The sequence below is a fragment of the Lampris incognitus genome, chromosome 1, assembly GCF_029633865.1.
Source record: "Lampris incognitus isolate fLamInc1 chromosome 1, fLamInc1.hap2, whole genome shotgun sequence".
Classification (NCBI taxonomy): domain Eukaryota; kingdom Metazoa; phylum Chordata; class Actinopteri; order Lampriformes; family Lampridae; genus Lampris; species Lampris incognitus.
The window spans coordinates 14,135,878-14,252,803 of record NC_079211.1 but is presented as its reverse complement, the minus strand read 5'-3'; the positions used below and the strand labels follow the sequence as shown (position 1 = coordinate 14,252,803).

The 116,926-nt window shown below is 43.8% G+C and overlaps 3 protein-coding genes across 4 annotated transcripts; 1 reads left to right on the top strand and 2 right to left on the bottom strand.

Annotated features, from left to right (window-relative positions):
• Window positions 1–17,459: 17,459 nt before the first annotated feature.
• sybl1 (synaptobrevin-like 1) lies at window positions 17,460–27,525 on the bottom strand. The gene is made up of 8 exons (XM_056288613.1): window positions 27,424–27,525; window positions 26,605–26,788; window positions 24,751–24,808; window positions 24,494–24,631; window positions 19,975–20,065; window positions 19,788–19,855; window positions 19,248–19,340; window positions 17,460–18,620 (listed from the first exon to the last, which is right to left on the bottom strand). Exons 2-8 carry the CDS (start codon window positions 26,748–26,750, stop codon window positions 18,558–18,560), a joined length of 657 nt encoding a protein of 218 aa, XP_056144588.1. The 5' UTR covers window positions 26,751–26,788; window positions 27,424–27,525; the 3' UTR covers window positions 17,460–18,557.
• A 192-nt stretch (window positions 27,526–27,717) lies between these two features.
• On the top strand, window positions 27,718–66,313 carry polr1d (RNA polymerase I and III subunit D). Of its 2 annotated transcripts, XM_056289925.1 has the most exons (5): window positions 27,718–27,793; window positions 28,629–28,726; window positions 37,032–37,108; window positions 58,495–58,577; window positions 64,672–66,313. In XM_056289925.1, exons 1-5 carry the CDS (start codon window positions 27,755–27,757, stop codon window positions 64,717–64,719), a joined length of 345 nt encoding a protein of 114 aa, XP_056145900.1. In that variant the 5' UTR covers window positions 27,718–27,754; the 3' UTR covers window positions 64,720–66,313. The 2 variants fall into 2 exon arrangements, with proteins under 2 accessions (XP_056145900.1, XP_056145892.1); XM_056289917.1 differs by lacking the exons at window positions 58,495–58,577; window positions 64,672–66,313 and adding an exon at window positions 50,919–51,086.
• Window positions 66,314–69,184: 2,871 nt separating this feature from the next.
• On the bottom strand, window positions 69,185–104,891 carry LOC130124753 (endothelin receptor type B-like). Its single transcript, XM_056294130.1, has 8 exons — window positions 104,692–104,891; window positions 94,839–95,449; window positions 76,069–76,181; window positions 75,758–75,962; window positions 74,369–74,518; window positions 73,490–73,623; window positions 73,237–73,345; window positions 69,185–73,120 (listed from the first exon to the last, which is right to left on the bottom strand). Exons 2-8 carry the CDS (start codon window positions 95,253–95,255, stop codon window positions 72,983–72,985), a joined length of 1,266 nt encoding a protein of 421 aa, XP_056150105.1. The 5' UTR covers window positions 95,256–95,449; window positions 104,692–104,891; the 3' UTR covers window positions 69,185–72,982.
• Window positions 104,892–116,926: the final 12,035 nt, after the last annotated feature.

Below are 116,926 nucleotides of genomic sequence, written 5' to 3'. Positions count from 1 at the left end.
CTCTGGTCTGAATTGAACACCCTTGCACAAGATCACGATCACTTGAGGTTTGTTATCGCACATATTTAACACTGCTGAACCGCCTTAGTCCCTCCATAACAAGGGATAATGAGAGACACTCTCAGGGTAAGATGATGAAGATGACAAACAACGCTGATAAAAAAAAATGGACACAAAATTGAAAGCACATTACTGGCAACTTAGACTGTGGAAAGTACACAACAGAACAAAGAGGACCCCCCCCCCCTCTTACCAGACGCATTGGAGTTAAGGCGAACAAGTCTTGAAGAAGCGGTCCTTTCCAGGGCAATTGGTGCAGACCTCAGGGCACCTTGGTGGTTGGAAGCAGGGGTCTTGAATACTGGGGCTGAAGCATGTTACAATCAGAAAATCCAAATGAAACCGGAGGTCGGTGGAACTGATCTCACCCATAATACGGCAGCCCCACTAACAGGACAGCTAATACCACCCAGAATATGGAGACAACCGCTGAACAGCAGATACCTATTTAGTCAGAGTTATGTCAAAGGGATGAATTAAGGGCACCGATGGACCAAAAGAGAATGGGGGGGGGGGGTTAATTTAATCAAGATCAAAAAGGGACTAGCCAAATACAGTCACCACACTAAACAAGCAACAGCGTAGAAGTAACACTGCCTTAGATATGTGCGACCCAGTATTCAAGAATGAGGTCAGTGTTTCCAGCTTTAATCAGTCCGAGCCTTGTGCAATCTTCCTGGGGCCATCTCTCTATCATGAAACGATTTGATAACAGATGATGAATAAATATAGTCCCCATAATGGATATAAAACACCATGGCCCCCCTTCTTATTTGCTCTACATGTTGGATTTTTCTTGGAAGACACATAGTGAGAGGCCATTCAGAACACTCAGAAAAAATAATACAATGAAAGGCCTATCCCTACTCAAGGAAAAAAAACACACACAACAAGGAGACAGGAAAAACAGCGAAAGAACAAGCGCGAGAGAGAAAGAGAGAGAGTGTGTGGTCCTCTTACTTGGCCTGCTGTTCTTCCCTGGCGTTGTGAGGAGTTTGGCTTTCAATAAAGTTTTGAATGAGGAGGGTCTGTGGGCTGCTCCCTTCGAGGCTGTTTAATGGAAAGAGCAAAAGGCAAAGGTTTAACACAGCACTGACACATAAACGCACAGTGAACCTCAAGTGATGCGTCAGGAGTGTGTGGCAACTGCGGTACTGTACAACAACAGACATCTTAATGCTTGGTCAACACTAAGCATTGTTCACTTTCACAGGTGGGCCAAATGGTCGCAGGTCCACACCCCTCTAATATTCTGTCTGGCCCAGCAGGCAAAAATGAACACACATTTCTGATAATTTAGCAATTTCTGAGACAATATGTACAGCCGAGAGGTGAGGGGATCGTAACAGAGAAAATGGGCAAAGAAATCAGGATCATCGCCAGTTGAGAGTTATTAAGGCAAAACCTTATTGACAGACCAGTCAGCTGGCCCAAGTCAATACTCTCTGTGTCATAAGGCCTGTAATGTTTGTGGTAGTACCAGTGCAAAATTACCATAAACATTACTGACATTTACACATGGTCAGCTATAAGTTGATTTGTACGCTTCGTAATGAGATATGGTATCACGGCTTGTTTGGTTTACTGCTGTGAAAGTCTCCATGCCCCCTGCCCCTGCACACTTAAGTCTCCCGAAATGTTTTTGCTTTCCGTTTTTATATACTCACAGATAAAAATGAGAAGAATTTAGTTTTCACATCAATTTTGCCAATTATTTAAATCTCTAATGTGAGAGAGGTCTGATTCGATGAGATCTCATTTTAGACTGCAGGGCAAAAAAAAATCCAAAACATTTGAAAAGGTGTGAGGGCTTTTGAAATTCACTGAAAGTGGAACGTAAACGAGCCCAAACAAACTAAACCATGACTTTTGCTAAGCTTACAGTAAGCCTTTCAATTTTTTACAATGCGGAAATCAAACAATACATATAAAACTTTCAACAAAAAAATGCAAAGAAAAATAAAATCAAAAGACAACCAGAGAACGTTGTCTGAAGTAAGCCAACTCTTTAAAATAATCTTAATAACATCCAGCATGGTCAACAAGAAGCAGTTATGTGAACACAATTCACATTGTTCCATATCCCTTAGAAATAAAAACACTTGGCCATGAATACCCCATTCAGATTTAAATTTCGTGTCACTCACGTCTCCACAGAGGGTTTCCGTGTTTGCCACTAAAGGCGGCTAACAAAGGGATGATACAAAAGCGATAGGATCCAATGAGCAGGCATGTCAAGAGAGTAAGATCACAGCTGGAGCTTGAGCCGCCTTGTAAAACCAAAGAGAAATTGGCAGAAATATCAACCGGAAACTCAGTCCAAGTACAGCTTCGGAGTCCTGTGTAAGCAGCCATGGCAAAAGTCAGACAAAGAGAGCAAAACGGGTACGGCAAACATGCTCCTTATATCCACCGAGGCAGATATTGGTTGTATGTCTGGTGTTTCACCCCTCGAGGCGATGCTGTGAGTGAACTAGAGTGGAACGGAGCCCATTTCCCAGACAACCACGCACGGAGTACCCCGGTCTGAAAAACACAACCTTTCAGCCAATCGGGGTGCTGCATGCTGTTGAAGATGCTGAGGAAAGAGGGTCATTGTCTGAAAGGGGTCTCCCCCACTGCAAATTCTATCAGTCGGAGGAACACCACGACAAAGTTCTCATTATCATCACACAGCTCAACACAAGTTCAGAGCTTTGCCTGCTCTTCTCCTTCATGCTGTACAGTGCTCCTTTCAACATGGCAGACATGCAGTAGATGTGGTGTTTGCCAGAGTTCAGTATTATCAACTTGAAAGGTGGGGGAGGGGTATTTAGGCAAGTGCAGATAGATGTCACACTTTAACTGGCCGAGTACTTGGTGTTTGACATGTTTATTGCACCTGAAAGAGTTGGCTTATTGGCATTTAGGGCTGAAATATTGTAAAAAAAAAATGGCATAAAGAATGCCATGCATTGCATTGCATTAAGTAAGTATATAATATCATATTATTTGATGCAAGGCTGAAACGTTACTGAAGGCGAGCCTCCATCATTAATGACTTTAACATAGCTTCTCTGAAAATAGGAGTCAGGTTCTACTTTTATTTGAAAAGTAAGAGAAAAAAAATCTTAGAAATGCCAAGATGCTTTCAGGATACTAAATCCCTGTATTTTGGCTTGGGTGGTATTCTTAATTCCAAGAAGAGATTAGCCCATAGAGCTTTTATATCCAGATACAACCCTGCTCCCCCAATATGGGTCACTAAGTTCTGCATAGCCCCTCCTCTCTCTGGCCAGATGTGCCCTTAAAAATAATGCAGCAGTTTTATCCTCGACAAAGACCTGGGTAAAAATGATTTTGATGTCTTTATGTAATCAGATAAAAGCAACAGAAACCCTCGACTATACTGACCTGAACCCTTCTCAGGTCAGCCTCACCTTGTGTGCTCCCTGTGCCCCTGCTCCATTCACTTGGATCAGTGGTTTCAGATGCGCAATGTCTGGCAGGGCCCTGGGGCTTCCGTGGTAGTCTGGAGGCAGGAGTGGCAGAGAGGCCCACAGCAGGGTGGCGACTGGGGGTCTGCAGGGTTTGGAATCCATTCACTGGATGCTTTGTACCTCTTGTGGTTAATGGGGGCTTTATGTTGCTTGTGGCTGAGGAAGCTCGTATGGATGCTCTCTCTGTCTGTGCCCTCTGAGGAGCTGAGATACAACGAAGCACAAAAAAACATCAAGGATAGGCCAGTAAATCATGACTGACCTCACTGCTATGGACTGGCACATGTGCCGCAGTCAATGCACTGTTCACATCAGGTCAAAACATTGGAAATACAAAAATGTCCCCACGTGCTCCGAACAAACGTGGTCTTGCTCTACATAAGGCAAATTACACCTGCAAATATATCTCTTGTGAGAGGGCTGTATATAATGACTGTTTAACCATATCATACTAGTGTCAAAGAGGGAGAAAAAAAAAAGAAGAATCAAACATAAAAGATTTGTACTGTACATAAAAAAATGTCACTGACTCACTGCATGAAGAGAAAAAGGTTACCAGCCTTTCCTCTTGATAAGCTTCATGTTCACTCTAGGAAACTACACGGAACTTACCTGTGTCGCTGACCACAGCAAACATATGAGAATGAGTCACCAAGCTTTTTTTTTTAAAAGGAGATTTTAGAGCAAAACGATAAACAATTTTGACCTATGAAGTGACCGTTTTCCTGCAGCATAACAGGGTTCGCCTACTGTTGCCACACCGCTCTTTTTAAAAAGGAGTTTGCCTCAAGCATTATGTTCTGTGAGCTTAACAGCAGTGGTGAGCTCCAAACCTCCCTTTCCTTCCCCTGCTTTTTCCATTAGCACAGCTGGCTTCCCTTCAGAGGAAGAGCCCCCACCCACCCCCACCTCCTTCCCTGGGTCTCATCTTTCCCTCATTTTGACTGAGAGAAGAGGTGGGGGAGAGGGACTACACTGTTTATCTGTAAAACCTGGTTAAGGGAGCGGAGGGGTCATCTGTATCCACCACTGCCTATTCCTGTGGACTCAAAAGGCTGAGCTCAACAGGAAAAGGAAAGCAACACTGAACCTGCACGAGGCTCCCCTCTGATGGAGAGATTGCATCACTGCAGCCTGCATACCCACCATGAATGAATGAAAGATGATTTGCTTCAAACACGTAATTGCCAATAATCTGTACTGATCAGCAAATCCACACATCAAACTCAGCGAACAAATCTCCATATACATCAGATTATTTGTTACACATTCGAAAAGGGGTAGGAGGAAGTATACACTTATTTTTTTTCCTACCCCTTATCACCTACTCTTAAGTTAATTCAGCTACATTACAAAAAGAAAAAATATAATAAAAAATAGGACAATAAAAAAGTCATATATATATATATGTGTGTGTGTGTGTGTGTGTGTGTGTGTGTGTGTGTCTGTAACAACACAGACAGAGATCACTTGGCATCATATGAAGGAAAATGAAAGAAAAAATGTAATTAGGAATGTTTGGAGATAAGTAAAACTTGAACGGTTAACACAACTCTTCATCGTCCCTATAGCTCTTGAAAATCCGTCCTTTGTACTTCTTGAACTGTGTAATGTTTGTTTGTGCTTTGTTTGGGTTCCATGCTCAGACTGTTCCAGTTTTACCCCACAGACTGACATAGCCATGGTCTTCAAAGTTGTTTGAACACATAATTTCTTGAAGTTTAATTTCCCTCTCAAATTATATTCCCCTCCTCTATCTGAGAGTATTTTTGTATATTACTCGGTATTAGACTTTTTCTTGCTTTGAACATTATTTGTGCCGTGTTAAATTCTACTTAATCCCTGAACTTCAAGGCACTTGACTTTAAAAAATACATAGCTTGTTGGTGTGTTCACAATATCCTATATTATTAACTACCCTTACGGCTCTTTTTTGTAGTATACCTTATGGTAGTAGGTTGACTTTGTAGGCATTACCCCATACTTCCACACAATAGATCAGATATGGTAAAATAAATGAACAATACAGAGTGCGCGATGACCGATCACATTTAAGAGGTGTTGTACAGAATGACCAAAGATTAAAAGCAAAAAAAAAAAAACAGAAAAAATCTACTTTGTGATTTCTGAAAGAATGAGTTGTGCATTGTGAAGTTAAACATAAACCAATGAAGTCTGTGTTCTGTTTACAATCTAATCATTTCAATTTCATCATTTCAACAGTGAGGGCCCTATTGTCTTACATTTCCAACAGTGGTGTATTGAAGCATTCAGTCAGTATCTCTTACATAACCCACCCCCAAAAGCCACCTTGCACTACACTAAATTTAACATATTCCCTAAAGCTCCCGTCCTAAGCCCACATCTCTCTGCAGCACCATTTCACCTTCCAATTACGTCTAAACAGACCTAACCCATTAAACCAGTTCCTCAGTTTACACAACAGAGTAACATTTCTAGGAAATCATCAGCTCTGCTTTTTTCAAAAACTGGTCATCTGACGTGTGTGGTTATCAACTTTGACCTAAAGTCAGTGTTTACTCTACTCGATGAAATTCGCTGCTTTTCCTCAGAGAGATCAAAGGTCAAGCCCAAATGCTGTCATCCTAACTCAAGTCGTACCCTAAAAATGCCATTCAGCAAAATCCTACCTGCAGCGCTCCTCTGTTTGGGTTTTGGAAAGATGATGGTCCTGGAGTTGCTACTACATCCCTCCCTGCTCGCGGCTTCTTGCCTCCCTCTGGTTGACTGAGTTGCCACTCTGGGACTGGGACTTGCAGCTGAATACTGGGAGGCTGCTGCTCCTCTAGGTCGCCTGGGGGAGGGCAGTCCTCCAAGTCGGCTCTTGTTCTTGTCACTTGAGGCTTCTGACACTATGGACTTTGAGGACTCGCCCTGCAATGAGAGCCATTCATCAATCCCCAGGTCCAGCGCATCTCACCCCGATGGCTCATAACACTCATGGCACACAGCCGGCATACAAAAGAGGACCGCCTTATTGGTATGGCTGTTCAGAGTTACCAGTCTTGAAAGGATATAATTTTCCAGGGCTTTCCAAGGACATTTTCCATGACTTTTGTTTAGATATACATGACAGCCATTGCTCACAGAAGGTCATATTACCGAGTATTAATCAGTGGAGACCTCACTACAGCCCCTACAGACAGACAGAATGACTGGCACACACATTATCTATTATATATATATATGTACACACACACACACACACACACACACACACACACACACACACACACACACACACACACACACACACACACACACACACACACACACATACCATTTGTATTTCTCACCAAGTCAGAAACAAAAGAGGTTAATTTGGGGAGCATTCATGCAGTCGTACACTTGTGCAACAACACTACAGTCAACAAAACCCCTATCTGGGGGGCGTTTCAAACAGCAACGGACTAAACTAAATGTCAAACTAAATGGACTTTGCGACTTTTTGCCGGTCACTGAACATACACGGCAAAATTCAAGCACCGATAAACAATCTCAAGGGCTAAAAGTACAGCTGAAAATATGCAATCCCAATGTGTAGTATACTATTTTACAACCAAACTTGACAGTTTTCCATGACTTCAATATATTCCAGGACATTTGATCAATTTTATCATTTTCCAAGTTTTTTCCATGACTGGAAAAGTAGTCTATAAACTTCCAGATTTTCCAGGATGCTTGGGAAGCCTGAACTTATGTTCCATTTACATTCCCTTTTAAGACTCCAAAGCCAGCTCAAGTCTGCTTCCCTCTTCTAATGAAAAAAAAACACTCTTGAAGCAACATCTCTCCATCGCTGAAGACCAAGCAGCAGCTATCACGTCATCAGAGGGACAAGATGGGAATAAAAAAAGTACCTTGAAAACAAGGGAGTTTGTTTCTGAGGTCTTTCTTCTGCATGCTCTTGGGAAACAATTACGTAGTGCATTGCATTTAAATGTTGTTGCATTTCATTAAAGGCAAGCACATTCTGCTTGACAGTTTTCACCCTGAAATGAAACTATTAAAATCACCTTACATGCCTATGCCAAATGAATAGAGTAGCTAAACAAAACAAAGGAAACAAAGGAACAGGGTCATCATCATTCTCAGTCCCTATGGTGTCTACTTACCACCAGGCTAATCTTTTTTACTCCTCTGGCATTTTCAGGAGATTCCCTCTTGGCTTCATTCTGTTTGGACCGTTTGCTCAGAGAAGAGACATTGAAGTTGCCTGGTTTGGACTGGCCAAATTCATGGTATGCTCTGGGGGTGGAAAGACCTGAGCGCAAGGAAGCTCTGTTCTCTCTGAGCAGCCTGGGGATAGAAGGCTTGTCCTGACCAGTTGCCAAGCCTGAGCTGACCCCATTTCTGGATGACACTTCCCTTTTGGCTGGTGATGGTTTAGGATCACTGGGGTCTTTTTTGCCAGGCATTTCTGGTGAGGATAAGCAGAAGGTCTGGTTGCCAGCATGCTGTGCTGGAGAGGCTGCCTGATCCATTTCCGAGCTGGCCTGAATGCAGAGAGCTGGCGAAACATGTTCAGTTTCAGCAGTATGGTTGTCGGGAAGCGCTGCTTTGTTAATTTGCTCTTCATCCTCCTCTGTGCTGTTGAGACTATACTTAGACTCAGCAATAGCAGAGAGATCCTGTTCATCTGAGTGTGTGGATGTAATGTCCAAAACAGCAGCCCCCATATTCACTCCCCCAAAATCATCATTGACTATTTCTATGGTGTTAGAGAGGGCAGTTGTACCATTCGTAACCTTGGTATGGGCTACACTGGTGGATGCTCTCTCATTTACTTGAGAAGGTTTGCTATGTGCATTAACATGTGACATTTTGTGTTGTGTAGTCTTACCAGATGGAAGACAAGACATTGCCAATTGTTGTCTCAGTCTTGTCACAATTTTTGGTTTAACACTACTGAAGTCAGGCTTAGGAAACTTTTTGATCTCTATTCTGCTGCCCCTGCTGGTTGAAGGAGGTAATCTAGCAACCAATTGTTTCATGGTCGCAGGGATTTGTTGCTCTTTTGCGGGTTGAACTGCCAGGTAACCAGCATTCTCAACAGAGGGAAACTCTGGTAAGGAGGAAATAGTGTTATGGATTGGGGTGGAGGTCTGAATATTCTTGCTAGCATCTTGCATATCGGACACAGGGGCCCCAAAGGTCTTTCCTTGCGCTGGTGAATATGTTCCAGTAAAATAAGGGCACAGCAATGCTTCATTAGTACTGTCACTGCAGGGGGGAGGCAATCCAGCAAAGGCACCAGGAGCAGATTCACATAGGAAGGACCTCAGATGACCCCCCTTTGTCTCAGTTGGTAGAGATATGAGACAGTTTGATGATGCTGTGTCATTTTCCTCGACAGCAACCATGCAGTCATCTATCTGGGTGAAAGTTATTCCAAAGCATGGAGGGCCCCTGTTCACTTCTGTGACTTCCTTTACAGAGCTTTGCTCCTGAAGCCTCTCGCAGACATATGAGAGTGTAGGTGACAGCCGGCTGGTCTCAGCAGGCAAAGCTGCAGGGCTTGTGGCTAGGGACACTGTGGGCTGCTGCAGGGAAGAGGTCCCCAGGAGGGTTTGATCCTGTGGAGTGAAACTGTTGCTCCTCCGCACCATTTCTACAGAGCTGACTGAGCAGCAGCTATTCTCACTGGAGCTTCTGCAGGAGGTCTCGCATGAATCCAGCTGACTGTACCCATCAGCAGAGCCTGGAGGCATCATGGCATTCCTGTTGCCTCCAGCCTCTATGTCTTTACCCATCCACTGGTCCTCATCCGATCCACTTCCTGCGATGCTGGGCTCCAGGCTGATGTTTTCATTCCAGCTGTTCCCACTGATATCAACAGGAGTGGTGATGAAAGTTTGGTTCAGGTTCATGCTCACGTCCGTAAACACGCTGCAATCTGCTGAGGTGATGAGCATTAATGTATGGTCCGTTGTGGACAGTGTGTTGTAGAGATTATCAACTGGGGAGCCCTCACTGAGGGAGCAGTCTGGCATGTTGGCATCAGGAGAGCTGCTGGAGTCTCTGTCACTCAGATTGCTCAGAGTCCCAGGAGAAGTGGGCAAAGAGGGTCCAAAAGACGGCGTTAAGATACTGTTGTGATACCCCGTTGAGATGGCTGGCTGCAGGCCTCTGTGAGGAAAAGGACAATCCATAGCCCCAAGGTTGTCTTCAGTGGGCATGTCATATATCTTCTTGGACATCATGGATTGGTAACTAGTTCCACTTGTAAAAATCAGTTGATGTTTTCAGTTAGGACTGTGATCCATCAATCATATATATATATATAGCTAAGTGATAATACTTATGACCAGAGGCAACTTTCTTCATCAGCAGAACCTGTGAAGGGCAAAAAAGTCAACCTGTCAAACATGCATAAACAGACTATGACATTACTGAATCAATAAATAGAACTAAAACCAGGGACAACAAATGCTGAGAGCTTATTTTATTTTCAATTTACAAAATATCTATACTAAATCCATTACTGGGGGATAAAGGGCAATGTTTAAACCAATCCTTTATTTGTAGGGACAATGGCAAAAACAGGAAAATTTAAGCTGTCATTTGAAGGGAAAAACCTCTTATTCAGCGTCATTATGTCTCTTGTAATGCAGTCGGTGCACCGAGTTAATGTTTTAAGGTCAGTAATGGGCAGCTGTAATAGTATCGGCATATGTCTTAAATGTTTAATGGTTTAGTTGAATGAAAAATTCAAAAGTCACAAAATATCAGGTTAGTGTTAAACTGCAGAGTTGGGTTGCTCAGTTTGTCCTTGAGTTTACACGATCTGGATCTAACGAATGCATATCCCAACCTGATATTTTTCATTATCCTTTTCAATAATGCTTTCCCACCAGACACAGCTCTTTTAATGATGTCATAACAATTTTAACTCCGGGACCTTTGAGAATGAATATTTTTGCCAGTCGGTCTTTCAGCTGCACCAGAGTTGCACTGATAGATGTGTATGAAGGGCGGGTATCAATGCATCCGGTGTCATAAGAGCCTTGTGGAGACCGTTGCTTAGTGGCCTGTGTTAATGTGAGGATGCATGAGTAGTCACGCTCCTAATGTTGAGCCATGTTGCTGTTGGGAAAGGGGCCCAGAGGCCTTTGACACAAGCCCTGAACACCAGTTTAAACAGCTTTGTTGTGTACTGTTATGTTTGTTTAAGCTTAGCACCAATGCTGACTGGACTGCTTAGCTTTCCAGACACAGCTAAAACAAAGGCAACAGTGTGATACTTGCCAGAAAGTAAGATATCAAGTCACCAAAATAAAAAAATAAAAATATGCTACACTTGTCATGTGGTCTGCGTATTTAGAGCAAATGAAACAATTTTAGGCCACCCCTTGCTGCACTACAAACGAAAAAAAGAAAAAAATCTTTAGACAGGCATTTGTTTTGCGGTTTTACAGCTCCAGATCATATCACAGTGACCTCCTTGGAACTGAGACAGCGTAAATGTTGATTGTTGTAAGCCAAGTTGTGCATGGTTTGCTGCACTCCTGTCAAGTTCAATAACAGAGCAAAGGCATTGGTTAAGCGGGGGGGGGGGGGGGGCATCTGTAATGCCATGGAATTTTTCCAAGGAAAATACAACAAAATGTAGGAAATCTATATCTTGATGATCTTGGATGTCACAGTTCAAGCAAAACGTAATACTTTAAGTGAAATACTATACTAAAGTTATGAAGGGTGGCTTTAAGGTCATAACGTTAGGTATGATCGCCTTATATTTAAATCTCTAAATGCTAGTTTCTTTGTCTTGGGTTGTTTGTGTTATGCACTGGTGAACCGCAAATTTCTTTGATAGAAATCCCCCAGAACAACCTTGTTTGTAGACTAGGGGTTGAATTGCACCTTTTATATCACCATCTATTGGGGTGCGATGGAGGGTCCCAGCTTAGTTATGTCACTCATATTACTTTATGATAAGAACTGAGCAGCCGAAGCTCACGGAAGGGAGTAAACCACAAAGACACCTGTGGTTGCCGGGTGCCAGATAACATTGGAGCTGCAGGGCTTAAATACTCACCTTTGTCACATACTGAAAAAGAACGCAATTATGCTCTGTTTCTCCTGTAAGAGCAGCAACGGGTGGGAAGAAAACAGTGATACCACCCACTACAATAGCCGGAGGCTCTTTGGAGCCTCCACTTAGATATTCATCACCTGGTGTTTGCCCAAATGTCTTTTCTTCAAAACAAACTGTAGTTTAGCTGACAGCACACACAGAAGAATAATTGACATGCAATAAAAAAATGGAGATCCAAAGTTGGAATTGTGCAGGTTGACCTCATTTTGACTTGATTAATGTGCAACGTATCATGTTTTCTGACAGTCGTCTCTCCAGATTAAGAAATATCTAAATATGATATGGTTGGGAAATCACCAAGAGACTCAAGAAGGCATGAAATGCTTAACTTAAAAAACACACACAAATTAAAATAATAGATTTATTTGAAATTCCTTCAGTGGATTGCACAGATGTGATAATTAGCATAACATATATTTCAAATGTCACAGTCAAAAACTACACTAAATTCTGGTTTTTGATTGCATCTCTGGCAAAATACCAATGCCACTGGTACGCCTTTTTCATGTTCATGTTACTTATCAGAGTCCAAAAGTCTGAATCTCACCGACACACCTCTCGGGTCTGTACACAAAACAGAATGGTTTCCTTACAAACACACTGAATGCTTAGTCAGTCGCAAACTTAGGGGGTCAGGATTTTAAAGGAACAAGGATCACAAGTAACCAGATCAAATAAAATAGGAGTACCCCAGCATTACTGTGTATAATGTAATGACAGTGCACACAGTACACTCCAAGGCCGCTGCATGCCCTTTCCAAGAACAATAATGATTCACAGCAGTGATTTAAGAGTCGGAAACCTCCCCGGACAGGATGTCTTATGTAAAGTATGATTGCACCTGACATAAACCATGGCTTGGCTATGTTTATGGAATAATAAAGCCACGGGGTACAGAAAATACCAAGCCAGCTAATGAGAAAGAAACAGAGAAAACCTTAACGACAAACAGTATGTCTACAAAATTTACTGTTCAACAAATTACTTATCTGTGTCAAACAACTTACCTGGGCCAACTTAAAATACCTCCCAGATTGTCCTCTATTCCCTGTTTTGGTGCGTAAGAGCAACAGCCTTGTCCAAGCTGTGTTGGCTGCTGTATCGTGCCGGCGATCACTTGGGTTTTGCAGAATCATCCGACTCACTTTACCCTCTGAGAGACAAGCCCATTACTGATTTCCTTCATTGCTACAGTAAATCGAGCTGACTAGCCCTAACGTCCTGGGCAGGGAACGGGGTGTGACGACTGCTTTACAGCTATACCAACAGTCCCTCACGCCTCCTAACTTCCCTCTGTGCGCTCAGAGTCCATTTGGCATCAGTAACATCCCAGCATAACCAAGGGTCTCCTCTGTGCAGACGTGAGATCATGATTTTAATCTCCCTGCCCGAAGTAATGTGCCCTGATCTAGCAGGGCTGCAGCAGCGGTCCAACAGTCTCTCAGTCCAGCCCATGTGTCAGCCTCTATCAGTGACAAGACTGCACTCAGCTAGACATTGGGATATTTGCATTTGCAAGAAGAGGACTGCGCCTAACGCTGCGCTCCAGTTCTGAGTTTACAGGAAGGAGGCAGCTATGGGGAGCAACATGTTACCTTATCCATGCCGAGGCCCGCTGCAGGGGGGGAGTGGCCAAGGCCTGCCAGGCCGAATCGGTATTCACTGTTGCTAAGCAGCCAAAGTCCTTCTTTTATGAAAGAATGGATTGAGCAGCTTTTCAGTGAGCGAAACGTAAAAGAGGGATCACAGATGAAATGCTGCGTATGTGCCAATTTTGTAAGGAATTCAGAAAACCTAAAAAAAAAACCCATACTGATTGGATTCCAATGTTTTGTGTTAAAGGTTAACTTTTTAAATAAAAATGTTCCACATGCGTCCCTCTGTAACAATGATCATGTCACTCTCTGCGAACATGGCCTGAGGTCGCACACAAGCAGTCGTACAAGCGAGTCCTGCGTTACAGCATTGGTGCGCAACCACAGCCTAAGACCCCTAACACTCATATTATTTCTGCTTAATCCATACAAGGTCCTTACCCTGGGATTGGTATCTTGGCAAGGGACGAAATGTCCATCACGGGCACAGAATAGACTGCCAAATTATTTTCTAGGAGAATTACAAAAGTAGAATTAATCCAGTTTATATAAAATTATTGGCCTTTTTTTGTGCATTTTGTAACATTGGAGGTCGAATTGTATAATAACTCATGCAGTGTAATGACGAAAGTATACAGTATACAGTGGCTTCTGATCTCTTAATCAGACAGAAAAGTTAGAACTTGTAGCCAAAGTCTAAAATTACTTAAATCTACCTTTCAGCTCTAAACCATGCTCCTATTTAAGGTGGCTATGAAGCTCATCTAATGAAAATGGGTAACAGATAAGCTTCATCAAAAGTGTACCCACCCCTCTTCTCATAGCTCCTCCAGTGCCACTCTGTGTTGTCCAGTGAGTCGTTGTTCCACATCTAGCTCTGTCAGACTTAGCTGAAGAGATACAAATCATCCTTGCCCCAGACTTTTCAAGGAGGCTAAATGAGGCTTATTTTCTATTGAGCTCAGGTTTCACCATCAACGCTTCTCTCCAGCAGCTTTGACAGACTTCGAGCATCTCATCAAATGGACACTGCACATGTTTTGGAAATTTTATCATATCTTATTGGCTCCATGCAACAAACTTAAGAATGTCATCCTGAAAGACTTAGATCAATGAGACACACTGCTCCAGTTCCAGAGCCCCTCAGGCACCAAGCAGAAAGCCTTGTATGCCCTTCTTGTGCCTTTGCACAGTTGACTGGAGATGCGACTGCCACACAGAGAGCAGAGACACCCATCCAGAGCCGGCCTGCAGGACAGCAGGTCAAGCTGGGGGATTAAACACAACATACTAAAGTACAAGGCTGTCCTCTGTAGAGCAGGGAACACACACGCACACACAAAAACTACCAATGGGCATGGTCAGCACAGCCAACACATACTGAAAATAAATCCCCCTGTCTTCAGCGTGAATATTAAACACATACTATGCAAAAATGGAAATAGAGGGGAAAGGAGCCTCCCTGTCAAAACTGTCTGGTGAGAAACTGATACGTTTCAGATGTGTCAGCAACTGTGTTGTGCATTTTAGAACGCGTCTCAGACAATGAAGCCTAAGTGAATTGGGGGGGGGGGCGGCATTTGCACAAAGCAGTTACAGAGACTTTCATTTCCTCCTCTCGCCCACACTAATCGAATGGTCAAAATTAATTTTTAAGGTCTCCCACGATTCAAACTAAACCTGAGCCAATTTGTAAACCAGAAAACATGGAATCACAACACGTGTTCACAGCCAACTAGTCGTAGGCATGCGTTTAAAGGCAGAAAATAGCCCGAAAGGAGCCTGGTTGGGGTTATTTGTAGTAACTCATTCCTCCCTGGATCCTCTTACTGATGAGGTCATTGCGCCCCAACAGACACGCCACCGTCTCATCAAGACAACTGGTCTGCGTGCTCCCGGTTGACACACACGGTAACTTGGCGGGGCTCAGGTTACACTGCAAACGTAAACACAACATGTAGTAAAGGGAGAAAGCGATGCTACCACTTTTAGACTATACAATGCACAAGAGCAAGCCAATGAAAACCGTCATCTATACGTTAACCCCCCCCCCCCCATTGACTCTATAGGAGGAGATAACTACTTTCACTTGTGTTAAAAGGCGAGCAGCAGCTGACTAAAACCGAACAGTTGAAACGTCCACGTTAACAGCACACCGCTTAACTGGCTCTACACCCGGGCAGCGCGCCGTTTGGTGGGGTCCTCACACAGTCGCTCTGAGCAAGTCTGCCAAGTTAGCACGAGTCCTGAACGGACGACCGCTAGACGGTGGCACAAAAAAAAAAAAGAATAAAAACGATCCGACACGCACAACATGGAAAAGATCACAGAATTCTCGACGACCTTAAAGTGCAATAATGACCAAAAGACTACAAAAAAAGAAACTTTTGAGGATGAGAGATTGATGTTACCAAGCAACGCTTTTTTCCCTGCAACACTGGGATTTAAAAAAAAAAACATGCTAGCGGCGTATAGTCTATAATAACGATAGTCAAAATGATTCACAGCGTCGTCGAAACGAGAAAATCCAAATTACACAAGCAAAACGGTCGGGTTATACATGTATATATAAATATATAGACTTACATATGACTGTTTCCCCTTTAATCTCGGACTCCGGGGCAGGCGAGCGCTCAATTTTTTTTATTTTTTTTTAGGCGATCGCCTAATTAACGGCTTGTCTCACCTGGTCGTGACGTCACCTCCTCATGTTTAACTTCTTCGGGCCATCCTTTACAATCTCGTCAACTCAACTCTGTTCACCATTGTTTTCAACTGGGTTCGAGTGAGCGATCCTGTGCATTGACCCCCCCCCCAAAAAACCCCACTGAACCTGAGCTACAACTGATGCATTGTATGATAATACATTGCATCACAGCCCCAAACTACTGGCGAACAAGTCTGTGTGCTTGAACTTTGATTTCCATTAAACAAAATGTGATGAGTTAGCATCCGTTTGCAGCAGCTACAACTTTGTAGATAAGACTTGCCTTCCTTAAGGTTGACTTACTTCCTCAGTTCATCAACCGTCAAGGTCAATTTTACTAGCCATAATTATTCTTATTCTTTGTAAATTGTCATCACGTTGTTATTCCTATCACCCCCACTCCACTCACCCAAACAAACACACACACACACACACACACACACACACACACACACACACACACACACACACACACGTGATTCTTCAGTTTGGGGCACTGTTGGCTTTTGAAATTTTGAAAAAATAAAAAAATAGACTTCTCTAAAATCTGTTTTTTTTCTCCCTTTTTCAAAAGCGCCATTAAGTGGTCTGGAACAAATATTTTAGCATCTTAGCTTCGATCGTACAACAAAATAAGTTTGACATTATGATGTTTTTTTTTTTAAAGATGTAACAACAAAATGTGATGGTAATGACAATTTTCACTTTTTGGAGAAAATGTTGGCTAAGTCTTAGACTTGCTAACCTAACTTGTTAGCTAGCATACAACGTACAATGAATATGTGAAATGTATTATTTCTGGACTAAAATACTAATTAGTAACTTGTTTGGTAATGACGCCTAATAAACGTACTCTCAGGTCAGGACATGTAAGTCTTCAAATTACTCACATTTGTGGACATGAAGAAGTCATGCTTCTGCCATGACTGGTCACACGTCTCTGGCACTTCTCATTTCCATGGCAACCACATTGTTGTTTGAGAAAACGTTATTGCTCTAAAATACTCGGTTTGGTTGTAATGACAGATGTATGAGGAACAGCGAAATTTAACTATAATAACAGATGTGCAAATTGCACATATATAAACCATAACTGTGTTAAAAGATACACTCAACGGTAGGAAACGTGCTCGACAAATAATCTAGAGACTCAAAATAATCCAGTGACTCAAATAAATTCTTTATGAGACAGTACTAACATATTTCATGCCATAAGCAATCATAGCTGTCTTTTAATTACGAGAAAATGCAAAGTAAAGCTTTAATGAACATAATCATCTTATTACTTTATTATAGAGGGGATGTTAAAAAGTCTGGGCTGGGGATAAACCCAAAACAGTGAAATTCTGGCACATCTGAATTTTCAACATACTGAAAAAGTATTAAAGTATTAAAATGTCATCATTGAGACACAAATCTTTTTTCATAGCTAACACAACCTAACTAAATACAATAATTGTTTATTTTTTTTAATTTTCTTGAAAATCTACCCGGGGGACAGCAAAACTCCCTTAAGTGAAGAATCACCCACAAATCTTTTGATTCTATTTGATTTTATTATTTCAAATCCGGATGTACAAGAATTAAATAATTACATGATTATAAACCATGTGTTGGTAGGCAGTAAACGTATGTACAATGTCAAAAGTGCATTATGTTAACAGAAAGGACACATGGGTTTCTTTATCATTCTAGGATCCTCCTATAGCAATTCCATGGGAAGAAGGGAGCATGGGTTGCTCAAGGTCCGGCTGGATTTGAGAACCGTTTCAGATCTAATATACAATTCTGACTTGTGTGATCATATTTTTATACTCTTTACAACGTGTATATTGTAGAGGATATTTGTTAGTGTGCTTGTTGAGGGCAAGACATACTGAACATCATACAATCAAGGACATGTCTCGTGTGGTTTATGAAACATCTTCAATAGGGGTTGTTAAGACATAACATTGAAGGTGAAGATACTGCAACATTTCAGCCACAAACATAGCTCATCCTCAGTGATTTAACCAAGACCTTGAAGTGTAAGCTACTACTGAGAACCCTTCTCAGCGGATCTGCAATATGCCTAGAAAGCTATCTACAGCTTGCATGTCCCATGCCTTTGTCTGGGCTTTCAATTTCTCTTCAAAGGAAAAGTAATCCAATAACATTTTTATAATTTATCAGCTCAAGAGATTCACTCAGTCAACAACCTTAATGAAGATCAGTAGTGTCTCAAACTGATAAACCAGCCCAGCTAAGTGCACGGGACGAGGTTAATTCACCAGACTACTATGAGACCAGATGAATGTTTCAGACCAGCTATTATGCAGATAACCACTGTCCGATATTGTGGTTAATAAAGGGGCTCCCTGTCCAGACGGCAAGTCAATGTGCACATGACCAAAGTAGAGGAGAGGACCAAGACAGGAGAAGCTCGAGGAGCGCGAATGTCCTTGGGATGTTGAAGCTGGAAAAGCACAGCAAGGAGAGTGGTGTTTCCCTTTGTGTCCACTTGGTGAAAAGAGGAGGACAGTTAGATAAACAGCAGCGTCTCCCGCTCTTCATCCTCTCCTTGATCCTCCTCTTTTCTTCTTTGACTTCTCTCATTATTAGACACAGCTGGGCCATTTAAGGCCTCCACAGGCCGCAGAGACAATAATGTAGAGAACCACCTAAAGAGAGCACAGAGAGAAGATCACACGCTAAGATTTCTTGCACCATGACATAACTATCAGCCATACAATAAAAATTTTAAAAAAAAAACCTGACAAAAACACACAGGATTTTTCAGTGAGGGATTTTTTTTAGCACACTATTATTATCATTATTAATTACACTATTATTGTTATTATTATTTATTATATTATTATTATTTCATTATTAACACAGTGATGTCACATTTTGGCTTTGCTTAACTTCACTTTGACTTGGCAAACTATAAATATCAAAACTGGCAAAATATAAATATCAAAAATTTAAGAAATCAGTGACCCTCTCTTAAAAAGGTAAACGGAAGGGGTCCAACATAAAATGAGCCCTAAAATGTCACACGGGTTATATTTTAATTTTGGTAGATTAAAAAAAAAAACTATTCTTAAAACATGATGATCAGAACGTTTTCTAAGCAGTAATTTTAGAACAAAATTAACATTGATATCTGAAGTTCATGTCAATCTAAGGGCTTTCTTTTGCATAGGTAACACTTACATCATAATTCATCATACTTGGCCATGACAGATTTACACTGTCTCACACCAATAACCAATCTCCTATCACATGCTATTCATCTCCACACTCACCAGGCACACCAGTACTATGACGACAGTCAACTTGAGGTTTTTCATGCACATGGCCCGCGCTAGGTTACGACTGGTGGTCTTAAATGTGACAGACTGAGGGACAGAAGAGGAAATATGTTTCAGTAATTTATATATATATATCAACCATATACTATATTATATATGTTTTATGTAAACTCCAACTAAATTATTAGCTTAACTTGTCTGACATGTAGCATGCTGAAATGTAGTTAAGACTGTTGCAAAGACTGACAATACTGCAGTTAATCTAAAGTTATTATATTAATTTAATCAGAATAAGATTAAAATTATTCCAGTGCCACACAAAGAGGACAATCAGGCTTCATGTAAATATAATCAATATTGTTTAACATAAAGTAAGATGAACTATAAGGTACTATAACTCATATCCAATCAATCAATTTGAAAGTGAAAAGAAATATCTTTAATCCAATATATATAGATTGTTACACATGCGTGGTGAAAATAGTACCACAGTGAGTGCCACATTCAAATTCTACACTGGGCCGTTAAACTCACTGAATCAACCAGATTTTCTGTCTTGTCAATCAAAAGCTCAAGCTTCTCCCCTCTTTGAGCTACTAAGTCTGTGGAACAAACACAAGAGATAGCCAAAGTGAACTTGGAGACATGGGTTCTGCAAACATGTCACAGTGCTGTATTTAATGCTCGCAGACTAAAAGACAAATGCTGAGGAGGCGCTCACCAATGTTGCGGACCATAATGCCCTTCAAGTCATCCACCTGCATCTGAGTCTCAGTTAGACGGTCTGATCCCCGTGGGTCTGAGTGATGTTTCTAAATGGAGACACAAGGAAAAAAAAAACAAAAACCTTTAACAGTTGCATTGTCGTGACTATTTCATCTAGATTGTGTCATGAAATAATTTAGTTGAAAGACATTTATCTTCCCCCAACATTAAAATGCATCGTTGGTGTACACTCTGAAATTAGATCTCTTTCCCCTGCAAAACAGCAGATTGCTACACAACAGCTTGCCTCATTACATTTACATCCTTTAAAATCAACAGTAAACATCTTATCAACCCACTTTCCAAGCTTACTCCTAACAACTGACAAGTAAAGCAGGTTACTATCCAAGATGTTTGTGACTTGAGTTGCATGTGCTTCCTTGTTGCGCTCGTCTAAGTTTATTCCTTTTTTGTAGGTGATATATCTGAATTAGTGCTGTCACGATACCAACATTTTTGTTTCGATACCGACACCATTACCAAGTCATGAATTTCGATACTTTTTTTTTTTTTAAAAGGGGAACACTCTCAACTATTGGGCGGCACGGTGGCCCAGTGGTTAGCGCCGTCGCCTCACAGCAAGAAGGTCCTCGGTTCGAACCCCGGGGTTGTCCAACCTTGGGGGTCATCCAGGGTCTCCCTCTGTGTGGAGTTTGCATCATCTCCTCATGTCTGTGGTGGGTTTTCTCCGGGTGCTCCGGTTTCCCCCACCATTAGAAAGATATGCATGTTAGGGTTAATACTCCCGTCTGTGCCCCTGACTGACGCATGGCAAGACGAACTGGAGTTGGTCCCCGGGTTCTGTACGGCAGCTAACTCACTGCTCCTGGCTACACAGCTAGGATGGGTTAAATGCAGAGAAGAATTTCCCACAGGGATTAATAAAGTATATATATATTTACATATATTAAAAAATCAAAATCAAAAAATATCACTATTGTGCTTTATTTCAAACCTGGACAACGTTTTCAGTCAAAACACAAACCTTTAGAACAATGAGAACAATAAATAAAATAAATTAAAGCAATGGCATTTAATGTAAAATGAGAATAATCCAGGTCTACTGAAATAGCAGCAGCATCTCAAACTGTTCAGTTACCACTAACCTATCCTAAATCTTGGCTGTGTAATATTTTTTTTTTTCGGTCAAGAAAAGTATTGTCAACTCGGCCATTGAGCTTTATCTTAACTCTGAACTTTTTTTTGTCACAATTCAAAATAGATATGTATATATTAAAACAATAAGAAACTACATTCAACATAATGAGATCTATGACAAAAATTAGAACATTAGTAGCCCAACTAATTTAGCAGCACAACTGGCTTGAATGGTATTCTGTCACTACTCAGCCTAAACCGTAGTCCTAGGGTCGCTGGCTGTTTTTCATTTGTTGGTCCCTTTGCCTTGTTTAGATTTTTGACCAAGAAAACAAGTGACTACATTTTCCTCACTCGGTCTAGAACGCCTAGGACTGCAGATATTTCCAGACATGCTAAGGACACGAACAGATGCACGGCTTGATGCTGGAATACACAGATACTGTTTTGCAAAGGGAGCCAGGGTGGGCAAGTGTGCCTCATGTTGACTCCACCGAATCAAGGGGTCCTCTGCAGGGCTGATGTCTCTTAACTGTTTATTGTCAGTGATCTCACCATTTAGTTTATCTACTGGTGTTGTGGGTATGGGAGAATCTTGTCTTGTTCCAGAACTATCTGCCCCCTTCTTTTCTGAGGTGATACTGCAGGGCAACTTTTTAGATCACTTATTTTTCTCTTTGCTGCAGCAGCTGCTCCTCTATTGTCCTCCAAGTCTTTTTGTTGCTCCTGACTGTGCTTCCTAGGAAGCTTAACTGTCTCAGCTTTTAGGAGCAGTTCCCTCTTAACGTCCTCTTCCACAGTAACCAAAGTGCTCTGACATCCTGGATCTAGGAAAGTGGAGAGGTTTAGTGTCATCTTCAGCTCATGCTCATCGTATCTCTTTTCAAAGTCTTCTCTAATTCTCTGCTTCATTTCCAACGCTAGTGGACTGTCACCTTCCTGATCTTTCTGGCAGGCTCTTCTCATCTTACATGAGTGGCAGGACTGATGGGAGAGTTGTTTCTTTCTTTCCCTCCACTTAGGGCATCTGTGAAATCAATGAGTGGAGTCAAGACATCCCTCACTGTTTCATAGTTGTCATATCTGTGTCTTTGGGCATCAATCAGGTGCCACTTTTTTCTGTCCTCAGCCAGAACAGCAGACTGCTTTCTGCTGCTCACAAAATCGATCCACTATATCATAGGTGGAACTCCAACAGGTGGGCTCATCATGAATTAGTGTATGTTGTGGCAGCTTTAAGATTTTTGTTTGTCTTTCAGCAGTCCTGACATCTTATTAGATCTTGAGAAGCCAGAGACAGTCTTACGGAGTCAGGAAAGACAACTTGCCACAGGATCAATGTCTTTCGCTTTCTTGACTGACAAATGCACATTGTGGCCAAAACAGGGTACCAGGTATAGTCAGCAAAAGCCTTGTAGTTGTTAAAAGCATTATCTGTTGTGATACCACATTTTGGCCATATCTAGCCCCCAGGAATCTGTCACAATGTCATCCAGGGCTTCCTTCAGACTGTCAGCTGTGTGGTCAGAGTATAATGCAGAACATCCTAAGCACCAGGACTGCATTTCTCAGAATTCTGTGATGAACTGGATTGTTACAGCCATGTATGTGTTTACAGTTCTGCTGGTCCAGAGGGCCATAGTGCAGGAGAAGAATGGCTTTGGTGTCAACTGTGCACTGATAATAGACCTTGTCTCACCATACACCTTCGGAATTTCATTATACATACAAATTCCTTGAGGGAAGGTCATACTTTGTCAAGGTTGTATACAAGGTTTCTGAACCCAGCTTTCTCAACTAAATATAATAATAATAATCATCATCATCATTACATTTATGTAGTGCTTTTCTAGACACCCAAAGCGCTTATATACTGGCAATTGGTCCATACAGATGAACTTTGCCACTGCCCTGTTGAGCCTTTTAGCATCTTTGGACTCCTTTGAGTACTTTATATGCAGCTCAAAAACAGCTTGGATGGTAGGTTGCTTCTGAGTGGGTGGCATCACTCTCTCTGAGCCAGAGGCACTAGACTTCTGTAGTTGGAAAAAAATTAGTTAGAAAATGTATGGTGATGAATTTGTCATAGCAGAGGGCCTAATTAGTTGGTGAGATACCATACCTAGAAAACATTTTGATGAGACTGATTAGATATATCATAATCTATGACTAGGTTATGTCACATTGTATGCTAATGTTTCACAAAAAAGAAAATAAGAGTTCCAATGCTTTCTTTATACGGTATGTATGAATCATTAAATGGGCAATGGCCAAATCACTCTGTATAAAATCATGTTTGTGACTTCGCTGCATAGAGATGCACGTGTGCATTAATTAATTTCTGTTGTGGGTATAGGGCATTTTGTGATGACTTGTTTGCTAGCTTGGTGCATATGCAGAATCGAAATGTCTCTCCACAGTTAAGTGACAGTGTCTCCGACACCGTTATTTGCATATGACATCATGGACGACACTTTCAGCACTACTTAAATATGTAGGCTATGTATGAATACGTATATTACTACTGCGGAGAGGTTTTTCGATCACTCCATATTTCTTTCATGGACATAATAGGGGAGTTAACTAGTTTAACTATCACCTGTCGGTCTTTGAAATTCCTTGAAAAGGTTGGGATGTTTGTCCGACAGATGTTTGGCCAGGTTCGACGTGTCACCTCCTTTTGCGAGACGCACTTTAAAACAGCACTTGCACAGTGATACTGCTGTGTTTATGGGCTCGCCTTTTTCATCCACTTTAAAGCTGAAATATCTCCATATTCCACTTCAGGCCCCCTCTTTGTCAATGAGTTCAGGTGTTACTGAAGCTGCTGCCATCTCTTCAAGTCTAGTCTCTGAACAAAACGAAAAACTGGTCTGCTCTCTCTACCACTGCTCTCGACTCACTTCCTGCTTTCTGCGGCTTGCATTACAAACTCAGTCAGGGTTGTGTCCGCAACATCACACACACCACTAGTGTAACATCACTGCTGTCAGTGTTGTGCTTAAAGAGACAGATTCCTATTAGCCCGCTCAAATAGCCATTCTCATAATAAAAGTATCGCTTTTTTCAAAATACTGGTATGGTGCCATTCTCAAAACTCTAGTACCACAGTACTTTTTCAGTACTGGTTTACCGTGCAACACTAATCTGAATGGGAAACACATTTATATTTTGTTGTTAATGGGGCAAAATTTGTCTACTACCTAAGGTTGCTTGGGTGGTCAGATTTATATCACATGGATTATGCCTTCTCTAAATGTGTATGTGTTTTTATGTGGGACTTACTGCTGGCTATGTTACTCGTTAATGCTAAGGTAAATAATAGTCATGGAACCCTCACAAGCTATGGTGAACCTTTTGACTTTTGTCATACCCACCATCTGAGCTGCCAGCGTAGAGGAGAATTCACTGTTCATGGCATAGGGAAGGGCTGTCTGGGCTCGTGACCCATATGTTGTCTGGAAGCGCTTCTTAACCTCACTAAGGAAGCTGAATGCACGGGACCTTTCAAAGTCCTGTGATGCACATGTCAGGGATCACACATAGTCAATCCCTGTCGCCCAAACAAACAAGTAAATGAACAAATCCAACAGTTGTTTGTTTCTTAAAGTCTTAAAGCAAATTATATACTCACATCATCAGTGATGCAAAGGTATATGATTCTGTCATGGCAGATGTAATGAAAGAGATAGCTGTAATGACAAAAGAAATCCTGCATTGTCAGTAACTCACAAACACTTAGCTGAAAGTATAATTTGATGGTAGGTCCAAAAGTAATGCATAGTTTAATTTCCGTCTTTGTTCACTGGCATTATTGTCAAGATCACTTTACATAGTGTTCCTGTTTGAACAACTTCAATTTCCTTTTCTTGGATGGACACAGGAGTCAAACACACAAAGACTTCTCTGACTCATATCAATCCAAGAAGAGGACACTGGCGTTGTTCGAATATACAAATATTTGAGGTACACCTGGGCCTTGATTGGGCAGGCAACACAGAGGCCATAATTAGTATGGGCCAGAGTCAACTACACTACACCAGGAGGTTAAATGTCCTATGACATATGCAAAACTCTTCTGTGTATTTCCTGCCAATCAGTTATGTTCGGTGCCATCTTCTTATGTTGTTATATGCTAGGGTGGTGGCATCAAAAACAAAGGTGACAACAGAATCAACAAATTGATCAAGAGGGCTAGTTTTGTTCTGAGCAGTAGCTTGGGTTCTCTGGAGGTTACAGCCGTCAGGGTCAATGCTTTTTATCCCATCTGCAAGGCTCAGTGTTTTCGGTTTTTACCGATTTTCACCGAAAAATACTCAAGATTTTTTTTAAAGGAGCAGATCGGTTTAAACTGATTTTCACCCAGATTTTATGTTTCCACGGATCCAAAAGTTGTTCCTGTTCATGTGAGGTTATGTAACAGTGTCCTCTTGTGGCAAAATTCGGCATGCTGGATGGCTTTGAAAAATAAAATCCGAAAACACTGAGTCTTGACCATCTGTTACATTCTAGTCCAGTGTTTCCCAACCCAGTCCTCAAGGAACCCCTATCCTGCAGATCTTCTTTGCAACCCTGAATAGGTACCTGTTTGTAGTTATTCAACAAATCAGCAATGAATTATGTCAGATGTTGCACACCTTGCATAATTAAGTGCTGTGAGATGATTGGTTGAGTAAGTACAAGCAGGGCTACCTATGCAGGGTTACAATGAAAATCTGCAGGATAGGGCTTCCTTGAGGACTGGGTTGGGAAACGCTGTTCTAGTCAACCAGAGGTGCACCTTCAGTAATCTGGCAGCATCCTGTTTAACTTGTCCACTGAGCAGAGCTGAGGTAGGACTGTTGTTGACATGAGTGGTCTCCAAGTTGTAATGATGCTGGCATTTGCATTGTTTACATTCTTCACGGTTGTTTCACATTAGCTCCAATCTTACATTTGTAGGCACAATTTTACTGTCCACTGCTCATTTCATCTTTTCACACAAGTAGCCATACATACATGTATGTAGGTCTATAACTATTACTGACAACCACAGGACAATGTAAGTGTATCTGTAAATCTCTTGATATGAACATCTGTCTCAATCATTATATTCATGTGTCGTGACATGTAAACCTTAGATTGTAGACTTTAGATTTGAATATTTCTTTGTATTTAGTTTTGCATAGGTGCCTTGTTAATTCAGGCCCATTTTAGTTTGATGTCTATTTTTGTAAAATCGTATCCCCTCTGTGTATTGCACCCTTGTTGCTGCAACACACATTTCATTCTGGGATAAATAAAGTATGGTCTGATCTAATGTGTGGCTGTGATAATCCCATTAGCATGACTGAAGAGACGGTTTTGTTGCAGATTGCAAGCATGACTGAACGGTTGTTGCTCTGTGAGGGCATGTGTGTACACATATGTACTGTGTGTGTACACATATGTACTGTGTGTGTACACATATGTACTGTGTGTGTACATACATGTCATGTGTTGAACCTACCTGCCATGGCTGTATGTGAGTTTGTTGTTCTCAGAGGGGATTTTGGCCAAAATCTGTTCTGCCACCTCCAGGAAGTTTCCGCCACACCATGCATGCTTGGCCAGGATGGTGGTTCCACGGGCCACCACAGCAAATAGGATTGCCATGGCAACACCCAAGGTTTCTGGTATGTGACTTACTGGCACTGTCAAAATGAAAAAGAAAAACAGAGTTAAGACAGCAGTGACGAGGTAGAATTAGTAAAAATCGATGGTATCAAACTGATGGGCACAAGAAAACAAACAGGGAATAGGTTCTGTAAAAAAAAAGAGTAAAGAAAAAGAGGTGAAAGGAGAGGAAGTGCATATCGTGTGTGTGTCATAAGATGAGTTGTGTGCGTGTGTGCGTGTGCGCGTGGATTAATTAATTGTAAAGCGCTTTGACTGGCTGTTGCAGCTACAAAAGCGCTATATAGAATGCAACTTGATTGACTGATATTTTATTTAAGTCCGTACTTTTCTTGTATTCTTAATCGCGGCAACAACGCCAAGTAACATTCCTTGGTCTTTCTGATATTGCATGACATTATGATCTGAGCAAGATCAGGTTGACTAGCATCAGGTTAGTTTGAACGCTAGTCTTGTCTGCCGCATCGTATCGAATTCGCTGTCGCAAGAATTGGAAAAAAAAACAAAACAAGCTAACGCTCCGAGCTAGCATATGTAACTGGTTAGATGACGCTAGCTTGTTATGGTTGTTAAATTGAAAATAATATTCCTTTACTATGAAGAAAACATAAGTAGAGAGACGACAAGAGAGACAAACAGTTAAATGACATACCTCAACGCTAGACGTCTGAAATGTGTCAAAGTCGGCTATTTACCGCTATATCCAACATTTAAAGAGATTTCAGATGCTAGCAAGCTAGCTAATCCCTTCCGAGTGACTTCTGCTTTGCAATAAATTGGCCTCACACATACTAACGGTTCATTTGTCTCATGGAAAATGTAGTTCTCCTAACAAGCTGTGCCGTTCACAGAACACCACGAAGTTCTCTTTTTAAACTACAATTTGTGTAACTTCTGGTTTGGGATGCGACGTTACGTATTATGTCATATTTCAGCGACAGTCTGTCTGGAGTTTCTGGTGTGTGTTGTTTGTAATGTAAAGCATGGCTGGGGTAACCGAGAAGAAAACAGCTCTGGAGATGGTGAGTGCCCAAATAGCCAGTTTGGTTAGTGTATAACATACCACAGCTTAGTATTGCTATCAACTTTTGGCTTGTTTGTTGAGAAAAGTTCTGACAACGAGACTTGTTATAGACCTACAGCTGTCTGCAGACCCAGAATCTTCAACACGTGGATTGGAATGGAAAAAGATTCGTTCCTTTCCTAAGTCAAACTCCATCAGAAACTGAAATGTAAATTAATCTCAGTCCTAGAAAACTGTAACCCATACAAATCAAAATATTGAGATTAATTTATAATTAATATATCTGTCTGTAACTGGGATTTTTCTCCACTGGGGAGCAGCATTTGATCAGAAACCATATGCTGACCCCTCAAAAGCCCTTCATCCTAATGATGTACTGCAAATGTTAGGAAATGCATTTGTGAGATGGTAACCATGTGAGTTATTCATTATTGGTGCTCTACACTTCTTGTTGTGACTACCTATCCACACAAAGTCAATAAGGGCGTAAAAGTGTTGTTTGGACACTAACGTGTCTGAATGTTCTCATTCATCCAGGTCATGGTTATCCAAAGGAGTTGAATCAAGTGCAACTGTACTTGGTATATATCCGTGAAGACGTTTCACCTCTCATCCAAGAGGCTTCCTCAGTTCGTGCCTTTCTGAGCTTGGTCTAGTCAGAAAGGCATGAACTGAGGAAGCTTCTTGGATGAGAGGCGAGACATCTTCATGGATATTTGGGCACTAACATTTTTCTTGCTTTTTCCCATTCAATGGCCATTCTATGACTTCGCATGGGTCTGGAAAGTCTAGTCTCATGGTCTGTTGTTGGTAATTTTTCTGTTATGTTTTAGGTGCAAGCTGATGTAGCTGATGAGGGCTGTGTGACATTTGTATTGCATGATGAAGACCACACACTTGGCAACTCCCTCAGATATATGGTCATGAAGAAGTGAGTATTTATAACAATTTACATTTACATTTTTACCTTTTCTTATTTTGGAGATGCTTTCATCCACTTTCATTTTACAAGCATGACAACAATTAGGAGATACACTCACTGACCACTTTATCAGGTGCACTTGCTTATTAATACAAATAGCCAAGTGGTAACTCATGTGGCCACACTCAATATATAAAGTGCGGCGACACGGTCAGTGGGTTCAGTTTTTCACCTTAACATTAGAATGGGGAAGATGTGCGATCTAAAGCTGGGAACACACTAGGTGATTTAAAGGCCAATAACCCCGATTTGGACATGATAACTGATTTTCAAGATTATTGAGAGTCTTGACCATTCTGTGGACAGATGGCACATATTATCTTGTAATGTGCAGGAGTTTAAGATTTAAATTGCTTGTCCCCCGATCAAGCCTTCGGCTAGTCAGAGCCAGAGCTGTAGACCAAAGACTTGGTGCACAATTTCATACAATTTTCACTTTTAGTTATTCTTAGTAATGAAAATTTGATCTGTTGTTCTTTGATAAGAACAAAAAGGTTTGAATAATAACCTTAGTGCATTAGTAATGGGTGGGCTGAGATCTACATTTTTACAACAATAAACTGCACTTAGTGTGGTCCTTTGCCTTTGAACCCCCCTCATCCCATAATCATTTACCATTCTATCTAAAAGTGATGATTGGTTTTGGGGTTTATATAGAGAAGGAGCCCTGGGTCTAATGCCCATCTATTATAGATTATTATAATGACCTTATCAATGATTGGGACTTAAGCTTGACTTGACGCTTTCCACTAAGGACTTGAGACTTGACTTCAGACCTTTCACTAAAGACTTGAGACTTGTGCCAAAAGTTGTCAAGTTTTTTTTATAAAGCACATTCATAAACAACTAGTGTTGACCAAAGTGCTGTACAAATTCAATAATAAAAAAGAGGATTAGAACAGAATAAAATACAGTAATTTAGGATAAAAGGGGCAGGCAACTTCACTGCAGACCCATCACATCCTGATCACAACCTGTTCCAATTCCTCCCCTCTGGCAGGCGCTACAGAGCACTGTACCCCAAAACAACCGGATATAAAACAGTTTCTTTCCACGGGCTGTCATTTAAATGAATGCTTAACACAGTCAAATAAATCCAACCATTTTATCTATACTGTACTGTACATTGTATGTATACTGGTATGCTCTGTCATGCTCATCTACCTCAGGCATGTATGTAAGTAACCTGCTAACATCTATTTCAGCATCTCTGATATATTTTCTGCACCACTGCACTTTATCACCTCTTATTTTGCCTGTATAAGTCAATCCTTGTGTACATATCTGAAGATTGTTGTGTTGTCATGTTGTTATTCTATGTTAAGTACATGAGAGAGCCGCAAAAGCAGAGTCAAATTCCATGTATGTGCAAACCTACATGGCCAATAAACATGATTCTGATTCTGAAAATAGGATAATACACAGAACAACATATGGAATAAAACACTGAACAAAATACAAGGACAATCATACGTCTTAATCAGATTTAAAAGCCAAAGAGAAAAGATGGGTTTTTAAACAGGATTTTAAAATGTCAGTGGTTGGAGCAGACTTAATGGGGAGGGGTAAACCATTCCAGAGCTTTGGGGCAGCAAAAGAGAAAGCGTGATCACCCGTTAATTTTAACTGGGTCTTTGGAACTGTTAAAAGCGCCTGGCCAGAGGACCAAAGAGACCTAGAAGTAGAACGGGGCTGATGAGGTCATAGATGAAGAAATGTATCAACCCATTCAGTGCTTGAAAAACAAACATGAAACCTTAAAATCTACTCTAAATCTAACTGGGAGCCAGTGAAAGGAGGCCAGTATAGGGATATTACTAATTCCTATGCACAGAGCTGCAATAGTCAAGGTGGGATGATACGAAAGCATTAATCACTTTCTCAAGATCATGGAAAGAGAGAAAAGACTTAACCATTGCATCTGATCTGAGCTGGAAAAAAACGAACTTTCATTAAAGAATTTATCTGTTTGTCAAATTTGAGGGTAGAGTCAAAAATCACACCCCAGATTTTTCTGAGGAAGATTCCGTGTATGATGAGAATAGTCCCAGGTTGCTAGATATACCAGTGTTGAAGTCAGAGGGGCCAAATAGAACAATCTTGGTTTTACTCTTGTTAAGTTTACGAAAATTGTTTTGACATCCAGCACTTTATATCTTCCAGACAATCAAACAGGAGCTTCAGGGAACTCTTTGATTTTAATGGGAAGTAGAGCTGGGGGTCATCAGCATAGCAGTGGAAGGAGATACCATAATTCTTAATGATTGTACAAGGGGGAGCATATACAAAGAGAAAGATATTGGGCTTAAAATGAACCCTTTAGGGGTCCCACAAATGAGAAGGATGAAAGGTTGCCAGTATTAACTGAGAAGATCCTGTTTTTCAGGTATGAATTGAACCAAAGTGAACTATAAGCAGCTCTGGTCGGATGTGTCATGATTATATTAAATAAGTTTGATTTTTACAATTTGAATCTGGTCAAGTCTGAGCTCATGGGCAAATGTGTGTGCCATATGACTGCAGTTGTAATCAATGTGCTTGTCTACAGCTGTAATCTACAAAAGTTAGTTGTTAAATGTATAATGGCGATTCTTTTCACAGTTGATTAGGACTTTAAAAGTCTCCTACTGTGTTCCATGCTTAAGTGACTTTGACCGTGAAATGATGTTTCCAGCATCAGAAACGGCTGACCTTCTGGAATTTTAATACACTACATTTTCTAGAGTTTATAGAGAATGGTGTAAAATCATCCAGTGAGTGGCAGCTCTGTGGGCAAAAACACCTGAGACAGATCAGAGAGGAATGGCCAGATGTATTTAAGCTGACTGGAAGGCCTCAAATAGGCAAATAACCACTCTGGTGTGCAGAAGGGCATCTTGATCTTTGGAGCAGATGGGGTACGGCAGCAGAAGACCATGCCAGGATCCACTCCTGTTGGCTAATTACAGGAAAATGAGCCTACACTGAGCATGGGATCAACAAAGCTAGACAAAAGATTAGAAGAACATTGCTTGGTCTGATGAATTTCAATTTCTACTTGAATGTTGAGATGGTAGGGTCAGAATTTGACATAAACTGCATGAAACCATTAATCCATCTTGCCTTGTGCCAATGGTATAGGCCGGTGGTGGTGATGTAATGTGGGAAATGTTTTCGTGGCACACATTAGACCCCTTAATATCAATTTACCATCATTTGAATGCCACTACCCGAGTGTTTTTGCTGACAACTTACATCTCTTTATGGCCAGGGTATATCTGCTTTACAATTGCTGCTTCCGGCAGGATAATGCACCATGTAATAAAGCACACATCATCTCAAGCTGGTTCCATTCCACAAACATGCCTTCAGTGTACTCAAATTGCCTTCACAGTCCCCAGATCTCAATCTTATAAGACAACCTTTGGGATCTGTTGGGAAGGGAGGTTCACAACATGAACCTGAGGTCAACAAATCTGCAGGCACTTCCTGATGCTGTCAAGTCGGTACAAATCATAATCTAAGGGATGTTTTCAGCACCTTGTTAAATTCATGCCATGAATAATTCAGGCTGTCCTGGAAGCAAAAGGGGGTCCTAGCCAGTTCTAGATAGGTGAACCTAATGAAGTGGCCACTGAGTATATATTTTTCAACCCTAAAGCATCTAGATACAATACAGTAGGTGAATCACGGATAGTGGCATGAGTAAAAGGAGATTCAAATTATGTTAGCTGGGAAATGCTACAAATCAGCAGGGCTACTTTTAAGACTTTTGGCACAAGTCTCAGTCTCAAATCCTTAGTGGCAAGTCTCAAGTCAACCTAAGTCTTCCACGTCAAGTCTCAAGTCTCCCATCATTATTAAAATCAATTCTGTTCTAATCCTCTTTTTTTATTATTGAATTTGTACAGCACTTTGGTCAATGCTAGTTGTTTTTAGATGTGCTTTGTAAAAAAAAAAAAGTTAACTTGACTTTAGCACAAGTCTCAGGTCTTTAGTGAAAAACCTGAAGTCCAGTCTCAAGTCCCAAGTGTCAAGTCTTAAGTCGCAATCATTGATAAGATCAATATAATCATCAATAATGGATAGGCATTGCACCCATGGTTCCACCTCTGTAGAAACTCCAACCAATCATACATGTTGTAGAAAAGTGTTTGTTGAATGATAATGTGATATGCGGGCCCCAAAGGCAAAGGACCACACTAAAGCCCTGTTTATACCTGGCATTAAAATGTGTCTTAGGTGAGCTGATCACAAGTGGACAGCTCTAAATACAGGTGTGAATGCACAACAAAATGCATTGAGAGCCGATCACCCAGACCACATTCGGATGTGAATGGTCTGGGCCACATATGCCCAGATTCTTTTAGTAGTGTGTCCTGGGCCACATTGAAGGACTGCCTACTCAACTGACGACCTCTGCATAAGCGGAAGCATGTACATATTCACACGCCAACAGTATCATATTATGGTCTTTTTAGATGGTAACTGACACTCCACCTGCATACTTGCTTGGATCTGCAGGGTCTCCGTGCACTCCTCATATGAATAGACAGGCAGAAAAGCACTCCGTGAATAAATGCCAAGTGCTATACGTGTGGTAACCATGGAAACGGCATCTGTGCACCTACTGTATCCCTGCCAGTGCAACTGTATTTTCTTTAAATGATATAACAACATATTAAGATATATCTTCTAATGTGGTCAAATTCCCTAGTTTTAGTTCGGATTCTAGCTGCAGCATTTTGAACCTCCTGAAGACTTAGCATGTGGCAGACCTGAAAACTGAACATTACAGTAATCAAGTCTGGATGAAACAGATGTATAAGAGCTTGCAATTTGTGATCGGATCACCCAAGATGCATGTTAATGCCAGGTGTAAACAGGTCCTAAGATCAGTTTATAGTTGTACTCAATGCAGATCTCACCCACAACTAATAGGCTAAGAGGGTTACTATTCTAACCTTGTTCTTATCAAAGAACATCTTAAATTTTCATTATCAGGAATCGGGAACAATTTATTGTCATCTCATTTATGTACACAAAAGGGACGAAGTTTCATTTCTCCCAGCCCACAGCAATGCAACACAAAACACAAAAACACATATCCAAAACCTCCCAAAAATGACACCATCAAAAACATACAAAACCAGACAGAACAAAGGCAAAAAAAAACAAAACACACACACACACACACACACACACACACACACACACACACACACACACACACACACACACAGTCAACAACACAGTCCATTCAGTAAATTAGCAACCCAATTCAAAATTTTCACTGTCCAAGAGAACGAACGCCAGCCAGGATGACTGTCGGAACTGCCGGTCTGCATGAGCCAGCAGTTAGCTTAGCCTGCCCCACTTCCGTGTATTGTCAGACTGCCCTCGGTGTTTCCTGTTCTGACACAGCTCCGTCAGAGCCATGGTCTTTGGGCCCACAGGACGCAGCAGACCAAGCTCCTTCAGCCGATCCAGCGCCAGCTCTCCCTGCCAGATACCTTCGACACACGTCCCCCACACTCCACACAATGACACAAATGCAGACGCAGACAAAAACACTGCACAATCGACGCTAGGTGAGGCCGCTGCCAGACCACCCTCGGTGTTATCTTGGTGTTATCGGAACTGCCGGTCTGTGTGTACTGACAGCTAGCTTAGCCTGCCCCACTTTCCCAGCCAATCCAACATCAGCTCCACCCGCCATCAAACGAAATCAATGATCACAGACATAAATCCCCGTAAAAGTTATTCACACGATGACGAAAACTCAGATGTAGACGTGGACAAAGAAACTGCATAGTCGGCACTGGGTGAGGCTGCCGCAAACGCCAGTCTGCGTCGCCATCTTCCCATACCAATTTCTGTAATCTGATTTTTAGAAATGTGCATTCTCCTTTTTCCCGGTGCCAGCTGGAGGAGTTGCCTTGGCTCAGTTAAGTATTTTGTCTCGGGGTTCAACCAGCATTTATAATGAAACGTTTGCATCAGAGTTGTTTATTAGTTCCTTATGAAAATGCCACCAGCTTTATGTTGGCTCATTATTAGGCATAGGGTACCCATTCCGATTATCCTCATGCTTTGGGGCATAACTGAACACAAAGTAGAATAAAGTAGACATAATAAGGATGTATTTAAAATGTGTTACTTTAAGGTTTACTGGGTCAGATGTTTTCAAGTCTGGGCTTTTACGTCTAAAGACTCAAAGCACCAAAGAGCTTTATTGTTTGTTTGGTTCTTCATGAAACAGCCTCCCACTTTAGGTCAGCTCATTATCAGGCATAGGGTACACATCTCGATTATCCATTATAAATGCACTTTGGCGTGCAAGCCATAACTGAGCACAAAGCAGTAAGCTAAACTAGACCTGATGGGGATCTATTTGAATGCACTGTTTTCCACCCATTATCTACATGATTTTGCACATAACTGAACACAAAGTAGACTAAAGTAGACAAATTAGGTTTGCCTTTAAAATGTATTATCTTATCAGGAATCAGGAACACTTCAGTTTTCATTTCATTTCATGTGCTTGCATACACGAAATGAAATAAAATATCGTTTCCCCCAGCAGTGCAACACAAAGACAAAAACTACAAGAACACATATATCCAAACTAGAACACATATATTTAAACTAGAACACATATATCCAAACTAAGAACACATATGTCCAAACTAGAACACATATATCCAAACTAAGAACACATATATCCAAACTAAGAACTCATATCCAAACTAGAACACATATACCCAAACTAGAACACATATATCCAAAATAAGAACACATATATCCAAACTAAACACAACTAAGCAACAAAAAAAAAATCACTGTCCAAGAGAATGAATGCCAACCATGATGACGGTCGGAACTGCCAGTCTGCATGGGCTAGCAGTTAGCTTAGGTTGGCCCACTTCTGCGTCCTGTCAGACCACCCTCGGTATTTCCTCCGGGTGCAGCTTCGGGCAGGGTCGTGGTCCTTGGGCCCATCGGACGCAGCGGACCAGGCTGTTGTTTTACAGTGTCAAATGTTTTCGAGTCTGGAATTTTACAAGTCTCAAGACTTAAACACACTTAAGTCACAATTAAGTACAAATCTCCCAGCAGTTAAGTCCAAGTTGAGTCATAAGTCCCGATTTTGTGACTCAAGTCCAAGTCTAAAGTCTACAGCTCCTCAAATCAGTATCTAAGACATCATAACATCAAACCATCAAAAATGGTTCACAGGAAGATTCACAACTCTCCATTCCCTCAATAAAATGCTCAAATTATTGGCACTTCTAGTAGCAGTAAGTGTAAACTTGTAAAAAAAAAAGAATGAAAGTGGCAATTCACTCGACTGAAGATTTTGAACGTCGTTATTTTCATGGTTTTGAAATGCATTCCATGCAAGTTTCCCAAGATACTATGGCTTGCATAACTCATAATTGTCATTCTTGAATGGAAATACTTCTTCCTGTCACATTCTCATGAGCATAGTAATTTGCCCATGCCTGTTGATCAAGTGGTCTTGTGATCATTGATACGAAAGTCTGTGTGTACAACAGTATTGACTTGCTATGACATAGCAGGTAATGTAAGTTATTGGTCTTGTTGCATTATCCTAATTGTGACTGAGCACAGTTAAGTTTTTGTTCTTTTTCTCAACCAACAAGAATTGTGTTATTCCCTTAACTTGGGCAGTACAACTAGTGTCACATCTAGGGAAACCAAATATCAGCGTAATGTTAGATTAAAGTAAAATGGAATGTCATTCACCACCACTTCTTTTCTTGCAAGACTAATGTGAAAGAGGTCAGTGTTTGTAAATCTAGACCGTGACTGTCCTCTCTTTAAAGGTCTGGTCTAGTGAAAAGGCTTTGTTTCTGTAATTTACTGTTTAATGGCAATTTGGAGTAAGAATAATACTGGGGTCATGGCTGGCATTGTGAGCAAAATGCCCCCTGAATATTCGCCTTGTGAAAAACTGAAGCTTATCAGTACCTTGGTACCTTGGTGACATAAGAAAGGTCATTTGGAGTACAATTGGCTGAGTTTTTGTATGTAGTCATACTATGGAGACAAAGAGCTAGTGATGCTATAATATACAGCTTGCCAGCTACTGCTAAAATCTATTACAGCCCATCCCAGCATAATGTCAGCAAGGTGTTTTTTAACCACATTCAGTGCTTTTAACAGGCCTTACCGTATCACTGTTCATGCTCAATATTCATGCCCAGCTCCAATGAGTACCGCATATGTCTGCCTTCTTATTTTCCTTCAGCCCAGATGTGGAATTTTGTGGATACAACATCACCCATCCATCTGAGAGCAAGATCAACTTCCGCATTCAGACACAAGGTAAAAACATTCTGCGCTCCCTCCTAAGTGCATCATCTTTTCTGTTCCTTGGTCCCGAATCTCACGGTGTCAGTTAATTAATATGTGTACATGTACACACCAAAATCAGAAAAGGGGCTTGTCTCGTGAAAGAAGTTCAGCATAGTAAGGATATATTTATGGCTACACAAAACCTCACATCTGCAGGCATGGAGAACCAGTCTCACCGTTGTGGCTAGCAACTGACTCCGTCAACCCAGAGTCTTCCCACAGAGCTATTAGTGTATTCACAAAAGTTATCATAGTAATATAGGGAACAGATACAAGTAGGAGTACTGCTGGAGTCAGAAGATTGGAAGGAGGGTTGCTTCATTCTTGGCATGTTGATCATATCTTCATCTTTTCAGGTGGTAAATTAAATTTGTAGTGGACAAGTCCTTTGGCAATGTATGCATTCTTGATATTTTAGTGGAACAACAGTTACAAACGGCCTCTTTGTTTTTCTTATCAGAAACTGAAATGATCCCAAACTCCTGGCATTTTGGCTAATAGCAGGCTGATAGCCAGTCATTTGTTTGCAGCATCAGAGTGATACACAGTACATTGTGTGACAAAGATAAAACAGGACTAAGGAAAAGGTATAAGAGAGCCATGAAAATAACAACCATGTTTAACTGAATGACCAGGCTGAATAATACACACACACACACACACACACACACACACACACACACGCACACACACACACACACAGAATCAGAATAGTCTCAATATCCACAAATGCACAAGAAAAAGATTCACAAATGTTTTTTTGCACACAAATATTTCCCATTTCAAATAAATGGGAAAGAAATCCACAAAAATGTATTTTAAAATAAATCCTTGTTAGTCCTAAAAGCTGCTGAAAGCAACTTTGCTTTAACACTATTTTGTCATATTTGGTGAAATTCCCATCATTAACCAACAGGTGTCCATCAAGTAAATGTACTATGAAAAATCTGGTCTCTCCAGCTGCTCCTGGATTTGAATTCTGGTTCTCAAAAAAAAAAATCAATTTGGTCCGAATGAAACGACCAATCACCACTAAGGTGCATCCCCAGCGCAATGTCAGTCATGTCGTGTTCACACACAGGGCAGCCTATTACTTTGGAAATAGTGATCTTTATAAATACTCCACCTCTAAGGAAAACCGTACTTCACAAAAACATTGTTGGTGTAACTCAGCGATACACTTAAAAAAAAATGTGTGTTTAAATGCATAGATTAACAACTGTGATGCATTTTACTGCCTTCACGGCACTGATACCGATCTTTGACAGAGGTCCTCACACAGGATGCTGCTGGTGCTTTGGAAATACCAATCTTTATAAATACTTCACCTTTAAGGAGAAAAAAAGTGCTTCAAAACAACATTCTTTGTGTAAGTAAGAGATTTTCTGATTTTTTTTTAATATGCGTAGATTATCAGTGACTATAAGAATTTTTACAACAGGTAAACTCATGCTGGAAGAAAAACTAAAAGCTTGTTAACTGGCCAAGTCAATTTCACGATTCAAGTCGTACTAATCATGTATTTCTTTTTTGAAAAGAAAACGGAAGAAAGAAAAACTCACAAACAAGAACCAAACTCAAACAGGCTGCAGTTGAGGTTTGGAAGTGCATCTGAAAGGGAGGATATCAAGAGCCTGGTGAAGCTAAGGCATCACTGACAGAACTGTAAGGCAAGGCAAGGCAACTTCATTTGTATAGCACATCCTTGCAACAAGGCAAGTCAGACAACTTTGCATAAAATATAAAAGGCACTAAGACAAAATGTACAAGCAACATAAGGCAATAAAAATACATTTAAAAACAAATACAAAGAGAGTAAAAGTTACAGTGCAGTGTAAGATGATAATCAAAAGCTTCAAATTGTATTTAATGACAGTCAGTGGCAAACAAGAAAGTCTTTAGTCTTGATTTAAAAGAACAGAGTTGCAGCCAGACCAGCAGTTTTCTGGGAGTTTGTTCCAGATATGTGGTACATAAAAACGGAAAGCTGCCTCTCCATGTTTAGTTTTGACTTTGGGGGCAGAAAGCAGACCTGTGCCAGACAATCTGAGAGGTCTGGATGGTTCATAGTGTAGCAGATGAGAAATGTATTTTGGCCCTAAATAATTCAGTGCTTTATAAACCAAGAGCAGAGTTTTAAAGTCAATTCTTTGATGGACAGGAAGCCAGTGTAAAGACCTCAGAACTGGAGTGATTTTATCCACTTTTTTTGGTCTTAGTAAGGATGCGAGCAGCAGTGTTCTGAATCAGCTGCAGCTGTTTGATCGTTTTTTTTTTGTTTGTTTTTTTAGAGACCTGTAAAGGATGCTGTTACAGAGTCGACTGAAGGTAAATGCATGGACAACTATTTACAAATTCTGCTGAGACATAAATTCTTTAATTCTTAATATATTCTTCAGGTGATAGTAGGCTGACATTTTAATTATCTTATTGTGGCTAAATAAATTCAGGTCTGAGTCTATGAATACACCAAGATTTCTGGCTTGGTTTGTGGTTTTTAACATGACCAATTGTAGCTGAGTGCTGACTTTTAATCGTTCTTCCTTGGCTCCAAAGACAATTACTTTAGTTTTATCTTTGTTTAATTGAAGAAAATCCAAGAAATCCAATCATTGATTTGTTCAATGCACTTACTCAGTGCTTGTATGGGATTATAATCCCCTGGTGATATGGTTATATAAATGTGTGTGGCATCTGCATAAGTATGGTAACGTGTTTTGTGGTTTTCCATTATCTGAACTAGTGGGAGCATATAGATGTTAAACAGAAGCAGCCCCAGAATAGAGCCTGAGGGAACTCAGGTCATTTTTGTATGCTCAGATTTGTAATTACCCATAGGCACAATGTAGTCCCTGTCCTTTAAGTAGGATTCAAACCAGCTAAGTACTGTGCCAGAAAGTCCCACCCAGTTTTCCCCATCAGTCTAGTAATATGTTGTAGCTAACTGTGTCAAATGCAGCACTGAGATCCACTAATACCAGGACTGAGATTCTGCCACTATCTGTGTTTAAGCAGATGTCATTAAAACCTTAACAAGAGCAGTCTCAGTGCTGTGGTGTGGTTGAAATCCTGACTGGAAGACGTCAAAACAGTTGTTTAGTGTCAAAAAGTTGTTGAGCTGCTGGAAAACAGCTTTAATGATTTTACTTGGAAACATGAGGTTTGATATGGGCCTATAATTGTTCATCAGTGAAGTGTCTAGATTATTATTTTTTTAAGAGCGGCTTTATGACTGCAGTTTTCAGGGCTTGTGGGAAGAAACTTGAGAGAAGAGACATTTTAGAAGATCTGGGGTCATGCAATTAGAAACATTTTTGAAAAGTCTGTTGGCAGAATATCAAGGCAGCAGGAGAAGGATTTCAGATGTTGTATAATGCCCTCCCAAGTTTTTATGGTTGATAGGGTCAAACTGTGTTATGCCATTTGAATTGATTTTAGGTGGACACAGGGACAACACATACCCTGTACCTAGTATGGAGGCACTGACTGCCTGTCTAATTTTGTCACTGAAGGAGGCAAATTCATTGCAAGCCCTGGTAGTTAGAAATTTAGATGCTACTGCCACAGGGCGGTTTGTTCGACAGTAGCAAACAAGGCAAGTACATTATTATTGTTTTTGGCAACAATGTCAGAGAAGTGTGATCGCCTTGCATTTCTCAGTTCAGTGCGCAGTCTTTCTATATAGATGTCATAATGAACAGTAAGGTTGTTTTTTTTTCACCTGCATTCAGCTTTATGACACTCTTTCTATTCTGACTAGCGTGGCAAATCTCCATGGAGATCTTTTCTTACCAGAGACCACCTTCACCTTAGTGGGTGCAATGTCATCGATAACATCTGTACTTTTAGAATTGAGATTATCTATAAATTCATTGGCTGAGACCCAAAAGAGGGTGGGTTTGGAAAAGAAAGCCTGAATAAATATTTCACTGGTGCTTTCAGCGATATTCCATTTTGTGATTACCTCTGTTTGAACATTTTTGTGCACGGTGATAGTACTCTAAAAGAAAACAAGAATGATCGGGGGGGAGCAGCATCAGTCACCACAACCTTAGAAATGTTCAGACCCTTGGAGATAATTTAGTCCAGAGTGTGCCCCTTGTTGTGTGTGGGCTCCATCACATGCTGTGTCAGTCTATAGTTATCAAGAACATAACACAGTTCTTTTGTTCCTCTGTCCTGGGGGTTGTCAGCATGGATGTTTAAATCACCAGCAATAACTACACTGTCAAATTCAATACAGATTATAGACAGCAGTTCAGTCAAGTTATCAAAAAAGTCTGCATTGTATGTAGGTGGCCTAGAGATATTTAGAAATATAACTTGAGAAGCGGAAGACAGCGGAATCTGGTTTCACTCACAAAACTGCCCTGAAAACTACAGTCATCAAGCCACTCTTAAAAAGGAATAATCTAGACACTTCACTAATGAACAATTATAGGCCCATATCAAATCTCACATTTCTAAGTAAAATCATAAAGAAAAAAACTGTTTTCCAGCAGCTCAAAAACTTTTTGGCACTAAACAACTATTTTGATGTTTTACAGTCAGGATTTTGACCACACCACAGCACTGAGACTGCGCTTGCTAAGGTCTTTAATGATATGCGATTAAACACAGACAGTGGCAGAATCCCAGTCCTGGTGTTATTGGATCTCAATGCTGCATTTGACACAGTCGACAACAACATATTACTAGACTGATTGGGAAAACTGGGTGGGACTTTCTGGCACAGTACTAAACTGGTTTGAATCCTACTTAAAGGACAGGGACTACATTGTGTGTATAGGTAATTACAAATCTGAGCGTACAAAAATGACATATGGAGTGCCCCAAGGCTCCATTCTGGGGCTGCTTCTGTTTAACATCTATATGCTCCCCTAATTCAGATAATGGAAAACAACAAAATATGTTACCATAATTATGCAGCCGACACACAGATTTACATAACCATGTCACCAGGGGACTATAATCCCATACAAGCACTGAGTAAGTGAACTACATTGAACAAATCAATGATTGGACGTCTATGAATTTTTTTCAATTAAACAAAGAGAAAAATGAAGTAGTTGTCTTTGGAGCCAAGGAAGAATGGTTAAAAAAAGTCAGCGCTCAGCTATAATCAGTAATGTTAAAAACCACAAACCAAGCCAGAAATCTTGGTGTAGTCATGGACTCAGACCTGAATTTATATAGCCACATTAAGAAAATTATAATGTCAGCCTAGTATCACTTGAAGAATATATCAAGAATTAAAGGATTTATGTCTTAGCAGGATTTATAAAAAGTTGTCCATGCATTTATCTTCAGTTGACTCGACTACTGTAACGGTGTCTTTGCAGTTCTCTCTTAAAAATCGACCAAACAGCTGGAGCTGATTCAGAACGCTGCTGCTTAAGTCCTTACTTAGACCAAAAAAAGTGGCTCACATCACTCCAATTCTGAGGTCATTACACTGGCTTCCTGTCCATCAAAGAATTGATTTTAAAACTCTGTCCTTGGTTTATAAAGTACTGAATGGTTTAGGGCTAAAATACATTTCTGATCTTCTGCTACACTATGAACAATCCAGACCTCTCAGATCATCTGGGACAGGTCTGCTTTCTCTCCCCAAAGTCAAAACTAAGCATGGAGAGGCAGCTTTAAGTTTTTTTGCACCACATATATGGAACAAACTCCCAGAAAACCACCGGCCTGCTGCAACTCTTCTTTTAAATCAAGACTGAAGACCTTCCTGTTTGCCTCTGCCTACGATTAAAGAAATATGAAGTGTTTGATTATCATCTTACACTGCACTGTAACTTTTATTCTTTTTATGTTTTGAAATGTCTTTTAATTACCTTATGTTCCTTTTCAAAAATGCCTTTTATATTTTATGTAAAGCACTTATATAGTATTGCCTTGATGCTACAATGTGCTTATTGATTTATGTATTGCCTTGATGCTGAAATGTGCTGTACACATAAATTTGCCTTGCCTAGCACACGCAAATGCAATGTTAACGTTTCACAAAAATTATTATTACTGTGTTGTTTAAAAAGCAATTGCGAGGGGGCAAGAGGGTTAATAAATTGTAACACCAACTTTAATAGAGCCCCTGTTTTTCATAATTCAAAAGTAACATTCAGGATTTAGCCTAAACCTAGTGGGGTCTTAGGGCATGCTCCCCCGGGGAGATTTTTTTCCCCCCATTTACGGCAGCTATATCCACTATTTTTCAGGCCATTTGAGATAATAGAATGTTTAAAATTCTGCACATCATTTGTGAAAAAACTAGTGGTGGGACTTGATCAAAAAAATTAATCGAATTAATTATGGGCTTTGTAATTAATTAATCGTAATTAATCGCATATCGATATTTGACACCAGAAGCAACATTTTTCAATTCAAACAGGTCTTAGATGTAGATGACTAAATCAATGAATAGACACATAAGTTTAAACAACAAAATCCTGTTTATTTTGTTCAAAACAAGTTTGTTTTGTAAACACAGTACTTTTTGTAACCCCTGATCTTCTACCACTGAAAGTGGTCTACAGTCCACAGCAATCCATTTCGCCAGTGAGTTTGTTAATTTATCAGACGTGGACTTACTCATCTTGGCTTTGAAAACCGTCATCTGGTGGAGAGTCGGTTGGCGACTCTGCTTGGTTGTACTAGGAGCACTAGCGTTAGCGTTAGCTCCGGTGTTCGTACTAGCTGCAAAGTGTTTTGCATTTAGGTGGTACCGGAGGCTTGAATAACTGCGGTGGAATGCAAACCTTTGTTGCAGAGTCTGCACACAACAGTGCTCTTATCTAGGCTTCCATCCGACCGGTTTTTAAATGTAAATTTTCCATCCACAAAGCTAAGCAACGCGGTGTCATCCTTGTCGTCCATCACATCTGTTGTTAGCATACTAACTTGTTAGCCTAACCGACTCCGCCTTCCGCTTGACTGACATCACTCGGTGCATCGGTATAATCCGTATGCCAGAAACGAGTGCACTGAGAAGCGTTCCGTGTTGACTGGAGTGTAAAAATAAAATGCGATAAAAGGCGTTAATTTTTTTTAACGCCATTATTTTTCCTATGATTAAATATTGAATTAACGCGTGAAAGTCCCAGCCCTAGAAAAAACATGATAGTTGCCCAGGAAAAAAAAATCACCCTGTAGAGCCTACATTGTGGAGTTAGAAAACAACGAGACAGGAGACGTGAGAGTAGACGTAGTCGAGGTAGTTTACTAGCTCCAACTTTGCATGTCATACATTTGACAATGACACTGAACTGTGAACCGGAAGCAGAAGTGCATTATCTGACCCCTCGCCTCTTCCCTTAAAGGTACACCGTCCTCTTAGGTGAATGTCTTTCATTATATAGATGTGGGTCACCACACAGGCCCCCCCAGAATTCACCTACACAAAACAATGTAAAACAGCAAAAGTGCAAGTCATGAACATAAAAATAGACTCTACAACAGAACAGTCAATGACATAGTGCAAAGTCACGGGGAAAACAGGTGACGAGTCGGGGGGCGGACCCTGCGGCCATAACGGCTGCGCTTCACAGGAGGGGAAACAGATGGGGCCGAAACCCGGGCCATAGGCGGGGCCGAAGCAGGAACAGAGGCAGGTCCGGGGCCGACCTAGGAGGGCGCCCCCGCCGTGGGGGTAGGGCCAATTGCATTGGCTCCCCAATGTCCAAGTGAGCGGGCTTGAGACGGTCTATAGCGACCCGCTCCGGCCTGCCCCCCATGTCCACCACAAAGTTCTTATCCCCCGCCTCCAGGACGAGGAAGGGCCCGTCGTATGGGGGCTGCAGCGGGGACCGATGGCTGTCGTGCCTAATGAAGACGTACCTCGCCGATGGCAAATCCTTGGGGACGTAGGACCGGGGGAGGCAGTGTTGAGATATCGGAACGGGAGCGAAGGCACCGGCAGCGCTCTGGGACCCACTGAGGTGAGAGGCGGCCGACCAGGGAGCCGTAGCATCCGGAAGAAACTCCCCCGGAACCCGCAGGGGCTGGCCATACACCAGCTCAGCGGAGGAGGTCTGGAGGTCTTCCTTCGGGGCCGAACGCAGGCCGAGCATGACCCACGGGAGCCGGTCCATCCAGTCGCAGCCAGTGAGGCTTGCCCGCAGAGCGGCTTTCATGTCCCGATGGAACCGCTCACAAAGTCCGTTGCTCTGCGGGTTGTATGCCGTAGTGCGGTGGATCTTCACCCCCAGGTGCTCAGCGACCGCCGTCCAGAGCTCCGAGGTAAACTGGGAGCCCCGGTCGCTCGTGATGTCACCAGGCATACCGAAACGGGCCACCCAGCAGCCGATGAACGCCCATGCTACCTCTGCTGCCGTCGTGGAGGACAAGGGAATAGCCTCTGGCCACCTGGTGGCCCTGTCCACAATAGTGAGGAGGAACGTATAACCACGGGAGGGGGGCAGGGGACCCACCAGGTCAACATTGACGTGGTCAAACCGCCTCTCTGGAACCACAAACGGCGCCGAAGGGGCCTTGGTATGGCAGTGCACCTTGGCGCGTTGGCACGCCACACACGAGCCGGCCCAGGCTCTAACATCCTTACGGAGCCCAGGCCAAACGAACTTGACGCTCACCAGCTTGGTCGAGGCCTTCACTCCCGGGTGGGAAAGGCCGTGGACGGTGTCGAAAACTCGGCGCCGCCAGGAAGTAGGCACCAGGGGGCGCGGTTGACCGGTGGAGATGTCACAGAGGAGGGTGGTGTTGGCCGCGTCGAACGTCACGTCCTCCAGCCGTAGCGCCGTAGGGGTCGACCGGTAGTCTTGAACGGTCGCGTCCTTGGCTTGGTCCACTGCCATAGCGGCGTAGTCGAGTCCCAAGTGAACGGCGTTAACAACCGCCCGTGAAAGGCAGTCGGCGACGAAGTTATCCTTGCCCGACACATGTTGTATGTCCGTGGTAAACTCGGAAACCGCCGCGAGATGGCGCTGCTGACGCCCAGACCATGGTTCTGCGGTTTTGGCCATACAGAACGTCAGCGGTTTGTGGTCCACGAAAGCGGTGAACTGTCGGCCCTCCAATAGGAACCTAAAGTGTCTGGTTGCGAGGAAGAGACCCAGTAGTTCCCTATCAAAGGTGCTGTATTTGCGCTCGCTCTCACGGAGTTGTTTACTGAAGAACGCCAACGGCTGCCAGCCCCCCCCCCCCACCCACTGCTCACATACGGCCCCCACGGCGTAGTCGGAGGCATCCGTTGTAAGGGCTATGGGGGCGGCAGGCAACGGGTGAGCTAGCAGTGCAGCGTTGGCCAGCGCGGTCTTGGCAGCCACAAAAGCCTCGTCCATCCCCGAAGACCAGTCCAGCTCGTCCTTAGACTTCTTACCCCGCAGGGCCTCATACAGGGAACGCATGATGTGGGCGGCACGGGGCAGGAAACGGTTATAAAAGTTCACCATGCCCAGGAATTCCTGCAGCGACTGTACAGTGCGGGGGCGGGGGAACATGGTGACAACCTCAACCCTGGCAGGGAGGGGAACGGCCCCCTGTGGAGTGATGTGGTGCCCGAGGAAGGTGATGGACGACTCCCCGAACTGACACTTAGCTGGGTTGATGATGAGGCCGTTTTCGCTGAGCCTGTCGAACAGCTGTCTGAGGTGCGTCATGTGTTCCTCCGCCGACGCGCTGGGCACGAGGATGTCGTCTAAGTACACAAACAAAAATGGCATGTCGCGGAGCACAGAATCCATAAGGCGCTGAAACGTCTGCGCCGCCCCTTTAAGGCCGAAAGGCATACGTAAAAACTCAAAGAGCCCAAACGGTGTGAAGACAGCCGTTTTTGGGACATCCAGTGGGTGGATACCCCCGCACTAAGTCGATTTTGGAATAGATGGCAGTGCCTGCCAGGTGGGTAGAGAAATCTTGTATGTGCGGTGTGGGGTACCGGTCGGGGGTCGTGGCATTGTTTAGGCGACGGTAGTCCCCGCACGGGCGCCAACCCCCGTCGGCCTTAGTAACCATGTGAAGAGGGGAAGCCCACGGGCTGTCAGAACGGCGGACAATGCCGAGGCGCTCCATAGTCGAAAACTCCTCCCTGGCTATTGCGAGCTTGGCCGAGTCGAGGCGTCGGGCCCGGGCGTAAACTGGGGGGCCCACTAAGGTGATATGATGTTCCACGCCGTGCTTGGTCACCGCCGAGGAGAAGGTGGGTGTGGTGAGCTCGGGGAAATTTGCGAGCAGGCGTTGGTATGGATCCCCGGTGGAGAGTGTGTTAGCGAGGCACAGCGCTCCAGCCCCCCCAAGCGTGCAGGGGTATGACGCAAAAGAGACGGCATCGATCACGCGACAGTTTTTAACATCCACCAGCAGGTTGAAAGCACAGAGGAAATCCGGACCTAGGAGCATGGTGGATACAGCAGCCATCACAAAGTCCCAGCCGAAACGTCGGCCGCCAAAACACACGTCCACATGTCTGATACCGTACGTCCGAATGGACGTGCCTTTGGCGGCGTCCATCTGGGGGCCGTGACTGTCGGGCATCGTGTCCACAGCTTGTGCTGGTAGTATGCTGCGTTGAGCGCCAGAGTCAACCGGCAGCCGCCGGCCCGACAAGGAGTCTCTGATGAACAACAGCTTGCAGTCACGGCCGGCGCCCATAGCCGTTAACGAGCGCCGGCCTTGGCGTTTCCCTGAACCCTGTAACTGCAGGGTTTGCGACACTGTTTTGCTTTTTGCCCCAAACCTGGCATGGTAATAACAGAGCCCGTCGTCAGGTTGGCGGCGGGCTGTCACCGCAGCCGCGGTGTCCATATAGTCGTACACAGGTGGTGGTGGGGCGGTCTGGGGGGGAGCAGGGCATGCACAAACTGTTGCCGGTTGGCCAGGAAAACCCTGTCTGCTTCAGCAGCCAGAGAACGGTAGTCCTTGGAGGCGGCGAGAGGAGAACTGGCCAGTGCTGTGCGTACAGGTGCGGGGAGCTGCCTCAGAAAAATATGTGTGAAAAGAAAGGCCGGATCAGCCGATTCCAGCACAGACAGCATTTTTTCCATTAACTCAGATGGTTTGCCGTCGCCGAGGCCATTCAGGGACAGTAAACGGTCTGCCTTCTCCAGCTCCGACAGTTCAAATAGTTTCAGGAGGAATGTCTTTATAGCATCGTACTTGCCAGCAGCTGGCGGAGCTTCCAACAGTGTCATTGCTCGCACCGTTGTCGATGCGTCTAACGCCGCCACTACGTGGAAGTACTGCGTTGCATCCTGCGTTATCCCTCTCAGCTGGAACTGGGCTTCCATATGTTGAAACCACGGCCGTGGATTATGCTGCCAAAAGTCGGGTAGCTTCACAGTAGCGGCATAAATGCTAGCGTTAGCAATAGCCATGTTGTTAGCACCGGCGTCTTCGTTGTCAGACATACTCGTATTAGTAGTTCGATCACGTCGGGGTCACCAATGTGGAGTTAGAAAACAACGAGACAGGAGACGTGAGAGAAGACGTAGTCGAGGTAGTTTACTAGCTCCAACTTTGCATGTCATGCATTCGACAACGACACTGAACTGTGAACCGGAAGCGGAAGTGCATTATCTGACCCCTCGCCTCTTCCCTTAAAGGTACACCGTCCTCTTAGGTGAATGTCTTTCATTATATAGATGTGGGTCACCACAACATCCTATTTTATATCTAATTGTTCTCCAACTGTCTTCATCATTCTGAAACCATAACACAACAAATGTGTAGGATGAGTAATGTTTACTCCTGCCACCTAAAAAGAGGTAAAAATTGTCTGATGTTACTATTTTTTAAGTTATATAACATTTGTAGGGTAGGAATTTGGCATAAACAGCATTACTAATGCTGAAACCTTTTTTTTATATACTATATACTTTGATGGAGTAGTTTTAACAGGATGAATGTTTAGTTGACAAATCTGCTACATTTGAATCCATGCCATAATCATCTGGGCTGCTCTAACTGCAAATCAAGGATCCCCAACAATGCCAAGTAAATGCGATCTTCAGTACTCTGAATCGGATATTGGGCCAACAAAAGAACATTTACTCAAATAATATTAGATTTCTTTAGGGAATAGTATAGTAGAATGAACAACATGGGCATATATTATTATCTTACGTTACTTTATTTGATTTACTCCTGATCACTCTGTTCCCTTTTCCTCCTTCCTTGTCCACACAGGCATAATACAGATATGTTTAGATTCAGTGTGACACTTTTCAAGAATAGGTCCGATGTCCATCGCAAATAAATGTCAATAAATCTGCTTAGAAATCAGAGAAAAAAGAAACTCCTTACAACTCCAGAACTTGCCTGGGAATCATCATGTTGCAACACAAAGTTTTCTTCAGTATCAAAGTAATCCAGGGATTTTCATCAGTACATCCAATGGTACATAGCAAACAGGAACTTATAATAGCTAGTTTGGCATAATTAATTTTCCAACATGTAAACAAATATAGGATAGAAAAAAAAACTGAGCTCATGTGGGCTGTGGGTTAATCTATGGCAACATATTTCCTGTTTCTTGGAAAAGTTTAGCTTATATCTGTTTATATAAGTGAAGACTTTTTATGTTTAATGTAACATACAAAATAGTTGCCAACTCTGCATGTCGCCTATGGCATGCCTGACGCGAACAAACTTGACAGTAGCTTAACTCATTTTATTGACAACTGTTTAACAAATATTTTTTTGGTGTTGGCGAGGGGTGGGGCATCTGTGTATTTGATTTGATTTGATGCATTTGGAGCAGATTTGCCATGACAGTGTTAGGGCGGATCTATAGATGGCGATATTTCCCCAGTAATAGAACGTTTGCTCCATCGATTTGCTGGTTCAGTCAGAGAGACGGAGGGGAAATGACACAAAGTTGAAGTTATTTTAAAAACATAAAAGATTCAGGGCATTTGAGAAAACATTCGGGGCTGGATCCCAAGAAGCCACCCCTCCTGCTCCTCCGCTGATGAGAAAACATGTGCTTGTGGTTCAGACAAGCCGCATAACAGCTTGAGGACATTTCTGTTGAGATTTATGACATGAGGAGTTTAACCGGATGCATGCACACGCATACACACACGCACATACATACTAACACACACACAAAAACAACAACAACTGTAGGACCATCATCCAAATGGGCTGAGCATATGGGTCTTTCTGTTGGACTGTGTGTTTTTGTAAGTGGGTTTTTCTCCCTTGCAACATTAGAAAGGAAAGAAACCTAAATTAGTTGCTGGAATATATTGAGCAGGTCGAAGTTGAAGCACTTTTAAGAGTGAGAATTTGTTGGGAGCACAAGTATGTCTATCTCCTAGTAGTAAAAAGGAGACCACTCAGCAGATGACTCATCATCTCAGGCCCAGAAGCGGTATATATTTCATTTTGTTTATGTGCTTTTGCATTTGTCTCTGTGTCTTAAAAAACTGACAACTAATCTAAGATAGCTGTTTTGTTATGTTAATTTCAACCTTTTGATAGCTAAATGCCAATGATGTTGCGGTTACACTGCCCCGAGCTGCCTCCCCGGCACGTTCAAGCCACTCCCCCAGCTCGGACATGCCGGAAACATCCGAGCGCTCGGCTCGTGCTCCGCGGAGACGAGCGCTGCGCTGCACCAGGTGTTTGCCATCTTCCATCAGGCACACCTGAGGCAATCAGGCAGCCCCCTACAAGAATCTTGCCAGAACGCCCGTTTGTGCTTCGACGTACTGAACCCTGTGGTAAAGCTCTGACAAGCCCTCCAGCGTTCCTTGCCCTTTTGCTATTTCGTAAATTCCCAGTGTCTATTTTCGTGTCTCTCTCTTTTCCCTCCCAGGACTCTCCCTCCATGACTTCCACGGCTCCCCGCGTCTCCCTCGCCCCCAGCGACGTTCACGTTTTTCCCCCCCGGACCTCTCCAGCGATCTCCCTCCGTGTCTCTCTACCTGGACCCCTCCTACTCGGACTTGACTTCCTGGATCTCGGACCCGGACTTCCTCGGACAACCCCTCGCTTTACGGATTCGGATTTTGGTAGCCAGGCACACATCGTCTCTACAACACCCACCTGAGACTCACCTGTTATTATCCCCTGTGGCAGTATTGATTGTTTTTTCTCCCCTGCATTAAATCGCCCTTCGGGTTATCCCAGTCCCCTGTTGTCTGTCTGTCCTTTTGGGTTTCGCTACACTGGCCTCTGGTCTTCATTCGTGATACGTAACAGAACGTCGAAGCCAGAATTAGCCAAAGCAAAACCGAGGGGCAGGCGGTCGCTCAGGGAGCTATAGCCCCTAAGCCCCTGAACGCTATAGCTCTCGAGGTAGTGGTAAAGGACCACAGCACTCAACTCACCCAACTCCATTCTGAGCTTAGCGCTGCCTTCTCCCAGATCACTGGAGAAATCAGCAGGCTCCAGGCTAACTTGCATACCTCAGCAAGCACCCTTGCTTCACTCTCCACGCAGATCGCTGCTCTGACTGTGGCAGTGTCCAGGATCAGCAACCACCCTGCTCTGGCCCTGGTCCCTGCCCCCAGCTCGGCCTCCGGATTCCCCGTTCCTGGTCCTGATGTTCCCCCTCCTCTGAGTCAACCCCCACTGGACCCCCGGTTCGAGCCTAACCTTCCCTGCCCCAAGGGCTTCGGTGGGGAGTTCGAGCTGTGCAGGGGTTTCCTTGGTCAGTGTGAGCTCCTGTTCAAACACCAGCCAGCCAGGTATAGGACAGGAGAGACCAAGGTAGCCTTTGGTATGTCCCTCCTCACCGGCAAAGCCCTCAGCTGGGCCATAGCGGCGGTTGGCCATACCGAGCGGCTCACCTCGGACTATGGTGCCTTCCGCCGTGAGTTCCGTCTAGTGTTCGACCACCCAGCTGACGGGCAGGACGCTGCCAGCCGCCTCCATTGCATCCAGCAGGGAGCCAGGTCGGTTTCAGATTATATCTTGGAGGTGAGGATACTCGTGGCAGACATTGGGTGGGATGACACTGCGCTCAAGAGCGCGTACAGGAGGGGGCTGAGCGTGCCCATCAAAGACCTCATCATTTGGGACTGCCCTGCCTCCTTCAACGAGCTCATCACCCTCGCCCTCCTGATGGACGAACGGCTGCGGAAGCGGTGCCAGGAACATGCCCCGTGCACTGGGCCCTCCCATAGACCAACCCCCGTCTGTTCTACTGGTGCCTTCCCTGGGTCAGCGTCCCGTGGGCTCTCTCCATCCTCACACCCCCCCCCTCGCAACCCTGGGTGTCTTCTGGATCCCGGCCGGAGGAGGAGCCCATGCAGTTGGGTCGGTCACGGCTCCCGCTAGAGGTTAGTGAGCAGAGGATGCGTGACCGCCTCTGCCTCTACTGTGGGAGAGCGGGCCACTACATCAGGGCCTGCCCGACTCGCCCAAAAGACCCGGCTCACTAGCGAAAGGTGTCCTAGTGAGCCTGACGACCCTCCCACAGCCCCAACCCAAGAAGGAGCACAACCAGCTGTTCCCGGTCACTCTCACCTGGGGCGACGACTCCCTCTCCATTGGTGCACTCCTGGATTCGGGGGCGAACGAGTGTTTGATGGACATGTCGCTGGCCCGGCAGGCCGGCGTTCCACTCGTCCCCGTAGACACACTCCTCACAACCCAAGCCCTAGATGGTCGTTCACTTGGTAAAATCACACAGCACTGCTTCCCTCACTCTCACTCTTTCGGGAAATCACGTTGAATCTATGCGTTTTTTGGTTTTGCACGCCCCCACAGTGCCCCTGGTGTTAGGGAGGCCATGGTTGGAATGGCACGATCCCCACATCTCTTGGTCCGCTGGGCGGATTTTGGGTTGGAGCGTTGCGTGTCACGCCAACTGCCTTCGCTCCGCCCACTCTCCGTCCAGCGGCCTCAGACCTGTGCCTCCTCCCACGGATCTCACTGGTGTACCTCCCATTTACCACGATTTAGCCCCTGTATTTAGTGAAGAGAGTGCACTTTCTGTCCCCCCTCACCGTCCCTATGATTGCGCCATAGATCTCCTCCCCGGGGCCGCCCTTCCCACCGGTCGGTTGTATAACCTTTCCGTCCCGGATAAGGAGTCTATGTGCAATTATATCACAGAGTCCCTGGCCTCAGGAATCATAAGGCCCTCGTCTTCCCTGGTTGCAGCGGGCTTCTTTTTTGTGACAAAGGACAGCAGCCTGAGGCCTTGCATTGATTATCATCAATTAAATTACATCACTGTTAAAAATAAATATCCATTCCCCCGTATGAGTTCCACGTTCGAGCCACTCACTAGTGCCACGGTGTTTACCAAACTGGACCTGCGCAGCGCGTACCACCTGGTGCGCATCCGGGAAGGAGATGAATGGAAGACGGCCTTCAACACCTACCTAGGGCATTTCGAGTACCTCATTATGCCCTTCGGCCTCACCCACGCCCTGGCCGTCTTCCAGGCGTTGGTCAACGACGTGCTCCGGGATATGCTGAACACATTTGTGGTGGTGTACCTGGATGAAATCCTCGTGTTCTCCAGGACTGAGGAGGAACACCACCAGCATGTCCGCCTGGTCCTCCAACGGCTGCTGGAAAACAGGCTGTTCGTGAAGGCCGAGAAGTGCGTGTTCCACTCCGCCTCCATGGAGTTCCTTGGCCACATCGTGGAGAAGGGGCTCGCCCTCATTGACCCCAGGAAGACCCGAGCGGTGGAGGAGTGGGCACAACCCACCAACAGGACGCAACTCCAGTGCTTCCTTGGGTTCGCTAACTTTTACCGGCGCTTCATCAGGGGGTTCAGCCATGTGGCTGCCCCCCTCACTGCACTTACCTCCACCCTCCGCCCCTTCTCCTGGACCCCGGAAGCAGAGGCCGTCTTCTCGGCCCTGAAGAAACTGTTTTCAACGGCTCCGGTGCTCGCCCATCCGGACCCGTCCAGGCAGTTCATTGTGGAGGTGGACGCGTCAGACACGGGCATCGGAGCCATCCTCTCCCAGCGGTCGGAGGAGGACCAGAAGATTCACCCGTGCGCCTTCTTCTCCCAGCATTTCAGTCCCGCAGAGAGGAACTACGACATCGGCAACAGGGAGTTGCTGGCTGTCCACGCCGCCCTCGAGGAGTGGAGACATTGGCTGGAGGGAGCAGGGCAGCCGTTCATCGTATGGTCCGATCACAAGAACCTGACCTATGTGCGGATGGCTAAGAGGCTCAACCTCAGCCAGGTGCTCTGGGCTCTCTTCTTCAGCCGGTTCGACTTCACCCTCACTTACTGTCCGGGCACCAAGAACGTCAGGGCAGATGCCCCAGACACCATCCTTCCCCCAGCCCGGGTGGTGGGTGTCATCACCTGGGCCATTGAATCGGTGGTGAGAAGGGCCCAGCGCGCCAAGCCTGACCCAGGCAATGGACCCCGGAACCGGCTATTTGTGCCTCCCTCTGTCCGGCCCCAGGTGCTGGAGTGGGGGTCACTCCAGCCGTTTTGCCTGCCACCCCAGTGCCCACCGGACGGTGGCCTTCATCCACAGGCGCTTCTGGTGGCCCACCATGGAGGCAGACACCAGAGAGTTTGTGGCTGCCTGCACCACCTGCGCCCGCAGCAAGGCTCTGCATCGCCCTCCAACAGGTCTCCTGCGCCCCCTCCCTGTCCCCGGCAGACCTTGGTAACCACATTGCCTTGGACTTTGTAACTGGCCTCCCTGTGTCCCAAGGCAATGACACCATTCTGACCACTGTCGACCGGTTTTCCAAGGCCGTTCACTTTGTCCCCCTCACCAAACTCTCCTCTGCAGCCGAGACGGCGGACCTTCTCATCTCTCGTGTCGTCCGCCTCCATGGGATCCCCCTGGACATTGTCTCTGACCGTGGTCCCCAGTTCACTTCTAAGATGTGGCAGGCCTTCTGTAAGGGGATTGGGGCCACGGTCAGCCTCTTCTCCGGGTATCACCTCAGACCAATGGGCAGGCAGAGCGGGCCAATCAAGCCCTGGAGGCGGCTTTGCGTTGCGTTACCACCAGCAACCCCGCCTCCTGGAGCAAGTACCTGCCCTGGATGGAGTACTCGCTCAACACTATGGAGAGTTCGGCTACCGGTTTGTCCCCCTTTGAGTGTTCCCTTGGCTATCAACCCCCTCTGTTCCCCCGTCAGGAGTTGGAGGTGGCGATCCTATCCCTGAGGGCCCATCTCCGCCGATGTCGGCGTGTTTGGAAGACCGCCTGGACCGCTATGTTGCAAGCTACAGAGCGGGCTCAGCGCAGCGTCAACGGGCAGAGAATGCCGGCCCCAGCCTATCGACCTGGCCAGCGGGTATGGCTCCTGGCCCGGGACCTGCCCCTCCCTACCCTCAACCGGAAGCTGGCTCCTCGCTATGTCAGCCCCTACACCATCGACCGCATTGTCAACCCTTCGGCGGTACACCTCTATCTCCCTACCTCCCTCAAAATCCATCCCGTGTTCCATGTCTCCCACCTCAAACCGGTAGCCTCCAGCCCCCTGTCTCCCCCTGTTCAAGCTCCTCCTCATCCTAGGATCATCGACAGTGGTGACATGGTCTGGGATGTCGACCGGCTGCTCCCCGTATGCCACCGGGGGCGTGGGTACCAATACCTGGTAGACTGGGCTGGCTATGGGCCTGAAGACCGCAGCTGGGTTCCCCGGTCCTACCTGGCCGACCCCGCACTCCTGGAGGAGTTCTATCGGGCCCACCCCAACGCCATCGGACGGTCACCTGGTGTCTCCCATAGGAGGGGGGGTCCATTTGCGGTTACACCGCCCCGAGCTGCCTCCCTGGCATGTTCAAGCCACTTCCCCACCTCGGACATGCCGGAAACATCCGAGCGCTGTGCTGCACCAGGTGTTTGCCATCTTCTGGATCGGCCGATCCGGTATGGAAATCTTTCCATGATCCACACATTTGATTTGGCAAAGATTTTACACTGGATGCCCTTCCTGATGAAACCCTCCCCATTTATTCGGGCTTGAGACTGGCGCTAAGAATCTCTGAGCAAAATAATTGAAAAAGCTGTTTTCTAGCAGCTCAACAACTTTTTGGCACTAAACAACAGTTTTAATGTCTTCCAGTCAGGATTTCGACCACAGCACGGAGACTGCTCTTGTTAAGGTCTGAAATGGCATCTGCTCAAACACAGACAGTGGCAGAATTTCAGTCCTGTTATTATTGGACCTCAGATTATTATTATTATTATTATTATTGTTATTATTATTATATCAGATTATTGCATTTGACACAGTTGACTATAACATATTACTGGACCGATTGGAAAACTGGGTGGGACTTCCTGGCGCAGCACTAAACTGGTTCGAATCATACTTAAAGGACAGGGACTGCTTTGTGTCTATAGGTAATTACAAATCTGAGTGTACAAAAATGATCTGTGGCGTTCCCCAAAGGCTCCATTCTGGGGCCGCTTTTGTTTAACATCTATATGCCTCCCACTTTTCCAGATTATGGAAAACAAAAAAATATGTTACCATAATTATGCAGATTACACACAGATTTATATAACCATATCACCAAGGGACTATAATCCCATACAAGCACTGAGTAAAGGCATTGAACAAATCAGTGATTAGATGTCTCAGAATTTTCTTCAGTTAAACAAAGATAAAACTGAAGTAATTGTCTTTGGAGCCAAGGAAGAACAACCAAAAATCAGCACTCAGCTATAATCAGTAATGTTAAAAACCACGAACCCAGCCAGAAATCTTGGTATAGTCATGGACTCAGACCTGAATTTAGATAGACACAGTAAGACAATTACAAAGTCGGTTTGGTTATCCACCCGTCTAAATCTCCCTCCTCTTCATCCTGCCAACTAACCGCCTTCCCCCTGCCCCTAAACCCCCCCCCACTCCAACTCCCTCCCCCCAAATGCTCAGAATCACCTGAAAAATATATCAAGAATTAAAGGATTTATTTTTCAATAGGATTTGAAAAACGTGTCCATGCATTTATCTTCAATCGACTCGACTACTGTAACGGTGTCTTTGCAGGTCTTTCTAAAAAATTGATCAAACAGCTGCAGCTGATTCAGAGCGCTGCTGCTCAAATCCTTACTAAGACCAAAAGAGTGGATCACATCACTCCAGCTGTGATGGCCTGGCAGCCTGTCCAGGGTGTCTCCCCGCCTGCCACCCAATGACTGCTGGGATAGGCTCCAGCATCCCCATGACCCTGAGAGCAGGGTAAGTGGTTTGGATAATTGATGGATGGACATCACTCCATTCCTAAGGTTGCTACATTGGCTCCCTGTCCATCAAAGAATTGATTTTAAAACTCTGCTCTTGGTTTATAAAGCACTGAAGGGTTTAGGGCCAAAATACATTTCTGACCTACTGCTAAAATATGAACCACCCCGACCGTTCAGATCGTCTTGGACGGACAGGTCTGCTTTCTGTCCCCAAAGTCAAAACTAAACACAGGAAAGGCAGCTTTCAGTTTTTATGCACCACATATCTGAAACAAACTCCCTACAACTCTGTTCTTTTAAATCTAGGCTGAAGACTTTCCTCTTTGCTGCTGCCTTTCGTTGAATAAGGCTTCTTGATTCCTGGTGATGTGATTACATACTTCATCCCTTTAAAAAAAAAACTGGATTCTGCATATCACGCTGCATTATGTTTATTAACAAGTGCAGGCTCATGCACTCACCATTGCATTTTATATGAATAACTAGGATGGTCCGGTCTATACCAGAAGAGAAAAATACACATTGCCATTTATTTTCAAGACATTGTTAGGTGAACTACCCACTTATATCTCCAACCTGTTATCCTATCATACAAGTAACTAGCACTAGATATACTACTCCTTTTCATTTATTCTTTTCAATGTCCCCAGGGTGCACTCAGAGCTTGGTAAAACTGCTTTCTCTTTTTATGCACCTTAGACATGGAAGGAGGGAGCTGCAAAATACCATTACCTTAGAAGCACTCCCTTCTTTGAATACTTTTAAAGGTATTTTACAAACTGCACTGAATGAAATATGTTGCGGTTTTACATAATCCTTGACTGGAGGTTGACTGTGTTATGGATATTTGTGGTATGACCTGTTTGCCTTTCTTCTTTTACTATTTCTCTTGTGTAGCTTTTATGGGTTCTGTCATGTGAATTGTTTTTTAATGTGAAACTGCTTGTGTTGCCATCTTTACAGGACTCGCTGGAAGAAGAGATCTTGTATCTCAATGGGACCTTCCTGGCTAAATAAAGGATAAATAAAATTGTTGCCTTTTTAGAATTTGCATAAAGTCACAATTTGCTCAATATTCAACGGTTTTTGCTTAGGCTCTTATCGCTTGTTATTATCATTTGTCATTGTCACTGCTGGTATTTGGTAGGTGGGTGGGTAGTAAACACTGGTGATAATAGTAGTTGGAGATTAGCAGTAGAAGTTGCATCCAGCCTCTCTATATAAAAGGCTATTCACTCTGTGTTGCAGGAGGACTGCCAGCTACAGAACCACTGCGGAAAGGCCTGACTGAACTCCATGATGTTTGCCAACATGTTCTCAATACATTTCAGGTGTGTTATATGCATTGTTGCAGTGGTAGCCTGTGAATGGGATATTAACGGATGGAAAAGAAGTAAAGCTCCATGGTTTCGTGTGTGTAAATTATATATGTGTGTATATATATATATATATATATATATATGTGTGTGTGTGTGTGTGTGTGTGTGTGTGTATGGGGCTGCATAGCTGCAGACCAACGTGACTAAGACAAAGTATCTGATTGTTAATCTAAGGAGGGAAATGACAGTGACCCCTGTCTCCATCCAGGGGGTCAGTGTGGACACTGGGGAATACTACAAGTACCTGGGGGTGTATATAGACAATAAACTGGACTGGGCTAAGAACACTGATGCCCTCTACAAGAGGGGACAGAGCCGTCTCTACTTTTTGAGGAGGCTTAGGTCCTTCAACTTCTGCTAGACAGTGCTCAGGATGTGGTATGAGTCTGTGGTGGCCAGTGCTCTCCTGTTTGCTGTTGTGTGTTGGGACAGCAGGTTGAGGGTAGCAGATGCAAACAGGCTCAATAAACTGATCTGCAAGGCCAGTGATGTTGTGGGGGTGGAACTGGATTCTCTGGCGGCGGTTTCTGAGAGGAGGACACTGTTGAAATTATGTGCCATCATGGACAATGTCTCCCACCCACTCCATGACATGCTGGTTGGGCACAGGAGTACTTTAGTAATAGACTCATTTTGCCAAAAAGCACCACAGAGCGCCACAGGAGGTTATCCAGCCTGTGGCCATCAAACTTTACAGCTCCTCGCTCAGACTCAGAATGTCAGACACACTGAGTTAACGGTCATTAGACTGGCCCTGTCGGGTTTTGTTTCTGCTGCTTGTTGTGTGCTGCGGTAGTGCAGTATAGATAGGGTGTTATGTGCACCATGCTTGTTGATATATTTTGTTCTTATTTCTATTTCTTATTTTATATTTATTTCTATTTGTTTCTGTTTCTATTTTCTTATCTTGTATCTTGTTAGTTTTTAGTTATTAGAGTGTGATTGTCTGCCATAGAACCCAATTTCCCCTTGGGGATGAATAAAGTATTCTGATTCTGGTTCTGAAAATGAGCATAAGAACTGGACCTTGGATCAGTGGAAGAAGGTGGCCTGGTCTGATCAATCACATTTTTTGTACATCATGTGGACAGCCAGGTACATGTGTATCATTTACCTGGGGAAGAGATGGCACCAGGATGAACTATGGGATGAAGGCAAGCCAGTGGAAGTAGTATGATACGCTAGGCAATGTTTTGCTTGAAAACCTTGGGTCCTAGCATTCATGTCGATGTTACTTTGACACGTACCACCTACCTAAAGATTGTTGCAGACCAGGTACACCACTTCATGGTAACTGTATTCCCTGATGGCAGTGGCCTCTTTCAGCAGGATAAAACACCCTGCCACACTGCAAAAATTGTTCAGGAATGGTTTGAGGGAGATGTTTTGGCCTCCAAATTCCCAAGACCTCAATATGATCAAGCATCCGTGGGATGTTCTGGAAAAATAAGTCCAAACCATGGAGGTCCCACCTTGCAACTTACAGGACTTGAAGGATCTGCTGCTACATTCTTGGTGCTAGATACCAGAAGACACCTTCAGAGGTCTTGTGAAGTTAATGCCTTGATGGATCAGAGTTGTTTTGGCAGTACAAGGGGGAGCTACACAATATTAGGCAGGTGGTTTTAATGTTTTAGCTGATTGGTGTATATATGGAGCATATATTTAGCTGGATGGCCTAGTGAATGGCCTAGTGATAGCGATGACACTGATCCTGTTCAGTGCAATCCTCCAGTAAGAGTCCTCACGCTTAGACACCTAAAGCTATACACAAGCCTGCCTTGGAACATGAGTGAGAGAAATATAAGTACAGCTGTACCAGCTCGGACATTGTTCTGATTAACAAGGTCCGCATCAGGTGCTGAGGAACCAGGGCAACCTGATTACAATAGCTGTCTAACAAAGGTGCAGAAGGGAGTGATGAAAGACAGGTACTGGCTGAAAAAGAAGTACAGCAAGTTGTCCCTGAGTGAGGCCTTGGAAGACTGCAAAACAAAGACTTACAGCTCTGGCTGCTAGGCTGAAGAGATACATAAGAGAAGCAGAGGCCAAGAGAATAATGATAATATTAATAATTGTATTCATATAGCAACTTTTCTTAACAATGTTACAAAGTGCTTTACAAAAGAATTAAAACAAGAGAAAGCAAAAATGAGAATAAGGCCAAAGGACATGCACAAAGATGGTAACAACAATAAATGAATAAGACCAAAGAAGTAGGAATAAAAATATAAAACGAATATCAAACATTTCCAAAAGCTTTCATAGAGAATATTTTCAAGAAGAGATTTAAAAGAAGCTCGAGAGTTAGTTTGTCTGAGTTCAATAGGAAGAGAGTCCCATAGTGTGGGGGCTCTTAACAGCAAAAACCTGATCACGCTTTGTGACAAACCATTTTAATTCATCATCCATAAATAGCCTGTTTTCCAAAGAACCATACATAGTGTACTCCCAGCTACAGGGGGACAACATCACAAGAGGAGACCCACTCAGAGCTACAACTAAGCGATGCTGGAAGGATACATGGGAGAAGGAGGCTTCATACCACACCGATGCCCAGTGGCTGATGGACCTAAGAGTGGACCACCGCAACCTCCCAGAACAAAATCCAGTCATTGTCACAACAGCAGATATCCAACAGCGAGTCTCAAACATGAAGAGCTGGACAGCCCCGGAACTGGACATGATCCACGCCTACTGGCTTAAGAAGCTAACAGCACTCCGTGAACATCTGGCAACACACCCAGACTGGCTAACACAGGGCAGGACAATACTGATCATAAAGGATCCCCACAAGGGTACAACACCTTCAAATTACTGGCCAATAACCTGCTTCTCCACAACATTGCAGCTCCTCTTGGGGATCATAGCAGCTAAGTTGAATAGACACATGAGTCAGTACATGAGCCAAACTCAGAAGGTTATTGGAAACATCACCAGTGAGTCAAAGCACAAGCAAGCTACTGGTTGGTAGAGCAGTCACCCATTGCTCTATGACCAGACAGACCAACCTGAGCACTGTCTGGGTTTACTACAAGAAGGCCTACCATTTAATGCGCCACATGTGGATACTGGAGTGCTTGGCACTATACAAGGTCAACAGGACATTGATAACTTTCTCCAAGAACTCAGTGCAGCTGTGGAAAAGAAACCTAGTAGCCAATTCCAAGACCCTTGCACAAGCAACCATCAAGTCCAGTATATACCAAGACTATGGACTGTCCCCGCTGCTGTTCTGCATAGGCCTGAACCCTCTCAGTCCGATCATCGCAAAGAGCGGATATGGATACATGTTTAGAAGTGGGATAACCATTGGTCACCTCCTCTACATGGATGACATTACGCTGTATACCAAGAGTGAACGAGACATCGATTCACTGATCCGCCTCACCAGAATATACAGCGAGGACATCATGCTGTCATTCAGACTGAGTAAGTGTGGCCGAATGGTGACAGAGAGAGGGAAGGTGATCAGGACTGACGGGGTGGAGCTACCAGAAGGCAGGATTGCAGAGTCTGTGCCCAATACGGATGGGAAGTCCCCAAGTCCGGATGGGAAACACCACCGAAGGTGGTTGAGAGGGGGCTATATATATATATACGTATATATATATATACGTATATATATACGTATATACACTACCGTTCAAAAGTTTGGGATCACCCAAACAATTTCGTGTTTTCCATGAAAAGTCACACTTATTCACCACCATATGTTGTGAAATGAATAGAAAATAGAGTCAAGACATTGACAAGGTTAGAAATAATGATTTGTATTTGAAATAAGATTTTTTTTACATCAAACTTTGCTTTCGTCAAAGAATCCTCCATTTGCAGCAATTACAGCATTGCAGACCTTTGGCATTCTAGCTGTTAATTTGTTGAGGTAATCTGGAGAAATTGCACCCCACGCTTCCAGAAGCAGCTCCCACAAGTTGGATTGGTTGGATGGGCACTTCTTTGAGCAGATTGAGTTTCTGGAGCATCACATTTGTGGGGTCAATTAAACGCTCAAAATGGCCAGAAAAAGAGAACTTTCATCTGAAACTCGACAGTCTATTCTTGTTCTTAGAAATGAAGGCTATTCCATGCGAGAAATTGCTAAGAAATTGAAGATTTCCTACACCGGTGTGTACTACTCCCTTCAGAGGACAGCACAAACAGGCTCTAACAGGTACTATTTAATGAAGATGCCAGTTGGGGACCTGTGAGGCGTCTGTTTCTCAAACTAGAGACTCTAATGTACTTATCTTCTTGCTCAGTTGTGCAACGCGGCCTCCCACTTCTTTTTCTACTCTGGTTAGAGCCTGTTTGTGCTGTCCTCTGAAGGGAGTAGTACACACCGGTGTAGGAAATCTTCAATTTCTTAGCAATTTCTCGCATGGAATAGCCTTCATTTCTAAGAACAAGAATAGACTGTCGAGTTTCAGATGAAAGTTCTCTTTTTCTGGCCATTTTGAGCGTTTAATTGACCCCACAAATGTGATGCTCCAGAAACTCAATCTGCTCAAAGAAGTGCCCATCCAACCAATCCAACTTGTGGGAGCTGCTTCTGGAAGCGTGGGGTGCAATTTCTCCAGATTACCTCAACAAATTAACAGCTAGAATGCCAAAGGTCTGCAATGCTGTAATTGCTGCAAATGGAGGATTCTTTGACGAAAGCAAAGTTTGATGTAAAAAAAATCTTATTTCAAATACAAATCATTATTTCTAACCTTGTCAATGTCTTGACTCTATTTTCTATTCATTTCACAACATATGGTGGTGAATAAGTGTGACTTTTCATGGAAAACACAAAATTGTTTGGGTGATCCCAAACTTTTGAACGGTAGTGTATATATATATATATATATATATATATATATATATATATGTGTGTGTGTGTGTGTGTGTGTGTGTGTGTGTGTGTGTGTGTGTATGGACATTTTTAATGACCATGTTGGATTGTCATTAAAGTCAAGTCAAAATATGTGTCAAGTTAGCTCTGATTACTACGTAGTCTAATCTGTTAAAGTCAGCCATATCTGGTCTGATAGTAATTTGTGGGCAAGTGGTATTAGTAAATGAATGTATTCATTTGTTTTGGTAGCAGCAGTTGGAGCATAAACCAGACCAGTATTTTGTGATTTAAAAGATGATGCATATGGCTTTCATTTTCTGCTTCAGAAAACTTTGCAAGCATTTCAAAGCAGAGGGGTTATGACAGAAGAGGCACCACATCTCAGTGGGGTTGCAGGGTACCATCAGCGAAAAGACCAGGGTCATACCATGATGGCAAGCAACTCTGCTGCTGTTGTACTTGAACCAGACAATGCATACCAGATGCACAGCCAGGGGGGTGGGGGGTAATCAATAATAAAGAGCAAAAAAAAAATATCACATTGTAATTTGTCCTCATATCTGATCAACCCCACACATTTAAAACTACACTTTGGTCGGCATTCTTAAATAAAGTAGTAATGGGAATTAAGTATGTGAATGTCAAGTGAAGGCACCCAACAAAGCATGTTTTTTCTGCCAAAATGATAGGGTCAACTCCACACCCATACATTTCGTTCTCTTCACACACTGTCTGTCCTGATGTTCAAGGAAAGTTCACTGCAAAAGGAGAAAATGAGTGTTTGAAAAATGTGTTTGAAAAAGCTGAGAAGAGGGCAGTGTTTTAGTAACATTGCTTTTAATGAAGGCCAAATGCATTTCAGCAGGATAACAATTATTTCTAGGAAACTGTCAAGCTGTATCCAAATTATTCAAATTCATGTTAATAAGATACCAGTTTTGCTGTATTTCTCTTACTGAAGCACTGATGCCTAGTAATAGTTGGACCTTGTTAAAATCATCATGGGAAAATTTTGTAATCTTAAGCCCCCCCACCCCCGTTGCACGTTTACATCTTTTCACAAAATCGTCACAAAAAAGGAAAATTACACAAAATTAGTTTTTTTTTTCATCAGATGTTTACTGAAAATTGTTTACAAAGTACAAAAAGTGTTTCCATCAACCAAATCAGTGCTCGAGCCTCTGACGTCTGTGTGCTGTTTTCCAGGCGCAAGTGGACGAGTTTAAAGAGAGGAGCGAGGAGCCCGCGGAGTGAAGAGTATTGCATAAATCTGGAGGAGTAATAGCCGGTACTCCTCTCTCATTCTGTGTTTATCTCTCTCACAAACACCATTGCACGCAGCCAGAGTTATTGCAGCGATTATCTTTGATATTTTTTTCCCCCAAGTGTTCTGTATCGTTCTTTTCCCTTTCTTCCCTTTCATCTGTGAATTGATGTACATTGTAAGATAAATGTGCCTCAACAGTCCGTCAGATCATTCTCCTGGAACACAGGAATGATTAGAAGAAAAGAAGAAATTGCTTTCCAAGAACCAAGAGAGAGATTTATTTTTTAATTTTTATTTTTTTCTGTGGGAAGGGTTCGGCTTATACATTTTGAAGCTTGTCCATTCGATTGCCGTAATCATGTCGATATTTTCACCATTACTCATGAATACAGTGTTACGAAAGCTGACCAAACCTGAAGTGATGCCGGGTCCGAAAGACCTTAATGGCTTTCATCTGTCTTTTTGAAGTGGTTGTTTGATGAGCGATGGCAGGGGTTCAAACTAGAACGTCGCTATTAGCGGAGGAATGTGGCGCTGAAGTGCTTCATATGGTGTCAGGAGGAAAAAGTGGTTCAGCAAAGGGAGAGTGAAGTGTAAATGAGGAGGAGGAGGAGGAGGAGGCGGGGGGGGTGTTTGAGTTTAATCATATCCCTCTGTCAGTCACATTAGAAACCAACTTAGACGTGCTCACATGTAGCTGGCATTTTGGAAATGGATCTTTAATTTGCAGGAAGGAGAAAAAAAACAAAACCCTGTGACTCCAGAAAGTCTGCATTGTGGGCCTGTCACATCCGATCGCAGACTGAATATAAAGAACGAGGTGCTAGCTGGTGACAACCCACCTCAACGATTTATGATGTCATTTACGTATGTGCGTCGTATTTCAGTTTTAGAATTTTAAGCAGAAATGTGATCTATTCATCAAGTTAAACACATCACTGGAAGGCAGTGATGGGTCATATAGCGAGGTCTCTACTGCCCTGTTATGGATCAATTGGAGAAAAAAAGGGTGCCCTGACCTTTCCTGGTTCTCACCGTGCTGTCTCACTTTTTTAAGTGTTTGTGGAGCCGCTCTCATGTCGTTAGTAAGTGACTTGGTAATGAAGAGCTGAGCAGGAAGGAACACAAACTGCCGCTTTCTTAAAATGATTTATGTTTCCGTCGGTTTTAAAGCATGAGTTTTGTAGTTCCCCATGTGGCAATAAGTCAACCCCTCTTGCAAAACACTGATGTCAACAAAAGTCCAACGATCAAGCATAGCGTAGACCAACTCCTTTTTCAAGGAGTTTCATTAGATTACATTACTATCATTTAGCCGACACTTTTATCCAAAGCGACTTACTGTTTCTTTCCTTGTCATTGTTCTTTGCTTCAGTTGTTGTTTTCAGTATTTTATTGCTGTCACCATTCTTTTTCTAATGGGACACCATTGTTATTGCTTTTATTATCTGGGTTTTTCTTTTCCGCTTGTTTTCGGTATTTTTATTGCTTTAATTCCTTTGCTTACATACATACACACACACACACACACACACACACACACACACACACACACACACACACACACACAGACACACACATTCATTTCATTTTTTCCACTATTATTTTTATTCCATTTTTAATTTCTATCATTACTATTTTTTTTGACAAGGTAAGTCAGTGAGTAAGGCACACTGATGTGTAAGATAAAAAGTTTATCAATGAGATTGTATAGATTGTGCAGATTGAGTATCGGAGAGGAGGCAGGATATTACAAGTAGAAACTTCTTCCTGCTCCTTTTCAAACATGTAACGTTTGTTTGTTTGCTGTGTTTAAAATAATTGCATTTGCTTTCTATGTTCAAAATAAAGACCTACCTGTGGTGACCCACATCTATATAACTAGAGACATTCACCTAAGAGGACAGTGTACCTTTAAGGGAAGAGGTGAGGGGTCAGATAATGCACTTCCGCTTCCGGTACACAGTTCAGTGTCGTCGTCGAACGTATGACATGAAAAGTTGGAGCTAGTAAACTACCTCGACTACGTCCACTCTCACGTCTCCTGTCTCGTTGTTTTCTAACTCCACATACCTACCTTTATAATTACAACTTTAGAAACATTTCTGTTGTGTGAGAAACATAACTCAATGAAGGCACCATTATATCAAGGCCATTATATTTACCAACATGTCCATGTCTTTAAGCCAATATGGCTTGTGGCTTCCTTTGAGAGAAATTAGGAAATTCAAATCAATTGATTAAATTAAGTTTCTTATATAAATCCCCTTGGGGAAACTCAGTTACTGCAAATGAACCCATCCTAGCTGTCGGAGCAGTGGGCTGCTGCCTTCATGCTGCGCCCGGGGACCAACTCCACTTCCTTTCCCCATCACTTCGGTCAGGGGCACAGACAGGAGTATAAACCTGAACGTGCATGTTTCTTTTTGATGGTGGGGGAAACCGGAGCACCTGGACGACACGGGGAGAACATGCAAACTCCACACAGAGGACAACCTGGGATGACCCCACCAAAGTTGGACAACCCCAGGGTTTCAAAGTCCGGGGTTGTCAACCCTTCTTGCTGTGAGGCGACGGCGCTAACCACTGGGCCACCATGTCACCCAAATTCCGACTAATCTTATCTTTTTTTTTTTTTTAATCGACCCTCAAAGAGGCATTCCTAAAGATTAGATACTGACACATTAGAGTCCTGGAAACTTGTTTGTCTTTAGGAGTTTTATAAATGCAGGTTTAGACAGCCAGCTTTGTAAGTCCAGCCTGCAAGGCTGTTGAACGCCACCTCCTGTTGCTTTAACCCTAATTCATATGTAAACCATGTGTCCGCAGTCAGCTGCAACATGAACCATGACACATTTTTCATCCTTGTCTTTTTGTTAACAGTAGGATGTTTAGTTTGTATTCACTTGATTAGAGTGTTATTGTATCTCATACCATGACTCAATAGCTAATAAACACGTGGAACACTGAGGTTTAAAGGTAAAGTCAATAAATCTTGGTGCTCTGACAAATGTGAGTTATCCTGTGACAAATATGAATCACCCTGGGCAATGGCAAAACACGTGCACTTAAAAGCAAATGTGTTTTAGGTACGGATTTCATGCCGTTAATACTTGACAAATCACTTATAGGTGTTGAGTGATTAAAATGACTACATAAGGCCAAGAGCTTTAAGATAGGAATGAAAGAGTTTCTCAGCGTTTACTTACACACAGCCAGTATGAAGATATGTAAATTATTGTACACCGATCAGCCAAAGCGTTAAAATCACTGACAGGTAAGTGAATAACATCTCATTACAATGGCGCCTGTCAGTGGTTGGGCTACTACATTAGACAGCGAGTGAACAGTCAGTCCTTGAAGTTGATGTGTTGGAAGTAGGAAAAATGGGCAGGCATAATGATGAGAGCGACTTTGACAAGGGGCAAGTTGTGATGGCTAGACGACTGGGTCAGAGCATCTCCAAAACATCAGGTCTTGCGAGGTGTTCCCGGTATGCAGTGGTCAGTACCTACCAAAGGTGGTCCAAGGAAGGACAACCGGTGAATCGGCGACAGGGTCATGGGCCCCCAAGGCTCATTGATGCACGTGGGGAGCGAAGGCTAGCCCGTCTGGTCTGATCCCACAGAAGAGCTACTGTAGCTCAAATTGCTGATAAAGTTAATGGTGGCTATGGTGGACAGGTGTTGGAACACAGTGCATCACAGCTTGCTGGGGGTGGGGCTGCGTAGATGCAGACTGGTCAGAGTGCCGACGATGACCCCTGTCCCAACACCGAAAGCGCCTACAATGGGCACGTGAGCGTCAGAACTGGACCAAGGAACAATGGAAGAAGGTGGCCTAGTCTGATAAATAATGTTTTCTTTTACATCATGTGGACAGCCGGGTGTGTGTGCGTCATTTACCTGGGGAAGAGATGGCGCCAGGATGCACTATGGGAAGAAGGCAACCTGGTGGAGGCAGTGTGATGCTCTGGGCAATGTTCTGCTGGGAAACCTTGGGTCCCGGCATTCACGTGGATGTTACTTTGACACATATCGCCTACCCAAACATTGTTGCAGATTACGTACACCCCTTCATGGCAACGGTATTCCCTGATGGCAGCAGCCTCTTTCAGCAGGATAATGCACCTTGTCATACTGCACACATTGTTCAGGAATGATCTGAGGCACATGACAAAGAGTTCAAGGTTCCAGCACATCCCACAGATGTGCTGGAAAAACAAGTCCGATCCATGGAGGCCCCAAATCACAACGTGCAGGACTTACAGGACCTGCTGCTAACGTCTTGATGCCAGAGACCAGAGGACACCTTCAGCGATCTTGTGGAGTCCATAACGTGACGGGACAGAGCGGTTTTGGCGGCACAAGGAGGACCTACACAATATTAGGCAGGTGGTTTTAATCTTTTGGCTGATCGGTGTATTGATGATATAAGAAAGGTGCTAGACTACACACAGCCACTGAAAAAGGAATAACCCCAAAGTCCATGTAATGTACGGTGGTTTTAATTCCACAGTAAGATTAAAACTCTGCTGCTATAAAATAATAGTCATAACTGTATAATCTCAACAAATAAGTACAATATAAAGGATAAGGTTGCTCTAAACACCTGGGCTTCTATTTACAAAGCATTTTTTTCATCTTAAACCTGAAAGTCCTCGGCGGTCCCTCTGAAAAACATTCACACGGTTTCTCAGATCAGCAGTGAGTATGAACTCTGACCTCAGAGAAGAGTGACATTGACTCAGTTACTACGACAAGTCCACAACCTGCATGTCCTCCTGCCTCGTGCCTTCTGGGATTGAGTTTAGTAAGAATGAATGGTGAAATATATGGCTGCTTATTACTGCAAACTATAATACTGTGAGCATTAAACTCATGAATAAATGACACATGCCACTTTATCTCTAAATGTTTGTCCATTTGTCCAGTACGACACTGTCGGGTCTGAATGACGATCAAACTGCCTGCTAGTTTCCCAAATATAACTAAGCTCAAACAAGGAGGATCTGTTTGGTCCAACCGCATCTTCATTATGGTCCAGCAAAGGCAAGGAAACACTGTTATAACACGGGTTTGATGGCCTGTTTGACATCAGCAAAATCCACAATTCTTACCACTTATAAAAGAAAAAAAGAAAAGAAAAAAGAAGTTTGCAGATCTCATGATGCTCAGTAACAACGTTTGCAATACTTACATTTAGATTACAGAAATGTCTCTTTTCAGATGGAGTACAGTTAGGATGAATAAAAAAATATCTCCCTGCACCATATTTACTCTCTATTAACACGTGAAAACTGCAGTTTTCCCTCTTTGCTAACTTTATAGTTGACCGTGTGTCCAACAGGAAATGCAGGACGTGTACATTGCTTTATTTATCTATTTATCTATTTATGTTTGCTATTTGTGGATACGTTTTCAGAGTCACATTTGGGAACATTACACCAGAATGGCGGGTATTTCAATACCCGCAGCAACAAATCTCTTGGGTTTAATGCAAAAACATGGACACCCGTGATCAAGTGGCATGTTTTCTTGAACCTGTTGATGAGATGAGAAGACATTAATTTACCCTCTGACATTTTTTGGGCATGTATGAAACATTTGTGAGTCGTGGTTTCTGCCAAAGGCGATGTTACTGAGGACTGACTGACAGGGCGGCCAGGCTCTTGCACAATCCATAGATACTTTTTTCCCCCATCTTTTAAATCAAATATTTTTCCATGAAAAAGTTCAGAATGTTACTTTTAACAGTGTACTCTGCCCCCATAGTGATTCAGGAAAACATGCCGTTTGACCAGCTTACAACTTCTGACAAGTTTGGTCCAATAATGATCCACAGAAAGTTTGGTAGCAATCGGACCTGCGGTTTAGGAGGAGGTGTCAAAAATGTGTTTAAGAAAACAAAATGGCTGAAAATCTGGTCAGGCGGTTTTTAGCGGTTCTTGGTGCGAATTTGTAGATTGAGGACAGATGGTTGTTTGTACTAAATTTCGTGTAAATCGGATTTACGGTGTAGGAGTAATGACTTTTCAAAGTTGACCTTTGATTGTAGCGCCCCCATCAGGCCGAATGGGGTCAGCGCTTGAACGCCACTTCCAATCGATGGGCAAATACCTCGCGTCTCTACCATTTACCGCCTCACGGGAATTTGCGCCAACATTTCTGAAGAAGAAAAATAACAAATCGGCACAAAAACAGGCTGCCTCGAACCCCTAACTAAATAGCTCACAATGTGGATTAAAAAGCCATGTAATATTACGTGATAAGATTGTTTTTTTCTTTTTTTGTATAAAAATACATTTTACATTCAAAGAAACAATTAGACATTTTATACAAAGTGGCAATACAGCAATGAGAACATCATGTTGATTGCAGAAACAAACAACCCGCCCCGCAAACCATTTCTGTGTAACATGATGAGAATCGTGCTTGCTGATATTTTTATACAACAGCTGCCCTCCACATGACTTGAAAGCAGCGATGATTATCAGACCAGAGACTACAGATTATCAACCGTCCGTCACAAGACATTGAGACATACAGTAGGGCCCATTTTGCCTCGCTATGATGTCATCAGGAGTTACTGAACTCTTCGTTGGCCGGGGGCTTAACAGTGACTCACAGTGTAACTGCCAAACGATCAGCAGAATAATTGATCAAGCTAATATGTGCATAGCAATCCTTGTTAACTCTCTAAGAAGTAATTTGTATTGTTCACCCCCTACCTTCTTACCCCAGGAGTTGTTAAAGCTTCAACATGGTACAATATCTGCAATTTTTTTTATTTTTTGGGGGGACCAACAATCTATATGAAAAGGACAAATCTCCTAACATAATTAAAGGTCTCCGATCTGCAAGTAATAATGATGCACAGACATATACACATATTTTGAGTTTACTTTGCTCGCCCGTGCTGATTAACATGTAGGCCTCCTCTGAAGAGTTTCTTCGTTGAGAATGGTCGCGCTGTCTTGTTTTAGCGGTTATGAGTACAGCCTGGACAAATAAAGGCACTGTCCCACTGTGTGACGCATCAATCGGAGCTGTTCCATGTCTTCTGAAGTCTCTCACTTTATAACCAGTTCACATTTAATGGAAGTCCTTCTTAAAAGGAAGAGCTACTTTTTTTTCCTTTTCCCATCATTTCCCCTCACTCTGATGGCCAGTGACAGGAATTTCCCCAGTGGTAACAAGCTTTTGTCAGAAGAGCTGTGTAATGTGTTAGCTCCTATGTGTGCATGTGTGTGTGTGTGTGGTCTTGGAAATTTTGGCACCTTACACAGCAACATCACTCAAAGACACCCTAATATTTATCATATTGTGTATCTGATGGCTAAGGGTGTCTCATCGTGACACATCGTTTTCAACAACAAATTAGTCTACCTCTCTCTGACAACCTCGAAACGTTTGAATAGCTTCCAGAGTTATGTTCCACATGTAGTTTAGCTTATATAAGGGCAGGCAGGAGTTTAAATTGGTTAGATAATGTGTTTGACCTATTGATTTAAAAGGTTCACAGCGTGACGCCCTGCCCCCTCTCCCATATCTCAACTGAGGTCTTTGGTCAGCAGATGGAGGGGGAGCAAGTAGGAGGCCAGGGCACAGGGCAGTAGATTAAGTTTGATGGCTTTGGGGTGCCCAGGTAGCGTAGCGGTCTGTTCCATTGCCTACCAACACAGGGATCGTCGGTTCGAATCCCCGTGTTGCATCCGGGTTGGTCGGGCGTCCCTACTGACACAATTGGCCATGTCTGCAGGTGGAAAGCTGGATGTGGGTGTGTGTCCTGGTCGCTGCACTAGCGCCCTCCTCTGGTCGGTCGGGGTGCCTGTTCGGGGGGGGGGAACTGGGGGGAATAGTGTGATACTCCCACGCGCTACATCCCCTTGGTGAAACTCCTCACTGTCAGGTGAAAAGAAGCGGCTGGCGACTCCACATGTATCAGAGGATACATGTGGTATTCTGCAGCCCTCCCCGGATCGGCAGAGGGGCTGAAGCAGTGACCGGGACGGCTCTGAAGAGTGAGGTAATTGGCCAAATACCATTCGGGAGGAAAATGGGAGAAAAAAAAAAGTTTGATGGCTTCTCTAAAATGTCAGCTACAATAATGATGATAAAACACTGTTCTGTGCTGCCCCTAGCCCTGTTGCCATCCTAGGCAACTGCCTGTTTCGCCCATGCCTTTGACTGGCACTTTGAAAATTGTGTGTGTGTGTGTGTGTGTGTGTGTGTGTGTGTGTGTGTGTGTTCACGAGGAGCTGTATTTTTGGCTGGAGCGGGAACTGGTACGGTCCAACCCATTCCCATGGCAGGAGCCCTTCCAACGGACCCCGGAGCCTCGCTCATCTAATGAGGAGTTTCTGTAGCACCAGCAGCACAAGCAGGACTGGGAGGACAAGAACAATACACCATCACAGAGAATCCTGCACACCAATAGTGTCTTCCTGTTCACTATTTGCGGCAATAACATAATATTTATTATACCAGTGGGTGCTCTCTCACCTGGAAGCAGTTCTTAAACTTCTGGCTAACAAAGTAGAGGGCAATAGGGTTAATACAGGAGTTGAGGGAAGCCATGTTTATCCCAATGTAATCCATCACCAACAGGAAGCTGGCAGGGCACAGGGCAAAGTTTACCGTCATGACAAAAGGAAGTCACAAAACAGAACAATGGGTTCTCATGAACTTGTTAAACATTAGGGCAGTATATTTGCGCACATTTGTGCGCATGTGTTGGTACCCCCGTGTTACATACCTGAGAAGTTCACAGCGGTTGGGGTCATTTTGGTCGTAGATTGTTTTCTTCAGTATGCGGCTGAGGTGTAGAGGCAGCCAGCACAGCGCAAATATTAACACAAGGCAGAACACCGTCTTAGCTACTTCCCGTCTCTAGACTCACAGGAACACACATATATACAAACACACACACAGATGAATAGTAGAGATGAATGCTTTTGGCTGCCTCAGTCTCTCCATGTCTTATGTCGTATAGAGTACATAAGAATCAGTGGCGGCTGGTGCTCAAAAATTTTGGGGGGGGGGCACAATTTACCTTGGCGCAGCACACCTGACAGCTGCTTTAATGTCCACACAGTCACAGAGTTATTAAGAAGGACAATGGAGCCTATAGATTTTATCAGGGTTTGTAGACGGCGGATGATTGACAGTCAAGGCATCATGGTGGGTGTGAACATGATTGACAGCCACGAGAATTGTCCAATCACATTAGATCAAAAAACATTAAAACAATGCCAATTCGCTGCCAATAAAAGTGGGAGTGTCTGGGGCATCATTCAAATCTGAAGAATCCAATCAGAAGCAGCCTCAGGTCACGGGCTCACCAAAAGTTTGAGGGCTTACATAAGGTATCGTTTGGCTGGTGCCCCTCACCCAGGAAGTATATGTATTCGGACAGAAATCAACCAAATACCATTTGGAATATCTAATGGCTGCTGACAGGCGCTCACAGATGGGAAAACCCGTTTATTTCATAAATATTTGCATTATACAACTAAATTATAGTTAACATGTTTAAGTAGATTTTCATCTCTTGATATTTGCAGTGGGCAGCGCCCCAGCGCCCTGTACTGCCCAGCCACCACTGGTAAGAATACTGGCTTAGTGCATCATATACCTGTTTCATATGGTCATTGAGTGCAATGCGCATGCCTTTCTTGCGGCTGAGCATTTCACAGGACATGAGCGTGTAGAAGATTCCCGTGCAGGCCAACGGCAGGCAGAAATAGAAGCCAAACAACCACCAATCCTTCACATCTTGGTAGAACTGGAGAGAAAAGAACCCAGTGAGAAAACATAAACTCTACATCTGCAAAGGGAGCATGAATTTATTACGGACAAGATGTTTCTTGACAGTTGGCTCTTGAATATGATGAGATTATAGTACACTTTTAGTTGTGAACAGTATGGTTTTAGTTTGTCTTCCCACTCCCTTACTGAGTTTCAGTGTTTGTCAGAGCTGTCACGTCGTTGGTGAAAACTAAAATAATTCCTCAGAAGAGGCTTCACTTCTTAATCAGTAATAACCTAGCCAATGAGGTCAGGGCTCAGCAGATTGACATCTGTTCCCTTAAATTTCCCTTGAGACTCCTCTACTCAAACAAGAAGGGCATGTAATGGGAATGGTTCGGGATTTTTTTTTTCTTTTTGGAAACTCTTTTGGTAATGATACATAGACATTAAATCATACTGGTTGTTGCTCATATCGTGAATTGAAGATTTTGACTGACTGGTGAACTTAAAAAAAACTGACCCACTTTGGAATTACGAGAGGAATGACTCGTAATGCAATATGTGTTACTCGATAAAAATAGCACGAAACACATAAAAATAGCATGTTGTTGCTTATCAAATGGAATAGATTGACCTGATTTATAACCGTGCCAAGGTTTATTGGGTTCATAGTGTTTCCAGTCTGCTGGGTCTTCTTACTGAACTTTGAATCATGTTAAGCAAGTTTGGATCTAGAATTTCATTGAAAAGAGAAACCTAGCCAAGAAAACAGCAGCAGCACTTTTAGTTAGAGATAGAAAAAACAAATTAAGAACAGTGTGTAAGTGGCTAATCTTAGATTTACGGTTAAACGGTGTGATTGGCAGCACGTGCGATGCGATGAGATGAGACTGATTTGCATGCGGGCATTTTCCTACTTGAAGCTTGCGTGTGCTCACACAGGACAGCGTAGTGTTTACAAAATCAGTTCACACAGAAATTGCTAGAGAAGTCGGAAAATGGAAACAAGGAAAAAGAACAAACAAAACAAAACACGAAAAGCCTCAGCATGTATCCACTTTTTTGTTCTGTTCATTGTTTTATTTTTATCTTTCATGGGAGGCGTGGGGAATCTGTGAAATCGAAATGTGCCACAGTCACGGAAACCCCTTCTTCCTCAAAACACCCTTCTCTCCCAGAAACCTCTTTGTGTAGTGCCTGTTACGTGCATCACTCACATCACAGAAGTGTGTCCCGGTCTCAGGCTGAAAACCCAATGTGTTGAAATACCCACCTTCATGAAGCTACCGCTCTGCTCCGGATGCAGCAGACAAACGCGTAGCTTGTTACCCCTGTAAGGCAGTTCCATCATGTCGAATGCAAGAGCTTCAGGGACAGCCAACAACACTGCTGCAAGCCAGATTAGTGTCACCTCTATAGCTTTCCACAGAGGAATCCCCATCCCCTTCACCCTGCTCCACGACGTCACCGCATGGTAGCTATACACACACAGATTGCATGGATTACTTGCTGATGTATGGGCGAGTGTAGTGTGTGTTTGAATGTGTGTGCTGTGTGTGTTTGTGGTTATAGTACTGTACTTACCGGTCAATGCTGAGGGCACACAGGCTGAGGACAGTAATTCCCACTGAAGCTTTCTGAATGAATGGCATCATCTTACAGAGGTAGACGCCGAACGGCCAGTCCTCAGCAATTAGCTAGAGAGAGAAAAACAGACAGTGGAAAAAGAGAGCAAGAAATTACTTTGAGGTTCAGCTAGTCTCCTCTCTTCTGTTTTTCCTCCTTTATTATCACTGCAGCCAGAGCCAAAAACAACATCAGAGCCTCATTCTCCATCACTGACCTCCATGTCCTCAGGGAAGTTAAATCAGGTCAACTTAAGGACAATGGCATTAAAAATGAATTACATTACAATTTGTAATATAGAATGAGGTGAATAAACCTGTGGTTTTGTTACTATCTCAACTTTAACTAATTGTCAAAACCTTAACCCTTACAATATTTATAGCATCAAATTTACCAACTAATGTACACCAGCTTTTGCATCCCCTTAATTTGAAAACTAATCTTGTGGCCAGTGGAACAGATATTTCAAAACCATACACTATCATATGCCTTCAAATATATTTGCTCCTTTCATGCTTAATAAAACTGTTTGGTTGTAACTTGGTCTAACGTCAAAACAAAACTGAGCATACCAGAAATACTTGGCTTTATTAAAGGCAAAAAAATAAATTCCCTTTAGCCTGTCATTGCGGGCACTTGATTTCAGTGGGGAGCAGGCAAGTTACTTTCAAAATGTAATACATTACATATTACTAGTTACTTTCGTTTGAATGTAATAAATTACTTTAACATTACTTCACGTGTAGAGTAACGAACAATTACTACACTACTTTGGCGTTACTTTCACCTAAATAACTGCAGAAGTACGAGTAGGTCCATTATCAAATGGAAGAGGGTAATGTTTCATAGCGGGTAAGCACGGAAGCTCAAGTTTATTGCAGTTCATTATAAATCCAGTGGTATGTAATATTGTATGGCTTAATGAAGCTGTAGCCTTAAAACAGTTTCGATTAACTGCTTAACAATAGTGTGATGATATCGAACAATTAAATAGCCTAGACCTTTTTAAATAAATGAATGTCCTTGTACACAGGGATGGGCATGCAGACAAAGGATCAAATTGTGATAAATTATGTTCGTCCTTTACTTTGATAAACTGAAAGTAAGGGGAATATATCCATTTAAGAAACTTAGTCTCATTCTGCAGCCATCTTAGCCATCGAATTTCGGCAACCGGAAATACTTCGGGGGACATTTCTTTCTGGTGGCGCACTGGCGGAAGTGGTGCAGTGTGTATGAATTCTTAAAAAAACCCCAATTAAGACTTAACTTACGCCCTACATACACCAGGCACGGACGTGGCGCGACGTGCAGATATGCGGCCCTCCAACAGGTAAAAACTACATCGAACTGTAAAATAACGAGCACAATCTGTTCAAAAATTATTCAAATATATACTTCATTGTACCAGAGTCAAAGCAACGCAGTAATGCAACCTTGTGGGGTAATTTTTTCATTGCACATTAAAATAAATCAATCAATTTAATGTGTATCCATGATCCTCTAGTTAAAACGATCTAGTTAATTCGCCACTCGAACTTACCCATTTTCCAAAGTAGCCTACTTGCTATCTCCTCGTAAAATGGCACCCAGCCACACGCAACACAGACGCGGTTGGTGTTCCAGGCAAACAAGACCAGGTTAAAACCTTGTACCATGGCTGGACCGCGACTACATTTAAAAAGCGACTGTTTCGATATCGGTTCCATAAACAGTGATGGATAGCAGTTTTCAAACCCTGATTATTTATGCAGTTAAATGGCATCAATTTGGCGTCTGGGTAGCAATGGCGGTCTATTCCGTTGCCTACCAACACGGGGATCGGCGGTTCGAATCCCCGTGTTACCTCCGACTTGGTGGGGCGTCCCTACAGACACAACTGGCCGTGTCTGCGGGTGGGAAGCCGGATGTGGGTATGTGTCCTGGTCGCTGCACTAGCCCATCCTCTGGTCGGTCGATTCTTAGATGCATCGATATTCCTCCATAAAAGGTCATGGCTCGATGCAGAAAATGAAAACTTAAAATCTCATTCTTTACTGGGCTGTACGGCTGCCGCCGAACCAATTGGATGGTGACACGTAACGGACGTAAAACATGTGCGTCGTCTTTACGTTCTAAACTAGGCTACTTCTTCAGTTTTGGTGAGGATGGTTGAGCGCCAGCAACAGAAGTTGGATAAAATCCGACCGGCACCTTCTGGCTTAAAAGCCAGCATATGGAAGCATTTTGGCTTCTATGAAGTTGAAGGGCCCTGGACAAGAGGCACACTGTATGCAAGTTGTGTCTAGTTAAAATAAAATATTTTGGGAACACAACCAACACGAGAAAGCATATTTCACGTTTCCACCCGGAGTTGGAGGAAAAACAGCCGGTTGTAGTTGCTCCCAACCAGAGAACAATAGACGTGTTCCCTTATTTACAAGCGCCAAATGTGCGTGCGCAGATTATGAGGCAAAAAGAGGCGGAGAAATTGATTTAAAACGAAACGAAACGCCTCACAGTTGTTGCGCTGTCGGTTGCACAAATCGTAAAGATGGTGAAAACAAGCATCTGCATTTTTATCGCATGCTGAAAGGGAAAACTCCAATCGAAAAACGAAGAAGACAGGTGTGGATTCACGCGATCCGTCGGGAGGACTGGAAGACGTGGTCAGAAGAGCAAATATCAGACGCGACGATTTGCAGAGAACATTTCATATCTGGTACGCATCCGTTTCTTACACAAATAAGTATTGTGATTGAACATACATAAGTAACAGCTCCAAATGTGATACTGTCCTAGTAGAGCAACTGCCAAACCAAAGTTTGAGTTGTTAATGCCTAGCCTTCCTCAAATTTGACAACGATTCCATGAGCTTTCTTATGTCATGATGCTTGAGGTCATAATTGGACTCCAGCCTCGATCTCATAACCGTACAAACAGTTCAACTTTTGTTGAATACAAACAATTCAACCACACAAACAATTAAGCTACTGTGGTGACCCACATCTATATAACTAGAGACATTCACCTAAGAGAGAATGCACTTCCGCTTCCGGTCCAGAGAGTTCAGTGTCGTTGTCGAATATATGACAAGAAAAGTTGGAGCTAGTAAACTACCTCGACTACGTCTACTCTCACGTCTCCTGTCTCGTTGTTTTCTAACTCCACATTGGTGACCCCGACGTGATCGAACAACTAATACGAGTATGTTTGACAACGACGACGCCGGTGCTAACAACATGGCTATTGCTAACGCTAGCATTTACACCGCTACTGTGAAGCTACCCGACTTTTGGCAGCATAATCCACGGCCGTGGTTTCAACATGTGGAAGCCCAGTTCCAGCTGAGAGGGATAACGCAGGATGCAACGCAGTACTTCCACGTAGTGGCGGCGTTAGACGCATCGACAACGGCGCGAGCATTGACACTGTTGGAAGCTCCGCCAGCTGCTGGCAAGTACGATGCTATAAAGACATTCCTCCTGAAACTATTTGAACTGTCGGAGCTGGAGAAGGCAGACCGTTTACTGTCCCCGAATGGCCTCGGCGACGGCAAACCGTCTGATTTAATGGAAAAAATGCTGTCTGTGCTGGGATCGGCTGATCCGGCCTTTCTTTTCACACACATTTTTCTGAGGCAGCTCCCCGCACCTGTACGCACAGCACTGGCCAGTTCTCCTCTCGCCGCCTCCAAGGACTACCGTTCTCTGGCTGCTGAAGCAGACAGGGTTTTCCTGGCCAACCGGCAACAGTTTGTGCATGCCCTGCTCCCCCCCAGACCGCCCCACCACCACCTGTGTACGACTATATGGACACCGCGGCTGCGGTGACAGCCCGCCGCCAACCTGACGACGGGCTCTGTTATTACCATGCCAGGTTTGGGGCAAAAGCAAAACGGTGTCGCAAACCCTGCAGTTACAGGGTTCAGGGAAACGCCAAGGCCGGCGCTTGTTAACGGCTATGGGCGCCGGCCGTGACTGCAAGCTGTTGTTCATCAGAGACTCCTTGTCGGGCCGGCGGCTGCTGGTTGACTCTGGCGCTCAACGCAGCATACTACCAGCACAAGCTGTGGACACAATGACCGACAGTCACGGCCCCCAGATGGACGCCGCCAACGGCACGTCCATTCGGACGTACGGTATCAGACATGTGGACGTGTGTTTTGGCGGCCGACGTTTCGGCTGGGACTTTGTGATGGCTGCTGTATCCACCCCGCTCCTAGGTGCGGATTTCCTCTGTGCTTTCAACCTGCTGGTGGATGTTAAAAACTGTCGCGTGATTGATGCCGTCTCTTTTGCGTCATACCCCTGCACGCTTGGGGGCGCTGGAGCGCTGTGCCTCGCTAACACACTCTCCACCGGGGATCCATACCAACGCCTGCTCGCAAATTTCCCCGAGCTGACCACACCCACCTTCTCCTCGGCGGTGGCCAAGCACGGCGTGGAACATCATATCACCACAGTGGGGCCCCCAGTTTACGCCCGGGCCCGACGCCTCGACTCGGCCAAGCTCGCAATAGCCAGGGAGGAGTTTTCGACTATGGAGCGCCTCGGCATTGTCCGCCGTTCTGACAGCCCGTGGGCTTCCCCTCTTCACATGGATACTAAGGCCAACGGGGGTTGGCGCCCGTGCGGGGACTACCGTCGCCTAAACAATGCCACGACCCCCGACCGGTACCCCATACCGCACATACAAGATTTCTCTACCCACCTGGCGGGCGCTGCCATCTATTCCAAAATCGACTTAGTGCGGGGGTATCACCAAGTGCCGGTCCACCCACTGGATGTCCCAAAAACGGCTGTCATCACACCCTTTGGGCTCTTTGAGTTTTTACGTATGCCTTTCGGCCTTAAAGGGGCGGCGCAGACGTTTCAGCGCCTTATGGATTCTGTGCTCCGTGACATGCCATTTTTGTTTGTGTACTTAGACGACATCCTCGTGGCCAGCGCGTCGGCGAAGGAACACATGACGCACCTCAGACAGCTGTTTGACAGGCTCAGCGAACACGGCCTCATCATCAACCCAGCTAAGTGTCAGTTCGGGGAGTCGTCCATCACCTTCCTCGGGCACCACATCACTCCACAGGGGGCCGTTCCCCTCCCTGCCAGGGTTGAGGCTGTCACCATGTTCCCCCGCCCCCGCACTGTACAGTCGCTGCAGGAATTCCTGGGCATGGTGAACTTTTATAACCGTTTCCTGCCCCGTGCCGCCCACATCATGCGTCCCCTGTATGAGGCCCTGCGGGGTAAGAAGTCTAAGGACGAGCTGGACTGGTCTTCGGGGATGGACGAGGCTTTTGTGGCCGCCAAGACCGCGCTGGCCAACGCTGCGCTGCTAGCTCACCCGTCGCCTGCCGCCCCCATAGCCCTTACAACGGATGCCTCCGACTACGCCGTGGGGGCCGTGTGTGAGCAGTGGGTGGGGGGGGGCTGGCAGCCGTTGGCGTTCTTCAGTAAACAACTCCGTGAGAGCGAGCGCAAATACAGCACCTTTGATAGGGAACTACTGGGTCTCTTCCTCGCAACCAGACACTTTAGGTTCCTATTGGAGGGCCGACAGTTCACCGCTTTCGTGGACCACAAACCGCTGACGTTCTGTATGGCCAAAACCTCAGAACCGTGGTCTGGGCGTCAGCAGCGTCATCTCGCGGCGGTTTCCGAGTTTACCACGGACATACAACACGTGTCGGGCAAGGATAACTCCGTCGCCGACTGCCTTTCACGGGCGGTTGTTAACGCCGTTCACTTGGGACTCGACTACGCCGCTATGGCAGCGGACCAAGCCAAGGACGCGACCGTTCAAGACTACCGGTCGACCCCTACGGCGCTACGGCTGGAGGACGTGATGTTCGACGCGGCCAACACCACCCTCCTCTGTGACATCTCCACCGGTCAACCGCGCCCCCTGGTGCCTAATTCCTGGCGGCGCCGAGTTTTCGACACCGTCCACGGCCTTTCCCACCCGGGAGTGAAGGCCTCGACCAAATTGGTGAGCGTCAAGTTTGTTTGGCCTGGGCTCCGTAAGGATGTTAGAGCCTGGGCCGGCTCTTGTGTGGCGTGCCAACGCGCCAAGGTGCACCGCCATACCAAGGCCCCTTTGGCGCCGTTTGTGGTTCCAGAGAGGCGGTTTGACCACGTCAATGTTGACCTGGTGGGTCCCCTGCCCCCCTCCCGTGGTTATACGTTCCTCCTCACTATTGTGGACAGGGCCACCAGGTGGCCAGAGGCTATTCCCTTGTCCTCCACGACGGCAGCAGAGGTAGCACGGGCGTTCATCGGCTGCTGGGTGGCCCGTTTCGGCACACCGGGTGACATCACGAGCGACCGGGGCTCCCAGTTTACCTCGGAGCTCTGGACGGCGGTCGCTGAGCACCTGGGGATGAAGATCCACCGCACTACGGCGTACAACCCGCAGAGCAACGGACTTTGTGAGCGGTTCCATCGGGACATGAAAGCCGCTCTGCGGGCAAGCCTCACTGGCTGCGACTGGATGGACCGGCTCCCATGGGTCATGCTCGGCCTGCGTTCGGCCCCGAAGGAAGACCTCCAGACCTCCTCCGCTGAGCTGGTGTATGGCCAGCCCCTGCGAGTTCCGGGGGAGTTTCTTCCGGATGCTACGACTCCCTGGTCGGCCGCCTCTCACCTCAGTGCGTCCCGGAGCGCTGCCGGTGCCTTCGCTCCCGTTCCGATGTCTCAACACTGCCTCCCCCGGTCCTACGTCCCCAAGGATCTGCCATCGGCGAGGTACGTCTTCATTAGGCACGACAGCCATCGGTCCCCGCTGCAGCCCCCATACGACGGGCCCTTCCGCGTCCTGGAGGCGGGGGATAAGAACTTTGTGGTGGACATGGGGGGCAGGCCGGAGCGGGTCGCTATAGACCGTCTCAAGCCTGCTCACTTGGACATTGGGGAGCCAATGCAATTGGCCCTACCCCCGCGGCGGGGACGCCCTCCTAGGTCGGCCCCGGCACCTGCCTCTGTTCCTGCTTCGGCCCCGCCTATGGCCCGGGTTTCGGCCCCATCTGTTTCCCCTCCTGTGAAGCGCAGCCGTTATGGCCGCAGGGTCCACCCCCCGACTCGTCACTTGTTTTCCCCGTGACTTTGCACTATGTCATTGACTGTTCTGTTGTAGAGTCTATTTTTATGTTCATGAGTTGCGCTTTTGCTGTTTTGCATTGTTTTGTGTAGGTGAATTCTGGGGGGGCCTGTGTGGTGACCCACATCTATATAACTAGAGACATTCACCTAAGAGAGAATGCACTTCCGCTTCCGGTCCAGAGAGTTCAGTGTCGTTGTCGAATATATGACATGAAAAGTTGGAGCTAGTAAACTACCTCGACTACGTCTACTCTCACGTCTCCTGTCTCGTTGTTTTCTAACTCCACACTACGAGGGTTTATTGATTTGATGAAGCAAAACTTGTTTTCCTTCGATAATGGTAAAAGCAGTCTTGGTCATGTCCACCAACAAGTTAATCCTATGCTTCTAAAGACTATATGCCTTCGTTGATTCTTCTGTAAATATACTTGGTGTGTCTATAGGAGGGTTTCTGTGCAACGTCATCACAGAGATGCGTGCGCAACTAGGGGGCAGAAAGCAGCTACAGCGCAGAGATTTTAACCAAGACAGAGCTCAGATACAGCAGAGATGATGTGCAGTTGTTGTGCAAACTGCACAAACCGCCAAAAGGATGGGTGGAAAATGTTGAACATTTTCATTGTTGAACCGCTCTAGTAGCTCTCAAAAGATTATGCATCTCATAATCTTTTGAGAGCTACTAACGCAGTTTTACCCCTGGTTGCGCACACACCCAGTAATGTTTGTAAATAGGAAACCCGTCTATAAGGTATTCAGTCACATCCCTCCAGCCGATGTTTGGCAACTTCGTGATTATCACTTGTCCACTGAGCTTCAGCAAGCATAAACGGATTGGGAAGTTTTTCTCCAGTGGTTAGCATAAATTTCGACTCATAATGCTTTCTGTCTTCCTTGCTTAGACCTTCAATATATTCTGAGATTTCTATTCTCTCAAATTTCTAACTTTTCTCCATTTATTTTTAAGTTTTATACACTTTCATTGGTGAGTTTCATAGGTACGCACGCTGTTTCTCAGCCATGTTTTGCCACCCTTTCTGCATGGGCATCTTGTTAACAAAGCAGCTTTTACGTCACGCGATAAGGGGTCTATTGAACAAGTGATATCAAAGCTTCCACCGAACACGGAAAGGGCGAAGCAAATCACAAAGTTGATCGCAACTTTTATTGCCAACGATTTGCGCCCCTACTCAGTCATTGAGAACCAGGGCTTTCGCGCTATGCTGCACACTTTGGAGCCGAGATACAACATCCCATCTCGACGTTTTTTTCACCGACACAGCGATACCCACACTCTACAACGAAACCAAAACCAAAGCCATGGAATCATTGGGGAAAGCGGGTAGGATAGCAATAACATGCGATGTGTGGACATCCATTGCTACAAAATCTTATGTCACTGTAACTGCACATGTTATTACTGATGACTGGCAGCTCATGTCCCACATGCTCTAAACGAGCAATGTTTGAGAGCCACACGGATGCAAATGTGGCTGAGCTGTTACAGAATGTAGCAGAAGAATGGCAGTTCACTACCAAAGATGTAGTTTTAGTGACTGATAATGCCCCCAACATGGCTGTTGCTTCTCAACTGGGTAAATTCCTACATGTGAGATGTTATGCCCACACACTAGATCTGGCATCTCAGCAAGCGCTCAAGTTGCCCACTGTATCTATAAATTTATTTCTGATTTTTCCCTTTTTTCTCCCAATTTAGTGGCAAATCAATCCCTATTTTAATTCAAACACCCACCCTCGTACTGCATGCGTTCGCCAACTGCATCTCTCCGGCCGGCAGTCTCGAAGCAGACCGCCTCCCACTTTCGGCCGAACCACTGTTTTTTCTGACACACACAGAGACGCATTCACGTGACGAACACAAGCCGACTCCGCCCCCCCTCCCGAAGACAGCGTTGCCAATGATTGCTGCTTCATCAAGTCTGGCCATAGTCGGATCTGACGAGACCGGGGAGCGAACCCCAGTCCCCAGTGGGCAACTGCATCGACACAAAGCCGATGCTTAGACCGCTACACCACCGCGGACTACAAGTTGCCCACTGTATCAAGGCTACTGGGGAGGTTCAGATGTATTATCACGTTTTTCCACAGCAGCACCACTGCAAAACACCAGCTTGAGGAGAAGCAAAAGCGACTTGGTCTGCAGTGTCACAAGCTGAAAATAGATGTCAGCTGCAGGTGGAACACTGCTTATGAGATGGTTGACAGGTTTCTGAAGCAACAACCTGTGATTTGCGCCACCTTACTCCCTCCTCAGGTGAGGAGAGGAGAGGCTGACCTCTGCACTCTTAGTGAAGCAGATGTCTCAAATGCAGAGGATGTTATTAAGGCCCTAAAGCCATTGAAAGATGCAACTACTCTCATATCAGAGGAGAGCATCCCCACATTGTGTTTGATTGCCCCATTGCATGCTCATCTCATCCAGGACACAAAGGTTGGAGAGTCATTGATGGTCCGGGAGATAAAGCAGGCCATCAATGGGGACCTTGGCAAGAGGTACACCAGTCAGCAGGAGAGAAACACTCTTCACACAGCCTCTGCTCTTGACCCGCGTTTTAAGGGACTGCCTTTCCTTTCTGAGGAGGAGAGAGTGGAGACATATGGAAGAATGCTCTCTGAGGCTGCATCATTAGAGGTAATTCTGCCATTTTAGTTTATGTAAAACATCTAAAATGTCACTTTGGGCTTAAGACATTTATTTAGCTTATCCAATTGACAAAATAACAAATATTCCATAAACAATACAAGAATTTTTATATTGAATAGAAAAAGTAAATTTGTGTTTGGTTAATGATCTTGTTCAAATGTGGTTTGGGTTGAAGATATTGACATTGTGATTTAAAAATGTTAGGTTGTTGTGTTTACCTGTTCTTATTGTGTTTATCTACAGTAAGAGGTGAGAGCAGAAGAGGAGGAAAACCCAGAACACAACACAGTAAGTGAGGAGGACACCCCTCATCCCAAGACCACTGAGGAGCAACACCGAAGCCCCTCTGCTCCCAAAAAAAAGGCTTCATCTTCTCTGCTAGTGAATCTGCTGGGGCAGACCTTCACTGATGCTAGAGTTAATCAGCCCATTTCAGCCTCTGCCAGAGCTGATGAGGAAGTGACCCAAGTATCATACTGCTTCACCCCTCTCTCTCTCTGAAGACCCTCTCAGTTGGTGGAGTAAGAATTAGGGGACATTTCCTCTGATTTCCAAGTTGGCCGAGAGGTACTTGTGTATTCCAGGCACCAGTGTCTCTGCAGAGAGAGCCTTCTCTACTGCAGGGGATGTAGTTACTGCACAGCAGAGCACACTTACACCGGAGCATGTAGATCAACTCCTGTTCTTACACAAAAACTTACATATTCCAGCATTCACCAGCTTAGCACATTTGCTATGTTGCACTTCCATGCATTTCCATGATTTGATTGTGGCCTGTTATTTGTATTTTCTCCATTATTTATTGTTTTACCACATATTCCATAGAAAGTGTTAGTTTTTTTATGAGAGCTGGTACAGAATTATATGTTGTTTTTGTATTAAAGCTGTTTTTGATTTTAATATCAAGCAAAATGTTTTGTTTTTGTTTTTGGTCTGAGGGATTCTGTGCTCATAACAGGAGGATTACGGTTGAAGTCTTTATTATTTATTTGTGAATGAAGGCAGCTTTTTATGTTATCAAGTGATTGCTGAAGTCTTGCTGAAGCACGTGTTAATTTACAACAAGGATGCTGCTACAGGCACACTTTTGTTTCTTTTCTTGTTGGTTCTTTGCAGTGCTGGGAAACGTGACCTTTCAGTTGACACAGCTCTTCTATTTGTTACTGTTTTAATAAAATATAATGGAAGTAAATTCATCTGTTTATTTTAATTATGAATCATTACAAATATGCTGTGTTTTAAAAGTAGCAAGTAGTCACACAGTGAGAAAAAATAAATCATGTATAGAGATAAAAAATGTTGATGCATCAATAATTGTTTTATAATCGCATCGTAGCCCTCTGAATCGGAATCGAATCGTGAGGTGCCTAGAGATTCTCACCCCTATAACAAAAGTAGTGTTTCTAGAATAGGGTGCTCCCTCTGGAGACTACAACTACTTGATTCCCTGTCTTACGACTTTGTGTGATGTCCCATTGAAGGTGGTAGTGAACTTGTCCACTTTTTCCTGACATACAAGAACTGTGTTGCGTACGTCCACTTCGGAGTACTGTGCTCTTCACCGTTCATCTGTGTATAGTTTGGACTTGCCCTTTTGTTCTGCATCCTGGTCACAAACTTCCATGTCTGCGTATAACTCTATGATCTCTGGCAACTTTCCTCTCATTTTGTTTTAAAGAGCAACTTGCCTGGGCCGGCTCTTCTCTGTCATGGCGTGGTTAATGCTCATATACATGGTCACATAAGTTCTAAGCTCACATTTCTAATCCAGTCCTTTTGAGTGAGCAATCCTGATCCTCTTCATCGACGATCCATTTTGGCACTCAACCTCGCCATTAGCCTGAGCCCATTTTGCTATCATTTACAGGTGTCTATTCCTGTTGTTCAAACAGAAGTCTCTGAATAGCTCTGACCTGAACTGGGGACAGTTGTCGCTTTTACAGGAGATGGGCAGACCATGGTGGCTAAAGGTAGACTCTAAGCTATCAAAACCTCTGTTGTTATGGATGTCATGATGTCATACTCATAGTAATAACTGGAATAGTCAATTACCACAAGATTGCAGTGATTTGATGGCAGTGGCCCAAGTATGTCTATGGCCAAATCCTGCCAAGGGCCATCCAGTAAGGGTCATAATGCTTCAGGTGGGTCAGATCTGACCACTATCTGACAGCCATGGCAACTTGTGCAGTATTTTTCAGCTGCCCTATCCATACTAGGCCACTACACCTTGGTTGCGAGATGTTGCTTAGTTCCAATATTCCTAGATGTTCCTCATGTGCTAATGCCAGAGCTTGTGCATGCAAAGCTGCAGGTAGCACAATATGTGTTCCAGGAAGAACTAGGTACCCCACAACGCACAGCTCATTTACAATTACTGCGTAGGCTTTATAGTTTCCAAAATGTCCAGTTGTGATTGCCTTCCGTACCTCAATTAGCTTTGGGTTGGTTGCAGAAGCTCTTCCACCTCTCTAGTAGTGAGTGCTTTGGGGGTAGCATTCATGGCTCCAAATCTCACGTACTCATCTGAGCCATGAGCTTGTCCCTCTTGCTTTGCTATCTCTCCCAGCAATCGTGACAACTGGTTGGCAATGGTTTGCTTGCCCGGGATGTGTACCACTTTTAAATTGTATGGCTGTAGCTTAAGTACTCACCTCTCTATGAGGGCACAGGGTTTGGATTTGGGCCTGTACATTATTGCTAATGGCTTATGGTCTGTTACCAAGTCAAACCTTTGGCCATACACAGAGGAATATAGTCTCTCGCAGGCCCACACAAGAGCTTGGGCATCACTCTCTGAGAGTATTTCCTCTCAAAGTCAGTTAAGCTATGACTCGCATAGCATATTGGTACTTCCTATCCCTGTTGGTTCTGAGCTAGTACTGCACCTAAATCTACAGGGCTAGTGTCTGTTATCGCCTTAGTTGGTGTGTCCTTGTCAAAATATGCTAAGGTGCTAGGTCTAGCCAGCTCCTCCTTGAGTGCTTTGAAAAACCATCTCTATTGTGATCAAAACTCAAATGGTGTGTCTTTTCTTGTTAACAACGCAGTGGCTCTGATAATGTTGCAAATTGTGGATGATCCTGCTATTATACCCCACAAATCCTAAGAAACTCCTCACCTCTGAGGCATTCTCTGGTTCTTGAGCATCTGCCACCACTCGCACCCTCTCTGCCGATGGTCTGATGCTCTTTTCAGATGACAAAATTCCCATGAAGAGTAACCTATCCATGCTGAATTGACACTTTTCCTGGCTCAGTGTCAGTCCAGTTTCCATCTGTCTGGTCATGACAGCGTGCAGGTGTCTGTCATATGTTTCCCAGTTGGCTGCATCCATGATGATGTCATCTGAGATGTCTGTGAATGTTCTCATTCATCCAGGTCATGGTTATCCAAAGGAATTGAATTGAGTGCAACCGGACTTGGTATATATCCGTGAAGACATTTCGCCTCTCATCCAAGAGGCTTCATCAGGCATGAACTGATGAAGCCTCTTGGATGAGAGGTGAAACGTCTTCACGGATATATACCAAGTCCAGTCATCTGAGATGTTTTCAACACCTTCATTTCCAGCCAAGGCATTAGCTATTACATGTTGGTACTGTTAGCTAGCTGAAGATACACCAAATATCAGTCTTTTGTATCTGTATACACCATTATGCACTGCAAAGGTGATGATTTCTCTTGACTCAGGGGTCAGTTCAAGATGATAATAGCCCCATTTCAGGTCTGGCTTACTAAACACTGTGAAGCCATTCAACCCTTGGAGTATGTCGTCCAAGTGGGGATTGGATATCATTTTCTCACCAGGGCCTGGTTTGCACAAAGGTAAGTCTCTCAGTCATGTTATTTCCATTAACCACAAATGCAAAGTATTTTTTTCCTCCACATTGTTCACACTGTGTTTCTTTGTAGGCCTACCCTTTGTGCGGCACAGTTTTTAGAAGTGATCCTTCCCACCGCACTTATGACATGTTTGTCCACGTGATGGGCATTTTGGATCCTTGCCCATGTGGTCCGTGTGTCCACATCTGTAACATTTTCTTTCGTCGTTACCTCCATTTCCCTTTGGTTTCCTTGTCCCACTTTTCACACATTTCCCTCCCTTTTGTGTAATGCGACGAACAGTCTCTGTCTCCGCCTTCTCTGTGCATGACATGGCTGACGTCTGCTCCTCTATTTCCACACTGTGAGGGTAGTTGTAGTGTGCAGGCGAGCGTTAGGCCTAGCCCTTCTAGTAGTTTCTTCTGCACATAGGTTGATGTGCATCAGCACAGGATAGCATCTTTTATCTGATTGTCAGAATCCCTACCAAAACCACATTCTCTGGCAGCCTGCCGCAAGTGAGTGGGAAATTATTGTATATTCTCACCTGGCTTTTGGGACAACTTGTGAAACGGCTATGTGGGATATGCTGCATTGACTTGGGGTACGAAGTAGTGGTTTAAAGCGCAAACTGCTGCTGCATAGTCCGCTGGTGGACCTGTGTTCGGTAGAGTTGAATTGAAGGTATGTGATGTACATCTGGTCCGTCTAAGTGTAACAGTAGAGTGCTTCTCTGCTGTCTTGTAGCATCTGCAGAGTTGTCCAAGTCCCTTTCCATCAGCATGCAGCTCAAAAGACGTTAGCCAATGTGAAAGGAAATGAACATGAAAATGTATGAGTTATTACTTATTAATTCATTATGTATTATTGTGTAACTGCCTCTTTATACCATGTTGATTAAATCTCCTGAACAAAGGGATCTGTATCATCTTCTGCTAGGCTTAGACCTCCCTCCAGAGAGGAAATGGGTACGGAATGTCCTGTTACTGTAGTATTGGGCCCTGTCATGGGATAAATCATAGAATGATCTCTGAAAGTCTCTATCTCATTCCATATATGGCTGCATTTTGTAATCTTATGTAACTGGCGACTAGATGTTTAAATGAACCTATGGCACAACAGATAAGGGAAATGTATGGTTTAAACTGACCAATGGGTAAGTATTTTTGTCTAAGGAAAAGGCAGCATAAGGGAGGTGACTCATTTGGTCAATGAGAATACAGGGAGAGGGCCCATTGGGGTCTGACCTGTGTTCCTCCTTAAGGTACAGTGGGAGGTGTTTTCCTGTTGTATAATACTATTTGTCTTGTCTTGTCCTGTAGACACTTAAAGACACTTAAGTACAATACTTGCTTAAGTGTATTTTATTATCAACCATTGTTGTTTCGTGTAATTATTTCTGAGCCCAGAGTGTTTGCAGGTAAATTTCCACGGCACCACCTTGTCCATCTTGGACCCAATGTGTCTGGCTCGGCAAAGCAGGCAAAATTCTGAAAGCTGGTTTTTCCATCCTACCTACCTAAACTTGAGTATCTATCTAACGAAATTAGTACAGTGGTTATCCTCATCGTCAGTGCCGTGTCTCTGTCTTAGTACATTCAATAGACAAATAAATATAATGAATTAAATTATACTCATGACACGGATGTATCAAACAGTTTGTTCTCTTTATAAGATGAACTCCCAATTTACAATGCGTCTCCCCATGACGTCCTCACTACAGACCACACAGAATCAATAAATTGACACTACCTGCAATACTAAAATGTAACAGTGACTTTTCTGATTGGTGGAGCTCGCTGTTACCATGAAAATGTGTACTGCACCCGGAAATGTCACGATGGCTAGTGAGTTACTGCTACCACTGAACTCTATGATCATTAATGTTACATTAACCACAGAACAACCATGATTTCCCTTACTGACATATTGTGTTTTTTTTATAGATGAGGACAAGAGTGTTCAAAGGGGTGAACATCACTACAAGTCAGGCCATGTAATGCTGATAACAACAAAGACTTATGGAAAGTTAGACAACTGTAACGTAACTTTAGTGAGCTATAAATGGAAGGCGCTGTAAATGGTGAAAAAGATGATATGGTTTAAGAAAAGATGGCTAACATTAGCTAATTTTGGCGTTTAAAATGTGAGTGAAGAATAATAAGAAAAGTATAAATAATATAGTATAGTATTGTAATGGTATAATGTAAATAATAAGCTAAGTAATTAGGAAGTACAGTATGCCTCGCCCCAATATTCATGTTCACACTACATACACAAATAAGATCGCCTCGGTTATATTGTCCTTTCATTCAAGAGGCAACTTTTGCCCCTTTTCCACTACATGGTACTGGCTCGACTCCACTCGACTCGACTCCACTCGCAGAGTGTCGTTTTCCATTACTGTAACAGTACCCCCTCAGTGTAGCTGGTCTGCATGAATTTTGGTACCCGCTCCAGTTTTTTTTGGAACCTCGACAAAGGTGGTACCAGAAAAGTGGTAAGTTACCAAAATGCCAGTACTTTCCAGTAATGGAAAACGAAAAAGTCGAATCGAGTTGACCCAGTACCATGTAGTGGGAAAGGGGCCTTTAGGTATGTAAAATTTATTGATTATGTATTGAATGTTCTTTTGTTATTTTTTCTACAACTGTTCTATTGTTTCTATTTGATATTTTATTTATGTTTTTTTTTTTAAATTTTTGGGAGGAAATGGATCAGCAGTGGGCGGTAATCATTGAGCTTTATTATGTTCATTAGCGCGCGAACTGCTGCGCTGATTCACAGCCAATAGGGAAACTCCCACTTGCGTGTTTACCAGCGACATCATTGGTCGGCTGACCAATCGTGTGACTTCAGTGACGTCGTTGGTCGCCACTAGCGGGGACCATTGTTGGTCACCAGATCAAGCAGCCAAATCATGTCAAACTGATCACTCAGTCAGTCAGTCACTGTGATCACTCACTCAGGGACATTCGTGTTTTTAGGGCTGGCCCTGCTGGCTGGTCTAGCCAAAAAACCCACTCCACCCCACCTACGTGATGCGCTGCATCCATGCCTGGTGTATTTTAGGTAGTAACGCAAGGTATACACCATATTCATAGTTGTAATTTACGCTGGGAACATGACTTTTTCTCACGGTCCATTTCGTCCCCACCACTTTGAAAGCCTTTAGTTAGTCAGACTTAATAATGAATAAAATTCCGGTTTTACACACCTTAAGAGAGACCCAAAATGCTTAATGATCGATAAATCTAAATCGAAACAATAATGTTACTTCTCTGCACTCTTTTATGTACGACACCACAATGTAGCTTTAGTTTCATCACGAACACACTCCCAGGGAGGTAATGTGCCAAAAAGTGATTGTTCATCAAAAAGTTATTGCCGTCCGCAAGCTGTATCAGTTTATATATTTAAATATTTATTCAAATATTCAGTAACAAGGTCTCGTCTTTGAAATTTAGATCAAGTTATTTTGAGGCAGAAACAGCCTTTCAGTCACAAGGTAGGAGCAGCAATAACTTTTTGGCAAGTGCAAAGTGCATTTTATGGGTTGTATCACCCCTTTAAAGGTATTTCAACTGTTAAAAAGGACTGTGTGAGCTATAATCTATAAAATATAATCTCCATGAAGGAAATCAAGTCATATTGAGGCTGAAACAACCTTTGAGTTACAAGGTAGGAGCTGCAATCAATTTTTGGCAAGTGGAAACTGCAATCAGTTTTTGGCGAACGATCACTTTTTGGCACGACACCTGCTGCAATCGCAATGAAAAGGAAGGAAAAGTTTATGAGCAGACATATGCAACGCGTGAAACCTGTTAATAGAATAAGAATTCAAATTGAAGTTCAAAAAGAACCTTATCGAGGGGGAAAATCTCTTCATTAATGTGGTGATTTTTCTTTTCTTTTTTTGTCCACATAGATCAAGGGACTTGAAAACGCATTGCTTTTGGAAAGCAATCAAGCAACTTACTATGAAAGTAACTATGGGCACAAAAGAACACCGTACTACATGGAGAAGAAGGTAAGACTGGTTTATTTATAAGCTTTGCTGTTGTTGGCTAAGTTCGAAGTTTATTTTCCCACAACTGCTTGGGCTATTTTAATGGTAGCTATCCATCCTACGGGAGTGTGTCTATGTTCCCTCAACCCTACTTCATTGAATTTACCTAAACTTACCCTAACCTACCTTAACTTGACTTAACCTCAACCTCTACCTAACCCCAACCTTAACCCAGCGCTTACCTTAACCTAACATTAACGATAGTTAACCCACGGGGTTGAGGGACCCTAGGGATGACCCCGATCCTAGCTAAACTTGAGTACAACAGGCTGCAGTTGGCAGCAGGAAGTAGCTGGTGCTAGATAGCTAACGTTAGCTAAACTGATTGTGTATTACAGGCAACAGTTAGATAAATATTGGGCTATTTTGTGTACAGTCATAGACAAATGCATATAGCAAGGCCAGCTGATTTTTATATTGGCATATATCAGGGATAGGATAAGTGGCTACGCGGGTAATTTTGGTAGCCCGAACCTTTACGTTGTCCTTTGCTTGCATTCACCTCTGGAATATCCTTTGGACTGTATTGTACTTGGTTATCGGTGTCTAATGTCAGCGTGTGTGGGGGGCTGACAATGGATGTCAGTTCTACCAGTGGCAACCTGGTTGATGTTGGCACTGATGTCAGCAGCACTTGTTGCTATTGTGCTGCAGTATCTATAGGTCTAACACAGTCTCAGTATTTGGGAAAACATTATGTGGCTTGCATAAACCTTGTTTTGTTTTACATGAGTCACTTTCAAAACACTAGAATAAAAGATGCAAATGTGTCTACCTCACCATGATGTACTATGTCATTAATGTAAGCAAGTTAATGTTATAGCATCGTAACACACGAGTAAAGGATCGCCTTTAAAAGCTGCTTGTGCTTTTAAAGGCGATACTTACAGAATGCCGTTTACATCTGTTGGCAGTATATGATCCACTGAAAAAAAGGGGGGAACACGTCGAACCCGTCGTCTCAAGCACTTTTCAAAACACACTGACGCCCATGACCGGATCCTATTCCTATTGTGTGTGTGTGTGTGTGTGTGTGTGTGTGTGTGTGTGTGTGTGTGTGTGTGTGTGTGTGTGTGTGTGTGTACCTGGTTACCTTGAAAACATTAATGGGGATGGCAATTAGAATATAAAGCAGGTCTCCGAGGGCTAGGCTGCCGATGAGGACGTTGGGCCCGTTCCTCATGCACTTGTTCTTGTAAATGATCCTCAGCAGTGTGGAGTTGCCAATGATCCCCACCACAAAGATCAGGCAGGACACCACCGTGTTCACGTATTTAAAAGCATGCTGAATCTCCGTGGGCTTGATGCACATAGGGGGGAAAGCGGCGCGGGGTCTGCCTGGTCCCGGTCCAGGTCCGGGTCCCGGTCTTGGTCCGAGGCCTGGTAGGGGGAAGGAGGCATTGCCTCTTGAGGGTGTCTCGGCTACGGGACCATCTTGTGAGTCATGCTCATACTGGGAATTCCCAGCTTCCGCAATTATTAGGAAGCACAGCAGTCCTAAGGCCCTCATCCTCGCACATGCACACGCTCACGCACACTGAATGGCACAATGCAGCCAGAGAAACGCACACACTCTGAAAAAACGCTCCCCAGTGTTTTCACATGGGCATTCATACATATAGGCATAAACACACACACACACACACGTTAGTTGGGCCTCGTTCTCAGCGTAGGACCCGGGTCAGTGCTCTGAGTCCTCGTATCCTGCAGAGAGAGAAGAGAAAAATCAGTGAATTTGGCTTTGATATTTGACTCAGTAACAAGAAACCAGCTGCGTGTGTTCACCAAAACAGTAACAGAGGTTTTGCAAGAATAGTTGAGGCAAACAAAAAAAAACAAAAAACGCTGCTTTTGTATTCATTTTATGTAGTTCACAGTGCTTGACTCCATCATTATGGCATTGGCTTGCATTTTTATGGGCTGGTACAGTGTTTGCTGGGCATCATGTCTTTAAGCCACTGAATTTCAAGTGAGGTGGGAGGTTTCTGATTCAAAAGGACGGCTGTCTCGTAGTTTTGCTGAAGTTTAGGCGAAGATTTGGGCGACCAGAAAGAAGTCTACTCCCCCTCCTACATACAGCTTTATTACAGGCGCAGGACTGAGGTCTCTGGTGGGCAGGAATAGGTAAAAATAAACTAATAAATGCACACACTGGATCTTTACTACGACTTATCACCTTAATCTGGGTCTTTGTTAGGACAATGCACATGTAAACGGTAAAGCTAGCTGTATTTAGATCACACACACACACACACACACACACACACACACACACACACACACACACACACCTCATTCGAGAGCATTCATCATCGATAACTATAATTCTTTCAAAATATTCTGATGAAGAAATCCACTCATAAACACCACCAAGTTTTACTTTACAGCTGCGTACAAATGATGCTTTCAGAGGAAAACAGAAATAAATAAATATATAGTCGACCGAGAAAAGAATGCACAAAGAAAATGTGGCCGACCACACAAGCGAGGGAGCAATAACACACAGCAGGATGAGTGGAATGGTAATGGCCAGCCGAGATTAAAGGTATGAGGGTGGAACAACACCGTTGTGTGTGTGCGCGCGCGCGTGCGTGTGTGTTGAACAGAGATACTTTGTCTCAAAGAGGACACAAGACCCTTAGCCTTGATGGTCATGTGTAACCACCACCAACCCTCCCCCAGATGTAACCTCCCCTCCCCAGAATGCCTTGGGGCAACTTTGGGGATGAATGTGTTGATTGATGATTGACGGCGATATCTATGGAGACATGGCACGGACACACATGCACGTGCTCAGCCATCCACAAGTATGAGTGCACAAACATGGACACCCGTAACACACATGCACACACAGACACATATGTGTGCACTAGTATACATACTTACATGCACATACACAAAATCTCCCCAACCTCTGAATTTTTACACGGAGCGGGGGTGGGTGCAGTTTGGTTCGGAAAGGGAAGATGTGTGAGAAAACGCTTGTATTAGGAACAACATTCAGATAGGCAGACAATCACAATCACAATTAAACTTGCATGCAAGCACACGGACCCGGGTACACGCCTTATGCATAAACACACACACACATACTCTCAGACACAAACACAAACATATGCTCTCTCACATACTGTGTAACTCAATTGGTATTCCTTCGTGCATTTAAATCAAACCAGATGCTAGTAATGTTAACAACGTTAACTGCAAGGATGAACTCACAGACAAATCACAAGGCATAAGTTTTAAAAAAAAAAAGGGGGGGCCATCATTCTGTGCTGCCTGAATAATATCTTTGTTTTTTGGGCACATTATTTTAAAGTTGTTTTGTCTGAACAAGATCAGTTCTAGTTGGAAAGTTACTTTGAAGTCAAATTTAATTGAGCCTAAGCCCCTTAATCTGGTAATGTACTTCAGAAACTGTCTCTCTGCAGTCAATGGCCCGGCTCCAGCAAAATTAAGACGAAAAGTTGAGCTGGAGAAGTTGGCAGCCGACACAATGGAAGCAGGGGAAGCGCATGAAAAAGTGATACAAATACAGCTGGCATAAAGAGGAGGTAGCCTAATAATAAGACAAAAACACAGGAACAGCAAGATGCGTTAAGAAACAAGAAAAAGATTGGGAGGATTGGTAATTTTTTTCAAGGTAATATAAAAAGGACAATGGCAGGAAAGGGGGGGAGCAAGGTAGTAGGGAGACTGGAGGGGGAGGACAGAGAGAGATAAGGTGAATACTACAAAGGGCGAAAGAAGTCGAAGACATGGAAAATTGATGCATTTAAAGCTGCTGTAGGGAGTTGTGGAGAGGTGAGCAGTGTTGATAACCCACGTTCCCCAAATATTCCCTCCCCCCCCGGATTCTGCTTCCTCCTTCCCTCCCGTAACCCTTCCCTCCCAACCAGACTGCCGTTAACTGGCAAAATTCCCATTGCAGTCAATCTGTGCATGCAAAAAAAAAAAAAAAAATCCTGTGAATCTCTTAGTTACCCAATTTCCCCTCAGGGATGAAGAAAGTATTCTGATTCTGATACACCAGCGTTGTTGTTGTGAAGCACTGTTTTACTTAGAGGTGGAGTTTTGTTTTTGTTTTTTTAAAGTTGGCTATTTCCAGAGCACCAGGCTGCCCTGTGTGGACACGTGACATGAATGATGTTGAGTTAAGGATGCTCCGTAGATTGGTACTTGGTGTAATTGGTCGCGATTGGTCCTTTCATTCAGACCGAACTGATTTTTATTTATTTATTTATTTATTTTGTGAATCACAATACAAACCCAGGAGCAGCTGGAGAGAACAGGGTTTTTTTTCACAGTAGGCTACATTGCACTTGATGTATACCTGTCTTGACGTAATGGGAATTTCACCAAATAAGACAAAATGGTGTTAAAGGAAAGTTACCTACAGCGGCTTTAAAGGAGGTGCGCATGCTGTACGGTGGATCCCTACTCTCAAACACCAAAAAATGGTCTTTGCAGAATGAGTTTCCCGGGATTCAAAAAGAGAAACACCTGCTTTTAAAAGGGACAACATTTTAAAAACGCCATATTAATACAGGGTGGGGCATCCGGTTGGTGTGGTGGTTTATTCTGTTGCCTACCAACACAGGGATCGCCGGTTCGAATCACCCGTGTTACCTCCGGCTTGGTCGGGCATCCCTACAGACACAAATGGCCGTGTCTGCGGGTGGGAAGCCGGGTGTGGGTATGTGTCCTGGTCGCTGCACTAGCGCCTCCTCTGGTCGGTCAGGGCGCCTGTTTGGGGGGGAGGGTAACTGGGGGGGTAACCGTGATCCTCCCATGCGTTATATCCCCCTGGTGAAACTCCTCACTGTCAGGTGAAAAGAAGCGGCTGGCGACTCCACATGTATTGGAGAAGGCATGTGGTAGTCTGCTGCCCTCCCCGGATCGGCAGAGGGGGTGGAGCAGCGACAGGGGCAGCTCGGAAAATAGGGTAATTGTCCAAGTATAATTGGGGAGAAAAAGGGGGCATAATCCAAAAAAACATCAAAAAAAACGCTTACAGCATGGAGAGATTGGCCTCCACCCTGTAAACGATCTAAGGTGTAAACCCAGCAACAGCATGTATCTCGATAAAGTTCCTTTGTGCAAGACAGTGAATCTATGCTAAGCCGTTGCAAGTAAAGGATGTGAGCATCAGCTGAATGATGTAAACGTAGAGCAAATCATGGTATCCATCCATCCATCCATCCATCCATCCATTCATCCATTATCCAAACTGCTTATCCTGTTCTGTCACATGGAATCCCGATTGAGCTGAACTGCTGATGGAGTTGGGCTGAAAGTTGAATGTACGGCAATTTAGGATCAAATTTTGCATAATCATCTAATTCAGTGAAAAGTCCAAGTGTGAATAAAATTCATTCGCACCACAAGGATAAATTGCTTTTACATAAAAAAGAAAAGGCTTCAAACATAGGATTTTATTTTAGTATTTTTTTAAACATGTGGGAAAACTAAATTGAATTCAGATTTTGGACCTCTCTTCAAAATTTTAAGAGAACCCCCTTTTTTGTTGCAGTAGTGTTGTAAGACCTTTCAGAGCATGAGGACCTTCTGTACAGCTGCTGGAACAAATACGCCTAATTAATTCAGGAAACGTTACATCATGTGATCAGCTCAAGGCGGGACAGTACGGAGTCACGGAGAGGACAACCCGCTGATTACCTTTCAATTACGGTCCATCAAAATGCCCATGGCTGGCTATGCACCACAGGGCACCCGGGCCAAGAGCAGGGATCAGATTCTTGGTCATGACAAACACTTGGCAAATACCATCTGGTAGAGCCGAGTTTAAAATTGAATCATAACCAATCTTACTGATCTAGGCCAACCAGCTGTTCCTATAAAGCTTTATGATATTTATGACCTGACATCTGCACTTGTGCAATTGTGGCGAAGTTTAGAGGTCTACAATTCATTACAAACCTGAAGGCAAATGGGAAGACAGAAAGAAAGAAAGAAGAAGAAGAAGAAGTACATTTATTTTTATTCTTCTGCCCTAAAAATATCTAAATTTCACAAACCGTTGAAGCTTCGGGCAACAGAAACTACACTGAATAGCCACATGGTAGCGCTATAACAAGCAATGTTAGTACATTTTGTACCAATAACCCCTAAACTGTTTGTCAGAGAGACAGAGTTCTTGTAAGGGGTTCAAGCCTGAAAGGCTTCAAGCCTGTTGTGCTGATTTCTTTTTCTTTTTCAGAAATGTTTGCGCAAATTGCTATGAGATGGTAAATGGTAGAGACGTGAGACTTTGCCCATTGATTGGAAGTTGTGCGCAAGTACTGGCCAGGAAATATGACCCTAATCAGCCTGATGGGGGCGCTATCATTAAAGGTCAACTTTGAAAAGTCATAACTCCTACGCCATAAGTCTGATTTACACAAGACTCGATACTGACAAACGTCTATCCTCACGCTACAAATTTGCCCCCCAAAACCACTAAAAACTGCCTGCCTAGAATTTCCCCCATTTTGAGTTTTTTGAAAAACACATTTTTGACATCTTCTCCTAAACCGTAGGTCTGATTGCTACCAAATGTTCTGTGGATCATTATTGGACCAAGCTTATCAAAAGATGTATAAATCTTGTTGATATTGTATTTCGTTTTCATGATATTGACCAATGAACTTCAAAAGGGCGTGGCTCAGCAAATAAGTAGACAAAGGCAACAAACACTGGGCCAATCAACACAAAACTTGCAGGATATGTCCACATAAGTACCTGAAAGATACCCTGAAATTTTTATTCAAATCGACCAGTAAGGGGATGGCACAAATGCAAAAAAAAGGGAAAAAAGGGGGGGGCGTGGCATAGCACAAATCAGACTATAAATCAGAACTTGCTTGTCCAATCATTACAAAACTCACAGGATATGTTTCATAACATTTTTTGAACCATGTGTGTAAAACGTTTGAAATCGCTCGATAGAGGTGCCGCCGCCAGTTCCAAACACATGGATCGGGCCTGGCATGAATTGAATTTGGCCATAAATCAGTGACAGTTTGTCCAAACATCACCAAACTTGGTGGATATGTTTAATTAAGCTGTTTAAATTTTTATCTTCTAGTGGTCTGTGTTGGCTTCAACCCCAGACTCGCTGCTTGCAGCTATATTTTTCTTTGTTTTGTTTTTTTTCCCAGCAAAAGCAGACTGAGTCTAGCTGGCCGTCTTTTAATGTCCTTTCTATTTTGTCACACTAGATCACGGTTTTTGGAGGCGCATTGTACGACTCAGCTGGATAGTTTCAGGTAATATCTGTCTAGGGAAATAAAAAGGAGGTTCAACTTTACGATACCTTCTCAATGCCATAACAACTCAATTAAGCGGTGCGTAGGAGATGGGGGGAGATTGCGTAAGGGGGAAAGGATTTAGGGAGAGTTGCTGTGGAGCCGCTCACATTTCAGATTTCTCTAATTTGTCCATTAACTTGTTTACTACTCAAAAGGGTAGTGATGGGGATGACATGTTTACCAGTGAAGTGTTCTGAGCTGGAGGGCCTTTCTTCTCTACAGTCTCCTCCAGATCCATCGTGGTACGACGCAAAAAGATTGAAAGAAAATGCTTGAATGAATCCATCAACGCTAGAATGAACACGGGGAGGCCGACAGGTCAGACTCCCCCTTCAAAAATAGCCTATGAGGGTCATATATAAGAACAAACACTAAAGAAATATCTGATTAATATCACTCCAACCATATGCTATCTTTGCCAAATCATCTAGTGTGAACACCATTGTGACAAAACATCTGTGAAATCTGTTAGTTTTGTGAGGGTCTGCATTTTCGAAATCCTTTAAAATTCTTAGAGGGTTCTCGCACCCGGTGGGCTACGTCACATCACGTCAAGGCAGTACCGATGGGTCATCATAATTGTAAAACCGGCTGCACAACTCACTGGCCCCTGTTTGCCATTTAAGTAAGTTTGTATGGTTAAAGATTTGCAGGCCAATCTCAAAGGGGACACGACTTTTTCGAATGTATTTGATTTTGTCGAACGCAGCCTGGAAAGGATTATGCGGAGTTGAAATGGCTGAAACTGGTGGTTTAGCTTGAGAATGAAGAAACAGCTTATAAATTCGACAAGAAATCGGTTAGGCTGCTATGTGTAATGCTCCCAGAGCATACCATGACGTAAATATATGTTTTGCTTAATGGCAGGCTAAGCCCATGCACTCACACACAATCCCAGATTTCTGCTTTCAATAACAGTGGAGGCAGTTGGCTGAGTTGTTTTTGTTGTGGCTTGACACCCCAGGCCTAAAATATTTGACCCCCACTCACAGTCTTCAGCAAACTACGCAGTGACCCCAGCAAATAAGACGGATGGTGTTGCCCAACATTCTTTCTCTCTGCGATCTCCCCTTGAATTCATATGTCTTTCTTAATTTGTCACCGTCATCCACATCACAGAACAATACAAGTCGGGGAGCAAGAGGCAGAATTGGCCTACACATAGCAGCTCCACGCCACAAACGGACAAAAGGAGCTTGAAAACAAAGAAATAATGTGGTTTTCAGCAGTAAGTGAAAAGCTACACCGTATTGTTCTGCAGAAACTTTCCCTGATTAACCAAACCAATAGTGAATAGGATTGTAATTGACTATTTGTAGGATAATTCACATTGCCGTTTGTGAGGCTACGTTGTTATCCAGGGTAAGACCCTCAAATCAGTGAAGCCTCCCACCTAAATGAGCAAGTAATGTCGTATTAGTAAAGTCTCTCTCCTGGGTGGTTTTGAATTACTGTATGGTATGTAGCGTAATCCAAAACGCATGGCTACATGTGTTGTAGCAGATGCACACAGGGCAGCCCTACAATCTGTCCAAGTGATGTAATCTACTTAACCACCCTTTCTGTGCTTTGGTGGGTCTACACGTGCATGCGCCAATCAGTCACATGGAGCAATAAAACCTTACTGCCTTGTCAATCAAACTGACATCTGCCGCAAAAGTTTTGACAACAGTTAGGCCCATACTGTTTATATCCCAGACCTCTTGGCTTGCCTCCATTACCTTTGCTGCCCTTTCATACAGGTCTACACAGATAGATAGATAGATAGATAGATAGATAGATAGATAGATAGATAGATAGATAGATAGATAGATAGATAGATAGATAGATAGATATAATTCATCTCCTTACATACATGAAGGCTATACATAGGTAGCTAGATGAAGAGCTAGTAGAGCAACTGGACTGTCATTGAAATGTGATCAGTGATGGGATCAGTTTGAATCAAATTAAGTGGCGAAGTTAAAATTGAAATACTGGGTGTCCAGAGGCTACTTCGTGGGGCTCGGCATCAATTTTACAGATCAGCATAAAAGTTGTTCTTTCTTTTTTCTTTGTCCTTATGCTTTTGTAGCCCTCTGCACTCTTTCCTCCCACATTTCACACACCACTTTTGCCAAAATAAAGGAGATCGTCTGCGAAACGTGGACGGACGGAGAGAAAATGAAGGAAGGAGCTTGACGCCGGTAGTCTGTGCACAATCATCATGTAAAAGAAGGTTGCTTGAATCACTGCCGTTATTTTACAATTTTTTAACATCTTTTTTTTTGCCCCATTGTAAGAGGGGGGGGGGGGACCCGTCCCAATTCCCCCAGTGCAAAAGAGTCTTATGGAGTCACATTATTGTCCTTATCGTCAAGCAGGGTAATCTTTTTTTACGCACAATGGTTTTAAAGATGCTCTCATCTTCCATGTGTCTTGATTTACATGAGTAAATAAGACAATTTCCCTGGTGGACTCAGAAATATTTGAAGATGCTGGCCTCATACAAAGCTTTGATTTGGAGCCCAGATGCAGACCGTGCGTAAACATTTGCCTCGGTCTCATCTTTGCCCCCATTGTCTGCACAGTGTGCCGCCTTTCTGCAGGAATAGGAGACTACTCGTGTGTACAGGACCTGCCCGTCTGCAACTCTATTAAAGTCTGACACGCACCAGATCCCATGACGCACCTATAAACTCACCGCAGCCAAAACACAAGCCTAATGAAAAGAGATAGGACTGCTGGTAATGTCTAAAGGCTGCTTGCGATTTGTGATCTGTGACACACGATCTGAGTGCCAACAAAGGACCCCCTGTATTTTTATTGCCACACCATATTCACTTCAATGCATTGCATTATCGACGTTGCAGGAGTACAGCGAAATTGAAGAAAACTGCGGACAGGCGTTACATTTTGTTATAAACCAACAGGCTACAGATGTATGCCAGCAACTTCACTTGAAACAAAGCAACAGGTTTTGGTGGGTAACTGTTAGATCAGCGGCTCACATGAGGTTTAAAAGAAGGACAAAGTAACAACTGGAACAATCTCTTTTAGCGTCTCTTACAGGGGCACAAAAGTCGTGCAACATTTTGACAACCCTCACTGCCGGGGGACCGCGCGCCCGTAACATGGCTACATGTGAACTCACACCCGAGGCGATGAAACCCCACCGAGAGTCCAGACGCGCGGGTTTCTTAGCAAAAATGACACCAAGGAAAAGGGGAACGGGTATAATGCTACGGCTCAATCCTCTTTTCTTTTCTTTTTTCCTGTCCAATTTTCGGTGCCCCGAGAAGTTTTATCATAGGACAGCTGACCATCAAGACATCCTGCAACATGCCAGATGAAGCACACCAGATAAAGCTCTCCATGTTGTCCAGTGGACCAACCTTAACCCCCCCCCCCAACATAAAAGCTGGATATGTGTTCGCCCGTCCTGAACATCGGTTCCGGGGGTCAGGGGCGGAATGTTAAAATGAGGCCACGGTAACTAAACTCATGTGATGCTAATTTGTCTCCGTGTGCCGCCAGAAGGTGCAGTGCGTCACACCCTCGGCATCTTCAGCCGTGTGTTAAATTAACGCTCGGGTTTGTAATCAAAGCTCAAGTGTCGGGCTAAACATTCTGCCCGCTGCGCAAGACTGGACTTACTTGGACTCTCGAAGCTGCGGCGCGACGAGAGCTGCGGCGTTTCCGTGTAAATATTCCAGCTGAGGTCCGTCCACTAATTGACCGAGGTTTGGTGGTTTATTCGTTTGTTGTTGTTGTTCTTCTTCTTCTTCTTCTTCGTTCCCTTAAATGAAAATCTACGCCGTGTCCCGTCGGTGCGGCTGTGCGCTCCGCTCCTCTTCCCCTGCTCCGTCTGCGCTCTGACGCACAGGCGCACGGTGCGGGGTTTTATAGCCGCAAGTCTGCGCAGTGCCCAAATTAGCCAATCTGGTGACGGAGACGCCGCGCTTACTTTCCTTTTCGCTCGTTGGACGCAAACATACAGTGAAGTTTTGGTCTTTGTGGAATGAAGTCGCTAAATATCTGATCAGAACGTTGAAGCTCTGAATATTGGGTTTGACCTTACAATAAGTCAGGCAAAGGATTTCTAAGTACATCACGTATTAATGTTATAAGTCGGTAATAAGTTGTTATAACGCATTGATTAAAATATTTTTTGGGAGGCTGCCATGTTGGTCGAGTCTCCGTAGCAGGGCCGGTGCTGGCCATTTGGGTGCCCTAAGCATAATTACCTTTGGTGCCTCCCCAAGAACCCCCCCCCACACACACACACAAACACACACACACACACACAAACACACACACACACACACACACACACAACAGATCTTAGTAACCTTAGTATGAATACGTTAAGCAAACAATTATGTATGCTTATTATTATTATTATACAAACGTAATATAGCAAAACTTTGTATTTTACATTTACATTCATAAAGGAAATTAAAACATGATTAATAGGCTACAACTTAACCAAGACCTTAAATTCCTTTTGATCTAAACAAAACATGATCCATGATAGATCAATTTAAAATGTCTACAAACCTATATTAAAAAGATGTCATGAAAAGACGTTTTAATTGTCTTCTAAATACTACTACTATAAAAAAAATCAGAGAAACGGAAACCAAACGTGCATTTGCATTCAGCAACAAACATGTACACAGATAAATAGCTCTAATAGAACAAAAGCTTTTGTAGTAGTGCACTCTTTGGTGTAACGCTGCTGCTGCTGCTGCTGCTGCTACTACTACTACCACTACTACTACTACTGCAATAACAAGAGGAACAAGACCAGTACCGTACTAGTACATTTCAGAATCAGAATCAAGTTTATTGGTCATGTAGGTTTGCACATGTATGGAATCTGACTCCGGTGTCGTGGCTCTCTCGGTGTACTTAACACAGAATAACAACACGACAACACAACAATCTTCAGATGTATACACAAGGATTGCTTATATACAAGTGAAATAAGAGGCGACAAAGTGCAATGGTGCGGAGAAAATATCGGAGATGCTGAAATTGTGCCTACTGCCGGGCTACAGGACGTAATGTTGTGACGCGTTACTTAGACACGCCTCTAGAGGGAGCGCTCACTTTTTCTTTTTCTTTTTAAAGCCTACAAAGCGGCGCCGTATAGTCGCCTAACCTACAAATGGGTTGTAAAATGACGCGGACAGAATCCAGCTACGAAACGAAAGTACAGTTTATTATACATCTGTATGAATAACGTTACGCTTCTTACCGCATTACCTGGTTCATAACCGTTGCCACTCTCGCGATAGGATATACGGGGCTGCGCGCCATTCCTTCTTTCTTTTTTTTCCTTTATATTTTTGCCACGTGCCATCCCTTCTGAAATTGTTGCGGCAGCGCTGACGTCAGGGCAGGCGCAAAACATGGGGGGGGGGGGTTACCATAATTCATTTTATTCTTCCGGGCAATTATATATATCTATCTTCTATTGCCTATAATGGTATACCTATTGTATTCGTGCTTCATCTCAAGTTTAGATAATTCATCATTATGATTATTATGATTACTATGATGTTCATAAGGCTGTTTTGCTGCCCCCTCCGGCACTTGGCCCTACGCACAGTACGTGACGCGCATGTACGTAGTGGCGGTGTGTTATGTTGCCAAGGGACCACTGACACGTTTGTTAGCATACGCTTCTTTACTTGAACAACCACGTCACACTCCTTCTCCCCTCTTACAGTCACTTACATCCTATCTTGTCCTCTAGCTCCCCCTACTGTTCTCCAACTGCATCAACTCAAGACGTCACACGGTGCTGCGCCGTCCATTCAGAAACCACGTGATTAGACAGCTCCCTAACCTTAACCCTAAACCACTGCAACCACACAACAGCCGCCGCTGCTACTGCATGAAAGCGGACTTTTGCATTGCATGAAATTTTAAAGTCGTTTTATTTGTACATAGCGTGCTGAAAACGTAAATCATAGCCAGTCACAGAGTTTCCAAGAGAGTATCTTATGCATTATAACAGCTTCTTACCGGTTTATGATGCGTTCATAAATGATTTATTACTACCTCTTGATAAATTAATTAGAAACCACTTATAAAGCAAGTAGTCTATGTCTTATTGTAAAGTGGTGCTAAAAGTTGTGAACAGAGCTTCGGCTCCATTTCCAAATAGCTTGGCGGTCACTTGGCAGACAAGGTCCAAAATGGGTAATAAAAAAAAAAGACAAGCTTAAAGCAGATTCTCTGTGGACGCTTGAATAAAATAGGATTTAAGTGTTTCAAATTGAACTGTAGCTTGTTTGTAAAGCTTTAATAGGGCGGCAGTTGTCGTGGACTCCAGGCTGTCTGTGGAAAATCCTACTGAAGCACAAAGGAGACAATAACAGCTCCCGCTGCACTCGTCCATGCTGTAAACGGAAGCCCCGTCATGGATGAGGGTCCTTCATCACCACATTCTACACGACACACGAACTCGAGAAACTACCATAATTCAAAGATTTGTTGAAATCTTTACAACTCAAGGCATAAAGTCCTGTCAAATTCAAGTACACACAAACAGACACAATCCATGTGACGGATAAGGTTTTACTGAGAGTCTTTCTACGCATGTGTACAGGCCTCAGGTCCATCCTGAAATACTGTACGAACATGCGAACCTTTCACACAAAGATGGAGAGGCAGAATTTACATTTTTGCATCGTTTCGGACATGTCTCCCTGTTTCACAGCGTGCGATACACTCACAACTGCACATCTGTTATAGACACACACACACACACGGACACACAAATACACGTATATGCACACACTCATCTACACACCCGCGCGTACACACACACACACACACATACATACATATATATATATATATATATAGAAACAGTGATAAAAAAAGGAGGGAGAAATAGTCATTTTCTTGTAGTAAACACACTCACTTGACAAACAAAGATCCTTTCTTCGGGGTCTGTTTAGTCACACTCCTCCCATATTCTATTTCTGGAGGTCGCTATTTCTAGCCAGTCATTATTGCCATTAGCACTTTATTGCGTTGCTGAACTATTAATAGGCATTATCACCATTACAGGCATCAACATTTTCCCACACAGCGTCACAATGTCATGAGCACGCACCTGTGTTTGAGTATGCACATGTTTTTGTGCTTGTTTGTGTGTGTGTGTGGGTGTGTGTGTGCACGTGTGCAATGCGCGAGTATGGTGTAGAGAATGTGCGCTTGTGTTGTGTTAATGGGAATGTATGGACGTGCTGTTGCCCCCGTGCTCTGTTGTCGTCTACGTGGCCTTGGCAGAGGGGTCGCCCGGAGCAAGGATAGACTGCAAGGCTCTTCCTGGTCCAACAGTAAACAGTCTTCATCCTCTCTCACAGGAAACCGCCTTCCTTTGAACTGTACACAGACACAGATAGTTCCCAATGAGCAGATAAACCCTCCACATGAGAGCCAGATCAAGAAAGAAGGGGAAACTTAAGAGGCTAACAAGAATTTATGTGTTTTTCGCAGAATACCAAGTTAATGTCCAGCTAATGCTCTTCTTCCCATGCAGTGAGGCTGATAATCCCCCTCTAGGCTCAGGTCCAATAAGATGAGCTTGGTGTGACAACTTCCTGATTTCCGGGCCAGGATGACTCCATCAGTACCATGTGGCTCCAGCAGCCCTGAGACGCTGTTTCCAGATTAGTCTCAAAAAAGTTTCCCTAACAATGCTCGTAGAAAATCACCTGGAGAGTACACATATTTCTGGGAATGATTTAACAACGAAGGCATTTGAACACTTTTCATGTTTGAAACACTTTTTTTGTGTGTTGAGTAAGTCAGTCTGGGGCCTGACACCCCCCAGTTTCTTTCTCCCCTCGCAGATCTGTTCACTCTGTACTTTGTACTTTGGCTTTGTACTAAAAATTGCAATGATTAGAAATCTCACAAGCATTACTTGTCTTATCAAATTTCAATCTCAGTGGCAACAATCCACTGGTATTCAACACATTTTAGTATACAATATGACTGCCATCATTGTCCATTCTGATAGTGAAAACCTCAACTTATTTACATTTATTTATTTATTCCCTCCACCCCCTTTTTTTCTCCCCAATTGTACTTGGCCAATTACTCCACTCTTCCGAGCCGTCCCGGTCGCTGCTCCACCCTCCTCTGCCGATCCGGGGGAGGGCTGCAGACTACCACATGCCTCCTCCTATACACGTGGAGTCCCCAGCCGCTTCTTTTCACCTGACAGTGAGGAGTTTTGCCAGGGGGCCGTAGTGCTATTCCCCCCTGTTCCCCCTCCCCCCCGACCAAGCCGGGGGTAACACGGGGATTCGAACTGGTGATCCCTGTGTTGGTAGGCAACGCAATAGACCGCCATGCCACCTGGACGCCCCAAGAAGTATTTTTATTTGAGACGATATATAGATGGCTTGGATTTTCGTATGTTATTAGAGAGAATTAGGTGTTCGTTGTGTTGTTACTGGATGTGAAGTCAAAATTCTTGAAAACGTGACACCATTCAAAACATGGAAGAGGGTTGTATTCGTGTGAAATGGGATCATGGGTAATACAGAGACCGCACATTACATTTTTCGGTACCCTACTAAATTCAAAGATTGATTCACCTTGGCAAGGAAGAGGTGCAACTGTTTTCCTGATAAACATGAAAATGCTGTTATTGTTTGCTGGATGTTTCCGCGAACAATAAGAGCACAGTGAAGAAAAATTCATTCCCCCTGTAGTCTCCATGCGCACGCACACACACACACACACACACACACACACACACACACACACACACACACACACACACACACACACACACACACACACACACACACACACACACACACCAAAGCATACTTGTGACTGTGCAGCTCGGTCCAAGTGTACATCAGAAACTTGGGAACTTGGGAAGAATCCAGACAGCTGCAAGGTTGCATTTCCCTTTTATGTGTGTGTGCGTATGTGTGTGCGTGTGTGCGTGCGTGTGTATCGAATACCTCAAATCCAACTTTGGCTTCTTTAGACAAGTAAGGTTATTTACTCATGCCTAGCTCACAAAATCAGAATCAGAACCTGCTTTAACAGTTGGATGTGGTGGATCGCTCCCAGCAGAAATGCACAGGGCATAGATAGCACGACAACATAAACTGGAATGTAGAAGACAAGGAAGCGAAGATCTGGGGGAAATCATAAATCCCCCCTGGCCATAATTTAAATCCAAAATCTGACAAGTTCACGGAAAGGAAGAGATAATGCTTGCAAGCAGTGGGTCTCCACTACACAATATTCATATGTGAGAATATTTCACTGGTGAGTAACGTCCTAACAGGAACATAAACAGTATTGTCCCGAGTACATGGTGGTCAGTATGAATTGGACCACTAAATACTAACTGTACAGCCTTTAACTGTCATAAGTATGTCACTGGTGCAAGATGAGGATACACAGTTGAATATTGTGTGATGTGGAAGCAGGTGGTGGACGCAGTGGGGTATTAAAGTCCGTTAGAATAGAAACACTAACATTTTATAACATTACTTATTGTTTTAGTCACCACGTAGAAGTCCTTTAAATGTCTTTATGACCACAGAGTTTGAGGCCACAAGTCTTTTTAGGACTTTGAATTCAGGTTTTTTTTCGGGAACTGGTTCCATGTTGGGGTTTGTAGAAAAAGATAGCAATCGCACACATGTCCAGAGATTGTAGAGAAGTCCACTGAACTGGAGTAGAACAATAATTGTGTTTCCTCTGGCGAATAAACGATTCAGAACTGGATTTGAATTTTGAGCTTCTGAGCAGCTAGGACCGAAATAAGATCACAAGATCCACAAGATGAAAAGACGAGACATTTTTGACCTCACAATAGTGTCTGCTTAAGAAAACACCATTATTGCACTATCTGGTTTTCTCGTTTTTCCTTCCTGCTAGTTAAGGGAATAATGCTATTGCACTTGGCAGCAGATTTGGTAGGGGAAACACTAGAAGTAGTTCAACATGAACTTTGGCCTGTCTGACAAAGGAGTCGGTCTTTTCTCTCAGTCTCCATTACTTATCATGAATGTTGAATGTTATTAAAAGCCTCGGGCCTGCAGTAGACTGTGGACACTCTTTTCAGAGCCCGTTCTCATAATATCATAAACTGACACATTGGCAAAAGCGCCAGTATATGACATTATGACATATTTGACACACAAGGTACCCATCTTCACCTGTATGAGCTGTCTGTCCATCTTGACCCTAAACTTACAACTACCTTGGCAATTATATTCCATTGATATTCATTAATCAGGCCAGAAGTTTAACATTGGAGTCTGTGAAACATCCGGTGCATCTCTTTACAGATGCCGTAGGGTATCCTACGACCATGACATGAGAAAGTGTTGTTTTTACCTCCAGATATGCCCACAAGTACAAAATTAGAAGTACATGTTGGACGTCGGCTCTGCGCTAAGAATTCTTATGGCTTGATAAGAAAATGAAACAATAAATCAAAATATAAGACGTGGGCCTCCAGGTAGCATAGCGGTCTATTTTGTAACTCCTCACTGTCAGGTGAAAAGAAGCGGCTGGCGACTCCACATGTATCGTAGGAGACATGTGGTAGTCTGCCTCCCTGGATCGGTAGAGGGGGTGGAGCAGTGACTGGGATGGCTCGAAAGAGTGGGGTAATCGGCCAGGTACAATTGGGGAGAAAAAGGGAGGAGGGAATATATATACATATATATACATATAAGATGCATTCTTAAATTAAAAGGTACCTTTATTTTGATTGGACTTTTTAATAAGTTAACTTCATTGCTTCTTATATATATACATATATATACATATAAGATGCATTCTTAAATTAAAAGGTACCTTTATTTTGATTGGCCTTTTTAATAAGTTAACTTCATTGCTTCTTCACCTCTAAAAAGGCATTCATATCTCTGAAAAATAAACATCAGCATTGCTGCACTTTTTTATTGCAAAATAAAAGCAAATATGTAAATTGGAAAATGCAAAAAAAAAGGCTTTATGTTCCTTGGCAGGAAATCGCAGGCCCCCTGCTTGACCCCATGCAGTTTGCCTACTGAGCAAAGGTGGAAGGAGTACTTTGAGGGGCTGATGAATGAAGAACATGAGAGAGAGAGACGATTGGATGATGTGAATCAGCAAGTGCAGTGGATTAGCAAGGAGGAAGTGAGGGCAGCTATGAAGAGGATGAAGAGTGAAGAGTGGAAAGGCAGTTGGTGCAGTTGACATACCTTTGGATGCATGGAGATGTTTAGGAGACATGGCAGTGGAGTTTTTAACTAGCTTGTCTAACGCAATCTTGGAAAGTGAGAGGATGCCTGAGGAGTGGAGAAGAAGCATACTGGTACCGATTTTCAAGTATAAGGGTGATGTGCAGAACTGTAGCAACTACAGAGTTATAAAGTTGATCAGCCACAGCAAGTAGATATGGGAGAGAGTAATAGAAGCTAGGTTAAGAGAAGAGGTGATGATCAGCGAGCAGCAGTATGGGTTCATGCCACGAAAGAGCACCACAGATGTGAGGTGTGCAGTTGGAAAGACTGTCGGGTTCAAGGTGGAGGTGGGATTACATCAAGGATCGGCTCTGAGCCCTTTCTTGTTTGCAATGGTGATGGACAGGTTGACGGACGAGATCAGGCAGGAACCTCCGTGTACTACGATGTTTGCGGATGACATTGTGATCTGCAGCGGGAGTAGGTTGCAGGTTGAAGAGAGCCTGGAGAGGTGGAAGTATGCACTGGAGAGAAGAGGAATGAAAGTCAGTAGGAGCAAGACGGAATACATACGAGTGGATGAGAAGGAGGACAGTGGAATGGTGAGGATGCAAAGAGTAGAGGTGACGAAGGCATATAAGTTTAAATACTTGGGGTCAACTGTACAAAGTAATGGGGAGTGCAGAAGAGAGTGCAGGCAGGGTGGAGTGGTCGCAGTAGAGTATCAGGGGTGATTTTGTGACAGAAGGGTACCAGCAAGAGTTAAAGGGAAAGTTTACAAGATGGTTGTGAGACCAGCTATGTTATATGGTTTGGAGACAGAGGCACTGACGAAAAGACAGGAGGTGGAGCTGGAGGTGGCAGAGTTGAAGATACTAAGATTTTCATTGGGAGTGATGAAGAAGGACAGGATTAAGAACGAGTATATTAGAGCGACAGCTCAGGTTGGACGGTTCGGGGACAAAGCAAGAGAGATAAGATTGCGTTGGTTTGGACATGTGTGGAGGAGAGATGCTGGGTATATTGAGAGAAGGATGCTGAATATGGAGCTACCAGGGAAGAGGAAAAGAGGAAGACCAAAGGGGAGGTTTATGGATGTGGTGAGGGAGGACATGCAGGTGGCTGGTGTGAAAGAGGAAGATACAGAAGACAGGAAGAGATGGCAACGGATGATCCGCTGTGGCAACCCCTGATGGGAACAGCTGAAAGTAGTAGTAGTAGTAGTAGTAGAGATCAGGAGTAAAATTAAAGTTGACTAGAAGCTTGACAGTATTCATTCACCCTAGTCTGAAATGTCAGGCCTCTTTCCCAGTGTAGCAAAAACAAAACAGTGTGTATAAAGCGAGTATCATTATAGCTGTGTAAAACCGTCTTGTGTCTGGCTTTTGTTGACTTCGTCAGCTCCTTTATGATCGATGCGGGTGGTGCTCTGAAGTACCAGACATTTACAGCCATAATCTGACTTCCTTATCGAGCCACAGTACAGGAGAAAGGAGAAGCTCTTCGGCTATATGAGGTCATCCTTTATTTACAGTGCAATATAGCGGGATTTATATTCATGACTGAGAGAATTACAGTCTGATAATAAATATATACATCATTTTACCATTCTATTTCAGATTTTCCCATGTGATACAGCCAGCGACATCTGAAAACTATTACCTGTTACCTGAATCATCGCCACATATATACAGGGTTGTGCAACTTTATGCTTTGAGGTTTTGCTTAAGGAAGGAGGCCAAGGGCCAATATACATGCAGGTTTCTGTGGAATGGAAACTACACATCATGTAAGATGAGGGTCCTGCCCCCCCCCACACAGCACTTGGTATAGTAGTTTTTACTCATAAAATAATGCACAGTATGCTATTGTCTGCTGCCAGCCCTAAATTCACGGGTGTGACTTTTGCTGATGTACTAAGTGATACTGTGACAGGCAGTGAGGACAGATTGCTCGACTTCCTCCAGCTGATTGTAATCACACACAATATGTCCAGGAAGTAAGGAGGAGCGAGGAGTGGCAGGTCCAGCATATCCCTGCTTGCTTGTGTGTGTTGCATGTGGCGACCTGTGCAGTCTGCTGCCACGCAGGCTCCGCTGTACGCAACACTTCATTGAGTTTGTTGTGCTTAATAGCATTCAGAGCTTGCCAACGACTTAACAAACCTGGTCATTAGTCAGCTAAGCTTGCCGCAGTGTGCAGTCGTGTATTGCTCTTTTAATGTTTACTCATGGACTAGTGTGGGAAGTCAAGTGTGTGTGTAGATTTTTGTATCTTGAGGCTATGGGATCTGCAAAACAGTGGAAAAAATAATAAATCACATTATGTGGTATAATAAACTCATTAAGTCCAAAATGTGTTTATGCCAAAGAGAATATATAATGGCTGAATGCAGCTGTCTTTAACCTCTAACAAGAATAATACCAACACTTCAAATGGTATTCTGACCTAGCAGAGTCAATACAGTATTAAAAGTAAATGTGTTATGCCTACTGCTTTCCCAACCCACGCCCCCACCAAAAAACAAAACAGAAAACCGAGACAATGTGTAATATTACAGCCCGGAAACTCATTAGTATGAACTTTTACCGATGGGTATTGAAGTGGTGGTGCGGCATTATTATGATTCCCACAGCACTTCTAGGCAAGGCACACCCCGCGTAGCATTCAAGTGGTCTTTTGACCACCCCTCGTGCTAGGTCTAGAGCAGGGGAAGCTGCGTTCGCTATTTACGCCCCAAGCAGATGGAACGCCTGGCCTGAGGACCTGAGAGAGGCCCCCCCACACTGGACACATTTAAAAGCATGTTGAAAGCCTTGCGTTTTAAAACAGCCTACAGCTGTTTTTATATATTCTGCTCTGTTGTTACTTTTAATTAATCAGTGTTTATGACACTTTTATTTATTTTACTAACTCAGTTTTAAACTTGTCTACTTTTATAAAATTTGCTGGTACTTTTATTTATTTTTTGTGGGGGTGGGGATTTTATTGTTTTATTGTGTGAAACACTTTGTGTTACATTTTTTTGTATGAAAAGTGCTATGCAAATAAAATCTGATTGATTGATTGATTAATTGATAGATTAATTGATTGATTGGCCAGATGGGCCAGTACTCGTTGCCTCCGTTGGTTGGGTAGGTTAAGGTTAGGATTAGGATGGGGTTAGGGTTAAAATTAGCTAATCAGAGGCAGAGTAGGGGTGGGCCTCCCTAGAATCCTAGCGCCTAGAAGTGCCGTGGGATTTATGATAACGCGGTGGTGCGGTCAGTTCCAGATTATAGATTATCCCCTTATTGTAGAACTATGTTCAATGCTGACCATTTTATTTGTCCCAAATCAGAAATTTCTCTACAGCAAAACACAACTTCTACGTTACTTCAACTATGTAGAAAGCAATAAAGATAAGAGAAATAAACATTGTAAAATGCAATTATAAGATTCATCGCTAAATGAGCAGGGAAGCTGGGGCATGAAGTGGAGTCTATGTGGTTAGTCTGCACAGGTGAAGTCAACTTTACCTTGAAGCTGATTTGATAAACTACAAAAGAATCAGATTTGTTTCCAGATTAAGTAAACGTAAAGAGGAAGTAGATAACTGAAGACAACATTATTGACAAAAATGACTTACAAGCAAGTACAGCAAACCAAAAAGGGCTTTTCATGGACACAAACAAATGCCTATCAATTTGAATCTAAAGAAAATAGTTCCACAAATATATTTCTAAATTCAATTTAATTGTAATTCATTAATATCATTATACTATTTTATTTATTATTTATCATTTTATTATATTATCCATCCATCCATTATCCAAACCACTTATCCTGCTCTCAGGATACAAGCTTCAGTAAAGCGTAAAAAAATACCCTTTTCTGTGCAAACTGCATCCTTTGGAACAAACATCAACACTCCATGTTGTGTACCAAGTGTTGTTAAAATTGATTGCAAGTAATAATGTGTGTCTCAGAACTTGAGATATAGACGGGTCCCCGTTGATGTCTTGTCTTGTAGGTCAAGAACTTACCGCCAGGCAGCGTTTCCAAGATGGTACCCAAGTGAATAGGCGTCACCTGCAGAGGTTTTGGTTTTATATATCAGAGCTGCACATGTCATAGTTAAAGGCCAGTGCGAAGCCCCTAACTCCTCCTATAGCAAGTATCCCATTATTGCATCCATAATTTATGTGAATTAGGGCTAGGGATGATGGGAGGTGCTCTCCCATGCTCTGTTCTTGTTTTTGTTGGTTACTTAGTACCCCTTTTCTAGCCTTGAGTCAGCAGTTAGGCTAAGCTAAAATGCCAGGGGTTCCCACATTTTTCATGCCTTAATTGATTCACCTCTGCTTTTTGGTCCAGGACCCGTCGTATTATTTTGTGCAGTGAAATAAGCAAATTCTCATAGGCGGTCAAAAAGTGAGATGATTAACCATCCGTTTTATATATTGCCCATTAATACAGTGTTCCTGTTTTTAGTCTTCAGTCACGCCCGACTAATTATCCAGCAAAACAGACAAAGCATGTCATCATTAAGCATTATTTTAGTGTTATTTTGGAATATACGTAAATCATTGCATCAACTCAAAAAGTAGGATTTTTTTTTCTTTTTTGAATTACATTCTATCACCAAACAAAATATGTATGTTATGCATATCCGA

Excerpts from the sequence above, each read along its gene's own strand:
- LOC130124753 (XM_056294130.1), bottom strand. The coding sequence starts at position 95,255 with ATGAGGGCCTTAGGACTGCTGTGCTTCCTAATAATTGCGGAAGCTGGG. Across the intron at positions 73,624-74,368 it reads TCAATGACCATATGAAACAG|AGACGGGAAGTAGCTAAGAC; the intron begins GTATATGATGCA and ends CTGTGAGTCTAG. Across the intron at positions 73,346-73,489 it reads AACCGCTGTGAACTTCTCAG|CTTCCTGTTGGTGATGGATT; the intron begins GTATGTAACACG and ends GTGCCCTGCCAG.
- sybl1 (XM_056288613.1), bottom strand. The coding sequence starts at position 26,750 with ATGGCAATCCTATTTGCTGTGGTGGCCCGTGGAACCACCATCCTGGCC. Across the intron at positions 19,856-19,974 it reads CATTATGGTCCGCAACATTG|ACTTAGTAGCTCAAAGAGGG; the intron begins GTGAGCGCCTCC and ends TTTGTTCCACAG. Across the intron at positions 18,621-19,247 it reads TCATAGTACTGGTGTGCCTG|GTGGTTCTCTACATTATTGT; the intron begins GTGAGTGTGGAG and ends TGCTCTCTTTAG.
- polr1d (XM_056289917.1), top strand. The coding sequence starts at position 27,755 with ATGGCTGGGGTAACCGAGAAGAAAACAGCTCTGGAGATG. Across the intron at positions 28,727-37,031 it reads AGATATATGGTCATGAAGAA|CCCAGATGTGGAATTTTGTG; the intron begins GTGAGTATTTAT and ends ATTTTCCTTCAG. Across the intron at positions 37,109-50,918 it reads CTTCCGCATTCAGACACAAG|GACTCTCCCTCCATGACTTC; the intron begins GTAAAAACATTC and ends TTTCCCTCCCAG.